General features: G+C 46.2%; 1 protein-coding gene across 1 annotated transcript; it reads left to right on the top strand.

The window, feature by feature from the left end:
• Positions 1-20,365: 20,365 nt before the first annotated feature.
• Positions 20,366-104,075, top strand: LOC148539012 (cytochrome P450 2W1-like). Its single transcript, XM_088451869.1, has 9 exons — positions 20,366-20,551; positions 43,070-43,232; positions 55,911-56,060; positions 60,161-60,318; positions 74,884-75,057; positions 80,114-80,261; positions 88,277-88,461; positions 98,052-98,193; positions 103,888-104,075. The coding sequence occupies exons 1-9, from the start codon at positions 20,366-20,368 to the stop codon at positions 104,073-104,075; spliced, it is 1,494 nt and encodes a 497-aa protein (XP_088307995.1).
• The last annotated feature ends 40,104 nt before the right edge of the window (positions 104,076-144,179 follow it).

A 144,179-nucleotide genomic window follows, 5' to 3' on the forward strand; every position in this document is an offset into this window, starting at 1 on the left:
GGGCTCTTAGTGGCGGTATTTTTTCCGAAAATACCGCGACTAGAGTGCGGATGGGATCCGCAGGGACAGAGCTTTATCGCAAGCTCTGTCCCTGCAAGGGATTTATAGTAAATCCCTGTGATATTGCCTGAATTCGCAATGCGAATTCACTCGGTAATATCACACTACAATCCGCATTCAATATGCGGATTGTAGTAAATAGAGCCCTAAGCCCTTTAGGGGAATGTGTACCCAATCATTGAATCCAGCGCAATTCAGACTGCAATAGTTTGAGTGAGCGATTACCGCCTCTAATGGAGGCCGGAATATGATCAATGATGATGTAACGTAATGCGGATAAATTGTGACCAGCCTGAGTGAAATGTCTCGCTACAGGCTGGTCACTAGTACCAGCTCTAATTGCTGCCCTGATAGCTGAGCGATGCAGGGCCATCCGGTCCCGTAAATTATGGTCCGTCTTCCCCACATAGCTCAGTCCTCAGGGACAAGTGATGAGATAAATGATAAACTTGCTGGTACAGTTAAGTCTATATCGTATTATATATCTGTTGCCACTATACAGGTGACAAAATGAGTCACCAGTCATCAAATAGCGACATGTCAAACAGTTTAGACACTTGACTCAAGAAATGTTCAGGTTCCACTGTGTTAAACTTAGAAATATCAGTATGAACCAGCCCCTCACAAATATTATTGCCACGACCATAACAAGGCATGATGGTGGTATCACTTAATTTTAGCTCATCATCATTTTGTACGATAGGCCATCATTTTTTTGTAATATAGCACATATCATTGCTCCTCACATTATAATGATTGACCCAAGGAAAACGCTGATTCCCAGCAGCCCTGTCCTTAGTACACAATAACTTAGCCCTAGGTATCACCAGTGCTCGCTCTTAAACCTTATATAATATCTGTCTATCATATCCTCTAGAGATAAATTTATCAAGTTGAACGTCAATATGCACAACCGCATCCCCCGCATCACTGCAAATTCGCCTAGCTCGGATGAATTGGGAATATGGTAGCTCATACTTTGGCGGCCTAGGGTGAAAACTGCTGGCATGCAATAATGAGTTTCTATCAGTGGGTTTACTATACAGTGTTGTCGTAATAATCCCCTCTTTTTGACTGATAGACACATCAAGAAAATGTACTTTCTTACAATCCATAGTGTACGTAAATTTTACAGGAGTGCTTGTTGTGTTGTGTTCATCCATAAGGGCCCTGAAACTTTCTTTTGATCCTGACCAAATAAGAAATAAATCATCTATATACCTGGTGAAGAGTGTCGAAGCTGGATAATTGGCTGAGACAGAATCAGTTTAAAATTAGATTGGAACGATGCCATCTTGCGAATGGCGACAAGACTCCATCTTAAAAATGAGATTTGCACAACGCCATTTTGCAAATGGCCGCCCAGCACCATTTTAAGTTACAACTCACGAGCTAAGTACATATGGCAATGTCTTAATAATCCTTTCAGAAACCATACCCTGATGTATCTAAGGACAACCTTGCATTAAAAAATACCATCACAAACACAGTATTCACGCAGAGTTTAGTAAAACAGCTTCCTGAGAAAAGTAATTTGAAAGACAATACACCAGGAACTGTGGGTGTTTTTGCATGTAAATGGAGAGACCCCACATGTGGACAGGTGTAGCTGTGGCAATTGAAATATGGCCCAGACACTGATCACAATTGAATTTGTCTGAATGAAGAATGGTAAGAAGTCTGCTTGAAAAGAACTGACACAGGTATCCTATATAGGCAGAAGAGAACTTTTGAATTCACTGTCAGACAGGATGGCACCAGCAGTCAGCTGCTGGTCTCCACCCTGTTTGAGTGTGAAACTCACTGCTCATAACACCTTGCATTGTAGTTTTAAAATAAACATGTGTTGGAAGGGAATGGTATGTGTATATATGTGTGTGTATATATATATATATATATATATATAATGTATGTTATCCATCGTAGATAGACTTACACACTGCACACTCACATAAAAGGTTCCATAGCTTCAAAGTGTAATATTCAAGGTTTATTCATTTATTACTAATGTTGTGAATTAAAGACTATTTGATATCTAAGGTTTAGTACATGGCAAGCAAACCGTGTTTGGTGTTGTACTGATCTACTCTGTCTCAACAGCTTTCTGGTCTCATTGGTGAGGAGATCGCAACATGCGTTTGCAACTTATGGACTGTAGAGAGTTAAAACACTAAAATGTACTTTGTAATGTTAGCAGCTTAGATTTGCATGCAAGGGGAAAAAGGAGACAAAATGCTGTCGGAGGCTGACCCATGTCCATTTGAATCGACCTGTTAAATGTCCTGTAACAGAAGCACCATGATGGAGAACCAATGGAATTATGCCAAACTTGCCTATTGTATTTGCCTATACCTGTAAGGGTATATATGTGCTCTCAGACCCCATTCTGGAGTCTTCTTGCTGATGCTGTTGATGGAGTTTTCTTGTAGATGCTGGTAACTGGTCCCAGAGCGCATGCGTATGTATAACTGTACCTTGGGTCTGTATGATTTCTTTGCACTAAATTGTCTTTAGATCACAGCGTGTAACCCACTGTTTTTATGTTGAATAATAACCTTTGTGCGTTGGAAACACATTTCAAGGTCTGAAGGCATTTATTTACTGTATGCATATGCAAATAGCGACAGTTCTAGAAGGTATAGGCAGGATTTAGAAGGTATAGGCAGGAGCGTATAGAGGTTTAAATTCAGTATCGTTAGTTGGGGGCTCGCAGTGCTAATCTCGCAACCGGTCTGTAACACTCGGTGTTGAACTCTCAGCAAAAGGGTAGAGGCGCCTGGCAGGAGAACGCATTGTGCATTCAGAATCAGGGGCTTGTTTCAGACCCGCTCACGAGCGAAGGACGCTCGCAAGCGGGTCGATGGTGCCCGAATGCACGTGCGCACGACGGAGGGAGCTCCGTCGTGCGCATGCGCGAGACCCGGCGAGCGATGAGGAATTCATCGCTCAGGGTCTCGCACCAAAGGGGGCGTGCTGTCGATGGTGAGTGACAGCACGCCCCCTTTGGTGGGCGTGCCGGGGGCGTGGCTGCCAGACGGAGGCGTTCCCATGGGTACGCCTACCATCTGAGTCCGGCCCCACTGACATCACTAGTGATGTCAGTGGGAGTGATTTTGGCTCTGATAGAGCCAAAATCACTCCAGGGCTTGCAGTCACCGAGACCCTACTGCAGGGTCTCGTCGCAAGCCTGATGGTCGCAATGGTCTTGACCATCGCGACCATCATCATGGACGCTCGCATAGCTGTGGGTGGTAACCCACAGCTATGCGAGCGTTCAAGAGGCCGCTCCATTTTTAGGGAGGAGGGCCCAGATTCAGAGCGAGAGCTCTGGTCAGAGCGTTTGGCTCTGAATCAGGGCCACTGTTACTACCATTGTTGCTGAGAGTGTGCTACCGGTTACTGTGACTTGAGGAGCGCTGATTAAGAATCCAGGGATGGGGGAGGAAAAAATTTGTTTTCCTTCGTCGATAGGTTGTTCTTCCGTTTTATTTTGTGGGTTAAAAAAGGAGTGTGGCATTTTTACATACACGGCTGGTGTCGCATTTTTGCATACGCAGCTGGGACGCATTTTTGCATACGCAGCTAAGTGTAAGAGTCATAATACAGTTGTGTAATAATCGCATTATTGTGTATGCGATTAGTCACACAATGGCGTATATGTATTTCCGGTTTTGCTGCCACATGTTTTAAACAAAGCTGTTGAGATTACATTATCAATTGTTGCCAATAACTGGGTTAACATGTATTTTTATGCACAGGAAAAAAGTGTGTAACTGTGAGTATTTGTTTAGGGTGTAACACGGGTCCTAAATGTTAAGGGTATTGTATGATCCTTAAGGGCTAGGTGCAGGAGTTAGCCCAGCTGCTCGGTAGTAGCTACCATTCTACACACATCAGCAGGTGTACATGTTGTCTTTGTTGTAGGGACCGGCTCTCAGTGTGATTGCAGTGTTTAGTAATTAGGTCGGGTTACTTGAGCATTGTAATTGAGCCACACTGGAAACTTGTGATTGTAAACTGAGAGATAATGGGTGAGTGGGAGCATCTAGAAATTTCTTCCATAGGTGAGTGGGAGCATCTAGAAATTTCTTCCATAGGTGAGTGGGAGCATCTAGAAATTTCTTCCATAGGTGAGTGGGAGCATCTAGAAATTTCTTCCATAGGTGTGTGGGCGCATCCTGTTAATATCGTCCGCAGGTAAGTGAAAGTATCTTGACTTTCTTTCACCAGTCTAAATCTTTATTGAAAAACTTAGGGTTCTCCCAGGATGGGGGCCAAGCAAGCGGTAGAGATGTTAGATGGGTCAGCATGACAGATTATGCATACTAAGTACAGTGCCAATGCAACCAGGTATTGTGATTTATGGTTTAATATGACGAGGAAGAGTGTTAGACCGTTTCCTAGAATTGGTAGCTTTGATAAGGAGATATTGAACAATGTCCGAGCTCGCATCTGTTTGGTGCATTCTCGAGTGAAAAAGATAAAATATAACGAATGTTTAAAATTGTGGCAGCATGAGGGGGATGCGTGGCTTAAAGGTGTGCAAGAGATGCAAACTAGCATCTCGAGCACATTACCAGAAAGTACACCCGCAGCGCTAAATTGTAATGCGTGCGAGAGGTGAAATAGCGCGCATGTGCAGCAAGGTAGCATTGTGGAAGGTATTGCCAGTGGTTCACACGCACCACCGCTGCCCTATGCGGATGGGGGTGCAGGTACAGTTGTTGAAAAAACCCATAAAAATGTAACAAGTAATTTGTACCCTCTCTTAAGTAACCATAAGGAAAATGTTTATGATGTGGCTGATGAGCCTATTGTTATGTCTGCCATATCCCATGCTGTACACATGTTAGATGCTCCACCACGACAATCACAAGTGGTGCCACCATCTCCATCAGTGATAGTACAGGAAGTGTTAACATCCACTGCACCCATAGAGAAAGTTGTTAACCCTATATGTTGCAGTAACAGACTAAACCCCCAGCCAGGTAATAAGGTCAAAAGTAGCAGTGCGGCCGGTCTGCATCCCATCCGAACAATAATTGTTCTGAATGAGAATGCGGATGTGAACGGAGTAGTGCCCACAAGGGAAGTAGTAATGCATTGTCCTTGGACAAGAGCGGAGCTAAATTCCATAATGAATAATTTCCCCGATCCCAAAAAGGAATTAGCCAAATGTCAAAGATTTTTGAGAAATTTGGGTAGTTCTCATGAACCAACCAACAAAGATTGGTGAGTGGTGTTAAGGGCCTGTCTACCACGCAATATCGACCTGACAAAATTTATCACAGATTGTGTATTGGATGGAGATGTTCCCTTAACAGATGAAATTAATCAAGGTAACATTTCCCGCATTGTAACTCAATTGGGTGTATATTTTCTAGTAGTAGTTAACTGGAACAAAATCTTCACCGTAAAACAAAAAGAGAGTGAATCTGCAGAGGATTATTGTAACTGAGCTCTGCAGGCTATCGCCCAGTACACTGGGTTAGAGGATATTAAAGATAATACTAATCACAGGGGAATGATTGTCACTGTTCTTATGGATGGTCTAAAAGAGAACCTAAAGACCCGAGTTCAGACCTCACAGCCTAGCTGGAGGGGAGTCACTGTAGACACCCTCATAGAATCCACTATTGAACATGATAAGAACATCTCTAAAAAGAGAGAGACCCAGAGCGAGAAACAAATGGCTGTTAGTATTCAAGCTCTAGAAGGAATGAATGTAACATCACAGCCAGCAGACACACCTGCACCTGCATAGCTACATGTCCTCACCAATCCTACACCACCTCAAACACAGCCCTACCCACACTTATCACAACACCCATACGATCCACAACCACCAGATTTCCTTCAATATCCTTATCCACACCTACCACCTTTCCCTTCCGCTTCACCCACACAGCAATCCTTTCATCCACCCCACTCACGAAAGTGCTGCAATTGCAACCAACTGGGACATGTAAGTAGGAACTGCACGGTGAAGAAGGTAGGACCCCCTAACCAGGGAGTACCTGGAAACCCACAACAGTCACCAGCTCCAATTGTGGCCGTAAATGCTGTATTGGAGAGTGTGAGTCAACACTAGGGGTCAGGTCATATCTGTAGTCTACAGATAGTCAGGTTAACGGGAAGTACTAGGGAAGAACCGGTAATGATGGTTGATGTAGCTGGTACTAAATATCCTTTTCTTGTAGACATAGGGGCTACCAGGTCAGTGATAAAATCTCCCATTAATTTACAGGTAACCAGCGAGACAGTACCAGCAAAGGGTGTAACAGGTAAAGTGCAACATTATCCTTTAACAAAATCCACAGAGGTCACTATCGGGCCATTGCATACCAGGCATTCTTTCCTCCTGGCAGCAGCGGCTCCTACTAACCTACTGGGAAGGGATTTGTTATGTAAGATGGGATGTGTCATATATTGTACCCCTGATGGTGTATTTATAGATATCCCAGAGAGAGTTGCGCACGAGGTGAGGGATATGTTGGACACTCCCCAAAGGATAATGTATCACTCTACTGGTTTAAGTGAAAATCCATCTCAGGTAGATCAAATGTTATCCCAAATTCCAGATTCACTTTGGACCAAGGATGGACAGGACACTGGATTAATGGCAAACGTAAGTCCCGTAATGGTAAATCTAAAAAGCGGTAGGCAAGCTCCAAAAAATTCCCCAGCACCCATTAAAACAGGAGATAGAATTAGGGGTTTATCTCATAATTGAGCGATTGTTACAACAGGGAATTTTAGTTCATACAGCTAGTGTAGCCAACAGTCCCATCTTTCCTGTAAAGAAGAGTGGTGGGAGGGGTTATAGGCTGGTACAAGACCTTAGAGGGATTAATAAGGTGGTAGAGAGCCAACTTCCCGTAGTGCCAAATCCAGCTGTCATTCTCATGCAGATCCCACCAAATGCAACCCATTTCACTGTCATTGACCTCTGTTCTGCTTTCTTCTCTGTGCCTCTTCATCCTGACTGTCAGTACCTATTCGCCTTTACATACAGGTGTGTACAATACACATGGACACGATTGCCCCAGGGTTTCATAGACAGCCCCAGTATCTTTTCCCAGGCCTTACATGACTGTTTACAATCTTTTCAACCTGTCAATTGATCGTTTCTAATACAATATGTGGACGATTTATTGTTATGTTCTGATTCGTTTATGTCATGTTTAAATGATACCAAACTTTTGTTGCTTCATCTCTCGCAAGCAGGACACAAGGTTGCTAAGGACAAACTACAGTCATGCCAGTCCAGGGTTACATATTTGGGACACTGCCTAACTCAGGGGTTACGACATCTCACAAACGACAGAATCCAGGCCATACAGACCATGACACTGCCGCAGAACCAACAGCAAATTTGTACCTTCTTGGGAATGTGTGGATACTGCAGAATGTGGATCCCAGCTTTTTCTATTTTGGCCTTGCCATTACAGGACTTAGTCTTTTCCTCAAAGCCTGATCATGTCATACACACATAGGAATCAGAGCAGGCTTTCCTTAATCTTAAGGATAGTCTGACAAGAGCACCTGGATTGGGAATACCTGATTATGAAAAACCTTTTGATTTGTATTGTACGGAAGCCGATGGTTGCGCAGCAGGTGTCCTCACACAAAAACATGGTGATGCCAGTAGGCCCGTAGCATACTACAGTGCACAATTGGACACTGTGGCAAGATCAATCCCAACATGTTTAAGAAGTGTAGCAGCAACTGCTCTATTGGTCAGTAAGAGTGAAGATGTGGTACTAGGCCATGATATGATTGTCTATACTACCCATGCTGTATCTGCTTTGCAAAACTCTGCCCAAACCAGACATGTCTCATCAGCTAGGTTCACAAAATGGGAACTAGCCTTAATAGCATCTGCAAACATCACCATCAAAAGGTGCAGTATATTAAACCCAGCTACGTATTTACCATATGTGCAACATGATGCACAAAGGGTGGAGAGAGGTGAGCCGCTGGCAGCAGGTGAGTTCTGCAGGTATATTGATGCACATGATTGTATGGAATATCTGAATCTGACCTTTACTGCAAGACCTGACATACGGGATACACCTTTAGAAAATGTAGATATGACATTTTACACGGATGGGAGTTGCCATAGACAGACTGACACTGGAGAGTTATGTACAGGTTATGTTGTTGTAAATGACGAAGACATCATAGAAGCTGAACCTTTAGGACCACCACACTCGGCCCAAGTGGTGGAACTGGTGGCACTAAAGAGAGCGTGTGAATTAGCAAAAGGTAAATCTGCTAATATCTACACTGACTCTATGTGCGCCTTCAGGGTAGTACACGATTTCGGTGCCTTATGGCATCTGAGAAAATTTAAGACAGCAGCAGGCACACCATTTGCACATTCGAAACATATAAAAGGACTACTAACAGCAATCCAATTGCCAAAGGCAGTGGCAGTAATTAAGTGTAAAGCCCAAAAGCCCATACATGTGAAGATGATACGGTGTCACTGGGCAACAACAGGACAGACGAAGCTGCAAAATGGGCAGCAGGGTTAAAAATGAACGTACCAACTGAAGAAATCATGACTTTTCAAACAAATGATATGCTGAAATTAATTGAGATGCAAAATTTGTGTTCTATCCAGGAAAATTCAGTCTGGAGGTCCAAGTGATGTGGGCAAGAGTCCTCTGGATGCTGGAGGGATGGACAAGGTAAGCCAGTGGCTCCCAAGGCATACTACCCCAGCCTGGCTGAGGCAGCGCATGGTCTGACTCATTTGGGAAAGCAAGGTATGTGCAAATTGGTGAGAGCATACTGGTGCGCACCGGGTTTTTCTTCTCAAGCGGAAAAGAGAGCAATGTCCTGTCTGACCTGCTTGAGGAAAAACATTGGGAAAACGATCCCTACCGAACCATCCCACATTCCCCTGACTGACGGACCTTTCCAGGTAATACAAATTGATTTCATCCAATTACCACCCTGCAGGAATCTCAATTATGTATTAGTGTGCACTGACGTGTGTTCCAATTGGGTTGAGGCATACCCAGCTGCCACTAATACTACTGCATTTACTGGCAAGAAAATTGTTCAGGAGTTTGTGTGCAGATACGGTATCCCTAAAATTATCGAGAGTGATAGGGGTACTCATTTCACAGGTGATGTTTTTCAAAATATGTGTAAGCTGATGGGTATTAATAGTCGACTTCACACCCACTACCGACCGCAAGCCAGTGCCAAGGTGGAGAGGATGAACGGAACTATTAAAAACAAACGTAAAATCATGGCAGAGACTGGACTAGGATGGCTAGAAGCATTACCGTTGGTCCTACATAGCATAAGGACCACTCCTAGACCCCCTCTAAATCTGTCCCCCTTTGAAATACTGTTTGGTAGACAACCTCATTTGATTATAAGTCCACAGGAAGATTTGAAAGGTAACAACGAGGTAACTGTAAGGTATCTTATAACGATGAGTAAACAGTTAAAACAGCAACAGCAGAAACTGAAATTGTTGTCCCATGATATGCCTGAAACAAACTGTCATGATGTTGAACCTGGAGAATATGTTATGATCAGAAATTTCTTGCATTCAGGTTGTTTGACTGATCGTTGGGAAGGTCCGTATCAGGTGTTGCTGACGAGTACCACTTCTTTGAAGGTGGCCGAGAGAGATACCAGGGTCCATTCCACTCACTGCAAAAAGGTCAACCAACCAGTGGAGAAACAAGGCGGAGACAAGGCTGATAACGTGGACCTGTTGATGACGAGCTTGTTCCAGGAGGATAAAAAGTTGCAGTGAGATATCTGAGCTAAAGAAATTTGCAGGTCCTTGCTGCGGCAATGGACTGGTCTGCTGTGTTCATTTTTATATTATCTTCAAGAGTTTCCATCATCCGGATTTGTTCGGGGATTTCTAGTTTCTGTGACGGGGGACCGATAGAGGAGATGGGAGCTGATGGCAGTATTGATGGAGTGGAGTCGAAAGGAGGATTGCTATGCCAATCAGGGGAGTGTTTGACCAATCTTAGTACTGTAATTGTTAAGAGATCTGCTATTTTGGATACTCGGAGACAGTGTGAAGGTCTATTGTCTGAGGATTATTGTATGTGTGAGTTCTGTGGGTCCGTAATTGATGAGAGATGCATCCAACGGTGTCAACCCAAGTATAATCAGTATATGGGTGGGTATCCTTTAGAGGATTATCACACCATGGTGGTCAAAATTTTGAACCAAACTGACTGTTGGGTGTGTTCTCATGTGCCCCAAGGACAGCATAATGTAGGATTAGTGCCATTCCCATTAAATGTCTCTGAAATTATAGAATCACAAAGAGGGCATGCACTAGATGGAAACTTTCTTAATACCAAACCACCCCATTTTAAACTCCACCAGTACCAAGTAGATAAATCACTTTTATGTTTAAGCATAACCAACTCCAATGAACCAGGAAGTTGGGAGGTGACTGGGAATAATCAGACGATGACCTTCTCACAAAGAGCTGACTGTGAGCCTATGAATTATGAACTGTTACACAAAATTAGGTCAGGTGGAAGACACTTCCGGTATAAATATACACTAAGTTCCACCAAAGAATTGACTGGTAGGGTACCAGATGGATATTGGGGGTCATTCAGACCCACTCGCGAGCGGCAGTACACTCGCAAGTGGGTCGATGTTCCCCACTGCGCATGCGCACGACGGAGGGAGCTCCGTTGTGCACATGCGCGAGACCCGGCGAGCGAAGGACTTTTCATCGCTCTGGGTCTTGCACCAAAGGGGGCGTGCTGTCGATGTTGATTGACAGCACGCCCCCTTTGGTGGGCGTGCCGGGGGTGTGCCTGCCAGACGGAGGCATTCCTATGGGAACGCCTACCATCTGAAGCCGGCCCCACTGACATCACTAGTGATGTCAGTGGGAGTGATTTTGGCTCTGATAGAGCCAAAATCACTCCAGGGCTTGCGGTTGAGAAACCCGACCACAGGGTTTCACTCGCAAGTCCGATGGTCGCGATGGTCAAGACCATCGCGACCATCTTGTTGGACGCTCGTATATGCTGTGGGTGGTGACCCACAGCTATACGAGCATCCAGGAGGACGCTCCATTTTAATGGAGGTGGGCCCTGACTCAGAGCGAGCGCTCTGGTTAGAGCGTCCGGCTCTGAATCAGGGCCATTGTGCCAAGATATTACAACCGGAAATTTGCATGTGTCAAATGGGAGACCCTGAAGTAGAATCACTTGCTAGGGAAATGTGTGTGACGATAATGATGCATACTATTCCTTATGTTCTCCCCGATGATGTATATTTTATATGTGGAAGGAAAGCGTACAAGTGGCTCTCTCCGAGTTCCGAAGGTTTGTGTTATCTGGGAAGAGTAGTCCCATAGGTTATGACCCTCACACATGTTGAAATGCAAAATAAATATGATACCTGGTGATATGCATAAAGCCACACAGTTAATTAGTGAGACAACTGGCTTTCAAGTTTTGGTAGCACTGGATCCCACCAGGATCGCTCGGGGTACACTAAATTTTAGATATATTCAAGATCTTGCTAAATTAATAGATAATATCACCAAGATGTATGATGACACATTCAGGTATACAGGTAGGGAGTTGCAATCGTACAAGAAAGAATTGTTGCAACACAGACTACTGTTAAATTATTTAACAACTGTCACTGGAGGGTATTGTGTAACTTTGGCCACTCAATTTGGAGTAAAGTGTTACACTTATGTCACAAATGATACCAGCGATCCCAAGGAGGTGATAGACCGGAAGATGAATGAAATTCTGCATCGAAAATGGGAATTTTGAAAGAACCATAATGCTTCAGTGGCTGAAGTAGAGGAGAAGGTAGAGGAATGGGTTTCTTGGTTGAACCCAGTGAAATGGTTCTCAGGTCTAGGAGAGTGGGTCCAGGAAATGATTGCAAGCATAGGTAAACTCCTGATCCTCATACTGGTTGTCATCATAGTAATTGACATATGTGTCAGGTGTGTTCCTACTGTGTTGAGGTGTGGAAAATGTAAAGATAAGGTAAACCCGGAAGAACGAAATTATGATGGTGGTTAGTAGTAACAATATGAATACTGAGGTAAATGTAGAACTGCATTACAACCCTGAACTAGGAAATACCATCGTATAATACATTATATTTAGACATGCATAAGATGTGTTATTAAAAATGTTATTTTAAACATCTCAAATAATGTAAGTCCCTATTCCCCCTCAAGACTTCCTTTATAGGATCGGTGCATCCCCACATCTTTCCCATGATCTCCCAAGATCTGCAGTGTGCGTATAGGGGTAGTTTTATGTCCCCTCCTAGAGACACATTATTGATGGATTAAGAACCACCTTGTGCCATCCCATAACATTAAATAATATATAATAATGTAAGCCTAAAATTATTTCTAAAAGTCAGAGTGTGATAGCATGTTGTTTGCTATTAAAGGGTGGACTGTAGAAGCCGGATAATTGGCTGAGACAGGATAGGTTTAAAATTAGATCTGCACTACGCCATTTTGCGAATGGCAATGAGACGCCATTTTGCGACTGGCCGCCCAGCGCCATTTTTGTGAAACTCGCCACTATAAATACATACGGCGATGCTATTATTTAGCATCGTGCGATTCTACGCAATAGAAAGAAGTTAAAAGTCCTCACCACATAAATACAGACAGTCGCTAAATCATATAAACTAATTATCCCTGCAAGACACGCACCATAGTGTACTCCACAAAACACAGTCGCACAACGCTAACTAGCGTCTTTTCCCAATTCCCCAATACTTACACAATGCACACTTACATTAAAGGTTCCCTAGTATTAAAGTGTAATATTCAAGGTTTATTCAGTGATTATTAATGTTGTGTAATAAAGGTTATTTGATATCTAAGGTTTAGTACATGGTAAGCAGACCGTGTCTGGTGTTGTACTGATCCGTTGTGTCTCCACAGATTCCCGGAACCATCGATTCAGACCCGGACGCTGAGCCGCGATCGCTCATATCCAAAAGGGGCCGGGTATGCAAATTCCGAGATCACACTGTCTGGTGTAAGGACGCCCTCTATGTCTTAGAGAGCTACGGCAGAGTGAGCGTACGCCGTTATAAAGACACTCACTTTTCTTTCTTAGCACACGTCATCTCTAGGAAGTATATGATTAATCAGTAACATTGAGAGCCATCGGAGCTGCCAGCTGCAAGTACTGCGATCACTACAGGCTGAAATACAACCAAGTGACGTGTACAATGACGCCTCCATGTTAATTATGGACGCCCATTAAACGCCGTTTTGAGGCCCAGACACGCCTGCGTTTTCAGCATCTGCCCTTGTTACCACCCACAAAAGGCACTATCTGTCACTCAAAGTAGCGCTCAGCTGTGTACAATGAGCGCACGATTCCCGATCTCAATGACTGATCAGTGTGTTTTCATCAACAAATAGATCTTATAAACTGCTTTGGGGCTCATTTACATTTGCATGTAAATCAATTTTATGACACACCTCTTAAGGTGCGTACACACTGGGTGATGACATCGTAATCGTACCTCAGTTCCTGTTCCCCTCTAGTGCTTACACAGAACGATCATTCGTTCAGTGTAGTCACCCTCCATCATTCCTGAACATGGCCAATCTGTTGTTATCGACAGATTGGCCTGCATGTTCAGTTGATGGACAATGTCGGGAACGAACGACCAGAGGGAGCGCGCATCGCTGGTCGTTTCCGTCATTATGGTGCACGATTTGTGCACGATTACTGAACGATTGCACAATTACGATGATGTAATCGTGCAATCGCTGAGTAAAATCGCCCAGTGTGTATGCACCTTTAGATGTAGCATTACAGTTCACTTTACCCTCGCACTCATAGGCGTTGCTTTCACAATCTCCCTGTAATGCTTTTCCAAAAGTAAGAAAGTATGGGGTAAGGTGCAATCAGGGAGATTGGTAGACTCTTCAGGGAGTCTACCTGACACTCAGGCAGAGTTAAAGTGAAATTTATCTATCGGGCAAGCATACCCTTTGCGATATGACTAATTTCAATCTTAAACTGAGCTCATTACTAGGAGAAAGCTTGTGGGAGATCTTAATGATATTTTTCCTAGTGAAGTGCTACTTGAGGAACCTAATTCTAATTGGGATACGGATTTTCAGAAACTAAAAAACATACTTCAGAAACAACTAAGAGTGGGATGGGACCTGACTACTCTAGAAAATTATCAGAAGCATAAAATCTGTCCCAGGGGTTTGAGACCAAATCTCTTCCCCGCTTTCCCACTCTTTTCTGAGTCCCTTAAAAAGGAATGGGACACGACACTATTGAAATGTTCACAAGAATTAATTAATATACTCCTCAAACATGAAAATTTCATATTGGAGGAATGCGAGAGGGAAATTGAAGTTCTAGGCAAGCGACTTGAACAATGGGAAACAGACAGCAATTTCCAAAAAAATCTTTTGAGCAAAACAAAAGAGATTTGGAAAACTACGAGAAAATCATTATTGAGAGGAAGAAGAACAAATTCTCACGCGATAAAAGGATTTCATGACTGGACGTATTTTCCGTTGGAACCTAGCAAATAGAAGGGATCCTCATAAGGAATCTGGTAACCACTATTCATCTTCGGAACTGGAATCATCAGGTGATGAGGCAGGTATAACCAATACCCCAAACTCCTCCAACTCACTAGCTCCCCTTTTTTTTAGGGAACCCGAGGAATTCGGGAAATATTCAGGGGCAACAGAGGAAGACCAGGAGGTCAATCAAAAAGAGGAAGGTCAAAATGGACAAATTTATCCCCCAGCAGATACAGCACTCGGAATCAGCAAAAGAAATAACAGACAGCTTACAGATCATTAACCTATCAGACCACATACTGACAAATATAGAAATGGAAGTCCTCAGCAGGGGGCTATCATTCTCACCTACATCTAATTTTAATAGATTTCGATGGGAAAAGGATCTGAAATTATTTGGCCGAAAAATATTACTCAAGAAGTTTTTCTCAACTAAACAAAAGACTGGCAACCCTACCCTTCAGGAATCCATAACTGACTTGGAAGCATCTGCTTTATTAGCACTGGAAGAATTACAGGAGGAGGGTGACTCAACAACATCTATACAAAGACAGAGACCTAAATGTAAGAACAAATCCCTTTTCTTTCCCTCCAAAACAATTTGTCCTGAAGTAAGTGTATTCATGAACCTGATATCACAGGATCTGGACAAACTATATGATAACAGACATCTTCATAGAAGAACCACTAATCTAAGTAGAGATGAGAAAGAAGCTTTACGAAATATAAGGGGGTGGTCTGATGTTGTTATCAAACCCTCTGAGAAAGGGGGTAACATCGTGATTTGGTCCAAGCTGGAATATACCAAAGGCATACTGTCAACTTCTGGATAAAGAGTGTTATCAACAAATACTCCTTAATCCAATGAACACGTTCAAAGATGTCTAATCAAGTTTGATTGATAGAGCTTTTGGAAATGGAATCATTACCAAATCTGAACATGCATATTTAAGTGTAGAACACTCCAGACTGGCGACCTTCTATCTCCTTCCTAAGGTGCACAAGAACAGTCTTATTCCACCTGGAAGACCAATAGTATCTGGTATAGGAAGTTTGGCCGAAAAAGCAAGTCGTTTTATTGACTTACATCTACGACATTTTGTCTTGCAGCTCCCCTCATACACTAAAGATACATCGGACATCCTAAAAAAAACTGCACGATGTCAAATTGGAGGGTGGTCAAATATTAGCTAGCCTAAATGTAGAGGCCCTATATACGAGCATTGACCATTCTATGGGAATAAAGGCAGTTCAATATTTCCAAGATATGGAGGACCATAATGAGTTCCATGGCTTCATATTGGAACTATTACTCTTTGTCTTGCATTATAATTTCTTCACCTTCGATGAAAATTTTTTTTTGCAGACCAGAGGAACTGCAATGGGCGCAGCTTGCGCACCGACGTATGCAAATCTCTACCTAGGCTGGTGGGAACAAGAACATGTGTTTAATGAAACCAATGACCCCTATACCCACCACATCATAGCTTGGCATCGATACATAGATGACATCCTTGTTGTCATATGGGATGGAGAGGAAGAACTTTTGCTTGAATTTATCCAGATGCTGAATAACAATAGTCTCAATCTGAAACTTACGTCCGAAATCAGTGATACTATGATCACCTTCTTGGACCTCAAAATTTACAAAAACTCGGTAGGCAGTATTGAAACTGAACTCTTTAGGAAGAAAACCGTGACTAATAGTGTACTCCATCAAACAAGTTCACACTTCCCACCGATGGTGGAAAACATTCCCAAAGGAGAATTTCTCCGTCTCCAAAGAAATTGTTCAGATCCAATGGTCTTCAAATATCAGAGCCAAATATTATCGTCCAGGTTAAGGGAAAGGGGGTATAGCAATAGAGCCATCAAAAAAGCACTAAAAACTATTAAGTCTATCAACAGGGACAAATTCATTTTTGGATGTAATAAGACAACAGATGCAAGTACTTCAGAGACTATTAGGTTTGTGGGGGACTTCTGCCAAGAGTGGAGAACTATAAGAAACATCATCCAAAAACACTGGCATGCTCTCCTCTGTGATAGAGATCTAGCCCCAATTTTGGGTGACCAAGTGGCAATGAGTTGGAGAAGATCACCTAATTTATGCGATAACCTCACTCAGAGCCACTACAGACGAACCATTCCCTGACCTCTATCCATCAAAGGATCCTACCCATGTGGGTCGTGCAAAGCATGTCTCCACATGATAAAAAAGAAGGTGGTTAAGAACAGGTATGGTACTCTAGTTCCAATTAAACAATACATTAACTGTAGAAGTAAGGGAGCGGTATATTGCATCTCATGTGAATGTGGTGCAAGATATGTTGGCTTGACCACTAGAATGCTTAAGGAAAGGATCCTGGAACATCTTGGATCAGTGAGAAATGCTCCCACTGACATAACAAGAATGAAACAATTAACATCTGTGGCTAGACATTTCCATTACCTACACAAGGGAGACTTAAGAAATTTAAAAGCTTTTGGTTTGGAAGAAGTCAAACTAGGTATAAGCGGAGGTGACTTGACAAAGGAGTTGCTAAAGAGAGAAAGCCAATGGACCTTTAACTTGGGGACCCTTACACCAGGTGGCCTAAATGAGTATATTAACTTTAGCCCTTTCCTCTGATTCTTTGTACACCCATCCAATTTAGGATGAGGCTTCATGTACCTTCTCTCTGCCTGACATTTTCAGGCCAGGATGGATAGATTATAATAATTTTTTGTCTGTCTGGCTCCTTGTAGATGGGACTGTCCATGGGTGTACTTTGGTGTATATATACATATATGCATTTGTATATATATGCGCATGTGTATGTGTTTTGTGCACATGTGTATGTATGTATGTATGTATGTATGTGCATGGTGATATAAGGTCACCCCTTATCAGCCTGACCACAGTAGGATCTCTGATTTTTACATATTTATCTGACTGATATGGGGATGCTTACTATGTGGTACAGGACACTATATCCTCTTCTATTACTATCAGTACTACCTGGTCTGTCTCTTTTATGTTAATAAAAAAACAAAATTTTGGTTTTCCTTTCTGAATATTGAATTTTGTCTCTTTAATTGGCAATTTTCCTGTGCAATGCTTTTATTCTTATGCACTAGTAACGTTTTTACAGGTACTTGTATATAATTTTCAAAGGGTAATTCGTTTGCCACAAACATCTATAACTAATTATTTCCCCCTGATAACAATTATCTGCCTAAAATACACTGATCGGGTTGGGTATTTAACTAGTCCTCTACAAGACTCTTCACTGATGTGAACAAGCCTTGCTTTGGGCGAAATGTACGTACGTACGTACTCTATCACTCTCAGTCACGTGACCTGACCGGCCGGCCGGGTACCATCCCGCTGACTCGTGGAGGGACGCTCCTGTGAGTCTGCAGCCGTGCGCACATTCGATCCACACCATCCGTCACCACGTGACATGAACGTCGGGGCACCAACCCGCTGACAACCGGAGAGACTCCCCCTGTCAGCATGTAGCTGCTGGCTCACGTAACTACCTTTATTTAAACAAACTTTGTCTCCTTTCTGCTTATTGGCTTATTGGATTGGCTTACTATAGCCTTCCACATAGGCATGGATGACAACTCTCTGCTTTTTTGTGACCTTGAATGCATTCAGATACATTATTCTATGATTAAGTCCAGCTGACTGATACTCAGCATACTCTGCACCTTCATTTTTTGCAACACAGCATTTTTACTATTGCACAGCTGCTATGATATAATTTTCCTTTTAGCTCATTCATTGTGTACCTATATCTCTTGCCACTATAGAGGCTGTTAGTCTCACATAATATGCTTTCATTTTGTCAGCTGACTGATATCCAGCTTAATTGCTGCTTAGGACTTTTTATTATCATACAGCTATTGGGATTGTAACATTTTTTCATTTTCATTTTACCTACAGTGTATCCATATTTCTTGTCATGTCTGATACTGTTTTGACCTGCTATTTACAGTATTTTCAAATACGATGGTTAAATGTCTTCTGTTGCATATACCTTTATGAAGGCAATTTTTCTGCACTCTCTCATCGGTGTACCTACCACGCCTAGACTGCAATGTCCCTGACACCAGCATAGACGCGGTTTGAGCGCACCGGCAGCAGAAGTGCTCTTCATCTTTCTTCCAACCAGTTACCTACCCTGTTCTCTCATCCTGTGTCCTCTGTTTTATACAAGACGCAGTGACAGCAGAAACGGGGGAGACGATATCTGGGCCCCTTTTAAGCTTTTTTCTGTCTCTTCTGTCAATATTGCATTTATTTGTGTGCGAATTACTCTATTAAGACATCTAATTTTGTCATTGTGGGTTCCTTGGATTCATGTTATATGACATTAACTGGCTTTCTCCTCTTTTAGGTGACACTGTGATCATACATTTTCAATAACATTTCCAAATAGGTGTGCATTATCTCTGGCTCAATGTCACTATCTATCTGCCTTAGAGTCGGAATATCCAAACTTTTCTGATGTATCTCATTGAGCCTTGGATGTCTGATATCGCTATTTTGCATTTTATGACATTTGAAGTAACCTATTATTATTACCATGCAATTATAGTGGGAATTGTTGGTACTCACATGATATCTTACTAACTGTAGCTTTTCTTAAGCACCATATTCCAACCTAGAACTGTGCATAGTATTATATTCTTTATGTTTCATGTCTCAGTAGACCTGGACTTATTCTCTACCTATTAACCTTCAATATATCAAGCAATCACAATATAAAGTAGCATTCGTCGGCTGTGGTCAACCAACTAAGATACAATCAGCTCCCTGCAACTATATATTTTGGAAGCTCGGGGTACTACTGCGATATCAACAACCTCTATCCCCCTTTCACTATTTTGCATTCTGAACCTGCAAACATCTCTTACAGTTTATAAGCCGAATTTGGAGACAACTCTATTTATTATGTTGGAATTATCCTGTGGTATGTTGGTAGCATATTATTAGGGCTAGTGCATATTTAACTAAATTCGCCGTCATGAATGATAACAGTTTTCTCTATATATTCGATTTGGTGCAGCTTGCACGTTTATGTGACTAAGGTGCCCTGTGCACATCCATCTCCCACTCATTTGAGTGTTTATTTGATTATTAATTGTTGTTAGGAATTTTTATGTCTTGTTAGTCATATGTGGTGTAGTGTATAACATCCCCTTTTTTATACTTATTAGATTAAAAGTTAAGTTTTAATTTTTTCATAAATCACATTGATTTACCATTTGAGTGCCCCCAACAAAGAGTCTTCTTTTCTCTACTCATAACTCAGGCAGAGTTGGCAAGTACTGTTTCCTTTAATCTAGTGCACCGTTCATCCAAAGCATGTTTTTTGAGCAAAGCATTATGCAATTCAATTTTGTGCCAACATATTTATGTTATCTTCAAAACTGATTAAACAAAACCATTTTAAAACAATTACAACAAATACAAGTATGTCTGTGTTATTTGATCCCTGAATGTTACCTTTAGAGGAAATCTGCAAACTGAGAAACAGAGAACTGATGATTTATTTTTGCCAACTCTGTTTAAATATTGTTTTATAGTTGAAAGCAGCACAAATAAGAGAACATACTGTGAAGAAATTCTATTTGTAGTGGGCGGAGCTTAGGTTGGTGATGGGCACAGGCTTGTTACAGTACTGTATATAATACAGAGGCTTTGTGCCTGCTAACTCTTTGGGTTGCAGAACACAAGCCATCATGGCTGTCTACTCAGAGTCCGTGACCCTATTCCTGCTGGGCACCGTTGTTATGCTGTGCGTAAAGATACTTATGAGCTTTTCTAAAAGAAACATCTACAAATTTCCTCCAGGACCAACCCCTCTGCCTATAATTGGGAACATGCACATCCTGGATATAAACAGACAAGATTATACTTTTATGGAGGTAAAATAAACTTTAAATAAGTATCTAGAAGAAAGAGTAGTGGTTGCATGGGACAGTATCCCAGATGACCATTTCTCTACAGGGTTCAATACTTCTTTCTTTGATAATGCACCCATGCCCAGGGTGGTGGGAGCACGGCTGTTGCCTCAATGTCGATTGATTGCAAAAAAACCTCCCAAAAAACGGTCATTTGGCATCTTTACCATCTGTCTTATGTCGTGGTATCATGGTATGTACTTTTTTGTATCATGTTCCACTAATTGTATAATGCTGGGTAATATGTTGGCGCTTTATAAAGTATAATAATTATTTCAATACGTGTTCAAGCATAAAAGTTATTTTTTTTTTATCTCACTGTTTTTTTATACTGCTGTAGTGTGCTGGAGGGAATCTTCTTTTTTCTGTGGTTCAGTATAAACCCCATCCTTTACAAGCACCTGTGCAATGTCATTAAGCTGATGTGAGCAACCACCATATTTTTGTTTGCAATTTGTGTATAAAACCAGTGAAAATATTTTTGATGCTTTCAACAGCAAATTACTATTTTTTCTTCAGATCCTTTTGTTTATTTTATACTATGTATAGATATAAAACTTAAGTTCATTGTAGGCGTCTGTCTGTTTGTTCGGGCTAATCACAAGAACCACTGGACGGATTGTGATGCAGTTTTCACTATTATAGAGCATTTGTCGAGAGAGGTATAGGTGTATGAAACATTAATTTATAACAAAAGGGAGCCAAGCAGTGACGATTTAGTGAAGCAAATCAATGAATAAAACAAACGTCTAAGCGCCTTCTTGGTTTACGCTGCCTAAACAGTTAAAGATATATCACAATGATGGTTTTTTGTTTTTTCTTATACCATATAAATGATGATACGTATTTTCTTGTTTCTCCAGAAAAATGATGTAAGCCCTGTTTGCTGACACAAAATTTCTGTTTTTCCCTTTTTTTACTATTCCGATTTCATTTCTGTGAAAAACGATATTTGAATTTCAAACAAGCCCAGTTCCTCTGCTTTGGCACAATAATAAATACCACAAAGGGACAGACACTTAGGGGTATATTTACTAAAGTGTGAGTTTTTAGAAATAGAGATGTTGCCCATAGCATCTCTAGCATCTTTTAGAAGATAATAGCTAGAATCTGATGGGTTCCTATGAGCAACATCTCCACTTCTAAAAACCTGCACTTGCTGTTTTGCTCATGGACAACTTTCACGTGGCCCTTTTTTTGTGTGTCACGTCAAAACAAAATCTCTTTGTGTTGATGTCAGGAGGGAAAATGACTAATGTTGTCTATAAGGCAATCTTATAAGACCATGGTTAAAAAAAGACTATTGCCGTTAATTCAAAATTGCTCCAATGCGAAGCCGGGGCGGGTCGTTAGTAAGAATACAAATATGTGCTTTCCGTGGTAGATTGCCTGTTGGGTATGCAGTCAGGAAGTTGACGATCACTATGTTGACATTCATAATGAATGTCGATAGTTATGATGTTGACATGTTTAAAATGTCAACATTTAACATATCGACATCTGGAAAATGTCGAAATGTTCAGAATGTCAACATATGAAATGTTGGCATAGTGAAAATGTTGTTATTAGCTTTAGGGTTAGGTTTAGGGGTTAGGGTTAGCCTTAGGGATACCTTACAAATGTATTGTTGACATTATGACCACGTTGACATAATATACCAAACCTATTTTGGGAGGTTTGGAAGATTTATAGGTTGATGAGGCTGTAATAGATTGGGTGACAAACAAATAAACAAAAAACACTTTTTATCACTTGTCCACTTTTAGTGGATCCCATCATAGGGCCGTATTCAATTAGCGACGAAAACTGTAGGTTTTTTGCCATCTGCAAAAATGCCTGTTTTTCGACAAAAAATGATGAAACCGGCAAACAGTCAAAAATGGTGAAAAAAAAACCTAGAGAAAAGTTTTTTCCATCCCAGACCAGTAGAAAAAAATATGTGAAATCCCTATTTTTGGCTAAAAATGTGGGGATTTATTTCAGAACCCTTTGGACACACCCCTAATGATAAATTACCCCAAAAATGTATCGTAAGTTGAGTACTTTGGCAAAAAACAACTGCGCAAATTTTGGGTGAAAAAAATCGTTGAAAATGATAGAAAGCTATTTTTTTCCAGGAAATTACTGTTCCACGTAAATTGGGGGTACGTTAAAATGGGTGCAAGTATATTTTCGTGTCGTAAAAACGCAATTTTAAAAATGTAACTGCGACCACGTGCGATGTTTAAAACACTTGATACATCCACACCGCCCCCCCAAAAAAATCAGACCCAATACGTTAAAACCATTTTCAACAATTATTTTTTTTCAACAAAAATTTGTGCGGTCGTTTTTTGACAAAGTATGCAACCTACAAAAAATTTTTGGGATAACCTAGGGTAGGTTGTCCAAAGAGTTCTGAAAGAAATCCCCACATGTTTTAGGCAAAAATAGGGATTTTGCATTTTTTTTTTTTCTCCTGGGATGGAGAAAACTTTCCTCCAGTTTTTTATCTCCATTTTCACCTGCTTGCCGTTTTCGCTGTTTTTTTTCACCAAAAAAAAGCCCATTTTCGCCGATTGGGAAAAAAACGTCTGTTTTCACTGCTAATTGAATACGGCCCATAAGCTTGACATGACACTGTGGATGTATACTGCCATCTTGTGGAAGTTTTTAGCATTGCAGACAATTCTTAAATCCCTCGGTAGAGTGCAAACGTATCGTAAGCATTATTTATTTATTAATTTATTAGCAATGACCAAAGCAGCATTTGTGTGATATAGGGGTCTATCCAGTAAACAAAATAAAGGATTTTCTCTAGCATTATTGCTGGAGAAATCCTTTAATTTGATTTGTTACTATTTAGAAAAGAGAAAAGTACGGAGAAATCACAGATGACTTCACCTTTTCTTTTCTCTAAATACAGTGCTGCAGCCTCCATTGGTTTCAGTGGGGGCTGCGCACATACTGTATTTAATAAAATGAGATAAGCGAAGCTTCTTTATAACTCATAACGCCGGAGCCGTAACTAGACATTTTGGTGCTCCGCCCCCCCTTCCTAATAATTAAAATAAAATGGGGCATGGTCTCGTATTTAAGGGAATCCTACAGCAGCAAATCGCTGGTCACACTCTACTTTGTTCTGTCTGAAAAGCTGCAATTGGCTGACACTGGTGTCCCTGATGGATGAGGAGGAGTGGGAGTAAGTTTCCAGTGCACGTTTAAGGGATTTTTAGGAAGGGGAACTTAATTTCTTACATCACATTTGCTCATTTATTAAAAATACAGCAGACAGGCCATGCTGGGTCTTGTAGCTCCACAACAATTGAAGAGCTATTCCTAAGACCAGTATAAAACTGTGTTTTATACTGGTGGTATCACCCAGGGACCACCTAAAAACAATCAGAATATCAAAAGAGTTCACCACCAGGTCCGTCAGGGCGCTACTTTAATTACGGTCAGATGTATTCGATGACTTCCAAATCATTGATTAACTCTATCTCCTTCAAATGTAGTTTTCTGTTTTACACTCAGAAGAAAAAGGAGAAAAAGACTATAGTGTATCCCTAGAATGTGACAAATAAACTCGTACCAGAAATGGAAGTCTACTAGAATAAGCAGACAAATTCACTTTTAATGTTGAGGACAGCGTCCCACATGGCATAAATGATGTTAAGCCTTCTTCTTATGTTCAGAAGATGATGTACTCCCGTAATGTATATGAAAAGAGATAATACTCTCGCTAGTGTAACACTGTTTTATTGTTCTAAAAGAATATCCATTATACATATATGAAATAGAGTTGCAGATGGATGCTTACCAGATGGTATGGTCTACATATACAGAGGTAGACTATAAGGCAGAGGTAAGTAATAACCAGGCGTCCCCGGAACGCCACGTCCCCCAGCCAAGGTAAGGTCCAATGCATGATTCTTATTATACAGGGGCCCCCTACACCTTTTGGCCCCTGTATTTTTAGTACCAGGACAGGCTTTATAAAGCCCAGGGCTGGTTATGCTTTTGGGGAGGGGCTGCACATAATTTTTTTTAACTATTTTCATATGTACACACAGAAACATGCATATATCTCATGGATATGTGCATGTCTCTATGTTACTCTGACCTCCTCAGGATAAATTCGCTATCATGAAGCTGGACTAATATTTGAGGACTTTTTCGTAAACTTTTTTTGTCAGTTTGAAACTTTCGCATTGAGCAAGTTGATTGTTTTAAATGAGAAAACATCTAGATGCAATTTTGATAATGGCGATTTTTAGTAACTCAGAAAAAATGCGAGTTCTATTGAACTGACACCCTATTACATTGGAGAGTTGTGAAAAAGTGCGAGTTTGCCACAAAACTCGCAATTTACCAAAACAGACCACCTATTACATTTGGCCCCACGTCCTAATTTGTCCTCTGCCCTGAGTTATGCCTTCCGAAAAATCCCTCATAGACTAAAGCAGAAAAGTGTCAGTTTTGACCACACAGGAAGTCGGAAAAAAAAATTTACAGTTTAAACTTTAGATTACTCCCAATTACTAATTTTTTTTTTTTTGCCTTTATGCAACACCGATCAACAGTTCTACCAAATTTCAGCTCAGTATGTCCAATAGCTTTGAGATGTAACCCCTCAAACACCATGCCCCCCCCCCCAGGAATTCCCTATGAGAGAATTCCATTTATTATATTCAGCCTTATATAAGGGCATGACTGTGCGGTTATAAAATCTGTAATTATTGTGTGCACATGTTTGTGTGAGTGTGGAACCAGCATGAGTGTTTGGACCCAAGTTTTCTGTTGCCAGCTCTGCCTGTGCCTCTCCCCTACCATATCTAGCCATCCCTGTGCCCCAATTAGGTCCAGCCCTCCCTGTCCTGCACTACCCCCTAGTCTAGATGGTAAACTCCACAGGGGCAAGGACTGATGTGAATTGCCAAATATTCTCTGTAAAGCGCTGTGGAATATGAAAAGTGTGTGTCCCCCTATTTAGTGACTATGCCCCTTTTGGGGGGAGTTTCCTTTTCTCTAGCAGGCACCCTGCCCCCTGCAACTCTAGATTATATATACCCAATATGCTAAACTGGGATCACCCATTACAGATCTCTAGTTTCGCCTATGGGGGGGCATGTCTAGCATGTAGCGGTAAACTATTCAATTTATGCCACACAGTAGTGTCCATTAATCACATTATGCCACACAACCTCACCAGACTCATCGCTCAGGTTCCTCCCCGTCACAGGCGCTGCGATCTGGGCTCTCAGCAGCAGCACCCTGCTCAGGCCTCCCCTCAGCAGCAGGGACATGGCCTCCTCCTGTGTGACTGATGCTCAATCTATGCGACCCAGGACAGCTATCAGGACCAGGGTGGGAAGTGGGACCCAGCTCAGTGGAGGCAAAGAGGAGAAGCCGGGGGTGATGATGGGAGAGGACTGCCTCCTGTACCCTCTTTATTATTGCTTGTGACTCCATCCCAGAGCCGTATTAAGAACCCACAGGGCCCTAGTAAAAATACCTCCTCGGTCTCCATATTAATGTATACTGTATATAAATATATACAGTATATAGATTCCTCACACAGATTTCCCACCCTCAATCAGATCTCCCTCCTATGCCTCACACAGACCCTCCCAAACACACACACAGCTCTTCCTCCTCACTCAGCGTTCCTCCCTCACTCAGCCCACCTTCACACACACAGCTCTTCCCACTGAGATCCCCCACACCATACTTGCCTACCTTCCCAAAAATCGGATGCCGCTCCCGCCCCCCCCCGGAAAGGAAGGCCAGCCTCCCGGCAGCTGCCGACCCCTCCGGGTTCCCCCACAGTAATAAGAGAATCCCCCGCAGCAGGGGCGTTGGTGACGTGATTCTTGCCATATTGCTTCAACTCTGCCCCACACAGCTTTCTCCCCCCTCACTCAGCTCTGCTTCACACAATACTCCCCTCAAACACACAGATCCTTCCATAACACAGATCTCTCCACTTACTGAGATCTCCCAGTGGCGTAACTACTGCCCCCGCAGCCCCCGCAGTGGCTTGGAGGCGCTGAGGCGATGAGTGGCGTGGGGGCGCCGAGGTCAGTAGCTTTGCTACTGCAACTGTGAGCGCTGGCCTCTGAAGTGATCGGTTGGGGGGGCAGGACTACAGGAGAGGCCACAACTACAGGGGGCACTACTTGAAGGGGCACAACTACAGGGGGCACTACTTGAAGGGGCACAACTACAGGGGGCACTACTTGCAGGAGCACAACTACAGGGGGCACTACTTGAAGGAGCACAACTGCAGGGGGCACTACTTGCAGGAGCACAACTACAGGGGGCACTACTTGAAGGAGCACAACTGCAGGGGGCACAACTTGAAGGAGCACAACTGCAGGGGGCACAACTTGAGGGGGCATTGCATAAGGGGCACTAGGACAGGGGCATTGCATATGGGGCACCATTACATGGGGCATTGCATAAGGGGCACTAGTACAGGGGCATTGCATATGGGGCACAACTACAGTGGGCACTGTATAAGGGGCACTAACTTGATACACGCAGTTTACAGGTTATAGACTATGTTCCCAATAATCTGGATCTACATGGACATAGAAACTGTGCAACCTGTCTTGAGCTGAGGTGACAGACTGGCAGGAGCAGAGAGGAGGGTTGGTGAAGTAGATCTGTCAGTGTGGGATGTAATGGGCAATACTGTTTGGCTTAATGTGTATTTGGCATTACTGTGTGCACAATGTGCTATTAGGGGCATTACTGTGTGGCATAATGCTGCATAATTACTGTGTGGCATAATGTGTTGTATGTGGCATTACCGTGTGGCATAATGTGAAATAGGGGCATTACGGCATGGCATCATTTTTTATAAGGGCATTATTGTATGTCATGTGTTATATGTGGCATTGCTGTGTGGCATAATGTTGTAAGGGGTATTATGGTGTGGCATAATGTGTTAAAGGGGCATTCCGGTGTGGCATACTGTGTTATAAGTGACATTACTTAGTGTGTCATAATGTGTAAGGCACATTACTGTATCATGTAACCACACACCTTAAATGTCGTCTTTGGGTGTGTTTGATTTTTTTTTTTTTGAGAGGGGGGCGTCTGAAACTTTTTTGGCATGGGGGAGTAAAATTTATAGTTACACCACTGAGATCCCCCCCTCATTCAGCTCCCCCCTTCACACAACACACCCTCCCCTCAAGTACACACAGCTGTCCCCAATCAGTTTGACCCCCCACACATATCTTCCCTCCTCTCACAGACTCCCTACACACACACACACAGACACAGCTCTCTTTAGACACATACACAGGTCCCCCCCTTCTTACTCTACTCCTATGTGCCCTCCTCACTTTTTCAGGGCGCAGGAGATCAGTCATGCGAAGCGGGGTGGATCACCTGCTGAGTCTGAAACACAGAGATCAGTGACTCCATACTGGGGGTGTGGTTTGGGAGGAGCTGCAAGTGTTGCTCCGCCCACACCATGCTCCGAGTTGGAGTCCCTGATCTCTCTATGGCCCCCAGTTTTCAACAATGCATAACCCCCCCCCAGTCAGCCTGCCAGTTATTTGGGAACTGTGGGGTTCTGGGTTGATCCACACCAAAAACCAGTAGAAGTGTGCGCTGAGCCCTGTGATTTGGATTTGGATTAATCTCCATGTTTTGGTTTTAGTTTTGGATCTGGGTTTTTAAAAAAATATTCATACAAAGTTTTTAAAAACAGTTAAAATCATGTAATTTTTGTAATCCAAAACCTGAAATTCAGATTTAAAATCCTAATTCTGAACCATGGGATGATCAGAACCAAGACTCGTATCTTCCCGGAGAACCGAACCGCACATCTCTAATCATGAAGCAGAGAATAGCCCACTTTAGCTGAAATCAGGGCTCTTCTCTGCTTCGCGCCATTCATGGAGCTAGTTTACAGTGGAGAAGTGTATTCCTCCTCCAGCTGCACCCCCGCTCCATGCCTGCATCGCATCACCATATTGTCATACTTGCCGACATTCAGCTCCCTCCTTCCGGGAGGGAGTTGAATGTCTGCGCACAGCGGGGGCAAAGCCGGGTGACGATGAGGCATTGTGGGCGGAGCCGTGCGATCCTGTCATCGTGGCTCCACCCTCTCTTCACAATGCCGGAAATATTGGCATTGTGAAGCAAGGGGCGTGGCCATGATGACGCGTTTCAGCGCTAATCGCGTGACTGGCCTCCACCACTGTGAGGGTTTCTATGAGGTAGCGGGGGGCAGGCAGCAGCCGGGAGGCTTGTCTGCCTTTCCGGGGGGTCGGGAGCGGCACCCAATATTCGGGAGGCTCCCGACCAAATCGGGAGGGTAGGCAAGCCTGCATATTGTACTATTGTAGGGTGAGTGCGATTCATGAAGGAACGGAAAGCTCAGCTTTCCGCCCCCTCCTGCGGTACAGATTCGCCATCTGAGCATAGCGTTATCTGTACCGCAAGCCGAACAGAGCTGCATACTTTAAAAATACCTTGAAAAAGCTGCCCAGAGCAGTGAAACGCGTAGGTGACTACCAGCAAACCCTGGACACTTGGATTTGATATCACCATTATCTGGATTTTGGCGTCATTGGAACTATTCATTTGGTGGCTACCATCCTGGACTTTGGACTATATCATTAACATCACCCACTACCAATAATCTGGTCCGGTCATCTGCGTTGGACAGCCTCAGTGTGGGACCATCGCTAATTCAGGACTATGTGGACTTTATAACATCTAGTGGGTAAATATACAGCACCGGTGTGCTGCTCAATTGGACTGCCCTAATCCTAGTATTTCAGGAATATATACTGCTATTCACCAATAGTGTTTCAGGACTATGGCCCTCATTCAGAGCCGTACGCTCTGAGCAGAGCGCACGCTCTGAATGAGGGCCGGGCTCCATTTTCATGGAGCGTCCTCCTGGACGCTCGTATAGCTGTGGGTCACCACCCACAGGCTATACGAGCGTGCATTGTGATGGTCGCGATGGTCGAGACCATCGCGACCATCGAATTTGCGAGCCGGAGCCTGCGGTTGAGGTTTTCAACCGCAAGCTCTGGAGTGATTTTGGCTCTATCAGAGCCAAAATCACTCCCACTGACATCACTAGTGATGTCAGTGGGCCGGCTTCTGACGGGAGGCGTTCCCGTGGGAACGCCCCCATCAGGGAGGCACGCCCCCGGCACGCCCACCAAAGGGGGCATGCTGTCAATCAACATTGACAGCACGCCCCCTTTGATCGGACACAACGAGCGAAGGACTTTCCTTCGCTCGTCGCATCTGGCGCATGCGCGCGACGGAGCTCCCTCCGTCGTGCGCATGCTCAGTCCATAACATCGACCCACTTGCGAGCGGACAGCCGCTCGCGAGTGGGTCTGAATCAGGCCCTATATATCAATAGTGCTCCAGGGTTTTACATTCATGCTGACCTTGTTGATTTTAAACTTAATTGTGTTTTAGTGTTTTTCAGTCTATTAAAGTATTAATCATCTATTGTCAATCAGCGCTGTTTGTATTTTGTTTTTTCCATTTTCATTGGAGACTAACTATCTCCGTGTTGCAGCTGCTGTGAGAAACACCTTTTGCCAGCACCCTCTATATTTATTTATAGACCTTTGCTAGAGCTGCATACTTCCCTGCTTTCTGTCCTGGCCCCGTCCCTTTTCCCAGCGTCCATAGCAGCATGTCATACGTGACCTGCCGCTCTCAGACGTCGGCGCATGCGCAGTGAGGAGCAGATCTGTCTTCTCACTGCGCTACATGGATCACGGAGGGTCCAGACACCACAGGAAGATGCCGGACAGGTAAGTATACACGATGTGATGTGATATAGCGATATCTTTTAGTAGCCACTTCATGTTCTACATGAATAGACCCCATAATTTGCTAATTTTCCTTCAACATTTCCCATTTGACTGCTGAATTTGTTATTTATAGGAATATACAGTATTAAATAAGCATATTGATCATATGAATTAAAGAGATAAGGGGTGGGATGTACTAAGCATCGCATACGTGATGTGTACATACCGCGGTTGATTACTGCCGTATGTACTTAGAATATCGCAAAGGACAGGTCTCCCGATAAGAGTTGCGATGCCCCTGGATAGAGGGACTTTTCGGGTCTAACACCCAGAAGTCTCTCTGGAATCATTCTGCGTATGCGCAGAAGGCCATGGGCTGCCAGTGTAAATGGGAGTGATCCGATTGGATCCCTCTCAGTGGGAGTGTCCTGATAAGAAGCACATAGACTTCTGTGATGTACTGACTGGTTTGTCCAGTGCTGCACCACTAGCACCAGGTTCAGGTGTGTTCGGATTGCTTCTGTGGCCGATTTCCCCGTGTTCAGATAAGACACACCGTGACAGAGAGGCAAGCCTGAATTCCCCTTTTGCAGACACAATGACCAGTCAGGAGGGAAGGTGCAACACAATTTTATTATTTGTTAATATTTAACAACAAATGACAGGAGATATTAACCATTTACAGATGGAATGAAATTAATTACACTTTACAATGACAAGGTATTTATTTATTACCTCCCCGTCATCTACCGTTGACCCCAGGTGGCAAGCATGTGAAACCAACAAGAACCACAATTGCTGCAGAACTTTACTTTACCAAAAAAACAAATGAGAGACCTAAATATGAAACCTGCTGGTCTAGCTTGAATCAATGGTGCTCCGGCAGTCTATAGCTGTGAAATACAGTCTGATTTAACGCTCCCTTTTTGCTGAGAAAAAAACGTGGGAAAACACATGCAGGTTGGATAGGTTCTTGTAGTGCACCAGCAGTAACAACAAATAGTCTATGCAAAATAATTTTGCTCCAAGCAGGGTTATGCACATGTAGGTTGGATAGGTTCTTGTAGTGCACCAGGTGTAACAACAAATAGTCTATGCAAAATAATTAGCTCCAAGCAGGGTTATGCACCTGTCGGTTGGATAGGTTCTTGTAGTGCACCAGCTGTAACAACAAATAGTCTATGCAAAATAATTAGCTCCAAGCAGGGTTATGCACATGTAGGTTGGATAGGTTCTTGTAGTGCACCAGCTGTAACAACAAATAGTCTATGCAAAATAATTAGCTGCAAGCAGGGTTATGCACCTGTCAGTTGGATAGGTTCTTGTAGTGCACCAGCTGTAACAACAAATAGTCTATGCAAAATAATTTTGCTCCAAGCAGGGTTATGCACATGTAGGTTGGATAGGTTCTTGTAGTGCACCAGCTCCAAGGGCGCTCCACTGATTCCTTACATACAGCACCAGGTGCAGTATTTGTAATCCAGATCAAATAAAAGGGTTACAGCACCCCTCTTTTCACAGGTCCAGGGGCACTCCCCAGACAAATCCTCACAGCCAATCCTTTTTTTTCCAGAAATTCCTCCCAGACTCTTTCTACAGAAATTCCTCCCAGACTCAGCCCTGAGAATGGTGTTTTATAAACTCTCCCTCACTCTCCTCCCTGTCAGCCTGGCATCTATGAGAGGACAGAGGGGACCCAGCAACAGGCTGCCTACAGGGATCTCTGCCTGGACACCCAGGCTACCAATCAATGGGGCAGGATTTTCCCTCCTAAAATGGGTTGCTGACCAAGGGGCACTTTCTACCTCCCTGTCTGCACATGCTCAGTGGGGTTCAGGGAGAGCAAGGTCAGTCAACGTTCACTATACCTGCCTATTATGTGGAATGGGACTGCAGTATATCTATGTGTACATACATAAAAAAAATATTGGGGGACCCCTATTTGGGAACAAACTTGGGGGTACCACACTTCTATTGGGCAATGCCACCTGAAGATGGCGTTACCCACCGGGACGAAGCATTTCGGTGGTTAGTACATATGGAAAATGTGGTAAAACCCCCAAAAACAGCATTTTCGGGGGTTTTACCGCATTTTGAGCTTTAGTACATCCCACCCAAGATATGCCATCTATAAGTGGACATGATTTGCATGATACAGCACAAGGAAAAGACTATCCCCATATCTCAGAATGCATCTCAGATATTAGAACAATTAGAACAATATAAGATACAAGATACAATTACATACAGCACACGTATAAATGGAACACCAATCTGTGTACTTAGGACAATTGTCTGAGTATAGGTGTGGCTATGAGTGGTAGAGGGTTCTTGAATATAATGGAGGACCTATAAATTGGAGTCCAAAATGCAATAACGTACCTGGGAAGTACTATACATTGCAGGGCCGGTGTTAGGGTCTTCTGCGCCCCCCTGCAAACTATACATTTGTGTTCACCTACAAATATATCCTCTTGACATGTCTCTTATTTACAGCTTACTCACGTTACGCCAAGTTACCCACTTGCCTGGTGCTTCTTAAAATTGTGATCGAGGCAGAGCCAGTTTCAGGCCGGGACAGCACCTTTCCTGCCCAGCGCCCTCTTGCAATGCCAGCCACAAATGTGTATCACAGAGTACAGGGAGACCCAGTATGTCTTTACAAGTGCCCTATATGGTATAGAATGACATAATATTGCTCAATATGGGTCCTATATAATACAGGACAGTACAGCTCTATAAGGGCTCTATACAATAGATGGATACATAACAATATATAGTTGCCCTATGCAGAATTGAATAAATAAAGATCCTCACAGAAAGTGAGGGTGCCGCCTGCCATATTGCACAAGTGAGTGCTCCGGGACATTTCCTTCACCTACTCACCAGCTCAATACTCTTCATCGGTTGGCTGTTTGCTTCTTCATCAATGTCTCAGCTCTCTGGAGCAGACGTGCTCAGTAATAGCGACATTTACAGGAGCTGTAAATTATATACACAACAGGAACTAGTGGAGACTTGGAAGTGGAACTGTCATGTGAGGCCGAGCACAAGGGTTCATTGGAGTTTGTCCAATCATGGCTCAGCACAGGTTCCTCTACCCTCTAGTCCATAGCCATTCAGGAAAACGATTACGTTTACTAAGGAAAGCCTATTTCTGTACCAAGCTGACAAGTCCATACAGCTGTGCTTCTGATGTGCAGTTGCCAAATGCCCCACTGAGCACCGTGAGACACGTGCAGGTCCCAGACCCTGAGGGGTGATGTACTGTAGAGTGCCAGCTGTACCAGAGCACCAGCAAAGCACCAGCAGAGGGACACCTGCAGCTATGGGGAGCTGTCAGCAGCGGTGAAGAGCAGCGTGGGTCACATCTGCAGAGCCGGAGGGGACAGCAGCTAAGCATCTGAGAGTGCTGGGTTAGGGGGCTACCAGGAGGTCATCAGCTAGGGTTCCATTTAAAGATGGCTACTGAGTGAGTATCTCAACACAATGACTCGAATCATTCAGATGTTCAAATGATTCGAGTCACTCAACGTTTGGTGTGTCGAGACATCCACCTCAGTCTCTTATCTGTCAGTGGGAGGGGGAGCCGCTACCACTGTGGCAGGTGTGTGTGTGCACTGATCAGGTCGGATCAGCAGTGCAGGGGGCGGAGCGGTCAGCGACTCACTCGGAGTCGCACTGCTACTGCCAGAGGAGTAGCATGGAACCATGGCGCCCGGAGAAAGTGCACGTCATAATCCCGGCAAGGTACTAATGACAGGCGTCGAGATCCCGTGCCTGTCATTAGCCCTACGCCGGGAGCCCGACACCCAGCATACAGATCGAAGGTAAGCTGGGCACGGGGGGGAGGCTTAGGTTAGGGGCTCCCGGGTGGGACTTAGGGTTAGGCACCCCCCGGGAGGGTTAGGGTTAGGCTAGGGGAAGGGGGGCTTAGGGTTAGGCACCTCCGGGGGAGGTTAGGGTTAGGCACCTCCCTGGGAGACTTAGGGTTAGGCTGTGGGGAAGGGGTTTTTAGGTTTAGGCACTTAGAGGGGGTTAAGGTTAGGCACTTGGGGGGGAGGTTAGGGTTAGGTACCCCTAAAGGTGCATACACAAACAACGATTTTTTGAACAATTATCGATAACGATATCGTTCAAAAAATCGTTCACTTTCTGAGTTCAAACAATGAACGATTATCGTTCATGCACGTTCACGTTTGTAGTTTGTAGTTCAGTCAGACTGACCAACTGAATGATTTTCATTAAGGGAATATGCAAAAATCGTTTGTAGTTCAATAAAATCATTCATTACACTTTAAAAAAATCTGACAGATAATCTGACAGAAAATCGTTCATAAAATAATTCATAAAATCGTTGGTAACAAAATCATTGTGCGTGTATGCAGCTTAAGGGAGGGTTAGGGTAGGGAATTAGGTTAGCGATACTTACCAGAAAGAACAATTGGGATTTTCACCTCTGCCGGGCTGCCGCCGCCGGGACGTAAATCATACTGATTCCGCACAGGTTATGACTGCAATTACTGCCCCAAGCAGCTTTCACTGGAGTGGGGACACCTATGGGAAGTTCCCTTTTCAGCTATGCTCCTACTTAGCAAATATACATTGCACCTATATTAATGTGAGTACTACTAATCATGTTCTGTCTACCACAATTATTATTATTTCAGGTCTCCTAATATTTTTTAAAAGGCCTTTCAAATAACACTGTAAGGCCATGCTTGGGAACACCTGGATTTTACCTCAGATGTGTCACTTTTTAGTTAATTGAAGCACAGAATGAGGAGAGAAGGAGGGAGGGGATAAAAGAGGACAGGGGAGGGGAAAGTGCTGATCAGAGAAGGGAGGTGACAGAGGCCAATAAGAAAGGAGAGGAGAGGGGCAAAGAGCCGATCACAGGGTAGAGAGGGGAAAGAGTTAAAGAGGTGAGAAGTGAATGTAATCAATCTGACAGGAAAGGGGAGGTGGCAGAAGATGATCACAGAGGAGGGAGGGCCGGCAATCTGGGCAGTCTGAGGGAACATGAAATGTAGAAACAGATCTTAGATCCGTAACATATTTAGGATATAGAGCAAACAAACTGAGATAAAACTAACAGGCGGCTATCATACTGTGTAGCGCCCCATGAATTCCGGAACCCTGGATGGCGCTCTCTGTCCATTTTGGCGCCCGGAGCTCATGGTCCACTGGAACCACCCTCGCTACTCCCCTGGCTACTGCTGGAGCTTGGCTTGGGCTGTGTGCACTGACTCAGGAGAGTCAGAGCAAAAGCATGATCTCCAGTGCTGGGCTGCGGGTGGTGGAGCTGTCAGTGACTCACTCAGAGTCGCCAGTTCCCCTGCTAGCTACAGCTCTGCAGTGCAGTCTGCAGAAACTAAAGAGTCGTGTCCCGAGACACTCCACTGAGTTGAGCCATGTGGCTCAACTCAGTACTGTGATTTGCTCTCCCATCACTAGTTCCAATCCTATGAGTGAGGAGCTGCAGAAGCTCTGGGGTTGAACTTGAGCCATGCCAGCAGGCAGGTCTGGCAGGCAACAGAGTGTTATCTCACTACTATCAGGAAGGCTGGTCTGGCTGGTCACTTCAAGCCTCTGTGACAGCGGCTCCAGGGTGAAGGTCCAGGGAAGAGAGAGGGAGAGCCAAACCAGTGTAAGGGTGGCACTGCCACAGGGTTACTGGCTGCCACATGCAGATGCCATGGGGAATCAACAGTGCCGCCACAGGGCCATGCTCCCTGTGCAGTGGCACTGCTCGCACACCCCTAGTTACAGCCCTTCAGAGAGGCTAGCCCCGTACACAGAGTAAAATTACATAATGTGACAGCTTTGGTAAATAGAATAATTAAGTAGGTTTAGTTAAGGGGGGGTAGGAGGACATAGATACAGAGCAGGTTACAACACATGAAAATAATGATCACCACCATACATGTGACAGTAGATTGCAGCACAAAAAGGAATCTAGCAATTGCGGAGAATGGGACATGTGCCTGCACAGATTCACGATCATCGGGAATCTGCATTCAGCAGTGCACTAACTTGCACTGCTGAATAAGGCTCAATAAACACAGTTCCACTTGCAATATATCTATTAGGACAGGGGACTCTTGATTACTTGGATGAGGCCTAGATACCTGCTCACTAACAACTCGGGAAGTTTGGAGTAATGAGGGATGGATAACACTTCCTCATAAAGGTAAAGGGTATAAGCGGCAGCACAGTACTGTAGAGAGCGGGTCACTGGAGTAAGTCTCTGGGATGTGTACTGGATGGTAGCACAACTGGAGTGGGACCACACTATGGCAACAGAAACCGGAATGATGTAGGACTAGGCAACTGGAGCCAGAGTGGGACCGGACTTAGACACTGGAGCTGGAGTGGAATCAGATGTAGCAACTGGAGACGGATTGGGACCGGACTTGGCAACTGGAGCCAGAGTGGAATCAGAGTTAGTAACTGGAGCCGGATTAGGACCGGACTTTAGCAAATGGAGCCACTGGAGTAGGCAAGGAGACTAGCTTACAAACCAGGGAGCTGGAACCTTGGACATCTAACAGCAACAAAGTTCAGGCACTGAAAGCTATTGCTGGAAGATCTTTATACCCTGGGTCTCACGGAGATTGGCTGCTGCGATCAGGTGGACACCACCCTGGCTGCCATTGGAGAATAGCAGTCAGCTGGCCAGGACCAACATGGCGGCACCCAGTGTCCAGTGCCGGTTGGAACGCCGCCAGAACTCCGGGCACCTGAGACCACTACCATGCTGGGAGCCCGATAGCAACACACTCAGCTGTCTGGGACTGATATGGCAGTGCCCAGTGTCCAGAGCTAGTGGAAATGCTGCCAGAGCTCTGGGCCCCTGAGACTAGCACCACACCGAGATTCTGTCAGCAGCTCACTGAGCCTCCAGGCCGGGACCCCCGCCAGAATAGAGCAGCATGACCCCGAGGGTATGGACGATTTCTGACAATATCCCACATATATTCAGCACTGCACAGTAGCAATAACTCCCAAAGTGCTCTTTAAATCAGCTGAGTATTCACACAAAATGGCTGCCACTCCCTACACTGACAAACACAGGCACTGTTTCTCTAGTAGCCCAAACAAGCTGAATATCACACTGTGTACTCAAACTCAGTTTCTTGCAAAAGTCAGGATTAAAAGGACAGAATTTGCAAAAGGGCAAAAACTGAAAAGACAAATATGTCTATTTGGGGCACTCTTAAATCAATTCAAATTATTATTATTGAAATAGTTGGCTAAGATTAAAATGTAACTTTTATTATGTACCTTAGATAAAATAAAGTTCCAATCCACAAAAAGAAAAAGACAATAACAAATGTACAACAAATGGTGATTTACAAATATACAATAAGTGAAATTATTATCAGGATCGTATTTGCCTGCAGTATCATGTACATATAGTACCAATGGTCATTTATTTAGCAAAAGGTATCATGTACATATGGTACCAATGATTGTTCAATTAGCGAAAAGAAAGGAGAAAAAAAGGCGAGTATTTGATGATTTTATCGGGTCCTCTTCCAGTTACCTACTAAATAAATCCCTGGGGTAGGAAGAAGGAAACACCTCACACAGTTTATGGATGATGTGACCAATTGAATCACCTTATTATACCAATATTGGATCATGAAGGTCACATTGATTTATCATAACAATACATTTGTTTCTCATGCAGCATAACTTGTGATGACCAATTGTCAATACATAGGTGCTGGTACATCTGATTTATTAATCAATAAAAATTGAATTCATAATTAATGATTTATAGAGCATGGAAGGTAATAACTTAATAGTTAACCATAATAATACCTCTATGAGTAAGATTGATCTTACACATACTCCTGAACCCAGCTTGGTTCCGAATAGTATCTCAACAACAATTGATTGAAAATAACTAAGTGATGAATGTTATTGTTCTGCACAAAGGGCAGTATTCACATCGTTTTAAATACAGATATTAATTCACAATGTAGTTCAGTATAGTCTAGGGAATAACCAATATCACAGCATATAAATATCTGATGCTCTTAATAAATAATATACATTATATACACATATATTAAGTAGGATATATAGTATATTGGCCAAATAACCCAATATAAAGGAGATTCCTATAGAAGGAAGTAAGATCTGTGGTACTGAGAAACGGAGAACCACTTCTACTTTCCCTTTTCTACATCAGAAAAGGGATGAGAGAGTGGTACAATGTGACACACAGAGGAAACAACAGTGAGCACTTCTACTGTTTGAGAAAAGGCTGGGTCTCTCCCCTGTTACCTAAGCGGCATTGCAGGGGGAGTCGCGAGCAGAGAACTCAAATGAGAGAGTGCGTTATGAAATGACAGTGAAAGTACCTTGCCCTGGATTGAGGAAATTAAAGCTGCATGAGCTGTGTGAGGGAGCCCTGGTGCCGTGCACCGTTCAGTCAGCAGTCAGTACGCGCGTTTCGCCGTATGTGGCTTGGTCACCTGATAGTAAAGCAGTGTTCTTGCTTCCTGCTTGTTAAAGGGCAAGTGCCCAATCAATGAACTGAGTTAGAGATTGACTGTCATTACAGCCAATCACAATCTGGCGGGTTTGAGCCTATCAATGTTAAAAAATGTATCAGTGGGTGTCGCAATTGTGGAAATTAGCATATGTAAACAGTATAAACGGCGGAGAGACGATCTTAATAAATTAGATTAATAGGATAATAGTCAGATTGATTGGACAATTTAAAGATATTTATGTAAAAATAAATATAAAACAATGGTGATCAATAATAAGACCACACAATTAGCGTATTATATAAAAAGGGGGAGAAGGGGGGGAGGGGAAACGGGGAAGGGGAGGTTTAGTGTAAATAGCCAATTGTTAAAATATATAAAACAGAAAATTAATTATAGAATAATTAGGTGAAATGTTAATTAAACATAATTAATATATTAAATGGGTAAATTAAAAATTATTGGATAAAGTGGGATTATCTTCTGCATATAAACAATTCTATGAGACATATGTCTTACATATAGATTAATGATTTAACTTCAACTTCTTATTTATAGATTGGCATCATTAGTGCAAATATGGTGAAATAATAGTGATAGGAAAATATTGGGAAAGATAATAATCGGGGTGAGCTGTGCTAAATAGTGAAACAATTAATAAATCTTCATCAGAAACTGACCTCTCAGATGTAGAGGAATGTAGTGAATTTAATTCTCATACCAAACACTTCTTAGGTCAGAGAAGTGAGAATTTGTCACTTTACCCTCATTTTTTAGATGAAACAAGGGGCAACCGCGGACGCCCCGCAAATCCAAAACGAGGCGGGGGTCCAAAAAGAAGAGAAAGATTCGAATCTCAATCACCAAGTCGCTATTCAACTCGGACCAACAAAAGATAAAATCTCCTTTAACACCCGTTAAGATTATCAATCTATCAGAACATATTCTTAATAATTTCCAAACTGAAGTCTTAAGTAAGGGTCTCTTTCTAACCCACCAATCATTTCAACAGATTCAAATTGGAAACAAATCTTAAATTATTTGGAAGGAAACTCTTACTCACCAAATTTTACAGGTCAAAACACAATACTTCAGATGTAATGGACTTAAGCACAACCACAGAGGATACCTCACAATTGGAACAGGAAGCACTTGAGGCTCTGGAACAATTAGCCGTACAAACGGATACACCCCCAAAAAATGCAAGACCCATATGCAAGAAAGGTTCCACATTCTTTCCTCCAGAAAACATATGCCCGGAGGTGAGTGTTTTTCTCAGATGTGTATCCCGAGATTTTGATAATATCTACAAACAACAAAAATATCAAAAACCATACCAATCCAATCATTAATACCTTAACCAATCATTAATATCTATATGTAAGACATATGTCTCATAGAATTGTTTATATGCAGAAGATAATCCCACTTTATCCAATAATTTTTAATTTACCCATTTAATATATTAATTATGTTTAATTAACATTTCACCTAATTATTCTATAATTAATTTTCTGTTTTATATATTTTAACAATTGGCTATTTACACTAAACCTCCCCTTCCCCGTTTCCCCTCCCCCCCCTTCTCCCCCTTTTTATATAATACGCTAATTGTGTGGTCTTATTATTGATCACCATTGTTTTATATTTATTTTTACATAAATATCTTTAAATTGTCCCATCAATCTGACTATTATCCTATTAATCTAATTTATTAAGATCGTCTCTCCGCCGTTTATACTGTTTACATATGCTAATTTCCACAATTGCGACACCCACTGATACATTTTTTAACATTGATAGGCTCAAACCCGCCAGATTGTGATTGGCTGTAATGACAGTCAATCTCTAACTCAGTTCATTGATTGGGCACTTGCCCTTTAACAAGCAGGAAGCAAGAACACTGCTTTACTATCAGGTGACCAAGCCACATACGGCGAAACGCGCGTACTGACTGCTGACTGAACGGTGCACGGCACCAGGGCTCCCACACACAGCTCATGCAGCTTTAATTTCCTCAATCCAGGGCAAGGTACTTTCACTGTCATTTCATAACGCACTCTCTCATTTGAGTTCTCTGCTCGCGACTCCCCCTGCAATGCCGCTTAGGTAACAGGGGAGAGACCCAGCCTTTTCTCAAACAGTAGAAGTGCTCACTGTTGTTTCCTCTGTGTGTCACATTGTACCACTCTCTCATCCCTTTTCTGATGTAGAAAAGGGAAAGTAGAAGTGGTTCTCCGTTTCTCAGTACCACAGATCTTACTTCCTTCTATAGGAATCTCCTTTATATTGGGTTATTTGGCCAATATACTATATATCCTACTTAATATATGTGTATATAATGTATATTATTTATTAAGAGCATCAGATATTTATATGCTGTGATATTGGTTATTCCCTAGACTATACTGAACTACATTGTGAATTAATATCTGTATTTAAAACGATGTGAATACTGCCCTTTGTGCAGAACAATAACATTCATCACTTAGTTATTTTCAATCAATTGTTGTTGAGATACTATTCGGAACCAAGCTGGGTTCAGGAGTATGTGTAAGATCAATCTTACTCATAGAGGTATTATTATGGTTAACTATTAAGTTATTACCTTCCATGCTCTATAAATCATTAATTATGAATTTAATTGTTATTGATTAATAAATCAGATGTACCAGCACCTATGTATTGACAATTGGTCATCACAAGTTATGCTGCATGAGAAACAAATGTATTGTTATGATAAATCAATGTGACCTTCATGATCCAATATTGGTATAATAAGGTGATTCAATTGGTCACATCATCCATAAACTGTGTGAGGTGTTTCCTTCTTCCTACTCCAGGGATTTATTTAGTAGGTAACTGGGAGAGGACCCGATAAAATCATCAAATACTCGCCTTTTTTTCTCCTTTCTTTTCGCTAATTGAACAATCATTGGTACCATATGTACATGATACCTTTTGCTAAATAAATGACCATTGGTACTATATGTACATGATACCGCAGGCAAATACGATCCTGATAATAATTTCATTTATTGTATATATGTAAATTACCATTTGTTGTACATTTGTTATTGTCTTTTTCTTTTTGTGGATTGGAACTTTATTTTATCTAAGGTAAATAATAAAAGTTAAATTTTAATCTTAGCCAACTATTTCAATAATAATAATTTGAATTGATTTAAGAGTGCCCCAAATAGACATATTTGTCTTTTCAGTTTTTGCCCTTTTGCAAATTCTGTCCTTTTGTTCCATGTGTATAGCACAAAATAATTTTGGGTGCACCACCAATAATAAGTCATCGACATAAGATATTTCAATTGTATTATATTTTATATACAACAATAAAATTTTGCGATAGACTTGAATTTGGTTTTCTAACTAACTTATAATCAAAAGTGATTTATTGTAACACTAGTGCGGACTCTACTTTTTTCCTTCTTATCAAAAGTCAGGATTACACAGTACTTGAAATATAGCAGATCTCAGTAACTCAGCAATTCTTAGAATTTGTGGATAATTCTCATTTCTCTCATACACTCTCACAATAGCTCTGTAATAGATCTCAGAGGCTCTCAAAATGATTCTCAATAACTCTTAAGCAATTCTTAGTAGTGCTGTAGCTCAGTAGGCACATATCACTTTTACAGCTCTTTTACTCATTCACAGCCTCCACAGGTCTCAACTGTGGCTCCCAATGCTGATACACTGTCTGTGGCTCTCAGTCTCAGTTGGCGCTTCTGCAGCGGGCACTCGGTGCACCATAAGCGGGTATTCAGTGGTTTATGCCACCCTCACCATTTGACCGATAATGTTTTTCCCAGTCTGTTGTCTCTCACAGAAGACCTGCAGCTGATCAGTCCGCTCCTTGTTTCTCATCTGCCCATGTACAACCACAAACACTGTGTCCTGTTGCTGACTTGCCTCAGTTTTGGCATGTAACATTTCCAACTGGTGACAGCCTCCTATATTGCAACGTCCATTGGCTCCTGTCAGATCCACGGGCATCGCACATAGAACTCTAAATGTAGCCACTTGTGCAGAGAAATAAATGTCATATTTTCTCCATGGTATCATTGTTTTATTTCTGCTTTGTTGTGATATTACTGTAGAATTATATTTTTCTTAGATTCGCTAAATAATGTTTTTTCCTTGACTAACGTAATATTAAAACTGTTTTTCAGCTTGCAAAAAAATATGGCACATTCTTTACCTTCCACTTTGGATCTATAAAAGCTGTGGTTCTGGTTGGATATGAAGCCAATAAAGAAGCCTTGGTAAAAGCCAATTATGATTTTGGAGAACGTGGAGCAATCCGTATTTCTGATGACTTTCAGCAAAACCATGGTAGGTTAATAAGTTTTAGAAATTGCCATTTTTGCCTATAGTACCACAACATCTTGGGGAGCATTTCTGAAACCTGAGCTGAAAGTTGCAATGACCTACAACTGCCAATCAGAAAAGGTGCAGTGACCAACAGCAACCAATCAGAAAAGATGTAGTGTCAAACAACCAATCAGGCGTTTGTTGTAATCTTTTTAAGCTTTGCTAAAAAAAAAGTATTGGTTACTTGGAAACACAAACGTATCTACAGTTACCTATAGAACAGTTTTAATAAGTGATCCCTCTTGACTCTTGTCATTTGATAAAATATAAATGTGCAAAATAAAACAAACCAAATAGTAATAGTATAATATATATATATATATATATATTCAAAAAATAGGGTAGTACACGGCGCTGAGTCCTGAAACAGTTAATGTGATTCCAAAGTAATATCAGTCCATCAAAAGTTGCACTCCCCAAACGTATAGGGTGGCTGCTCCTACTCCCATATACTGCTGCCCAAGCAGCGTCAAAATCTGTAAAACAAAAAAAAAAGGGTGGAGAAAAGAGCGCCTCCTAGTGCATTAAATATGTAAATGATGTAACCATCACCAAAGATAATCACCCTCTGTGTAGATGGGGGTGTACCTTATATAGTGGAATTCACCACTTATTCAACAGCAAGAACAATCACAATGATTCCTTATTTGTCCAACTTCTGGAAACCCTCAGGCTTTTCTCTCCATATAGACCAAAGTGAATCAACACATAGAGAAAAATAGAAAGACCATAGTGTAATTCTATACACACAAATTTATTCAACAGAAAATAAGCATATCAAAATGCCCGTACATAAAGTATAAAAAGTTCAAGCTTATCTGCATAAGAATGTCACTGGTAGAGGATCATACCACACACCACCTCAACGCGTTTCGTCCGTTAAAACGATTTTGGACTTCATCAGGAGGATAATGAAAGGTGCTGTACATGGTCCATATATACCCTAGACTATTAGTCTTAATTATGGGCGTGTGTACCGCCTAAAGCGGTCTCCGTTACATGCATTCTGCCAACCCGGAAATGGTGAGCGCTTGCGTTCCATTGTGCGGAAGCGGAAATTCCGTCCTCGCACAGGACATCTAGTGTCTCAGAGTGCACTGCTCTAATTATTCCCCACGAGTGAGGCAAGGACAGTGCTCTGGATATGCTGTATCGGTCACAGTGCCGTCAGCTCCAAGCGCCGCCCGAACCTCACCCTGCCCGTATATCTAAATGGCGGCGGCCATTTTGTTGAGGTATTTTGCCTCTAGTGTTCAACCAACAGCCATTTTGCCTTAGGCTGACACTAATCACAGCGCTTTGGAAGGTGATACCCCGGTTATCTTAGTACATAGGTTGGAAAATATATATAGGACCACTACAGTTATACATATTATAAATACAATGGATTAAACTAGGTCTTAAAATATGTTAAATTGTGAACATAAAAAATAACTAAAAATGCACATGCAATTGATTCAATAAAAACAGATATAAACAGCAGTATAAAAATAGGGATAAATTAATATAAGAATGGCAATAGTATAAGTAAAAAATCACTCTAAAATTGATACTAGTAAAAATCAGTGAATTTACATTAAAAAGGGTGCAATTTCATAATTATCATTCAAGCCATGTGGGATCAGGGTATTTAATGTGTAAATCCAAAACATCTCTCTCTTGGATAATTTATTCTCTATATCTCCACCACGTTCTCCAATCTCCACATGTTCTATGGCTTTGAATTTAAAACCTTCTAAATTTGAATCATGCATTGATTTAAAATGCCTGGGGACACTGTGGTTTTCCTGTTTATTCTTAATACTACGAACGTGCTCTTGTATTTTCATTTTTAGTGGTCTTTTTGTTTTTCCCACATATTTTAATTTACAGGGGCACTCTAATACATAGATAACCCATGTTGTTAAGCAGTTCATACGCTCTTTAATCATAAACCTTCTTGAATCATCACAGTTCATACAACTTCTAGAATTAGGGTGAACAAACCTACATATATTGCAATGACCACATTTGAAAAAACCTTTTGGCTGATTTCCCCACATGTTCCTGTTTATGGATTCTTTTATTCTCAATTGGCTAGGTGCTAAAATACTCTTGAGATTTCTAGCTTTCTTAAAAACCACGGTGGGTTTATCTGGTAGGATAGTGTTGAGAACTCCATCCATTTTTAAAATCCCCCAATGTTTCATTAGGGTGTTACGGATTTTTTTCTCTTCTCTATTGAAAGGTGTAATAAATAGGACCTCCTTACCCTTTTCACCAGTTTTGTCTTTATACTTCAAAAGGTCCTGTCTATTTACATTTCTGGTTTTATTCATTGATTCCGTTAGGAGATCTTCTGGATAACCCCTATCTTTAAACCTACTGGAATATAATGCCAATTGTTCCTCACATACATCCTGCGCACTGCAATTCCGCTTAACTCTGCAGAACTGCGAGTAAGGTATATTCGTTTTCCATTTTAACACATGTCCACTATCAAAATGCACATATGAGTTAGTGTCAACTGGTTTTACAAAACTCTTTGCTTTGTATGGATCTCATTGCCAGTGCTTATTAGTGTTAAGTCTAAATATTCTATTTGATGATCATCAAATTTATACGTGAAAGATAAATTGTAATCATTTACACTAATGTAATCCATAAACTCTTTGTATATTAGTTCATTGCCTTTCCATATTATTAAAATATCATCAATGTATCGTTGGTATAAAACCAAATTATTCCTAAAAGTAGTATTTCCATAGGCATACACATTTTCCCAGCTGCCCATGTGTAGATTAGTGAAGCTGGGTGCAAATACAGTCCCCATCGCTGTACCACAGACTTGCAAGTAAAAATCACTGAGAAATTTAAAATAATTATGTTTCAAAATAAAATCCATTAAAATACAAATAAAATCTTTATGTAATAGACTCAGATCCATATCTTCAATGAGAAACTCTTTGCATGATTCAATACCTTTTAAGTGGTCAATCGATGTATAGAGAGATTGAACATCTATAGTCACCCAGTGATAGTCTTCTTCCCATATAAAATTCTCTAATATCTGTAATATGCTCGTAGTGTCTTTAGTGTATGACTTCAACTTCAGTACATATTTGCTTAGAAAGATCTCCACATATTCTGAAATGTGTGCGGTTAGAGAATCTATACCTGCCACTATTGGTCTACCCGGGGGGTTGATCAGTCGTTTATGAATTTTAGGGAGAAAGTAAAATATAGGTATCACCGGGTTATTTTTTATAAGATATTGAAATTCATCTTTGTTGATAATCTCTTTTTTGAAAGCTTCTATTAATACGGCTCTAAGTTCTTCTACAAACCCCAATGTGGGGTCTCCATCGAGTTTCCTATATGAAGAGACATCATTCAATAACCTCTGACCCTCAGTTATATAGTCTATTCTATTCATGATTACTAGGCCGCCACCTTTATCAGCCTGCTTTAATACAATTTCCTCATTTTTTCTCAAGTTTTTTAGGGCATTTTTCTCAAAGTTAGTCAGGTTCTCTTTAATTCTTATGCCCTGGGCAGCTTTATCAGCCTCGCATAAATCTTTTTTCACAAGTTGATAAAACATATCAATTTGACTACTTTTGGATTCTAATGGATAATATTTTGAGGGTAATTTTAGACCTGATTTAGACCCACTTTCATTACTGCTTATGATGGCTTGATCTTTTCTTATAAAATGTCTCTTTAATGTCAGCTTTCTGACAAACTTATTAAGATCAATAAACAATTGAAAGTTATTAGGCTGTGTTGTAGGGGCGAAGGACAGGCCTTTACTTAATAATGATGTCTCTGATTTCGTAAGCTTATGTGAGGAAAGATTGAAGATCCCTTTAATCTTAAGATCTGTCTCTGTGACTAATTCTGTAGGTTTCTCCTTTTTTTGTATTCGCTTAGTGCCCCCCCTTCTTCCCCTTCATCTACAAGCCTTCTTTTTAATGGTGAGGATCGCTTTATTTTTCTTGGCAACCCGTTGCACCTATTAATATCTCTCTGGGGTCTGAGGCTAATGGGGATAAAAAATCTGTATCAGTATTAGATGCTAGTCTACTAAGAGTGGAGTAACGATTCTGATGTTCAAATTCAACTCTTTTTGGTGTTATTACCCTATTTCGTAAATACTTAGGTTTGGGCTGTGATCTATTCCATTCTCCCAAATTCCTTGTTCTGGAATTATCCCTCTTGACAGGATACGATCCCTGAATATTGCCATTCCATTTTTTTAACTCTCCCATTTAGATAATCCATTTTATCTCTAACTAATTTTTTCTCCTTAGTTTTTATCACTTCTGATTCTATCCTCTCCAGTTTTTTGACCAGGACCACCTCATTTATTTTGTAGTCCTCGCTAGTCTTGAATTTTTCCATATCTGTTTCTTTATTTTTAAGTTATTTTTCAATTTCTACTAGGTCTTTCTTTTTTTCTTCTATAATTAAATTTATTAGTCTCATTGAACACTCATGGAGTGCACTGTCCCAATCTTTAAGGAACTTCTCATTGTTACTGACAAAACTTGGTTGTTTGTTAATTCTTAGTCCCCTGGGGATCCTATTAACTTTGGTGTATTGCTCTAACCCTGCAATGTCCCACCATGTTCTAATTTCTTTAGCAAGAGTTCTCTCCATGTCCCAAAATAGATCATCCAATGATTTATTTCTAATAGGTTGTTCCATGCTGTTCTCGCTGAATATTCTAGCACAAAGGTCCATCCTTCTGCTATTCCCTGTTCTGGAAAACATGGTGTGTTAGGACTAGCTGCCAAAGTACTCAATGTAGGCAAAGAAATGTTAAAAAAATAGGGTAGTACACGGCGCTGAGTCCTGAAACAGTTAATGTGATTCCAAAGTAATATCAGTCCATCAAAAGTCGCACTCCCCAAACTTATAGGGTGGCTGCTCCTACTCCCATATACTGCTGCCCAAGCAGCGTCAAAATCTGTAAAACAAAAAAGGGTGGAGAAAAGAGCGCCTCCTAGTGCATTAAATATGTAAATGATGTAACCATCACCAAAGATAATCACCCTCTGTGTAGATGGGGGTGTACCTTATATAGTGGAATTCACCACTTATTCAACAGCAAGAACAATCACAATGATTCCTTATTTGTCCAACTGCTGGAAACCCTCAGGCTTTTCCCTCCATATAGACCAAAGTGAATCAACACAGAGAAAAATAGAAAGACCATAGTGTAATTCTATACACACAAATTTATTCAACAGAAAATAAGCATATCAAAATGCCCGTACATAAAGTATAAAAAGTTCAAGCTTATCTGCATAAGAATGTCACTATATATATTTATATATATATATATATATATATAGATCCACCAAAAACAGGACCGCACTCAGAGATTGATAAGCAAAACTACATGTATTGTAAAAAAGCCTCCAAAGCAGCGACGTTTCGAGGTATAACCCTCTTTCTCAAGCCTTAGGTAAACAGACAAAAAAAACAAAACGGTGGATCTATTTGAGATGTTTCGGACAGGCACTGGAGGAGCTTCGTTGTTTGTGTGACAGAGTGCCAGCATAGAGGGGACATATATATATATACACACATGTATATATACACATATATATATATACTCTTTAGCCCTGAGCATATTGACATATATGTGAATTTTGTTCATATTTTCATCAAATCATTTAGGCTTGCAATGTATCCCAAGGGGTGTATTTATCAAAGTTCGATTTTGTGTTATTTTGCATTCGATTTGTATTTGATTTTGAGCATCAGAGATTTACTAAAGTCAAAATCAAATGTCAAATCAAATATAAAATCGAGTTACACAGAAGCATGCACAGATCAGTGAGATCCGTGCATGCTTCTGTACGAAAAAAACCTATTAATGTGATTTTTTTTCTTTTAAAAAATGACGTTGCTCCCCCCCCCCCACCTAAAAGCACAACCAGCACTGGGCTTTTCTGAACATGTCGTGGTTGTAAAAATATGGGGAACAAATTGAGAAGGTACCTGGTATTTTTCTAAACCATCACTGGACTCTTTCTAGCAGGAGTGTAATGCTGCAGCCATGGGACCCTTTAACCGGGTCCCCCAGCCAAAGCATTCAGCACTTGACCGCTAGTCAGCCCAGGCCCAGGATGCCCAATGAATAAAGTGGTTCCCCATCTACAGGGCACCCCAGGCCTGGGCTGATTCCCAGAACCCCTAGGCGGTGATTGTGATTGTGTCAAAAATTAGATTAATTAATATTGTAGAACTAGAGGTCCCAGCAAGCCTCCCCCACATGCTGGTATAGATGTGTGCCAATACATCTATCCTCCGTGCGCTACAAGTTGCAGGAGCTCCATGTGACTCCTTACCACAGAGCGTATTTTCGTGCGGCTTTTTACCTTCAAATGTGTCTTTTACGCACAGTGATGTGACTAGGACGCACCAGGGCCGTAACTTGGGGCATGCGGCCTGTGCGACCAAACAGAGCGCAGGGCTCTGTGGGCGGCACCGTCGCCACCCCTGGGTCCCTGCTTCTGGCTGGAGGTTGCCTGGAACAGCATCCTGCAACCAGCACCACTGTGGCAGAGACGCTGCAGGCACCCTGCCATAATTACAGCTGCCCGTAGTGTCTTAAAGATGCTCCGGGCACTATTGCAGATTGTAGTGTCGGTGGCGCCGCCCCCTTTTGCGCAATGACATGATTCCATGCAGAAAAGGGGAGGGGTCGGCACAGGGCACTCAGAGCCCTAGTTATGGCTCTGGGGCGCACAAGCAGCTTCTGATGATTAAAATAATATGCAGCATGCCTATGTTCTTTGTGCGACTGCGGGTGTATCTGCTTGTGAAATGCTACGTTATAGTGTTACAGCTGCTGACACTGTAACGTAGCATTTCGCATGCAGATACTCCCGCAGTCGCTCACAGAATATAGGCATGCCGCATATCATTTCAATCAGCAAAACCTGCTTGTGCTACCTATTCGCATTGCAAATAAGATGCAATAGAATGTAAAAAGTCGCACAAAAAGAGGCTCAGCATTACCGAGTCACGCCATGGCATGGCGTGACTAGAAGGGCTGTTTAACACGAAAGGAGGCTAGATGTATGAGGATTTATCTGTACTTGGAGAACTACAAGTACCAGCATGTGGGGCATTAAGGGCCCCCTGGAACCTCTAGATTACCTACAATTCCTATTTTTTAATACCCAGGGCCGGTGCAGGGTTTCTTGGCACCCTAGGCACCCTCGGATAGCTACACAAGCCCTTATACAGTGCTCCCAGTAGTGCTCCCCTTTATGCAGTGCTCCCAGTAGTGGTCCCCCCTGTGCAGTGCTCCCAGTAGTGGTCCCCTATGCAATGCCCCTTATACAGTGGCCCCAATAGTGCCCCTTATACAGTTACCCCAGTAGCGCCCCTTATACAGTGCCCCCAGTAGTGGTCCCCCCTATGCAGTGCCCCTTATACAGTGCCCCCAGTAGTGGTCCCCCCTATGTAGTGCCCCCAGTAGTGGTCCCCCCTATGCAGTGGCCCTTATACAGTGCCCCCAGTAATGGTCCCCCCTATGCAGTGTCCCTTATACAGTTCCCCCAGTAGTGGTCTCCCCTATGCAGTGCCCCCAGTAGTGGTCCCCCCTATGCAGAGCCCCTTATACAGTGCCCCCAGTAGTGGTCCCCCCTATGCAGTGCCCCCAGTAGTGGTCCCCCCTATGCAGTGCCCCCAGTAGTGGTCTCCCCTATGCAGTGCCCCTTACACACAGACAAATAACACAAAACTTACCTGAATACCCGCTCCTGCCCCCGCCACCGTCCGCACCTCCGTCCTCCCACTCGGCACTATGGTAGAGACGTCATGACGTCTCTCCCATCACCCACTGTAGGAGCCAGAGGGCGGAGCTCATGAGTGAGCTCCAGCCCGCCTCCTGCAGTGGGCGCAGCGGCCAATGAGAGCCTAACTCTAAACAAACACACCGCTGCTGGGTAGTACGAGTTCACTACCCAGCGCCGATGTGTTTGTTACTGTGTAGTGTGTGCGGTCCGCTCTACACTGATTGGGACCACGGACATGTTGTTTTTCCGGACCCAGCTGCGCCCTCCAGTGATTGTGCTCTAGGCATTTGCCTAAAGTTGCCTAAAGGTAGCGCCGGCCCTGTTAATACCTCCCTTAAATTCACAAGTCACTAGTTTATGTGGTATATATTAAATGACTGCACATTTATTCTAAAATAAACTACAACATTTCTACAATTATCATTCAGTCAACTACAGTTCAATAAAATATGTGAAGGGGGTAAATGTCTAATACATGTCCTAATTCTGATCCTCTGCTCAGCAAGGATCAACGAGATTTTGCTGTCCCCCAGGGCTAGCACCGCTATTAGGCAGCTGGAGGTCCCCAGCTCTCTCCTCTCCTTCCCATCACATGCGGAGCGAACTGTTCTGTTTCCTCTATTCCCCTCCCTTGTAGTTAGTCAGGCTTGCCCCTGAAGGTCAGTGGAGCATGTTCTGTTGTCCCTACAGAGATGGAAGAGCAACTGGGACATTCTGTGTAAAGTTGCCCACATATATAGCAACATTTTACACGATTTGGCCGATTTAGAAGAATCGTGACGACGAATCGGGTAAAAAAAGTACAAATCGTGAGTTTATACTCACGAGCACGATGCCAATGCGCGTCCCCGCTCGTCGTATATATCGCATCTTCTGATCTGCCGTGCTGTAGGGCAGATTAGCCAATCTGGGATACAATGCATTGGTTGCAAGATAGATCTTTAGTCAGATTGGACATTTTTAACTCCAAATCGTGATCACGACGGCAAGGGAGCTCCCGTGAAAGTTCATGAGGAAATTGGCCATAAAATCGTATCGTGAGGACATCGGTATGTGTGTGGGCACCTTTACACTCACCATCATGGATGGATTCCTGCTGTGAAATTATAGTCAGTGCAGCAAAGGCAGAAAATCAGGTAAGTATAACGGGCATTGGGGGGCACACTGGTGTCCATGGGGTATCAATTCAGGAAAGAAGGGATGTACAGAGCGGCATGTAAGAGAAAACCTGGTAGGTGGAAGGGTGTATCAGTAACAAATAGAGAAAAATTAACCACACCAAATTATAATAAATCTAACATGTAAATATACAATTTACTGCCAGTGACCAATATTTCAATTCATAGATATTTATCTATCAGTGTTTATATATATATATATATATATGTATACTGTATGTATACTTACACTCAATAAATAAGGTAACAAGACCTCTCATTGCGTAAATTTATTCAACTCGTATATATACATATACTCAATAGTATGGCTTTGGTACAAATAGATGGAAATCACTCAGTGCCAGGTCAGGGCTGTAGGGAGGATCGCCCAGTACCTCCCAATGGTAGCGCCGTAACAACTCACGCCTGCGGTATGGCCGTTACGATAGGCAGTGCACCAAACCTGTTTCTTTGACATGAAGTTATCACTGTACACCTTGATTAGTTGGGGATGAATTTCAGCTGCTGATGTGCCCTTTAGATGCAGAAGTCTGATCACACTACGCACCTCAATGTGTGACCATGTTTCCGCCAGCCCCGCCATCTTACAACTGATGTTGGGACAGTATGACTGATGAGGCACAGTCTAATGGCAGTGAGGGGAAACGGTGGTCTTACCTGCTCTGGCCTGGCGGGAAATTAGAACAATACACACGTGAGAGTTCTTGTTACCTTATTTATTGAACCACCCTCGTATTATTGGCACTGAGATTTTCAATTGTTACTTCAATCTATGCAAAACTCCTATTCTAGGGGGAGTGCACACCCCGGCTCCCACTACGCATGCATGTTGGAGACAGGACAGACTTCAGGAGTTTATTACAGGGTGTTTTACTTGCTATTGGCCCCAAAGTAAAGGAGCACACCCACTTGCCGACTGTGAAACGAGTTCACGATTATGACATTGTAATTGTGCAGTCTGTGATTTGCCTACACTGAATGTTCAGTCGTTCAGTGTAGGCACATCCATCGTCCCCGTACATGCACAACCTGAGGTTATTGTCAGGTTCACCAGCATGTTCGGGCGATAATAGAATGTCAAAAAATGACCAGCGCGCGCGGTCGTTTTTTTACATTAATGTGCGCGATTTATGACTGATTACTGAGCAATTGCACAATTGCGATGCTGTAATCGTGCAATCCCTCAGTAATGTTGCGTAGTGGAAACCCGGATTACACACAGACATGATGAATGTGGACACCAATATTCAAATTGGGGAACCACACCAACTATCATCCTCACTGGCATCCTCACTAGTTAAATCCTCACTGGCAGTTGGTGTGGCTCCCCTATTTGAATTTTGGACTGTGCTGCTGGCTAGGGTGGTGAACAGCTGGCCTGGTTGCTAATGGCGAACACTTTCCACACTTGCTACGACTTCCTCATGTTTCTCATAGACCAAGGTATGTCTGTGTCCCATTTCACTAAATTACGTCAATTACTTTAATAGTTATAAGAACAAGTTTAGGGCCAATAGTGAGCGAAACACCTTGTATTATAGATGTGTTAAACTGGAAAAGTTATGCAAATTTTCTGATGCTATTCTAGCCCGATTGTTATCAAGACCAGAGGCACTGAGAGGGGAGGGAGCAGGAACTGTTTACCTGAGCCCAGACCTGTTGGAGGGGCCCAGCAGGGGCCCGAGATCCACTGCTGCTCCCCTCCCTCTTGTTTGTCAGCAGCCAAGCACACACTGCTGTGTGCTGGGCTGCAGTGGGAGACCAGGGAGACTGCTGCCGCTGAGCAGAAGCAGCAGAAGTCTCCTCTGCTCTGCCTGTGGGGGGGAGCAATCACACTGATTGTGTACCCCCTGGATTTATGCTCACAGCACCCCCCTCCCCAGTGATCAGTGCTGCTCCGCAGCGCTGCAAATAGTTTTTTTTTCCCTAAAGGGGCATGGTCACGTCTCCTATGATTAGGCCACGCCCCGATAGTAATAGGGCCCGGGCCGGCTCTCTATGACCCTGATCAAATCTAATGCTAGCCATACACTGTGAGCTAAAACTCATCATCAGACAGACAGACCATTTATCTGACATTGCATTACACTGTCAGATAACTGGTGTGTCAGTCTAATGGTGAGTATATCCACTGCCAGGTTTGAATACCAATTATGACATCTGTTGATCATGCTGAAAGATTTCTCATGCCCGATAGAGCAATAATTGCTGCTCAGTTGCGGCCATACATAGTGCAATTATCAGCCTGATAACTATAGGAAATCACGTGGTCCGGAAGATGCCTGTTTGTGTAGGAATGTAACCAATGTCATCATCATACAACAAAGGTACAACCAGACTCGTGCTCCTTGTGTCACCTCCTGCCCCATGTCCCTTACACCCTTCTGCCCCCTGTGTCTCTCCAACCTCCTGCCCTGTCTTCCCAGCCTCCTGTCCCGTCACTCCATCCCCCTGCCTCATGGCACACCAGTCTCCGTCACTCCAGCCCCCTGTCACTCCAACCCCCTCTCACACCAACCCACTGTCTCTTCAGCCCCCTTTCTTTAGCCCTCATGTTTCCTCAGCCCCCTGTCACACTAGACCCCTTTCTGTTCAGCCCCGTCTCTTCAGCCCACTGTCACACCAGCCAGTTGTCAACCAGGGTTGTGTTAGGTCCCCTTCAGTTAATGTTCCCAGATGTGACGTGGAGTGAGGGCGAAAGTGCGGTTCCATGCCCTTAAAAGGCTGTTACTTTAGAAACTTGTTACTATTCCCGATCAATGTCCACGTCGATAGTAGCTGATGTTGTCAGGGTACATCTACTGAAAGGGATCTATCCCCAACCATCACACCAGTCCCCTGTCAGACTAGCCCACTTTGTCTTCAGCCCCATCACTCCAGCCAACCCCTTACCCTTACCCCTCTGACTTACCTTACCATACTTACTCATGTGACGTAATGATGTCACACGCACGAACATGGCACCCAGCAGGCTGAACACAGACCCGACAGGCTGTTAGCTATTTGACAGCTGTTTCCGGAGTCCAACTTCAGCTAGCAGGGGCAGCAGCCTCTGGCGAGTTTGGCTCTTGCGGTCCGGTGGAACCGCCCTCTCTACACCCCTGATGCTCGGAGTATGGCTGCTTTAACTCTCAGCACAAGTAACACTTTCATCAGGTGACATCTTTGCTCACGTGTGTCTGGCGTAAATACACTACACCCAGAGGCAGATTGGGAATTTCAGGTGTAAAAATTTCCTGAGATTCGGGGCCCCTTGGCGATGAGCTGCAAGCTTAAATGTTTTGCTTAAAATCACCTAGTTTTTATTTGCTAGATACACACAGGTTTGCTGTGTTAATGATATTTGTATTTATATATGGCATTAATACTGCCACACAGCTGATACCATGAACAATATGGGTAAAAATGAGTGCAGGCATATTTATTTTTCTGTTTTATATTAACTTATGTGGTTGAATATTTATACTATCACGTATACATTGGCGCACCTCAAAAATGGCATGGCCACTCCCAGCTCAGCACTGCTGCAAAGGGGCCCACAAGTCACAGCATGGTGCGGTCACATCACACACCCAAACAGTGTGGTCCTGACACCTTCATTACTCATGCCGAGGTATAAAATACACTCTGACTCTCCTGCTCCTACTGTATTTCTCTTCTAGGAGTAATTTTTTCCACTGGGGAAGGATGGAAAATAACCCGAAGATTTACTCTTTCCATTCTACGCGATCTTGGGATGGGGAAGAGATCCATTGAAGGCAGAATTATTGAGGAGCTACAGTACTTGAATGATTTCATCAAGTCTCACAATGGTGAGTTATGCAATATCATCAGACCCAATGTTTTCCTGCAAATAAAACATCAATTTAACATATAGGATTATATTTAAAGGGGATCCATTTATTCAACAATGTAAGGCTTAATAAATGAGTGATTGGCATTTCATGTCTATTGGTACTTTAACAGAAATGCTTTATTCATTCTGCTGTATTGAAACACAAAGGCATAATCTTCATACTAGTTCCCTATTGCTGACACTAAAGGCAGTGCTGAGGTATAGCAGTGTCAGGTAGACAACAGGAACAGTGCAGATACTAGCCACGGCAGTAAAGGGACAGAGAATAGCTCATACATAGCCCTCTGGCACCCCACAAGGGACAGTTTATATATTGAGAAAAAAAGATATATTCAAGAGTATAAGGGCCTGATTCAGAGCCGGACGCTATTTGCGCTCGCTCATTCAGAAAAAGGGGCCGGCTATTTAAATTGAGCGCTCGCTCTTTGCGGTCTGTTGACGCCTCTATGTCTGAGCGAGCGAACGAAACATGCGCTCGCTATTTTGTAAAGACGCCCCCTGGCCGCTCACATCCTACGTCATCTCCGCTATTTATTTGATTAATCGAGTACATCGACAGGCATCTGAACTGCTCGCAGTGCTTGTGGTTGGATTTTCCTACCGCAATCATGCGAACAGTTCAGGCTAAGAAACAACCAAGTGACGTGGTCGATGACGCTGCTTTGTTAATTATGCACACCCTTAAAATGCCCATTTTGACCTTTTGGCAGGCCTGCGTTCGGATCACCACTCCCCATTTTCAAGCACCTTCCCCTGTTACCACCCACAAACGCCTCATCCTGTCACTCAAATTAGCAGGCACTCGCTATTTTGTGAGCGCTCGATTTCCGACCGCAATGACTGGTTGGTGCATGCGCATTACGACCCATACGCAGATGTGCGAACATCGCTCGGAGCGAACGAGCGGCCGCTTACGAGCGGCTCTGAATCAGGCCCTAAGTTCCTTAGCACAGACTTTACAGTGACCTGCAGGCTTTGATGCATTCATCTAAATAGCAACTTGGAGGAATATATATATACTGTATATATAGCCCTACAATTCCCATGTAAGGAATTACATGTTTACCGAGAGCATCCCATACAGGCACCTTATAAGGAAGCTGCATAGGCTGATCCAAGAAAGGAAGGAAGAATGGTGCATTCTAACAAAGTATTGAGTTTTGATTCAACTGGGAGCAGCAGATAAATAGTGAAAGATTCATTATAACTTCTAGAGGGGAACTTTATTCCATCTTGGAGCAGTGGAAACAAAATCTCCTGTAAATTCCTCAGCAGATAAAGAATATTAGATTATTAATACATCACACAGCCTTATGCTCTGGCTTTGCTTAATCCCACAGGAATACATTGGTTGAAGTAGCGAGATATATTATTCATCTAATGCATCAGCTTAGGTTTTATTTGCAGGACTGGGACTATGAGGTGACACCAGGGGAGTAGTGAGGGTGGTTCCGGTGGAGCATGAGCTCCGGGGGCCAAAAAGGACAGAGGGCACCATCCAGGGTTCTGGAATTCATGGGGGCTACTCAGTATGACACATCTGAGGTAAAGTCCTAAACTTCAATTATAAGGTATGAGATTAAACAAAGTCACTGCTTTGCTATTTAAAGTAATGGTGGTATTCCCAGGCATGACCATAAAGTGTTATTTGAAAGGTCTTTTAAAAAATATTAGGAGACCTGAAATAATAATGGTGGTAGACAGAACATGGCATGATTAGTAGTACTCACATTAATATAGGTGCAATGTATATTTGTGAAGTAGGAGCATAGCTGAGAAGGGAGCTTCCCATAGGTGTCCCCACTCCAGTGATAGCTGCTTGGGGCAGTAATTGCAGTAATAAGCTGTGCACCCTGTGGAATCTCACTCTAGCACATGTACTCTGTCAATTTAAGTTAAATGCTCAGAATATATAATACAATCTGCTCCATTGGCTAATAACAATGATTCAAAAGAGATAAAAGTCAGATACTAGGTGCATAAATAAAGCAGTGCCAAAGGAGCTACCCCTTAATGTCAGACAGTGCCTCAACAAAGCATTCTATTACCCCAATGGGACCTCCATGCTCCAGTGTCATACTGCCACTGTTTGCTCTTTTTCTCCACTTCAGTATTCCCCTCGCAGGCTGGCCATACCCCCTGGCACAGTTCATTACAGGGAGGGGGCGCTATAATATGCACTTTCTCCGGGCACCATGGTTCCACGCTACTCCTCTGGGTGACACAAGGACACATACCTATTGCCTTGGATTACAACTGTGACTATTAAATTAGTGGAGACATTTCACCACTAAGGTTAAGCAAGGACAATTTAACCTCTATAGTGACAATATTTGCAACTCAGGTACTGAAACTATCGGCAAAATACCAGGAACTGCATTTCTAGTAAATGTATACATTTTGATGTATACATTTACAATACATGTATGTGTATGTTATACATGAGTAAATAACAAATGTATGTTCTTTACCATTCTACTATATAAAAACAAAACAAATGAAGCTATAACTGTTATTATTGTGTAATATTTACCTGGAGCAGATATCTAGGGAAAGTTCCGGAGTAGTAACATCCTGTAGAAGATAAAGGAACCAGGTGGTAATTGAAAGTACATGTGGTATAGTAAATTGCATGTTATACTATTAGTCAAAGGGTTGTCCCAGGACAACCTTAAATAGTTTGGGTGGAGGCACAACTACAATATCTAATTCATACCTGTTAGTAACCTGGTGTCCCTTTAGAGCAGTGATTCCCAACCTTGGTCCTCAAGGCACACTAACAGTCCTGGTTTTAGTGGTATCCATGCTTAAGCACAGATGGTTAAATCAAAATAACTAAGGTACTAATTAAGTCACCTGTGCTCAGCTATGGCTATCCTTAAAACCTGCACTGTTAAGGCCCCCATACATCAGCAATTGATTGCAGCAATCGTGCAATTTGCAATCGATTGTGTATAAAAATCTTTCCCTTTTTCAATTGATTGTGGCAATTCTGCAATCAGCAATCAATTGAAAAAGGGAAAGATTTTTATACACAATCGATTGCAAATTGCACGATTGCTACAATCAATTGCTGATGTATGGGAGCCTTTAGTGTGCCTTGAGGACCGTGGTTGGGAACCCCTGCTTTAGATTGCAACGGGGGGTTGCATAAATATCGAGCCTGATTCAGCAAGGATCGCAGTTGCTAATATGCACACAATCGGCCGATTGTTGCGTTCTGCACATGCGTATGCATCACAGTGCGCAAACCGGTCCCTGCACTCGGGACTGCGATCACAGTGACTACACAGACCATCACCAAGTGATGTACCGTTTGTGGGTGGTGACAGGGGGTGGTCGGCAAAATGCAGGCATGCCAGTGCATTTGAACGCCATAGCATGGGCGTGCATAAAATATCCACTGCGATGCCTTACACAGCCTAAGGCCTGATAGCGTGCGCTGAGGTTAGCAATTTCTGAGTAAGGTCTGTCCTTGTGCAAGTGTGTGTGAGGCTGTGATGGTACTCTATTGTACCGATGTTTTTGCAGTCTTGCTAAATAGTACGGATGTGTGTAAGGTAAGGTGGGCGTCCTTATGTAGTGCTGCGATGGCATTGCGATCTTAATGAATTAGCATACTATCACAGTTGAATTGCATGCGTAATCGCTATTGCAGTCACAATGCTGTCTTGATAAAGGGGATACAGTCCCCGAAACATTGACCTATATGACCTGTATCTCACATTAAAAAGCGACCCCGTAGTGGGGCTTTTTTTCACTTTATACCGAAGTCTCTGAGTGACGCCTCTGTGGATTGTGGATCATTTGGGGGGAGCAATATCCCCTAGGAGGGCAACGGAGCCCAGTTACTTACATGGATGAGTGAGTGCTGGGTTTTACTGTGTATGTATATATATATATATATATATATATATTATATATATATATATTCGTATAGAAAGGCTGGATTCATCTTTGTCTCTGGTACCAAAATAAATTGCCCTGCCCCTGGACATAAGTATTATTTGAATCACACTTCTGTACTGTTAACAACTATTGTGTGTTATATTCCAGGTCAACCTTTTGAGAAAAAAGTATTTTATAGTGCTCCCCCAAACATAACGTTTCGGATTTTATTTGGGAGACGTTTTGACTATGATAACCCGACTTTCCAGAAGATGGTGAACTTGATAGATGATCTTGTTATTCTTACTGGTATCCCTCCTACTAAGGTACAGTATCAGTATAATAATACTAACAAACCAAAAAAACAACAACAACAATTAAAATAGCCTATGCTGGCTGTGATACATGATGCATGTAAATTAAAATTCCAGATGAGTCTAGAAATATAATTAGTAACACAATGGCAATGTCAGGGCTTTTATTTTCTGGTGAAGAGACTGACTATAGTTTTGAATAGGAATGCTAATTTTTCCCAACATCAGACTCTATTCAAGACTGAAGACTATGGGCCTGATTCAGCAAGGATCACTATTCTGCTAGAACGCATGCACCGCAGTTGCTAATATCAGCGGTGATACGTAAATGTTTGCATTCGCATTGCGATCACAGTCTAACATAAGGACGCCCGCTTCCCCTTACACTCATCCATATACTTGGGCAATATAGCTAAACAAACTTTAACATCGAGTAACATCAGACCCATACGCACAGGTAAGGCAGGTCAGACCTCACTCAGGAATTGCTAACTTCAGCGTACGATATGAGGCCTCAGGCTGTGTATGGTATTGCAGTGGATAATTTATGCACAGCTCTGCAACGGTGTGGCAATGCACTGGCACGCCTGAGTTCGCCTGACCAACCCCCGTCACCACCAACAAATGGCACTTCCTGTCAATCAGTGCGCTCTGGGTCTGCAAACGCAGTTCCCATCACAATTGCTAGTTCGCGCACGTGCACTGCGATGCATACGCAATTACGAATTAATCCACTGATTGTGCGCATCGTTGCTACTGTGGTCCTTGCTGAATCAGGCCCTATATGCTGAGACAAGCAGGGACCTCTCTACCCTTCTTCTCACAGCTACACCTTATGCAATAACCTCATCTGTACTTGTTCCCTTTTTAAGTGCAATTGCGCGCATACACGTATGTCATTAGGAGAACGGGTCAGTGAGGAGTCACATGACACTTATGATGCTGTGATGCAATCCAATTTGAATGGTTGTTGAAGAGAGTCACGTGGGAATGTATTCCTCTGTGTAGGGATGGCCATCAGTGTGGTTACCATCGATGGCGATATAGCAAGTGGCATGAAGGTTACCAACTATGCAATGGATGATCATCGATGGTTTCACCAACCGATGGTCATCACTGTTCTTTGACTGACTTGCCCATGGGCCAATCAGAAGCTGGGAGCAAGGTTTCGTGGGTGATTATGAATCATCGATGGTTGATGGCAATCCCTACTTCTGTATTTCTGGCTGGTGGAACGCATAATACATGCAGTGGCGGTGACCGAGTGACAGGGGCATCGGAGGTATCAGATCCACAAATGATGAGAGTGGCGGACAAAACTTTTACATTTGGATACTGACCACACGCATGCACGCACGCACGCACACACTGTATGGCAAGGAACTAGTAGTTGTGTGTACTAAAAGGTATTTTAGTGGGTCAAGGGGTGGGGGGGGCTCAAAGCAGGTAGAGTAGTACATACACAGGGCCTGATTCAGAGGCGCTCGCAAAAAGCGAGCGCTTGCTCTTAATCAGGGCGGCCGCTTGTTTTTTTAGTTGTGGCCTCCTGGCCACTCTCATAGCTGTGGGTTACCACCCACAGCTTATGCGAGCGGCCAGGTGATGGTCACAATGGTCAAGACCATCGCGACCATCGGGCTTGCGTCGGGACCCTTGTGGTAGGGTCTCATTGCTGCAAGCCCCAGTGGACTTCCTGCTCTAATAGAGCAGGAAGTCCACCTACTGACATCATGAGTGATGTCAGTAGGGCCACCCACAAACAGCAGGCGTTCCTGCAGGAACGCCTCCATTTGCCCAGCCACCGCCCCGCCCTCCAAAAAGGGCGAACTGTCGATCAACATCAACAGCCGCCCCTTTTGGATGCGAGCGCCGGAGCTAGTGCTTTCTGCGCTTGCTCCGGGGGTCGGGCATGCACAGTGCGTGCACACTGCCTAACAATTGACCTGCTTGCAAGCACATAGCGCTTGCGAGCGGTTCTGAATCAGGCCCACAGTCCCACATTTCCACTGTCGCAAAATTGTTATTGCTGAGTCAACGCTCAGTGGAAAAGGGTCCTGTCACAATCCTGGCTAGTTTTTACCTTTTGAGACTTACCTCTGCCAGCAGCTCCATGGATTTGTGTTTGTAATTCCACTGGGAGATCTTCTCTGACTGAATCATGCTGGCTGTGACAACCCTGTGTGTGCAGACTGCTCTCCTCCCCACACTGATTATCACCCGGACTCTGCCCTGTCTGTGAGCATTGCTAGTCTTAATTGGAATCATAGGTGTGGTCCTGTTTCTCAAGGGCTGCAGAGATGATTACCCCCTCTGCATGTTGTGCCTTACTCTGAATGCCACTGCCAGACCACCTGTCTGTATACACCAATTGCTGCCAGACTCTAGGTATATAGATCCTCCTCTAATAGCACTCAGTGCTTGAACATCTCATTACATTCTGTGGTGTACTACTTGTGCTATAGCTGTACCTCTGTGTACCAGTATGTCCCAGGCCGCTCCAAGTAGCTTCCACGCTACCAGCTTCTCCACACGGCTCCCAGGCCGCACCGAGTAGCTTCCACGCTACCATCTCTCACCCACGGCTCCCAGGCCGCACCAAGTAGCTTTTCCACGCTACCATCTCTCACCCACGGCTCCCAGGCCGCACCAAGTAGCTTCCACGCTACCATCTCTCACCCATGGCTCCCAGGCTGCACCAAGTAGCTTCCACGCTACCATCTCTCACCCACGGCTCCCAGGCCGAACCAAGTAGCTTCCATGCTACCATCTCTCACCCACGGCTCCCAGGCCACACCAAGTAGCTTCCACGCTACCATCTCTCACCCACGGCTCCCAGGCCGCACCAAGTAGCTTCCACGCCACCATCTCTCACCTACAGCTCCCAAGCCGCTCCAAGTAGCTTCCATGCTACCAGCTTCTCCCATGGCTATCCAGCCGCTCCACGTAGCCACCCAGCTACCAGCTTCTCCCACGGCTATCCAGCCGCTCCACGTAGCCACCCAGCTACCAGCTTCTCCCACGGCTATCCAGCCGCTCCACGTAGCCACCCAGTGACAGCGTCTACCCACGGCTATCCAGCCGCTCCACGTAGCCACCCAGCTACCAGCGTCTACCCATGGATATCCAGCCGCTCCACGTATCCACCCAGCTACCAGCGTCTACCCACGGCTATCCAGCGGCTCCACGTAGCCATCCAGCTACCAGCATCTACCCACGGCTATCCAGCCGCTCCACGTAGCCACCCAGCTACCAGCGTCTACCCACGGCTATCCAGCCACTCCACGTAGCCACCCAGCTACCAGCGTTTACCCGCGGCTATCCAGCCGCTCCATGTAGCCACCCAGGTACCAGCGTCTACCCATGGCTATCCAGCCGCTCCACGTAGCCACCCAGCTACCAGCTTCTCCCACGGCTATCCAGCCGCTCCATGTAGCCACCCAGCTACCAACGTCTACCCACGGCTTCCCAAGCCACAACAAGTAGCTTCCACTCTACCATCCGTCTGCAAGCCCATCTACTAGTAAACCGACCAGCTCAGTCAGCCTTCCTGCCGGCCCCAGTCCGGTTCCTCCAAGTCCACTCACCTCACGGCTCATTAGCTGCACCAAGTAGCTTCCGTGCTACCATCATTCTGCAAGCTCATCTACTGGTACCCCGACCAGCTCAGTCAGCCTACCTGCCGATCCCAGTCCGGTCCCTCCAAGTTCCTTCTGGTCTCACTCCAACGTTGCTAGTTTCCAGTTCCAGTCACTCATCACCAAAGGCAGTTCTCACTGCTACCCAATTCCTATATTAAAAGCTATTTATGTTCCCCATGGTTCCAGTCCAGCCAGCCTCCAGTGATTCCAGTTCATCATCTGAGACAGCTAACTCACTAACACCAACTGTGACAGGTCCTAGGAAAAAATTACGGGTCGACCCGACATTTCTTTCTGGGTCTCGAGCAAGGTTTTACACGGGTCACGCTCAGTGTAAACGGGTAACCAGGGTCATCCGACCGAGGACCCGTTTATTGCATGGTGATTACCTGGCATTCGGAAGCTGTCTGTGACAGCTGGCATCGGGGAGTGGGAAATTACAGTCTTCCCGAATGGTCGGGACCGTTAAGTTTTTACCCCATCTCTGCTTCATTCGGGGAGGCTGTAATCTCTCCCTCCACAGTGACAGCTGTCACAGACAGGGTCCCGGGCGGACCTCCCGTTGGTGTATGCGGGACAGAACTTTAACCCGGGGAGCCTGTTCTGAGCCTTCTACTGGATGGATTTGGCCGAAAACTTCACAAAGTGGTAACATTGGATCCAAGAAGACATATGGGGTTGAGGTCCCTGACAGACCTCCCGTTGGTGTATGGTGGGCAGAACTTTGAAATGGGATGCTGGGCAAAACTTTGACCCAGGGAGCCTGTTCTGGGCCTTCCACTGGCTGGATTTGGACAAAAACTTCACAAAGGGGTGGCAATTGGTCTGGGATGCCTAATGGAGTGTCTTGGGTCTCAGTCGGATCTTATGGCGGAATGCGCAGGGAAGAGCTTTGACCCAGGGAGCCTGTCCTGGGCCTTCCACTGGATGGATTTGGACGACATCACAGAATAAAAATTAATAACTTGAAGATTTAAACCCAGGTAACGCCAGGTACTTCAGCTAGTTAATCATAAGGCAGGAATAATATATTTACTGTGCTCAACAATTTGCGCAAGGGAGCATTGGCATCCCCCAGAAACAAAAACATATCACCTATAAGGCAATGGTGTCCATGAATACCCAACCATGGAGACCATGAATACATGAGTAGGCACATATCTAACAAGCTAAGGGTTCGATTGCAAGAGCAAATAGTGCAGGTGACAAAGGGCATCAGTGTCTGGTGCCATGACCCAGGGGAAATAATTGAGAGGTAAACCCATTAACTGTTGCGCGAGCAGTTGAGGAGGAATGCAGCAGTTGAATCCAACATAAAAAGATAGCCCTAAACCCTAGTACAAAGGACCTCCCATAAGTAATACATAACAGAAAATCAGAGGAAAATACTGGACGGAGAGGCTAAGGAAGCTGCATGAAGAAGACCCATGGAGAAAGAAAGGAGGGAATTGGGCTGCCAAGTAGACCCCACACTGCACAATGCACAAAATAAGAACATAAAAAGAAAAATGTTGTACATAAATAAATTTAATGAACTATGTTACTCATCCCACACCCTCCCCAGCACACGAAAAAGGTGATATATAGCAGAGCCAGGAGCCCCAGGACCACCAAACTATATACCTGCCCAAAAACATGTAAAAAAATATAATAAAGTACATAATGCAAAAAAGACCGTCATTGATCACCAGGAGGACCGGCAACAGGAGGTCTCTCTAGCCAGGCAGTAGCTTCCACAGGAGAATTGAAGAAATGTGTCCCACCATCCGCCACCACTCACAGTTGAGCCAGGAATAGCATGGAATATGGTTGCTGCAAGTCCCACAGTCTCCACTTGACCTGTGGAAGGTGGGAGCGAGACTTTTGAACATCCAGGGCAAAGTCCGGGAAGACAGACACAGTGTGGTTCTCAAATTTCAAAGGACCTGGACCTCTCACCAGATGCAGGATAGTGTCCCGGTCTCTATAATGAAGAAGCTTGGAAATGAACGTGCGCATGGGAGCACCAGGTGGAGGAGCTTGCACACGTTCAACGGCAAAATGTGCAGATAAGACATCTTTGCTGAAAGTTGTTAACAGCCAAGTCTCAAGGAAGTTTTCAGGGCGGGAGCCCTCAAGGCAGCACTCCAGGTCAGACATATTGTGCTTGTAGAAAGCCATCTGCTCCTTAACAGCAGCCAAATCACTTTGCATAAGACAAACAGCATATTCTAGATCAGAAATCCTGTGCTCAGCCACTCCCAGCCACTCCAACCCTCTCCCGCATCTTCTGGTGATCATGTCGGATCAGTGAAAGACCTACCTGGACCATTAACTATTTTATCAGTGACCCTCTTCTCAGACAAAAGGGAATCATCCGCCATATCCTCTTGCGAGGACCCAGATTGAGCACCCTCCAGGAGGGAAACCACAGAAGACTTGCAGGCAAATTTTTACAGACAACTGGCCGCCAATGCAGCTTGACCCATTTTACCCATGACAGGCAAGTGGCCAAGTGAAGGTATGCACAAAGTCCCACAGAGGTAAGCATCAATGTAGCAAAGTTCAGGGAGGGAACAGAATACAGGCAAGCACTGTGCAGAGGCAGGGGAGACAGGGAGACCCAGGACCCAGGACAAGTGGGTGATACAAAAGGCATTTACTGATCTAAGAACCGCTGAGGGGTTGATGGCAGTCACACCGCAGCCAGGCACAGAGATAGGCAGGTCCAGCCGCCGGAAACGAATACTATAGCTGGATTTATGAAGGCAAGCAGGGAATTGCCAACCTACTCCATACTACTCTAGGCCATACCCTCTTCTTAAAACATCTTTAACCAAGAAAATTATGATTGCAGAGAATAATAGCTTGCATTAAGCTACACAGTGAATTCAAACACAATGAACATGTATTGATATGTATACAGTATATGTGAGTGTTATTCATAGTTCTTTTAGGTTTAGTGGCTCTTTGGCTCTTTAAAGCTTTCAGCAGTGATATAACAGATGGGTCTATCTTACCCAAACTGTCCTGATTTAGAGAGGACATCCCGATTTGATATCTGTCCTATCATCGAGAATGTCGTAACCTTTGCCCCAATAGTCAGGGGGGGATAGGAACCATTCATGACCGCTCTACATAGCAAGTGTAATGTCCCGCTCCTCTGGATCAGATTACCAGTGTTCATGTGGCATCCTGGCCTGTCCTGTGGTCCTCTGTGCATACCATGTCTCCTGGATATCAATGTGCTCCTGCTTTGCCTCTGTTTTCAGTTTGGCTGTGTGACTAGACCCAGCTCAGTATGGGCGCAGCCATCTTGACTCTCATCATGTGATCACTCCTGCATCTATCCAGATCATGCATTACTCGACATGATCACTGCAGCCTATCAGCACCCAGGACAGACTCTAACCTTACCCTACCTGTTTACCAGCATCTTGCCCATACTTGCCTACTCTCCCGAAATGATCGTGAGCCTCCCGAAAATCGGGTGTTGCTCCTGGCCCCCCCCCCTACAAAACCCGCCGGCAGCTGATGACGCAATTTGCACTGAATAGCGTCATTGTGGCCCTTCCCCTGGCAACACAATGCCGGTAATCTTGGCATTGTGTAGTGGGATGGTGCCGTGATGACGCAATCGTGCAGACACACCCCCCCGTTCTTAAAATAGTGTCACCCCCCCCCCAACTGTGCCAAGCTGGCTGCCTCTCCCAGAAAAAGCAGCCAGAATGTCAGCAAGCCTGATCTTGCCAGATCAACAAGTCATATTCATGAATTCCTGGTTCCTATGATCCATGTGATTTAGGGACTGATTCACTGCGGATCGCAACAGCAGAGGTCAGACCTTACACAGAAATTGCTAACCTTCCGTTACGTAGTGAGTACTCAGGCTACGTATGCCATCGCAGTGGATAATTTATGCATGCCCCTGCAATGGCGCTTGAACGCACTGGCACGCCTGCGTTTCACCGACCACCCCCCCGGCACCTCCCACAAATAGCACTTCCAGTCAATCACACCGCGATGGGTCTGCATAGTCACTGCGATTGCAGTCCCGATCACAGTGGTCGGTTCGCGCACTGCAATGTATACGCATGCGCAGAATGCAACAATCGGCCAATAGCATGCGTAATCACAGTTGCGATCCCACCTGAATCAGGCCCTTAGTACCTAGGTATCAGTTCTGCTGTTACCTTAATCTCCTCTAGAAGATGTAATTAGTCTTAATTATATCTGTGTTACTACTAGTTAGGATTACATTCCACAGATCTGGTCTGGTGTCTACATTATTGAGCTTCAGTGAGTCTACAGCCTTGGCCAAAAGTTTTGAGAATGACACAAGTATTGGTTTTCACAAAGTCTGCTGCTTCAGTTTTTATGATGGCAATTTGCATATACTCCAGAATGTCATGAAGAGTGATCAGACGAATTGCAATTAATTGCAAAGTCCCTCTTTGCCATGACAATGAACTTAGGCCCTGATTCAGACCCGCTCGCTCGATCAATGTCGACAGCCACCCCGTTTGTAGCGAGCCCCGGAACGAGTGAATTTCTCACTCGCTCCTGGGCTCACGCACACGCAGTGCGCACGCCGCGCGTGCACACTGCCCGGCCCTCGACCCACTTGCGAGCGCTATGTGCTTGCAAGCAGGTCTGAATCAGGCCCTTAATCCCAAAAACAACATTTCCACTGCATTTCAGACCTGCCACAAGAGGACCAGCTGACATCATGTCAGTGATTCTCTCGTTAACACAGGTGGGGTGTTGATAAGGACAAGGCTGGAGATCACTCTGTCATGCTGATTGAGTTAGAATAACAGACTGGAAGCTTTAAAAGGAGGGTGGAGCTTGAAATCATTTCTCTTCCTCAGTTTACCGTGGTTACAAGCAAGGAAACACGTGCAGTCACCATTGCTGTGCACAAAAAGGGCTTCACAGACAAGGATATTGCTGTTAGTAAGATTGCACCTAAATCAACCATTTATCGGATCATCAAGAACTTCAAGGAGAGAGGTTCAATAGTTGTGAAGAAGGCTTCAGGGCGCCCAAGAACGTCTAGCAAGCGCCAGGACCGTCTCCTAAAATTGATTCAGCTGTGGGATAGGGGCACCACCAGTGCAGAGCTTGCTCAGGAATGGCAGCAGGCAGGTGTGAGTGCATCTTCACGCACATGGAGGCGAAGACTTTTGGAGGAATGCCTGGTGTCAAGAAGGGCTGCAAAGAAGCCACTTCTCTCCAGGAAAAACATCAGGGACAGACTGATATTCTGCAAAAGGTACAGGGATTGGACTGCTGAAGACTGAGGTATAGTTATTTTCTCTGATGAATCCCCTTTCAGATTGTTTGGGGCATCTGGAAAAACACGTGTCCAGAGAAGGAAAGGGGAGCGCTACCATCAGTCCTGTGTCATGCCAACAGTAAAGCATCCTGAGACCATTCATGTGTGGGGTTGCTTCTCAGCCAAGGGAGTGGACTCACTCACAATGTTGCCTAAGGACACAGCCATGAATAAAGAATGGTACCAAAACATCCTCCAAGAGCAACTTCTCCCAACCATCCAAGAACAGTTTGGTGACGAACAATGCCTTTTCCAGCGTGATGAAGCACCTTGCCATAAGGCAAAATGATAACTAAGTGGCTCCAAGGAACAAAACATCGAAATTTTGGGTCCATGGCCAGAAAACTTCTCAGACCTTAGGGCCTGATTCAGAGCCGGACGCTCTGACCAGAGCGCTCGCTCTGAATCAGGGCCCTCCTCCATGAAAATGGAGCGTCCTCCTGGACGCTCGTATAGCTGTGGGTGACCACCCACAGCTATAGCGAGTGTCCATGATGATGGTCGCGATGGTCAAAGACTATCGCGACCATCGGGCTTGCGACGAGACCCTGCGGTAGGGCTCGCTTCCGCAAGCCCAGGAGTGATTTTGGCTCTATCAGAGCCAAAAGCACTCCCACTGACATCACTAGTGATGTCAGTGGGGCCGGCTTCAGACGGTAGGCATTCCCATGGGAACGCCTCCGTCTGGCAGCCACGCCCCTGGCACGTCCACCAAAGGGGGCGTGCTATCAATCAACATCGACAGCACGCCCCCTTTGGTGCGAGACCCGGAGCGACAGCTTGGCTGTCGCAGTCCGGGTCTCGCGCATGCGCACGACGGAGCTCCCTCCGTCGTGCGCATGCGCAGTGGGGCAACATCGACCCGTTTGCGAGCGTCCCTTAATCCCCTTGAGAACTTGTGGTCAATCCTCAAGAGGCGAGTGGACAAACAAAAACCCACAAATTCTGCCCAACTCCAAGCATTGATTAGGCAAGAATGGGCGGCCATCGGTCAGTATGTGACCCAGAAGTTGATTGACAGCATGCCAGGGCGAATTGCAGAGGTCTTGAAAAAGAAGGGTCAACACTGCAAATACTGACTCTTTGCATAAACTTAATGTAATTGTCAATAAAAGCCTTTGACACTTATGAAGTACTTGTAATTTTACTTCAGTATACCATAGTAACATCTGACAAAAAGGTCTAAAAACTCTTAGTCGCAAACTTTGTGAAAACCAATACTTGTGTCATTCTCAAAACTTGGCCATGGCTGTACTAACTGCTGTCCACTTAAGAAGCTAGCTAATCACTCAGCATGTTGCCTTCTGCAATAGACTCTTAGGGCTCTATTTATTAACATTATTTTTACTAAAATAAAGTGAAAAAGGGTGTTTTCACACCCTTTTCACATTATTTTAGTTTCACCTGTAGTTATTACAGGGCAATTGGAGTAGAATTAGTAAAATTCTACTCCAACCCCCAGTATCACTTATTTTTAGTAAAGCAGATCGCATTTCCCATAATTGTAATGGGAAATGTGATCTGTGTGCAAGTTACTAAAAATAAATTGTAAAAAAATACCGGGGGAAGCCCTGTGATAATAACGCCACGTGGAGGTGGCGTTATCCAGGGTCTCCCCCGGTTACCGGGCTCCCACTCTGCTCTAACGGGGAGAGCAGAGGCGGGAGCCGGTACCAGTAATCAGCTATGTGGTCTAAGTAGACCGCAAGCTGATAACTGTAAAAAAAAGAAAAAAAAATTAAACATTTTTTTTTTCCTTACCTGAATCCAGGGACCGGTGATCGGGTCTCCGGTGATGGCTCCTCTCCGGTCAGCTGGTCTCCCACAGTGCACTGGGGCCCGGTCATCAGGTGATCGGGTCCCAGTGCAGTATGGGAGATCACCTGATCGGGAAGCCCGGAGAAGATCACCGGAGGCCAGGAGGTGCAGGTAAGTGTAATGAAGGGAGGGGGGGTCGCGGGGTCCGCGATCGCGGGGGGCGGGGCTTAGCACCGGGGGCGGGGCTTAGCGTCGGTGGGGGGGTAGTAGCGACGGTGGGTCGGCGCATGCGCGGGCTCTTAGTCGCGGTATTTTTTCCAAAAATACCGCGACTAGAGTGCGGATGGGATCCGCAGGGACAGAGCTTTATCGCAAGCTCTGTCCCTGCAAGGGATTTATAGTAAATCCCTGTGATATTGCCTGAATTCGCAATGCGAATTCACTCGGTAATATCACACTACAATCCGCATTCAATATGCGGATTGTAGTAAATAGAGCCCTTAGGGGTATATTTACTAAATTGAGAGTTTTTAGAAGTGGAGATGTTGCCCATAGCAACCATTTCTACTTAAAATTTAACTAGCACCTTCTAGAAGATAATAGCTAGAATCTGATTGGTTGCTATGGGCAACATCTCCACTTCTAAAAAATCTGACTTTAGTAAATTTACCCCTGGTTAATCCTGCTTCCAGCTCAGACCTGCTCTGCAGATTAATAGAGGTGAACCTTGTGGTTCCCATCATAGAATATAATGTAGCGGTTCCCACCATCGACTTCAATGGCGCTTTCCCACCATTGAAATCTATGGGGGAAAGTTTCACAGACAGCCTGCCCGCTGATTGGCTGCTGGCTCCTCTAATGACAGGAGTTACCTGGGTCCCACTCGTTCTCGCAGAGTATGTGTATGTGTTAATACATACAATTCCTTGTGCCGCCTTGGTTCGGGCGTCCCTTTTTCTTTTAACCCTTTGGATGCCTACTTGGACTGAAGAGGATGTGATCTACACTAGGAAAAGGTGAGTATGGAATTTTTTGTTACAGTTGTCGTGGATGCTACATGGACATGAGGATGTGAATGTCTACAGGAATTGTAGGTGAGTATGTGTGAGTGTGAATGAGTGAGTACATGTGAAATAAAACCTTTGGTGTCCCTGTCTTGTCTCATCGATTTTTTTACATAATCAACACAGCACCCACCGCCCAGAGGTGCTGGGGATAGCCCCGGGCTATCATCCCTGGCCTGGGGTGCCCTGGAGAGGGGGAACACCTTTATTGGGGGTCCCCACCTCCTCACCTCCTCAGGGATCCCCAGCCTGGGCTAACTAGCAGTCAGGTTGTGAATGCTTTGTCCAGGGGACCCGGTGAAAGGGTCACACAGCTGTGGCATTACAACCCTGCTAGAAAGAGTCTGGTGCTGTTTGTGGAAAATACAGGGGACCCCTAATTTTGTCCACTGTATTTCCACAACCAGGACTGGCTCAGTAAGCCCGGTGCTGGTTGATGAAAATACAGGGGATCCCTGTGGTTTTCCCCCTGTATTTTCACAATCAGGACTGGCTTTGAAAAGCCCTGTACTGGTTGTGCTTTTAAGGGGGTGGAACCCACATAATTTATTTTTTCTAGTTTTAACATTTTACTATTTTTTTAACACAGAAGAATCTCATGGATCTCATGGATCTGTGCATGTTTCTGTGTAACTCGGATCTGCTCCGGGTATACTCGCTAGCCTGAAGCAGGTCTATTTTTTTTACGAGTTTTAGGTCAGTAATAGTGTGCGCGTTAAAAACTTGCACTCTGTTACATTGGCAGAGTTGTATCCTCACAATGACAAAACATCTGGATGCGAGTTGTACCATTGTGAGTTGCGGGGGTGTGAGAAACATGCGAGTTTGCATGTTCTCGCACCCTAATACATAGGGTTCTTAAAATGTTCTTAAAATGTATATACAGTAGCTCTATACTAGCACATTTTCAAAACTCGGACCCTATTACACTTAGCCTCTTCTCTGCAGCACTACAGCTCCCAGCAATACCAGTCCCAGCCTGGTTAATCTTGTTTCCAGTTCTGATCTGCTCTGCAGCACTGAGGCTCCCAGGAATACCAGTCCAAGCCTGGTTAAAGCCTGCTCCCAATTCTGACCTGCTCTTCAGCACTACTGTTACCAGAAATACCCATCCTAGTCTAGTTTATCCTGCTTCCAGCATTGACCTGCGCTGCAGCACTACTGTTGCCAGCAACACCAGTTTCTGTTTGGTCATTTCAGTCATCTGTTCTAATCTTCCCAGCAGCACTACTAAGCCCAGCTCCAATGTTAAGCATCACCGGTCCCAGCCCGGTCAGAGGCATTACCGGTCCCAGCCCGGTCAGAGGCATTACCGGTCCCAGCATGGTTAGACGCATTATAGGTCCCAGTCTGGTCATAGGCATTACCGGTCCCAGCCGGGCATCCGAGCTTAGCCAGTCCTAGCCCAGAATCCGAGCTTAGTCAGTCCAAGCATGGCATCCAAACCTAGCCGGTTCCAGCCTGGCATCTAAGCCTAGCCAGTCCCAGCCCGACATCAAAGCCTAGCCGGTCCCAGCCCGACATCCAGTATACTAGTTCCAGTCCAGTCATCTCCCAGTTCCTGTCCAGCTTTAGTATCAGTCCCAGTCCAGTCATCTCTAATTTCCAGTCCTGCTCCAATACAGGTTCCAATCTAGTCATCTGCCGGTTCCAGTCTGGCTTCAGTACCAGTCCCTGTGCCCACACAAGCGAAACCCGATTCCTGACAGTAAGTAATGGTGAACACCTGCCACTAATGGACATGTCACTGCATGTAAGCTTTTAGAGGCAGTTAGAAGGACTATAGTATATGTATTGAACAGGGGCGTATCGTGAGAGGAGGGGGCCCGTGTGCAGTCTTTGTCACGGGCCCCCTCTCAGTCCAGCGGCCGGCAGCTCACTGAACGCTGCACCGCACTGATAGACTCTGGGCACTAGAGTGCCCAGAGTCTACAGCGCATGCGCAGGTCAACGAGAAACTGGCCGCAGCGACCATTTTCCCTGTACTGCGCATGCACAACATGACAGGAAAATGCCTGCGTGCCCATTTTCTAGGTATTTTTATAGCGCTGACACCGGCGTCGACGTGGGACTCTGGAGAGGTAAGTATAATATGGGTGCAAGGTGACATATTTGTACATCTATATCTCTGATTGTGAGAGACTTTTGTTCTATTATAAACGAACATTTAAGGTTCCTAACACACTAAACATTATAATAGTATGAATGTAAAAGTTATCCTGATAAAAACAATTGTTAATAAATATTAATACCACTCGTGATTCAATGTTTTCTACATGGAGTATTTTAGTGTGATATGTGTTGATATAAAATATTTATTTTTATTAAAAGCCTTGTTTTGGATATTAATTCTCAGTCAAATAATACTATAATATATCTATAATTATATTTATACAATTTTTCACACCGGTAGCGCAGTCCAATACATATTATATTTGTGAGCTTTCCTGTTTTGGGGTCAGCTGGTATAGACCCATTGGTCTTGCAGCAACACAGGTAGTCACACCAAGGGCAAAGATAGTAGTTCTTAGGTTGTAACATACTATACTTAGTTCAATTTTCCAGTTAGATGGACTAGGCACACCCTGGAGTGGTGATGCTTCCATTATATCAAGTCCATGGCCCCTTTCATGCATGTGCCAAGCTACTACCGGATTGGGAAGTTGGCAGGTATAGTACATACAGACCCCCATTCACAGGTTGATGTTATGAAAACAGTTTTACTGTATCTGTTTAAAAGTTCTATTTTTTGTTTGTCTTACGTTGTTTATTGTATTTCTCTGTTTACTTTTGTCTCTAGTACTACAATGTTTTTAGGATACTGAGATACTTCTTGAAAACACCCCACATCGTTATGAAGAAAGTTGAACAGCTAAATGAAATTTTGAGAGTACTGTTCAAAGAAGCAAGAGAAGCTAAATGTGACGAGTCTTTCAGGACTTATGGTGAAGCCTTCATACAGAAAGCTGAAAGGGTAACAGCCAGTGGCAGAACTAATGGCAGAGGTGCCCTTGTGTGTGTCTGTGTGACAGGGGTTGCTGCCCTGCCCTCCCAGACAAGAATGGGGGCCAGCACATGCACAGGGACGTCCAAAACGGGCATTTACTACGTATACTCTGGTTCCACCACGTATGTTCAGGACAAACTTAGTAAAACAATGAAAAATAGTAGCTTAGTACTCTAGGGGCCTGATACTGAATCAGACAGGGCCACGGCTTTTGCTGCAATTGCGGTTGTGTCATGTGTTGCAGTTGTATCTGCGTCTTATGCTAATGCCGCGGACAATTTTCTCATTACTAAGGGGTATATTTACTAAAGTGAGAGTTTTTACAAGTGGAGATGTTGCCCATAGCAACCAATCAGATTCTAGCTATTATCTTCTAGAAGGTGCTAGATAAATGTTAATTAGAAATGGAATCTGATTTGTTGCTATGAGCAACATCTCCACTTCTAAAAATCTGTACTTTAGTAAATATTCCCCTAAGACACCCACTTGCAACTTCATGAGAAGAAGCAGTTCCGTCTTGGAGCATTTTTAGTTTAGACGCCACCATCGGACACACCATCGAAACTTGCACCAGCTCTATGGCAGGTCTTTGGACGCAGCTGCTTTCAGCGTCACGCTCACATCTGCCTAACCCTAACCGTCCCTTAACCGCAGCCTAACCCTCCTCTCCCACGGCCTAACCCACACCCCCACTCCCGCAGCCTATCCCTAACCCACCTTTCCCGCAACCTAACGATCCCCTCTCGCAGCCTAACCCTAACTGTCCCCCCCGCAGCCTAACCCTAACTCTCTCCCCGCAGACTGACCGTAACCCTCCCCTTAGTGCCTAACACACCCTCACCCACAGCCTAACCCTCCCCTCCCACAGCCTTACCCGAACCCCCATTACCGCAGCCTAACTCTAACCCAAGCCTCTAACCCCAAGCGACTTTTTAATACATTTAAATCACTTCTTACCCCTCCAGCACCCAACCCACCTGCTACTATCAGTGCACAAGATCTTGCTTCCTATTTCAAAAACAAGATTGATAATATCCAAAATGAAATGGTATGCACTTCCTCAGCCAGGGTCTTGTTCAATTCCCTACCTGAACCCAGTGGCACATTCTCATCATTTGACCCCACTAATGAAGATGAAGTAGCTACACTCTTCTCATCCTCCTACTCTACTATCTCTCCTCTTGATCCTATACCCTCACAAATCAGTAAAGCTCTGTCTCCTGTGCTCATTCCACACTTAACTAAAATCTGCAATCTCTCTTTCTCTACTGGTATCTTTCCATCACTGTTCAAGCATGCAGTGATCACTCCCATTTTGAAAAAACAAAATTCTGACCCTAATTGTCTCTCAAATTACCGTCCTATCTCCCAGCTACCTTGCCTCTCCAAGCTACTGGAGCGACTTGCCTACACTCGCCTCACACACTTTCTTAACACCCACAACTTATTGGATCCACTTCAGTCAGGCTTTCATTCCCAACACTCCACTGAGACAGCACTGGCTAAGGTAGTAAATGTTCTGGTCAATGCCAAGGCTAAAGGCCATTATTCACTTCTAATTTTTCTAGATCTCTCAGCTGCCTTTGACACTGTTGACCACTCTCTTCTCATACAAACACTACAATCCCTAGGTCTTCAAGACACAGCCCTTTCTTGGTTCTCATCTTACCTATCTAATCGCTCTTTCACTGTTCGCTTTTCTGATTCTACCTCCACTTCGCTACCTCTATCAGTTGGAGTACCACAAGGTTCAGTATTAGGTCCTCTGCTTTTCTCAATATATACCACCTCTCTTGGCAAACTAATCCGCTCTTTTGGTTTTCAGTATCATCTGTACGCGAACGATACTCAAATTTACCTATCCTCCCCAGATTTGTCACCATCTATGCTGGTCCTTGTCACTGAATGTCTCTCTGCCATTTCATCTTGGATGTCATCTCACCACCTCAAACTTAATATATCCAAAACAGAATTAATTATATTTCCACCAGCCAATAGCAGTTACCAACCTGATATCTCTATTACTGTTGACAACTCGACAATCTACCCCACCCCACAAGCTCGCTGCCTAGGTGTGATCCTTGACTCTGAACTGTCTTTTGTTCCCCACATTCAATCTGTCTCTAAATCCTGTTACATACATCTAAGAAACATAGCCAAAATTCGACCATATCTTACGCAAGACACTGCAAAAACTCTTATACACGCACTCATAATTTCCCGCATTGACTATTGCAATAGTCTCCTTATTGGTCTTTCCAAAAACAGGCTCTCCCCACTACAATCCATTTTGAATGCAGCTGCGACGTTGATCTTTTTCACCAAACGTTCAGTGTCTGCTGATCCACTCTGTCAGTCCCTCCATTGGCTGCCGGTCTTCTACCGTATTCAATTTAAAATACTTACACTCACACATAAAACTATTAACCAAACCACACCAACATACATCTCTTCACTTATCTCAAAATATCTTCCAACCCGACATCTCCATTCTGCACAAGATTTGCGTCTCTCATCCCCGCGCATTACTTGTTCCCATGCACGGTTACAGGACTTTTTTCGGGCTGCACCCACCCTGTGGAATGCCCTCCCACGCACAATAAGACTTTCCACTAGTTTTCAAACATTCAAGCGTTCTCTGAAAACTCACCTCTTTAGACAAGCTTATCAGATTCCAGAACCGCCCACCTAACCTTTTATAGCTCCCTATCTAACTCTCTTCTTATAGTAAACACCTATCACATCTTCTCTTTCTTCAATTGAACATCCTCCTAACCCCAGGCCAACTTTCCAGTGTGATTGGATTATACAGCCCCTCTCCTTGTGTATCAACACCTATTTCCCTATAGATTGTAAGCTTGCGAGCAGGGCCCTCTTACCCTTATGTATGTCATGTATGTATGTCTTTTACAACCCAGTATAATGTTAATCTTAATTAAAATTGTAAAGTGCAACGGAATTTGCTGCGCTATATAAGAAACTGTTAATAAATAATAAATAAATAAACCCTCCACTCCCGCAGCCTAATCCTAACACCCCCCCACCCACAGTTTACCCACCCACAGCCTAACCCTAACTCTCTCCCTAGTGCTTAACCCTAATACTCACCGTTGGGATCGCTGTCGAATCCTGACTGCTGTCGGAATTACGGCACTGGGATTCTGACCGCCAGCCAGGGCCGTAGCTAGGGTAATGCGGCCGGTGCCATGGCACAGGGCACCACAGGTCAGGGGGCGCTGTTTGGGCATGTCAAATTTCTGTTTATTATCATTCTCACTTGAAGCTTCCTCTTATTTCATCCCCAGCATCTCCTGGCCTCCCCTATCTCTTCCCTGGCCCTTCCCCATAAGGTCATTCCCCTTTTTTGGGTGTATTATGTCCCTTTGAACTATGAGGGGGTGACAATGTTCTTTCTGGCACAGGCCACCAAAAAGTCTAGTTACGGCTTTGCCGCCAGCATTGTGTGCGCCGGGATTCTTGCTTCATCCCTTATTACGAGTGGGTAGATTATTACTTAATAAACAGTAGTTTATATCACCTGAAAGGGTTGTAATTTGCATTTCAAGGCCAATCATGTGCAAACCACATGGTGAGCAGTGATGTAACCAGGCTATGATCCATATCACCTCTCCATTTAATCATGGCCATGTCTGCAATTCATCAGGCAGTTTGACCTTTGATCTTGAGAAATGAATATTGTTCCCATGGAAAACAGGACAGTTGGGGCCATTCTAGTTAGAAGATCTCAGATAAGGCTCTTGCCTTATAAATTGTAGTAATATGGCCTCTATTCTCATTTGCTATATTAAGGATCACCAGAAGATCTAATGAATCCCAGTACAGGAGAGAGTGCGGGCAAGCGGGTGGAGGGATTAGCTATAACCCATTGTGCATACCAGAGCCCTCCTAATTTGCTGCACAGCTGCAGATGGTGTGGCCACCATATCTTGGGGCTTGACTGCACTTCCCCAGCATGTACAGGCTCCAGCCGTGCTTCCAGACAGGTCTAGGTCTGAGTAATTTATATCCGCTTACCCAAGCCCTCAGTGCCCTGGCTGCACATGGTCCCGACTCCCAAGCTACAACCTTTTATTATTTTTCCTGAGGGACAGTTCCCAGTTTTAATATTGTCACACAGTACAGTGTAACTTTATGCACAGATGCAGTTTTCCATTTTTTAGGAACTGGGCTTTATAAATCTGCTACCTGATGTCATGCTGTAGCCTGGGTGTTTTCTCTCTCTCCAGTGGCCTATCTATAATGGGTGCAGGGTGTGTGGTGCACACGGGCCCCTGGCTCCAGGGGGGGCCACAACACACACCCTGCACCCATATTTCTAATATTTACCTCTCCGAAGTCCCGCATCAGCTGTAGCAGCCCTGCACAAAATGCCTGGAAAATTGGCTGCTGATAGGTAAGAAGGAGCAGGGGGGGGGAGCGGCATCGGACCGGGCCCCTCCAACAAGCCTGGGCCAGGTTGATTAGTACCTGATCCCTCCCCCCCTTCGGCGCCTCTGGAGATCCATGTGACTTCAGTTGGATCTCGTGCACAAGGGTTAGGGATGGGGAAAATGTGTGATGATGATATTGATGCCTGCTTTCATTCAGAGGATGGTAGGGGGTAGTGCGGTCACATAGATGCAGCCAACTTTCAATACAGGCAGAAATCTGCATTTATTTATAAACACGGAAAGCGGCCACAACAGCAGTAATTCTGCATCTGGTCCTCTATGTATAAATAATGTCTTATGGGATGTAGTCATTATCCAGTCCCGGCGCTGGCATCCCGACAGTAAGGAGCGGGGTTATGGGGAGTGTTAGGGTTAGGAGTAGGTGCTAAGGGGAAGGTTAGGTTTAGGCAGTGGGGAGGGAAGATTAGGGAGAGAGGGAGGGTTAGGATACTTATCAATCCGGGATTCTGACCGCCGAATCCCGAGCGCCGCCATCCCGTACCCAACCCGTTTCTTGTAACATGTTTAATAATTTAAATTGATAACATAACTATATGTCAATTGTTTCCAAGGAAAAACTAACAGATGAAAAAGAGAAAATCTTCACAGAAAAGAACTTGCTGGCTTCCACATTTGACCTCATGCTTGGTGGCACAGAAACCACTTCCACCACGTTGCAGTGGGGCATTTTGCTCATGATGAAATATCCCAACATACAAAGTAAGGATGCTGAGACTCTGTCACCTTCTGCTTCTGTGATTCAAAGGGATTGATGCAGAGTTAGCTGGCAATCTGGAGCGGTTTACGAGATGTAGACATGAAAATAGTATATATTCCGCCCGTATCCAGGTGTGAGGCACTGACAGCTTCGGACTGGAGCATGACGGGCCCATGCTTAAAGGGTGTGACCAGCTATTATAGAGGCCATGGCAAACCATCACTTGATAGGCAGGAACATTGATCTTGGTGTAGTTTCCATTGAAAGTAAGAAAGGTTTATCCATGGACTAGGGGTGAGCGGGTTCGGATTTCTGAAATCCGAACCCACCTGAGCCCCCCCGATCCGAGGCAGATCTGAGTCAGGCTCGACTTTTCCCGCCTGACTCGGATCTGAAATCGAGGCAAAACGTCATCATCCCGCCTTCTGAGTCTCGCGGGTTTTGGATCCTATATAAGGTACCCGTGTCGGCGCCGTTTTCTCACTCGGCTGTGGACAGTGAAGAGGGAGGGTGGGAGTTAGGGCTGGCTGGGCTGTGTAGTGTAGTGTAGTGCAGAGTAGTGTTGTGCTGTGCTGTGCTGCGCTGTGCTGCTGTTGTCCACTACTTCAAAGTCCATAGGGGCTGGCTATGTTGTGCTGTGCTGCTGTTGTTAATAGGGGCTGTGTCCACTACTTCAAAGTCCATAGGGCTGGCTGGACTGTGTTGTGCAGTCAGTTCTCCATAGGGGCTGTGTCCACTCCAAAGTCCTGTGCAGTGTCCCAGTCCTAAAGGGGTGCTGTAGTGTTGTCCAGGGGGTGCTCTGTCCATCAGGGGTGCTCCCCCCAAGTGCTAAAAAAATAATATTTTTTCTGTGTTTGTGAATTGTGTGCGCAGTAGCCGCACGTGCATCAACAAAGTAGTGCCAAGCGTGCGCCTGTGTCATAAGTAAAGGGCCGGCTGGCTTGACCGTTAAAGGGTGCTGTAACCCCCAAAGTACACTCCAAACCAAAAAAAAAATATTTTCTGTGTTTGTGAATTGTGTGCGCAGTAGCCGCACGTGCATCAACAAAGTAGTGCCAAGCGTGCGCCTGTGTCATAGGTAAAGGGCCGGCTGGCTTGACCGTTAAAGGGTGCTGTAACCCCCAAAGTACACTCCAAACCAAAAAAAAAATATTTTCTGTGTTTGTGAATTGTGTGCGCAGTAGCCGCACGTGCATCAACAAAGTAGTGCCAAGCGTGCGCCTGTGTCATAAGTAAAGGGCCGGCTGGCTTGACCGTTAAAGGGTGCTGTAACACCCAAAGTACACTCCAAACCAAAAAAAAAATATTTTCTGTGTTTGAATTGTGTGCGCATTAGCCGCACGTGCATCAACAAAGTAGTGCCAAGCGTGCGCCTGTGTCATAAGTAAAGGGCCGGCTGGCTTGACCGTTAAAGGGTGCTGTAACCCCCAAAGTACACTCCAAACCAAAAAATATATATTTTCTGTGTTTGTGAATTGTGTGCGCAGTAGCCGCACGTGCATCAACAAAGTAGTGCCAAGCGTGCGCCTGTGTCATAAGTAAAGGGCCGGCTGGCTTGACCGCTAAAGGGTGCTGTAACCAACAAAGTATACTCCAAACCAAAAAAAAAATATTTTCTGTGTTTGTGAATTGTGTGCGCAGTAGCCGCACGTGCATCAACAAAGTAGTGCCAAGCGTGCGCCTGTATCATAAGTAAAGGGCCAGCTGGCTTGACCGTTAAAGGGTGCTGTAACCCCCAAAGTACACTCCAGTCCAAACCAAAAAAAAATTATTTTCTGTCTTTGTGAATTGTGTGCGCAGTAGCCGCACGTGCATCAACAAAGGAGCAGCGCCAAGCGTGCGCCTGTGTCCCATAAGTAAAGAGCCGGCTGGCTCATTTCTTAAAAGCTGGTGTAACCCACAAAGTGCACTACTGTCCAGCAAAAATAAAAAAATATTTTCTGTGTTTAGCCGCACGTATATATCAAATCGATATAACATAAATGGAGGACCAAACTTTCTCCGATAAAAATAAAATAGAGAAAGATCAAGAACCACTTCCTCCTAGTGCTGAAGCTGCTGCCACTAGTCATGACATAGACGATAACATGCCATCAACGTCGTCTGCCAAGGCCGATGCCCAATGTCATAATAGAGGGCACATACAATCCCAAATGACAAAGTTCAGGAAAATTACCTTGAAAAAAACATTTAAATCATCTGAAGAGAAACGTAAACTTGCCAATATGCCATTTACGACACGGAGTGGCAAGGAACGGCTAAGGTCGATCCCTAGTATGTTCATGACTAGTGGTTCAGCTTCACATGACGATGGAAGCCCTCCTCCCACTAAAAAAATCAAAAGAGTTAAGCTGGCAAAAGCACAGCGAAGAACTGTGCTTTCTAAGAAGATATCACAAATCCCCAAGGAGAGTCCAAGTGTGGTGGTGGTTGCGATGCCTGACCTTCCCAGCACTGGACGGGAAAAGGTGGCTCTTTCCACCATTTGCACGCCCCCTGCAAGTGCTGAAAGGAGCACCCACAGTCCACTTGCTGATATGCAAATTGAAGATGTCACTGTTGAAGTACAACAGGATGAGGATACTGGTGTAGCTGGCGCTGAGGAGGAAGTTGGCGAGGAGGATTCTAATGGTGATGTGGTTTGTTTAAATCAGGCTCCGGGGGAGACAGTTGCTGTCCGTGGGATGAAAAAGCGGTCATGTCTGGGCAGAAGACCAAACATTCCACCTCTTTGGTCTGGCAATATTTCTATCCAAATCCGGACGACAACTGTCTTGCCATATGTACCTTATGTAAAGGTGGAATAAGTAGGGGTAGGGACGTTAACCACCTAGGAACATCCTCCCTTATACGGCACCTGCAGCGTGTTCATAATAAGTTACTGTCAAGTTCAGAAACTTTGGCTAAGACCGTAAGCAGTCCAGGGACACCTAAATCCCGTTGTCCTGTTGTATCCAAGCGCCTGCAAACCACACCGTCAACTCCCTCCTCGTCAATTTCCTCCTTAGTCAGGATCGGAAGTAGTCCTGCAGGCCATGTCACTGGCATGACTGACTCTCCTATCAGGGATTCCTCCGGAGGATCCTGCATTGCTACGCCTCCTGCTGCTGCTGTTGCTGCTGCTGGGAGACGTTCATCATCCCAGAGAGGACATAGGAACACCACTACTTTTACTAAACAATTGACCCTCCAACAGTCCTTAGCGAGGAGGATGAAGTACGACAGCAGTCATCCTGAAGCAAAACGTATAACTGAGGCCTTGACTGCTATGTTGATGTTAGACGTGCGTCCGGTATCCGCCATTAGTGCAGTGGGATTTAGACAATTGATGGAGGTAGTGTGTCCCCGGTTCCAAATCCCAACTAGATTCCACTTCACTAGGCAGGCGATACCGAGACTGTACAGAAACGTCAGAAAAAGTGTCCTCAGTGTCCTGAAAAATGCCGTTGTACCCAATGTCCACTTAACCACGGACATGTGGACAAGTGGAACAGGGCAGACTAAGGACTATATGACTGTGACAGCCCACTGGGTAGATGTATCACCTTACGCAGCAACAGCAGCAGCGTCACCAGTCGCAGCATCTCAGAAACGCCAGCTCGTTCCAAGGCAGGCTACGCTGTGTATCACCGGTTTCAGTAAGAGGCACACCGCCGACAACCTCTTAGAGAAACTGAGGGAAATCATCGCCCAGTGGCTTACCCCACTTAGACTCTCCTGGGGATTTGTGATATCTGACAACGCCACCAATATTGTGCGGGCATTACATCTGGGCAAATTCCAGCATGTCCCATGTTTTGCTCACACAATAAACTTGGTGGTGCAGAATTTTCTGAAAAGCGACAGGGGCGTGCAGGAGACGCTTTGGGTGGCCCGAAAAATTTCTGGCCACTTTCGCCATTCAGCGACTGCATGCCGAAGACTGGAGCGCCAGCAAACACTCTTGAACCTGCCCCGCCATCACCTGAAGCAAGAGGATGTGACACGGTGGAACTCAACCCTCTATATGCTTCAGAGGATGGAGGAGCAGCAAAAGGCCATTTAAGCCTATACATCCACCTATGACATAGGCAAAGGAGGGGGTATGCACCTGACTCAAGCGCAGTGGAGAATGATTTCCGTGTTGTGCAAGGTTCTCCAGCCCTTCGAATTTGCCACACGTGAAGTCAGTTCAGACACTGCCAGCTTGAGTCAGGTCATTCCCCTCATCAGGCTTTTGCAGAAGCAGCTGGAGAAAGTGAAGGAGGAGCTAAGATGGAGCGATTCCGCTCGGCATGTGGGACTTGTGGATGAAGCCCTTCATTCGCTTTGCCAGGATTCCAGGGTGGTCAATCTGTTGAAATCAGACCACTACATTTTGGCCACCGTGCTCGATCCTAGGTTTAAAGCCTATGTGGTGTCTCTCTTTCCGGCCGACACAAGCCTGCAGAGGTGCAAAGACCTGCTGGTGAACACACTGTCAGCTGAAGTGGAACGTGACACGTCAACAGCTCCTTCTTCATTTTCTCCCGCAACTGGGGCTGCCAGGAAAAAACTTAGGTATCCTAAGCAACCCGCTGGCGGTGATGCAGGGCAGGCAGGACCAAGTTTGGACATCTGGTCCGGACTGAAGGACCTGGCAACAATTTCTGACATGTCTACTGTCACTGCATATGATACTGTCACCATTGACAGAATGGTGGAGGATTACATCGGTGACAGCATCCAAGTAGGCATGTCAGACAGTCCATACCTGTACTGGCAGGAAAAAGAGGCAATTTGGAGGCCCCTGTACAAACTGGCTCTATTTTACCTGAGTTGCCCCCCCTCCAGTGTTTAGTGCAGCCGGGAACCTTGTCAGCGAAAGGCGTAGGAGGTTGCTTCCACAGAATGTGGAGAAGATGATGTTCATCAAAATGAATTATCAGCTCTTCCAGGGAGACCAGCCTCCAGAACATACAGAGGGACCTGTGGTGGTCGATTCAAGTGGGGACGAGTTAATACTTTGTGAGGATGAAGATGTACACACTGAAGAGGGTGAGGAATCGGTGGATGAGGAGGATGAGGATGACATCTTGCCTCCGTAGAGCCAGTTTGTGCAGGGACAGATTAATTGCCAGCTTGTTTTGTGGGGGCCCAAACGAACCAATCATTTCAGCCACAGTTGTGTGGCAGACCCTGGCACTGAAATGATTGGTTTGTTAAAGTGTGCATGTCCTGTTTATACAACATAAGGGTGGGTGGGAGGGCCCAGAGGGCCCAAGGACAATTCCATCTTGCACCTCTTTTTTTTCTTTGCATTATGTACAGTTTGGGGCCTAGTTTTTCATACTGCCATCCAGTCTGCCACTGCAGTATCACGCCTAGATGGGTCACGTGTTTGTACCGCCCACTCGTGTCGCTTAGCATAGTCATCCAGCTACCTCGGTGCAACCTTTTGGACATAAAAACACTATTGTGAGGTGTGAGGTGTTCAGAATAGACTGGAAATGAGTGGAAATTAAGGTTATTGAGGTTAATAGCATAGGAGCAGAAAAACCTACAAATTCTGTGATTTTAGCTGTTTTTATGCTTTTTTTCAAAAAAATACAGATCCAAAACACAAAACCGCAAGCCCAGGAGTGCTTTTGGCTCTCCCCCCAACCACCCACAAATAATACAGCTTTCCCAGTAGCTTGTGCATCTATTCTCAATTGCATTAACGTCATTATTGTATTAAACCTGCAACAGAACTCCTCAGGCAGATGTAGGTGGGAGAATGATGCACATCTGCCTGGGAGCATACACATTCACCCACAAAACTACAGAGGTTTCACTATATATTCTATGGTACTGCAGCTCCTGTTTACATAACTTCTGAAATGGCAGCATTCATACTATAATCAGTATTGTAACTGTTTTTAGTCTGGTCTTTACCTGGTTACATGTTTGGAAATGAGGATAATCAGGATTGTGCCTTCATCACACATTATGCTAAATTTATGAGATATAATGAAAGAGTTAACTTACCATAAGTAACTCATCCACCTAAGACAGATCATGCTGAATAAGTAGAACTTAATTTTATTGTAATTATGCTTCTTTATGCAAAAATCTAAATTTGTTGTCTCTACTATTTTGACAGGTCTAATGGCAATTTTTAACTGTTGGCAACCATTGTAATTTTAGCCTGTGTGTGTGTGTGTGTGTGTGTGTGTGTGTGTGTGTGTGTGTGTGTGTGTGTGTGTGTCTTGAATTTGTGGTTTCTCAATCTGGCCTTATATGACCAAAGAACCCATCTTTATAAAGATTGCTGCATACGCCATGGATAAGCATGACTGTTGGCAATACAAATATTTGGATGCCCGAGCCAGGGGTGTAAGTTCTGACAAGGTGCCTGAAGGCAAGACAGTTATTAGGGCTTCCCCCCACTGCGCACATTCACTCCCAACATCCCATTCTAGAAGCACCCAGATAAACCCCAGCATTCATTGCCAACATCCCAGTAGCATCCAGGCACACACTCCACCGCCCCCCCTCAATTTATTACCAACACCTCAGCAGCACCCAGACACATACCCCCCGCATTCACTAACAACACCCTTCCACCCTATGCATTCACCCAGCAGCACCCAGACACATACCCCCCCGCATTCACTAACAACACTTCAGCAGCACCCATAAACACACTCACCCTCATCCTATGCATTCAGTACCAACACCCCAGCAGCACCCAGACACATAACCCCCCTGCATTCACTAACAACACCCTAGCAGCGCCAAGGCACACACTCCCCTTCCACCCTTTGCATTCACCCAGCAGCACCCAGATACCCCCCCCTCCACCCTTTGCATTCACTACCATCACCCCAGTTGCACCCAGGCACACACTCCCCTTCCACCCTTTGCATTCACCCAGCAGCACCCAGACACACACTCCCCCCCTCCACCCTTTGCATTCACTACCATCACCCCAGTTGCACCCAGGCACACACTCCCCCCCTCCACCCTTTGCATTCACTACCATCACCCCAGTTGCACCCAGGCACACACTCCCCATCCACCCTTTGCATTCACCCAGGCACAACTCCCTGCATTCACTAACAACACTCCAGCAGCACCCATACACACACTCCCCCTCACACTTTGTATTCACTACCATCACCCCAGCCACACACAGACATGCACTCCCCTTCACCCTTTGCATTTACTATCAACACCCCAGCAGCACCCAGACACACACTCCCTCGAACCCTTTGCTTTCAGTACCAACTCCCTAGCAGCACCCAGAAAATCCTCCCTGCATTCACTAACAACACCCTATAAGCGCCCAGACACACACTCCCCCCTACATTCACTAATAACACTCTAGCATCCCCTATACACACACTGCCCCCTTCCCCACCTGCATTCACTACCAATACCTCATCAGCACCCAGACACAACCCTCCACTGCATTCACTAACAACACACCAGCAGCACTCAGACACATACTTCCCCCCCACCCTTTGCATTCACTAATAACACACCAGCAGCACCCAGACACATACCCCCCTACTATCACTACCAACACCCCAGCAGCATCCAGACACACACTACCCACCTCCCCGCTGCATTAACTACCAACACCTGTGGCACGTGCCCTCTAGGCTCCCTGATTAATCCAGCCATGGGGCACATAAATCAGGAGGAGGTCAGGGCACTCCCTTCAGGGCTGGTGTCCAGAGTCGACCTTGTCCATTGTTTCCGGTAATTCTGCCCCTGGCTCAAGCAACCCCAGCATTCACACAGCTGGCTCCTATGTACATGACATACATAGCAGTCACTGCAGCACAGTCAGAGTTGGACTTGTGAGATCACTGTGGTCTGTTGTGAGAGTGACAGTGGTCATCTTCTCCACCACATGCAAACATGCCCTATAATGATTAGGTCAACATGATCATTAAAGTTCATTATGGTCATTATGGGTCACACAAATTGAATGACCAACATTGTTGTCCAACATTATTGCACTAAATCACTCTATACAACATATGTCACCTTCTGTTTTCTTTTTCAGAAAGAGTTCATGCTGAAATTGAAGATGTGATAGGACTTGAGCGCCCCCCTATGTGGGATGACCAAAAAATTCTCCCATACTGCTTGGCAGTAGTGCATGAAATTCAGAGGTTTGGTAACATTCTTCAGTACTTAACCCATGCCACACCCACAGATGTCCACTTCAGAGGCTATTTTATACCTAAGGTAATTCATTTACTGTATTTTATGTGACTAATAACATTGCAGAACTTTAAACAATTTTATTTTTTACATTAACTAATCATGATGTAATTTACCATGTTCTTTAATGCAATACCGGTTCCGGTATGTGGGAGTCGACTCTTTCCCATATTGATATCCCATGCCAGTCTACGCTCTCTTGTCTCTCTGTCCCTACTGCAGGCCATGTGCTATTGGGAGGGGGCAGACAGGCCTCCTCAGAGCCGGCCCTAGCCAATTTGGTGCCCTAGGCAAAATTTTGACTGGTACCCCCTAGCAGATAATCCCACCACCGGAATGGTATTGAAATACTGACGGCTGTTTAGCCGCCGGTTCAAATACCACTTCCGGTAGCCCGACAGGAGGAGATCCCGACGCGATCAGGTAAGTGTACTAACCGTAACCTGCCCCCCCTAACCCTTACCCACGATTAGTGGTGCCTAAACCTAACCTCCCTAGGAGTTGCCAAACCCTAAGTCCCCCCCAGTGGTGTCTAACACTATCCACCCCTCCCGACACCCTAAACCTAAGTCTCCTGGGGGGGTGCCTAACCGTAGTCTTCCCCGGTGGATACCTAACCATAACCCCCCTTTCTGCACGCTAACACTGCCGGGGGGGTGCCTAACCCTGAATCCCCCCGGGGGTGCCTAATCCCAACCACCCCCATCTCCGGCTTACCTGCATAATCACCCGGCGTCCGGACGTTCGGGCTTCCGGTGGTTGGTATGCCGACGCCGGTATCCTGATGTCCATCGGGATATTGGCATCGGCATTATGCCCACGCGTCGAGATTGCGTTGTCGGTATTTCAACTGCCGGCAACTCATCCGCCGGCATAACTCCATCCCCCACCACCAATCTTATTGTTTATACGCGGATGCCAAAAATAACACATTGGTTTATAACTGTATATATATATATATATATATATATATATATATATATATGTGTGTGTACACACTACCCCCTCTCCTCTCATAGTCAGATGCAGCACTGGTCTGGACAAAACCACTCTTTTCCCCCAGCCCCAGTCATGTGTGCCCACCTTTCTCCCAGACCCAGCTAGCCAGCTAAACATTCATTTATTTAAGTTTAACACACACCTAACACACACACCTAATGTACCCAGAGAGTGAGAAAGCTGTCACTCGCCTGGCTGCTTCCTTTGTTTTAAATGATGCTGGCGCAGCACAGCTAAATTTAATGATGCTGGTGTTACTTGCCTTGCCCCTTCTTCATGATGGCTTGGTCTGATCATCTAAGATGGAGGCGGAGGCGGAGCCGTGAGTTGTTACTCACGGCTCTGCTCCGCAAAGGCCAATGGGAGGAGTGGCAGCGGCAGGGCATGCGCAGCACGCCCTCCTGTAGCCATCTTGGCTCTTCCTGTAGACAGAATGAGCTTCTGTGCAGAAGCTCATTCTAACTAAGGGCCATGGGCAAACGCATGATTTTTAAATGGGGGTTTCCAAAAGGTTGATGTAAAAAAAAAAAATAGTAGCTACATATATATTGTGTGTGTATATCTATCGATCCAAATACATAAGTACATATGTATATGCATATATACATCGTACATAGACAAAAATGGCAGCAGTTCTGGACTCTCTCTCTCTCTCTCTCTATATATATATATATATATATATATACACAGTATATATGTACACATACATATGTATACACACACACATATATATATATATATAAATATATATATACACATATATGTTGTCTGTATGTATGTATATATATATATATATATATATATATATGTGTATATATATATATATTTATATACACACACATACGGTCACACATATCTATGTCATGCTTCCCACCATGACCCATGTTACCTTACTGGGAGGAGTAGAAGCGGCTCCCCAGGTCCTAGGCTTGTCTTTACCTCCAATAAGCTGCCGGCCTGCCGCGCATGCACGGTTGCTCTGAACACACTCTGACCACAGCCCGTCTGAAAGGCAGAGACTGCTACTGCGGGCGGATGCGAGTCACAGTCACATGACTGGCCTGACCATCCTCTGCGCTGCCCAATCGGAGAGCTCCAATCGTGGCAGCGCACTGGGAGAGAGGGAGGGTAGCAGCGCCGGCGGGGTGGATAGCGCGGTAGGTAGGGGCAGCGGCAGAGCCCTGAAATGCCCCAAGGGCATTCCAGTCGCCCCTAGGCATAGGCTTATAATGCCTATGCCTAGGGCCGGCTCTGGGCCTCCTGCAGATATAAAGACACAGTGGGTTAGTTAGAAAACACTAAAATTCTCTGCATCTGGCATGTTAATATGTGTTTTCGCCTAATTTAGGGATTCTGAATTCAGTGGAAAAACCAGATTTTCTCTATCACCTAACACACAACTTCTCACCAGAAACATTTAGGTCTATTACTCCCTCTTCCTATTCTGAGAAAGCCCTGGACTCACTTATCTATGGACTTTATAACAGCTCTGCCAGCTGGCAAAGGGTTCAATACTGTCTGAATAGTGACTGACAGACTCTCCAAGGTGGCACATTTTATGTGAAGTATAAGAGATCAGAACATGAAATTTGCACCATGGTTTATAGATCCCTTTAGAATGCTTCAGAGGATAAATCCTGTGGCTTTTAGGTTGGACTTGCCGGTTTCTTGATTTTGGAATATCCTATGTCAAAAGGGGTTCTTCAATTTCTGGTGGACAATAAGGGGTTTAGGACTGAGGAATGCTGTTGTGTTAAAGCCAGTGATATCCATACTGCACTAGGGATTGCCACACAGCTCTACTGAAGATTTAAAGAGATTGGGGGTTTATTAGTCTGCCCATTTCTGCTGCTAACACAAGACCAAGGATATCACAGAGCCCATCTTATTAAAAACACTCTCTGCACAGATCTGTGCCAGAGTATTAAGCTGGGTACACACGTAAAGATTTTCTGTCCAACCATCCAACTAGTTGATTGGTTTGAATGAACATCTGGTAAGGTATGAAAGCAAATGGCAATCAACAATTTGCTCCCAAATGCCGGAAAATGGACAAAAACTGTTGTTTGAACAAATTGTTTAGATCAAGCATTTAACAAACTTGTCTGAACGTCCATTTTCATCTGTTTTCTGGCATTTAGGAGCAAATTACTGATCATCAGTTACTCCCATACGTTACCAGATTTTCATTCCAACCAATCAACTAGTTGGATGGTTGGACCGAATATCATTACGTGTGTACCCAGCTTAAGCCTCACAACCAGTGTGAGGGGTGGGTGCGGTGCAATGCCTGCTGCCGTGCAGGTGTACGTCTGTTACTTACCTTGCGTCGCACCCTCTCACCTTCAGGCCGTGTGTTGAGCAGACGGTCCTGGAACCTCCAAATAGAGCACGGACACGATGACCTAGGGGGAAGGAGACGAGGTGAGTACCGTCCTTCCTCACGTCGACCGACGCGCCCTACCGAACTGGGGGATAAATTCAGGTTTTAAGTGAAGATCATCATTGGCACTTTTGGCCTCAGATCCCGAATCTTCACCTATCGGTACTCACGCACCAGGTGAAGATCCGTCCTTGCACCGGGTTGCAAGGTTCACCGTCCGCCCAGAAGGAAGGAGAGATAGATAGTGACAAACAAACAGGGAGAGACAGTACACACAGATATTCCTCACCGTGTCCACTCTTGCTCTTCGTCCGCTCACTCGCCTACAGGTCCCTGTAAGGAGATACACAACACAGCCGTGCAGGGCCTAAACCTATGTCAAGCAACTACACATACTAAAACGGCATCACCCTCAACCTACAGTGTGTGTAGTGCGACAGATATAACAACAACTAAACTTTTGCCCTGCACGGAACACCAATCACAGACTAAATATACAAGAGTAAAACACGGTACTGTCTCTTTAAATGTCTGCTACCTACCTATCCAGAGCTGGCCAGCTCCTCTTCTCGGTGACTGGGGAAACCACTACCTCATGGGTGGAAGCCTTACAGCTCTCCACCACTGCTCACACCTCTCATCCGCCTCTCTATGTTAGCGCTGCAGCTAATGGGCTCTGGGCCCTGGGCCTAACGCCCAGGGTCTTACCTGCGGCTCAGGCCTAGGTGCCTGCCAAACGGTGGGCTCTGGTAGTGGTCTGGGCCTAATGCCCAGACCACGTTTTATGGGGCTCAGGCCTATTTGCCTGCCTGTCTGTGGGGCTCATATATATAGGGCCTAGTGCCCTCCTGTATGGGTACAGGCCTATGCCTGGTTTATGGCCACGGGCCTGATGCCCGCCTACTTTATTATTTAGTGGCCTGGGCCTAGTACCCAGACCACTTACACCTAGTTATGGGGGAATCCTTTTATGGGGCCTAATGCCCGCTACTGTGCCCCGGGCCTTGTGCCCGACTAATTGCCCACGGGCCTAGTGCCCGACAATGCTCCACGGGCCTAGCGCCCGACAACTCTGGCGGTCTAGGGAAGGGGGTATATGGTGGGCGTCATGGAGGGCCTACCTGCTACGTTGAAAGAGGCTGCGGGGGGGAACTTCGTGACGCTCTTTCACTTCCCTCCCCCGCAGTCCTCTCCGGTCCTCAGCCGCATTCTTCGGCCGCTGGCCCGTCCTGGCCAGCGGCGCCGCCTCTTCTTCTTTTCTTCCAGCCGGCGCCGCCTGTCTTCTTTCTTGACAGCGGCGTCTTCTGGCCTCTTCCGCGGCCGCCGCCCCTGTTGCCGCGCCGATCTTCCGCTCTTCGGGAGGTCTTCTCTCCTCCCTCTCCGCCGCCGAACTAACTTTTCCCGCTCAGCACCGTCTAATACAAGACGACGCGAGTGGGCGGGGCTATGACGTGGCAAGCCGCGATTGGCTCGTTGCGTCCGCCTCTGATTGGCTGCTTGCCCGCGAGCCAGGTTTGGCTCGCGGCCAGAGCCAAACGCCCGCTGCACTAAACGCCGCGCCCAATGCTTGACCGGCGCTGGGAGCAGGTACTCTGTCCCAGCGCCGGCTACCCGCCGCTTTTTGGCTGCCGGGCGCCAAGCTCCGCTGAGCTTGCGCCCGGAGCCAAGCTTCTCCCGGTGCCAAAGTACCGCCGGCACTGGTGAAAGGGACCAGGCGGTCCCTTCACCAGGTGCCCGCGGTGTCTGCACCGACGCTAGGGACATCACTGTCCCAGCGCCAGCAACGGATGTGTCCCGCAGAGGACACATCCCCTCTGCCTGCCCCTGGAACTCTGCTGATGCTGGGATCAAACACTTGATCCCAGCACAGCCTTCCACATTTCCCCCCCCTTTTTCCTTTGTAGTCCCTACAAAGTCTTCTTCCATCTCTATCGTCCGCGGGTCAGGGTATTCTATGGTCCCTCCAGCGAGGATCTGTTCAAGGGCCCAGCCGGGACCGACCATGACCCCACATTCCTTCTCCACTGGCTCCGGGCTCTCCATCTTCGTACCTCCTGACTTCACTCTGCGGATCCTCTGTGGGAGTGGCAACTCGGAAGTGCCACTCACGATGGGCCACCATGGGGAATTTTCTTCTAAGGGTGCCGCAGCCACCCACTCTTCTTCAAACTTGCCTGGGGCATCTTCACTGAATTCAGGGTGTGGCACTAACCACCACCCAATAGTCGATTCCTCCGGGGCATTCTCTTCCTCCCGGGTCTCCGCCGACATTTTCCATGAATCTGGACTCTTCTCCACAGACTCCTGCAGCAAGCGACAATTTCCTTCTTCAGCGTACTCCATCTCTTCCGCTGACATCTCCGGGTATCCAGGTCGCGGACTCTTCCAGCATGGGGAGATCCTAGACTTCTTTGCCACTGGGTCTTCACGCTCTTCCTTATAGCGCGGCATCTTCACCTCCCAGTCATCCACATCCGTCCTCTGCGGGCAAGGATCCTTCTTCACTGGGACCTCTTCGGGGCATAACAGTGCCGCTGCATCTTCCCAGGGACACTCATGGGCCAAGTGTCCCTGTCGCCGACACTTCCAGCACGGGGGTGCTGTTGCCACCTACTTCACAAAGGGATCTCTACCCTTCGGCTCCTGCTCAGGAACAATGGGCACCTGTGAACGTACTTCCAGCAGGCTCTTCTGCTCCACTTCCCTGGCTTCTTCTATCCACTTCTGGGCTCTGCCATCCAAGATCATCCGGTCTTCATCCCACGGACAATCTCAAGCTCATGCTCTGGATCTCCACATCCTTCACACCGGAATTCTTTGTCCTCCTGGTGCCACTCTTCATCACGTGGACAGCTATTATGCTCATGCCAGTAGGTTCCGCAGAGCATACACCAGAGTCTCTTTTTCACAGAGTTCTTCTGACCACATCTCTGGACCGCTTGCTGGGCCATCTGTGTAATCTCCAACGGGGACATTTCTTCCTCTTCTGTCACCCTAAATTCAAGCCAGGGACATTCGCTGGCATCATGTCCCAGCCGCTGACACATCTTGCAGGGGGTCACACCTGCTTTCTTGCGCCCCTTCTCCCGGCGCTCTTCCTTGCCGCGCTGTACCGACTGCTGCACCATCTTCATGATGTCTTCTCCTGACACCGTAATCCAGTCACTCTTGTCCTCATATGCCCGGGGATGGTTCCACTCCGGAGCTGTCCGTAGGGGGGTCCTCTTGCCGGTAGTCCACATCGTGTCCGTGATCCTGCCGACTACGCCAAAATGTGAGGGGTGGGTGTGGTGCAATGCCTGCTGCCATGCAGGTGTACGTCTGTTACTTACCTTGCGTCGCACCCTCTCACCTTCAGGCCGTGTGTTGAGCAGACTGTCCTGGAACCTCCAAATAGAACACGGACACGATGACCTAGGGGGAAGGAGACGAGGTGAGTACCGTCCTTCCTCACTTCGACTGACGCGCCCTACCGAACCAGGGGATAAATTCAGGTTTTAAGTGAAGATCATCATTGGCACTTTTGGCCTCAGATCCCGAATTTTCACCTATCGGTACTCACGCACCAGGTGAAGATCCGTCCTTGCACCGGGTTGCAAGGTTCACCGTCCGCCCAGAAGGAAGGAGAGATAGATAGTGACAAACAAACAGGGAGAGACAGTACACACAGATATTCCTCACCGTGTACACTCTTGCTCTTCGTCCGCTCACTCGCCTACAGGTCCCTGTAAGGAGATACACAACACAGCCGTGCAGGGCCTAAACCTATGTCAAGCAACTACACATACTAAAACGGCATCACCCTCAACCTACAGTGTGTGTAGTGCGACAGATATAACAACAACTAAACTTTTGCCCTGCACGGAACACCAATCACAGACTAAATATACAAGAGTAAAACACGGTACTGTCTCTTTAAATGTCTGCTACCTACCTATCCAGAGCTGGCCAGCTCCTCTTCTCGGTGACTGGGGAAACCACTACCTCATGGGTGGAAGCCGTACAGCTCTCCACCACTGCTCACACCTCTCATCCGCCTCTCTATGTTAGCGCTGCAGCTAATGGGCTCTGGGCCCTGGGCCTAACGCCCAGGGTCTTACCTGCGGCTCAGGCCTAGGTGCCTGCCAAACGGTGGGCTCTGGTAGTGGTCTAGGCCTAATGCCCAGACCACGTTTTATGGGGCTCAGGCCTATTTGCCTGCCTGTCTGTGGGGCTCATATATATAGGGCCTAGTGCCCTCCTGTATGGGTACAGGCCTATGCCTGGTTTATGGCCACGGGCCTAATGCCCACCTACTTTATTATTTAGTGGCCTGGGCCTAGTACCCAGACCACTTACACCTAGTTATGGGGGAATCCTTTTATAGGGCCTAATGCCCGCTACTGTGCCCCGGGCCTTGTGCCTGACTAATTGCCCACGGGCCTAGTGCCCGACAATGCTCCACGGGCCTAGCACCCGACAACTCTGGCGGTCTAGGGAGGGGGGTATATGGTGGGCCTCACGGAGGGCCTACCTGCTACGTTGGAAGAGGCTGCGGGGGGGTACTTCGTGACGCTCTTTCACTTCTCTCCCCCGCAGTCCTCTCCGGTCCTCAGCCGCATTCTTCGGCCGCTGGCCCATCCTGGCCAGCGGCACCACCTCTTCTTCTTTTCTTCCAGCCGGCGCCGCCTGTCTTTTTTCTTGACAGCGGTGTCTTCTGGCTTCTTCCGCGGCCGCCGCCCCTGTTGCCGCGCCGATCTTCCGCTCTTCGGGAGGTCTTCTCTCCTCCCTCTCCGCCGCCGAACTAACTTTTCCCGCTCGGCGCCGTCTAATACAAGACGGCGCGAGTGGACGGGGCTATGACGCGGCGAGCCGCGATTGGCTCGTCGCGTCCGCCTCTGATTGGCTGCTGGCCCGCGAGCCAGGTTTGGCTCGTGGCCAGAGCCAAATGCCCGCTGCACTAAATGCCGCGCCCAACGCCTGAACGGCGCTGGGAGCAGGTACTCTGTCCCAGCGCCGGCTACCCGCCGCTTCTTGGCTGCCGGGCGCCAAGCTCCGCTGAGCTTGCGCCTAGAGCCAAGCTTCTCTCGGCGCCAAAGTACCGCCGGCACTGGTGAAAGGGACCAGGCGGTCCCTTCACCAGGTGCCCGCTGTGTCTGCACCGACGCTAGGGACATCACTGTCCCAGCGCCGGCAACGGATGTGTCCTGCAGAGGACACATCCCCTCTGCCTGCCCCTGGAACTCTGCTGATGCTGGGATCAAACACTTGATCCCAGCACAGCCTTCCACACCAGCGCCCCAGCATTCCTGATTTCCAGTGTCCTGGTTACCCCGATCTTTCAATCTGTTTGTCTCATGACCTGGCTTAGTTTCGGACATTACTCTTGTCTACTGTTTTGTCTTTGTACCCTTCCAATTTATTCTGATGTTCCCATCTGGCAATTCTCCCGTTTGTGTACCAGACTGGCCTTGTTGACCATCCTTCTGTCTCACATGCTCATCACACTACTGTACACCTGGAGGCATGGCAGAAGGCTGCGATCTATGAGTCTTCTTGCAGCAAAAGTCCAAACCTCCTTGCGGGGCTCCATACGATCGCAGAGACCACGCAGAGTCATCACAGAGTGATGGACAGGCAGTGAGCATTTGGGGGGTGGTGAGGGGGAATGGTCGGAGAAACGCAGGCATGCCTGTCCATTTGAACGCAGTTACTTGGGCGTGCATAAATTAGTCACTGCTACGGCATACACAGCTTGAGTGCGCTCACTGCATGCGACGAGGTTAGCAATTTCTGAGTAAGGTCAGGGCTGCTGTAATTGTGTGTGAGGGGCCGATGTTACTCAATGTTCCCGATGTATATGCAGGACAGCAAGGTATTACGGATGTGAGATAGCAGTAGTGGGCGGCAGTGTGCGTCTCTATGCTGTCTATGCGAAGACATTGCGATAGCATTCATCAGCATATTTTCACAGAGGATCTGCGTGCATAATCGCAGTTGTGATCGCAATAGCGATCCGTAGTTAATCAGGCCCTGTGTCATTCAATTATTCTAAACCTACAATGCTAAGCCCCATCTTTCGTATAAGCCATGAATTTTATTAATTGCCCTTATAATGCCATGCATTATGAGCGAGAGCGGATAAGGCAGGATAAGAAGGTAACATTAATAAGTAATTTATGTGGATGTACAATTGAATCTAAGATGACCAGTCAAAGGTATTATATTTAAACATAACCATCATTATTAATAGGGTACCCCGGTGGTTCCACTTTTCACATCGATCCTTTATGATGAAACAGAATGGGAGACCCCCAGGGAGTTTAACCCCAATCATTTTCTGGATGCTGACGGGAACTTTTTGAAGAAAGATTCATTCTTTGCTTTCTCAAAAGGTGAGTAACTAACGTGCAACAGTCGTAATTATTATCATTACCAGGATTGGGGAATTGTACACTCACTGGGGCAAATGGCTGTGGGGGCCAGTTTGTCTGATGCTTTAAATTGGCTATCATTTACAAGGCAAAACCAGCCTGGGGCTGGATTTGAGTTGATGCCACAGAAGACTGATTTACTATCTTATGGTATTGTGACATTCCGTGGGGCTAATGCTTCAAGCGGAAAGTTGCTCCGCCCACAATTTCCATTCACTGCCACAGCTGTTATCATTAGTATCAGCACTGGCACTGGCCTCACGCTAGGTGCAAGAGTTCCATGTGAAATAGAGTTTCCTTACCTGTAGCTACACGCCCACAACACTCCCACAAGACATAACAGTTCAGTGCGATTGCTTATTGCCACCCAGATACCGCTTGGAAATGCCCTTTTCAAGGAAAGACAGATCCGGCTAAAATCCAGCAGACTTAGAATCAACTTCACTACAGCACATGTACTGTTTGCTTAAACCCATTTGAAAATAGATCTGTCCGACTCAATCAAACCCTTAGTTACATGCGGGAGCAATTATGGCTATACATCAGCCCAGGGGCGCAACTAGGTATTTGAAGGCCCCATAGCAAAAGTGTGTAAGGGCCCCTATGTACCACCCAATAGTGCAAAATGTATATAACACATGTAACTTTGACAAGGAAGATGGGCCCCCCTCAGTCTGGGCCCCATAGCAACTGCACCGACTTGCATCGATGCTAGCTATGCCCATGCATCAGCCACAAAGGACTATGGTGGCGATTCAATTCAATGCAATGTTGAATAGCCCCGGGAGGGAGCTCCTGAAGCTAATCAATTCAACGCGATGTTTGGGTGGGTTAAAGGATTTCTTCTCACACCCTCCTGGGATGCGAAGAGATTTCCGACAAAGTGCCAGCTGTGCAGCTGTTTTCCTGCTTAGCGCGGCCAGCACTTTAGTTGGAGAATGCCGGTCCTCGCGACTAAAAACCCAGTTTAAGTCGCGAGAACCGGCATTCTCCAACTTAACTCCCGGGGCTATTCAACATCACATTGAATTGAATTGCGCTCTATGAGGCTACACATTAAGGGCCTCAATCGAGGCGGTCGCAGGATGCAAGTGGTCGTTCTGAAACAGGGCGGCCGCTTGCATCCTGAATGGCCGCCTCCATGACGGTCGTTAGGCTGTGGGTTAACACCCACAGCTCTAACGACCGACAAGGGTGATGGTCGCGATGGTCAAGACCATCGCGACCATCGGGGCTTACGACGAGACCCTAAGGTAGGGTCTCGTCAACCTTAAGCCCAAGGGAGCTTCCTGCTCTGATCGAGCAGGAAGCTCCCCACTGACATCACTGATGATGTCAGTGGGGCCGCCCCCAAACGGCAAGCGTTCCTACTGGAACGCCTCCGTTTGGCCAGGCATGCCCCGGCCCGCCCAGAAAACGGGGCGAGCTGTCACTCAACATCGACAGCTCGCCCCGTCTATGACGAGACCCCTAACGACGGATCACCCGTCGTTAGTCGGGTCTAGCGCATGCGCATGACGGAGCCGGCTCCGTCATGCGCGTGCGCTGTGGGGCAACATCGAGTTGCTCAGCGCTCACGACCGACTCTGAATGAGCTCCTATGTTCCAACCAGGACAGGATTGGACTGCCTGGTGGGGGACAGTGTAAATCCCTGATGGGCTCCTTTACTTCAGAGCTCTGCCCACTATTATTGGGGCACAGCCAATGCAGGAGCAGGCTGGTGGCTGGTCCCTATGTATAGTACATACAGCTACTATGCTGCCCAGTGCCCTGTAATGCTGAGGAATTTTCTGATCAATGTAGGAACTCCTTAGCAGTGTCTGCTGTGTTCCAATTGGCTAAGTGACACATCACACAGGGGGAGATGTACTAAGCCTTGGAGAGAGATAAAGTGGAGAGAGATAAAGTACCAACCAATCAGCTCTTACCTAATTTTTCAAACACAGGGCCTGCTTCAGAGATGGACGGTATTGCACTTTGCAATATTGTCCAACTCAAATGCAAATGCAGCAGGAGATGCCTGTAGGAAATAGATACCTCTTTGCTGAATCTGCGATCAAGTGCAGCATCTGTAGTCGCTGCCTCAGATCACCATCGAGACCATCAGTCGTGATGCTTGCTCCTTTGGCCAGGCTGTGTAAGTTGAGACTTACTCACCTTGGGCGGTTCCTGGCAGCCTGCGAGGCCAAGATATCTGCGTCCCCCGATGCAGACCATGGCTTCGTCCCACCTGGAAATGGGAGGCACAGTATTTGTGAGAAAGGCAAAGTGTGTGTGAGAGAGAGAGAGACATGCTTGTACACCAAGCCCCGGAATGCAATACATTCCGGGATTTGGATGCAGTGGGCAATGCCATCTTTAGATGTTGTTGCCCAGTAGAAACCTATGGGTTTCTATTCAGGACTTCCCCCTGGGAGGGATCCAATCGGATCCCTCCCAGCACCTGCCGCGACACGTGCGTAACTTGACGCATGCATAGAAGGACTTTTTACCGGGAGAGCTGTCCTTTCTGATTTTATTCATGCATACTGGTGTTATTTACCCCGGTATGCATGCGATGAGTTGCAGGATGCAACGCATGCAAATTTCGATACTTGATGCATCCCACCCCGTATCAGAGGTACAGAGTGTGTGTCAGTGACTGTGAGCGGCACAGAGTGTGTGTCAGTGACTGTGAGCGGCACAAAGTGTGTGTCAGTGTGTGAGAGAGGCACAGAGTGTGTGTCAGTCACTGTGAGAGGTACAGAGTGTGTGTGAATGGCACAGAGTGTGTGTCAGTGTGTGTGAGAGGCACAGAGTGTGTGTCAGTGACTGAGCGGCACAGAGTGTGTGTCAGTGTGTGAGAGAGGCACAGAGTGTGTGTCAGTGACTGTGAGCGGCACAGAGTGTGTGTCAGTGACTGTGAAGTGCACACAGTGTGTGTCAGTGTGTGAGAGGCACGGAGTGTGTGTCAGTGACTTTGAGTGGCACAGAGTGTGTGTCAGTGACTGTGAAGTGCACAGAGTGTGTGTCAGTGTGTGTTTGAGAGGCACAGAGTGTGTGTCAGTGACTGTGAGTGGCACATAGTGTATGTCAGTGTGTAAGAGAGGTACAGAGTGTGTGTCAGTGACTGTGAAGTGCACAGTATGTCCGTGTGTGTGAGGCACAGAGTGTGTGTCAGTGACTGTGAGCGGCACAGAGTGTGTCAGTGTGTGTGAGAAGCACAGACTGTGTGTCAGTGACTGTGAGCGACACAGAGTGTGTCAGTGTGTATAAGAGGCATAGGCCCTCATTCAGAGCCGTACGCTCTGAGCAGAGCGCACGCTCTGAATGAGGGCCGCCCTCCATAAAAATGGAGCGTCCTCCTGGACGCTCGTATAGCTGTGGGTCACCACCCACAGCCTATACGAGCGTGCAGTTTGATGGCCGCGATGGTCTTGACCATCGCGACCATCAAAACTGCGAGCCGGAGCCTGCGGTTGAGGTTTTCAACCGCAAGCTCCGGAGTGATTTTGGCTCTATCAGAGCCAAAATCACTCCCACTGACATCACTAGTGATGTCAGTGGGCCGGCTTCTGATGGGAGGCGTTCCCGTGGGAACGCCCCCATCAGGGAGGCACGCCCCCGGCACGCCCACCAAAGGGGGCGTGCTGTCAATCAACATCGACAGCACGCCCCCTTTGATCAGACACAACGAGCGAAGGACTTTCCTTCACTCGTCGCGTCTGGCACATGCGCACGACGGAGCTCCCTCCGTCGTGCGCATGCTCAGTGCAGAACATCGACCCACTTGCGAGCGGACAGCCGCTCGCGAGTGGGTCTGAATCAGGGCCATAGAGTGTGCGTCAGTGACTGTGAGCGGCACAGAGTGTGTCAGTGTGTGTGAGAAGCACAGACAGTGTGTCAGTGACTGTGAGAGGCACAGAGTAAGTGTCAGTGTGTGAGAGAGGCACAGAGTGTGTGTCAGTGACTGTGAGCGGCACAGAGTGTGTGTCAGTGTGTGAGAAGCACAGACTGTGTGTCAGTGACTGTGAGCGGCACAGAGTGTGTGTCAGTGTGTGTGAGAGGCACAGAGTGTGTCAGTGACTGTGAGTGGTACAGAGTGTGTGTCAGTGTGTGTGAGCGGCACAGAGTGTGTGTCAGTGATTGTGAGCGGCACAGAATGTGTGTCAGTGACTGTGAAGTGCACAGAGTGTGTGTCAGTGTGTGTGAGAGGCACAGATGAGCTCATTCAGTCGGTCGTGAGCGCTGAACCATCACGACTGACTCAATGTTGCTCCACAGCGCATGCGCACGACGGAGCCGGCTCCGTCGTGCGCATGCGCGAGACCCGGCTAACGACGGGTGATCCGTCGTTAGGGGTCTCGTCGTAGACGGGTCGAGCTGTCGATGTTGAGTGACAGCTCGCTCCGTTTTCTGGGCGGTCCGGGGGCGTGCCTGGCCAAACGGAGGCGTTCCAGTAGGAACGCCTGCCGTTTGGGGGCGGCCCCACTGACATCATCAGTGATGTCAGTGGGGAGCTTCCTGCTCGATCAGAGCAGGAAGCTCCCTGGGGCTTAAGGTTGACGAGACCCTACCTTAGGGTCTCGTCGTAAGCCCCGATGGTCGCGATGGTCTTGACCATCGCGACCATCACCCTTGTCGGTCGTTAGAGCTGTGGGTGTTAACCCACAGCCTAACGACCGTCATGAAGGCAGCCGTTCAGGATGCAAGCGGCCGCCATGTTTCAGAACAACCGCTTGCATTCTACGACCGCCTCTGAATGAGGCCCAGAGTGTGTGTCAGTGACTGTGAGCGGCACAGACTGTGTGTCAGTGACTGTGAATGGCACAGAGTGTGCATCAGTGTGTGTGAGAGGCACAGAGTGTGTGTCAGTGTGTGTGAGAGGCACAGAGTGTGTGTCAGTGTGTGTGAGAGTCACAGAGTGTGTATCAGTGACTGTGAGCAGCACAGAGTTTATCAGTGTGTGTGAGAAGCACAGTGTCTCAGTGACTGTGAGTGGCAGAGTGTATGTCAGTGTGTGTGAGAGGCACAGAGTGTGTCTCAGTGACTGTGAGCGGTACAGAGTGTGTGTCAGTGTGTGTGAGAAGCACAGACAGTGTCTCAGTGACTGTGAGTGGCAGAGTGTGTGTCAGTGTGTGTGAGAGGCACAGAGTGTGTGTCAGTGACTGTGAGCGGCACAGAGGGTTACATATTATCATCAAACTAAAGTGATTAATATTATTACACTAAAACTAAAGGGGGCACAGGTTATTATTAGACTAACGGAGCACCGATTGTATTAAACTAAAGGTGGCACAGATTATTAATATTATTATTATTCTACAAATGCTGCCACTGATTTTTATTACAAGAATAAGGCACAAATAAAATATATTAGACTAAATTAAGCACACTGCTGTGTCTGGGAATCTGAGAATGCATAATAGGCTGTGTCCTTTGTGGTTATGCTCACACCCCTACCATTGATGACCACAGTCACCTACCCAATGGTTGGTCACACCCCTTCAGCGCGCCCCTGTACCTGCATTTCCTTGGTAGGCCCTTAATGCCCCAGTCCAACACTGAACCAGGTTCTATCTTTGGTCCATGACCTATATATATTATCTTTTGAAAAGTGTGAGATGCCTCAATGTGTATCTTTGTTCTCATGATAACTATTTATTACCATACAGGGCGCAGGGTGTGCGCTGGAGAGAGCCTGGCTAGGATGGAGCTATTTATCTTCTTCACTGGCATGCTTCAGAAGTTTACTTTCACGCCCCCACCAGGAGTGGAGAGAGATGACCTAGACCTCACTGCAGACTCCTTCTTCATCATGAGGCCGAAGAGTTACAAAGTTTGTGCCACTCCCCGGCAGTAGACAGTGGCAGATATATAGCGGTGACAGTGTGTGCACTCAGTAGTGGGACTTTTGAGATGCCACCTACTGTATTCCAGTTGTTGGCAGTTATGCCATATAGCTGCCATCCTGCCACCACTGGGCACTAATGCAGCTTATACTTGTGTAATTACTGCTTTGTATAGGATAAGTTCTGCTTCTGTGCATTATATTGAGGCTTAACATACATTTTTGATTTTTTGCAGTAGTACATTTCATAATCTGTAGTACATTTCACATCATTGTTACTGTGTCCTTAGAAAATCAGCATTATTGTTCTACAATGACCCCATTCCATTTACACTTTAATAACGTTTATAAAGTTTACCCCATCCCCCAAGTTTATTCATCTGGCACAGGCTCAGAGAATTAATATAGCAACTGAGTAGTTTGTTTGTTGGTCGCCTGTTTTGTGCCAGCACAGATGTAAAATACATTTGTTAGAGTTACACACTAAAGCGTAGGGCATTAGTTCCGACATCGTAACAAATGCCCTTGAACAGTGATTGTGCATCCACAATGGACAACTTTAATAAACATCGGAACGATCATCGTTCCGACATTCATTAACAATGTACTGGGCGCTAGCGATATTGCGAGGTTTGATGTGCAGCACATCAAACCTGGTGACTGTATCTAGCAAGCATGGGAGTGCGCAGTCATGCGTACACTAAGCAATGTAGGCGATATGTTGTTACGAACAGGCATATCGGCCCGACACTGCTCCAATGTGTACCCGGCTTTTTCTACTCGTACATACACTTTTATGGAACAATATGAAGCAACATTTTTATAGCTGTCAGTTCAGCAACAGTCAAAGACAAATGCAATGAGAAGATAGTTTTGATATCAATGAAAGCAGATATCCCATAGTTTTGCCATTTATGTTCTTAGTAATATGTCTGAGTTAGGCAACATGTGGATTGCTAGTTTGGAACTACAAGGCCCAGCATTCCACTTAAGCCATAATCTAGAATGGTATGCTGGTAAATCCACACTATATGTCCTGTCTCTGACCGTGAGAGTTAAATAATTATAAGCGAGAAAGGACATTAAAGAAGAATGCAACACAATTACTTGCATTACAAATAATGTTTATTTACATTTTTATTTTTTTACAGATTTACTATGTATGATGCTGTATATACAGTTATACACATCTTTATATGAAGGTAGAGGCCATGGTTGTATTTAATGTTTGGCTGGCACATAAAACACATGTGCCTATAAAAGAGAGTGGTACCTATAGTATTGTGACAATTGTTTAACAAGTCCATTAAATTGGAACACCTATGCAAACACGTATATGGGGATCTAATTTCTTCACACGGGGCCTGATTCAGCAAGAATCGCTATTCTGCTAATACACAAACAACGCAGTTGCTAGTATCAGCGGTGATATGCAAATAATTGCTTTTGCATTGCGATAGCAGCCTAATATAAGGACGCCCACTTAACCTTACCCACATCAGTTTACTTTAGCAACATAGCAAAATAATCGGTAACATTGGACCCATACACACAGGTAAGGCAGGTCAGACCTCACTCAGAAATTGCTTACTTCATCGCTCGCTATGAGGCCTCAGGCTGCGTATGGTATCTCAGTAGATAATTTAAGCACGCCCATGCCACGGCGTTGAAACGCACTGGCACACCTGCGTTCTCCCGAATACACCCTCCCCCCCCCCGTCACCACCCACGAACGACACTTCCTGTCAATCACTCTGTGATGGGTCTGCGTAGCCACTGCAATTGCCGGCCCGATCGCAGTGACCTGTTTACGCACGCACACTGCGATGCGTACGCATGCGCAGTACGCAACAATCGGCTGATTCAATGCATATTAGCAACTGTGATCCTTGCTGAATCAGGCCCACAGTGTGATAGAACAGAGTTATGCAGGGGCGACAGATACAAGGGAGCACAGTACAATTCCTCCAGCTGCAGGACACCAGTGTTGTATGACACCTACACTGTGTGAGTGGTAACATTATATTATGAGTGACTATTATTGCAGCAGTTTTGGATTCATTTTTACAACTTTTAAGAAATATATTGTTTTAAGCATCAAATATACCTTTGAAAATGATTCCAAGTGTTAATGCTAGGTGATTGCATCTAGGAAGATAATGAGTGACCCAATTACGCAAGAAGATGAGATCGACACTGATGTGATTTTAATGTTTTGTATTTTAAATAAACCTTAATTTGTACATCACTAGTCAATGCATGCAGAGTCTCCAGTTCTTCAGTCTATGACTGACCACATGCCGACTATTGACGCCATTTCTTTCCAATTTGTAGTTATTTTCCTTCACACTCTCCCTCTGGGAAACTTTCTGCAGTTATTCAAACAAGTAATGTAAAGTACCAAATTCTTCGAGTACTACACAACCAGACACAAGGACTCTCCACAGTTATCACATCTGTATAAAGCTGCATCATCACAGTAAGCAGTGCATGAGAGGGGGGGAAGAGCGGGTACTAATTATCTGGAAGCCTGGGTCAGCTGTTAAGGGGGACATTGTTCCCCTGCGCACCGCCTGCTCTCTGTACAGCTGCGGGTGGGAGGGGACGTGAGGGCGGGGTGATGTGTGCACTCAGGAGGAATTCTCTCCCAATAAGTGCTGGCTGCAGATCGCCCACAGCAGCAAAACCCCATGGGGGTAGACTTCTTCCTGAGTGCACATGTACCCGCCCTCATCCCCGCCATCCTGTGAGTGTAGGCTGCAGCAGCTGCTGAGGGGTACATGCCGACCCATTACACTCAGGGGGCATGGCATAATCGTGGGAGGAAAAAAATAATTGCAAAGCGGCTTTGCGACGAAGAGAGGGGCGCTGTGAGCACCTCAGCCAGTGGTAAATCAGAGGGGGGTGCAATCAGTGTGATCGCTACCCCCCACCCTCGTACAGGCAGGGGAGAGGAGATTGCTTGGTCCCACTACAGCCCAGGTAAGGAACCCTAACCTCCCCTTAGTGCCTATCTCTAACCTCCCCCCTCCTCGCAGCCTAACCCTAAGCTCCCCCTAGTGCCTAACCCCCCTCTGCAGCCTAACTATAACCTCTCTTTAGTACCTAACCCCTTCCGCCCGCAGCCCACAGTAACTCTAATCTAGATGTTCTTACAATGTCAACATTCTGTGAATGTCCCCATGTTCCCTTTTTAACAAACAGAACTGTCGCCATTGTGGTGACCTGCCTTCTACATCCCGTATAATACTCGGTTTATTGATACAGACTTGTGCATTTTTTTACTGTATTTAAGACACAGTAAAATTTTACAATTGATTCAAAGAGAAAAAACATCATATAGTAAGAGTGCAGGGCAACGCTGTGGCAAGAAAGGCATACTAGTGACCAGAGGCAGCAAGACATTTTAGAAGCTTTGAAACAGGTTTGCATATTTGGTATAAAAGATTATCTAAAACCTGAACAACATTAGAGAACAGTAAAGGGGAACTGTAGCCAGAAAGCATAATTGGTAACGTGGGGGGAGAGAAGAGAAAAGCAGTTGTGTACAGAGACGGTCGGTCTACTGCTCACATGAGATGGAGAAACTGCACCTATCATAGGGCTGGTGCAAGTCATGATGGTGCAATCTAAAGACACACCATACGGTAATGCAACATCTATAGGTGCTGTCAGTCCCTGCACAGTCAGACACACGGATGTACACCAGGGAAAGGCTTTGCAGCGGCAGTAACATAAAGTCGCAGGCGTGACTACGACAAAAGAAGCAAGGTCAGCTGTGACTGCATCCGACTCAGGGGTCTATGTACTAAGCCTTGGAGAGGGATAAAGTGGAGAGAGAGATAAAGTACCAAAAAATCAGCTCCTAACTGTCACTTTACAGACTGTGTTGATTGTTTGGTACTTTATCTCCATCCACGTTATCTCTCTCCAAGGATTAGTACATAGACCCTTGTTCCCATCATGATACCATTTTACACGAAAAAGATAATTGAAACAGAGAAACGGATTCTTGTGTAGAAGAGGTAACCATGGGTCTGTGTGTGTAGAAGAGGTAACCATGTGTCCGTGGGTGTAGAAGAGGTAACCATTTGCCTGTGAGTGTAGAAGAGGTAACCATGTGCCCGTGTGTGTAGAACAGGTAACCAAGTGACCGTGTGTGTAGAAGAGGTAACCATGGGTCCGTGTGTGTAGAAGAGGTAATCATGTGCCCGTTTGTGTAGAAGAAGTAACCATGTGCCCGTGTGTGTAGAAGAGGTAACCATTTGCCCGTGTGTGTAGAAGAGGTAACCATGTGCCCGTGTGTGTAGAACAGGTAACCAAGTGACCGTGTGTGTAGAAGAGGTAACCATGTGCCCGTGTGTGTAGAAGAGGAAACCATGTGCCCGTGTGTGTAGAAGTGGTAACCATGGGTCCGTGTGTGTAGAAGAGGTAACCATGTGCCCGTGTGTGTAGAAGAGGTAACCATGAGCCAGTGTGTAGAAGAGGTAACCATGTGCCCGTGTGTGTAGAAGAGGTAACCAAGTTTCCATGTGTGTAGAAGAGGTAACCAAGTGACCGTGTGTGTAGAAGAGGTAACCATGTGCCCGTGTGTGTAGAAGAGGAAACCATGTGCCCGTGTGTGAAGAAGTGGTAACCATGGGTCCGTGTATGTAGAAGAGGTAACCATGTGCCCGTGTGTGTAGAAGAGGTAACCATGTGCCCGTGTGTGTAGAAGAGGTAACCATGTGCCCGTGTGTGTAGAAGAGGTAACCATGTGCCCGTGTGTGTAGAAGAGGTAACCATGTGCCGTGTGTGTAGAAGAGGTAATTATGTGTCCGTGTGTGTAGAAGAGGTAACCACGTGCCCGTGTGTGTAGAAGAGGTAACCACGTGCCCGTGTGTGTAGAAGAGGTAACCACGTGCCCTTGTGTGTAGAAGAGGTAACCACGTGCCCTTGTGTGTAGAAGAGGTAACCATGTGCCCGTGTGTGTAGAAGAGGTAACCATGTGCCCGTGTGTGTAGAAGAGGTAACCATGTGTCCGTGAAGAGGTAACCAAGTGTCCGTGTGTAGAAGAGGTAACCATGGGTCCGTGGGTGTAGAAGAGGTAACCATGTGCCTGTGGGTGTAGAAGAGGTAACCATGGGTCCGTGTGTGTAGAAGAGGTAACCATGTGCCCGTGTGTGTAGAAGAGGTAACCATGTGCCCGTGTGTGTAGAAGAGGTAACCATGTGCCCGCGTGTGTAGAAGAGCTAACCATGTGTCCGTTGGTGTAGAAGAGGTAACCATGGGTCCGTGGGTGTAGAAGAGGTAACCATGTGCCCGTGTGTGTAAAAGAGGTAACCATGGGTCCGTGTGTGTAGAAGAGGTAACCATGTGTCCATGGGTGTAGAAGAGGTAAGAATGTGCCCGTGGGTGTAGAAGAGGTAATCATGTGCCCGTGGGTGTAGAAGAGGTAACCATGTGTCCGTGTGTGTAGAAGAGGTAACCATGTGCCCGTGTACCATGTGCCCGTGTGTGTAGAAGAGGTAACCATGGGTCCGTGTGTGTAGAAGAGGTAACCATGTGCCCGTGTGTGTAGAAGAGGTAACCAAGTGTCCGTGTGTGTAGAAGAGGTAACCATGTGCCCGTGTGTGTAGAAGAGGTAACCAAGTGCCCGTGTGTGTAGAAGAGGTAACCATGTGCCCGTGTGTGTAGAAGAGGTAACCATGTGTCCGTGTGTGTAGAAGAGGTAACCATGTGTCCGTGTGTGTAGAAGAGGTGCCCGTGTGTGTAGAAGAGGTAACCAAGTGCCCGTGTGTGTAGAAGAGGTAACCACGTGCCCGTGTGTGTAGAAGAGGTAACCACGTGTCCGTGTGTGTAGAAGAGGTAACCACGTGCCCATGTGTGTAGAAGAGGTAACCACGTGCCCGTGTGTGTAGAAGAGGTAACCACGTGCCCGTGTGTGTAGAAGAAGTAACCACGTGCCCGTGTGTGTAGAAGACGTAGCCATGTGCCCGTGTGTGTAGAAGAGGTAACCATGTGCCCGTGTGTGTAGAAGACGTAGCCATGTGCCCGTGTGTGTAGAAGAGGTAACCATGTGCACGTGTGTGTAGAAGAGGTAACCATGTGCCCGTGTGTGTAGAAGAGGTAACCAAGTGTCCCTGTGTGTAGAAGAGGTAACCATGTGCCCGTGTGTGTAGAAGAGGTAACCATGTGCCCGTGTGTGTAGAAGAGGTAACCATGGGTCCGTGTGTGTAGAAGAGGTCCCCAGGGGCCCATGTGTGTAGAAGAGGTAACCACGTGCCCGTGTGTGTAGAAGAGGTAACCACGTGCCCGTGTGTGTAGAAGAGGTAACCACGTGCCCGTGTGTGTAGAAGAGGTAACCACGTGCCCGTGTGTGTAGAAGAGGTAACCACGTGCCCGTGTGTATAGAAGAGGTAACCACGTGCCCGTGTGTGTAGAAGAGGTAACCACGTGCCCGTGTGTGTAGAAGAGGTAACCACCTGCCCGTGTGTGTAGAAGAGGTAACCACGTGCCCGTGTGTGTAGAAGAGGTAACCATGTGCCCCCGTGTGTGTAGAAGAGGTAACCATGTGCCCCCCGTGTGTGTAGAAGAGGTAACCATAGGTCCGTGTGTGTAGAAGAGGTATCCATGTGCCCGTTTGTGTAGAAGAGGTATCCATGTGCCCGTTTGTGTAGAAGAGGTAACCATGTGCCTGTGGGTGTAGAAGAGGTAACCATGGGTCCGTGTGTGTAGAAGAGGTAACCATGTGCCCGAATGTGTAGAAGAGGTAACCATGTGCCCGCGTGTGTAGAAGAGGTAACCATGTGCCCGCGTGTGTAGAAGAGGTAACGAAGTGACCGCGTGTGTAGAAGAGGTAAACATGTGCCCGTGTGTGTGTAGAAGAGGTAACCATGTGTCCGTGTGTGTAGAAGAGGTAACCATGGGTCCGTGTGTGTAGAAGAGGTAACCATGTGTCCGTGTGTGTAGAAGAGGTAACCATGGGTCCGTGTGTGTAGAAGAGGTAACCAAGTGTCCCTGTGTGTAGAAGAGGTAACCATGTGCCCGTGTGTGTAGAAGAGGTAACCATGGGTCCGTGTGTGTAGAAGAGGTACCCACGGGCCCGTGTGTGTAGAAGAGGTAACCATGTGCCCGTGTGTGTAGAAGAGGTAACCATGTGTCCGTGTGTGTAGAAGAGGTAACCATGTGTCCGTGTGTGTAGAAGAGGTGCCCGTGTGTGTAGAAGAGGTAACCAAGTGCCCGTGTGTGTAGAAGAGGTAACCACGTGCCCGTGTGTGTAGAAGAGGTAACCACGTGTCCGTGTGTGTAGAAGAGGTAACCACGTGCCCATGTGTGTAGAAGACGCAGCCATGTGCCCGTGTGTGTAGAAGAGGTAACCATGTGCCCGTGTGTGTAGAAGAGGTAACCATGTGCCCGTGTGTGTAGAAGAGGTAACCAAGTGTCCCTGTGTGTAGAAGAGGTAACCATGTGCCCGTGTGTGTAGAAGAGGTAACCATGTGCCCGTGTGTGTAGAAGAGGTAACCATGGGTCCGTGTGTGTAGAAGAGGTCCCCAGGGGCCCGTGTGTGTAGAAGAGGTAACCACGTGCCCGTGTGTGTAGAAGAGGTAACCACGTGCCCGTGTGTGTAGAAGAGGTAACCACGTGCCCGTGTGTGTAGAAGAGGTAACCACGTGCCCGTGTGTATAGAAGAGGTAAACATGTGCCTGTGAGTAGAAGAGGTAACTATGGGTCCATGTGTGTAGAAGAGGTAACCAAGTGTCCGTGTGTGTAAAGAGGTAACCATGGGTCCGTGTGTGTAGAAGAGGTACCCATGGGCCCGTGTGTGTAGAAGAGGTAACATGTGCCCGTGTGTGTAAAAGAGGTAACCATGTGCCCGTGTGTGTAGAAGAGTTAACCTTGTGCCCGTGTGTGTAGAAGAGGTAACCACGTGCCCGTGTGTGTAGAAGACGTAGCCATGTGTCCGTGTGTGTAGAAGAGGTAACCATGTGCCCGTGTGTGTAGAAGAGGTAACCAAGTGTCCCTGTGTGTAGAAGAGGTAACCATGTGCCCGTGTGTGTAGAAGAGGTAACCATGTGCCCGTGTGTGTAGAAGAGGTAACCATGGGTCCGTGTGTGTAGAAGAGGTATCCACGTGCCCGTGTGTGTAGAAGAGGTAACCACGTGCCCGTGTGTGTAGAAGAGGTAACCACGTGTCCGTGTGTGTAGAAGAGGTAACCACGTGCCCGTGTGTGTAGAAGAGGTTACCACGTGTCCGTGTGTGTAGAAGAGGTAACCATGTGCCCGTTTGTGTAGAAGAGGTAACCATGTGCCCGTTTGTGTAGAAGAGGTAACCATGTGCCCGTTTGTGTAGAAGAGGTAACCATGTGCCCGTGTGTGTAGAAGAGGTAACCATGTGTCCGTGTGTGTAGAAGAGGTAACCATGGGTCCGTGTGTGTAGAAGAGGTAACCATGGGTCCTTGGGTGTAGAAGAGGTAACCATGTGCCCGTGGGTGTAGAAGAGGTAATCATGTGCCCGTGGGTGTAGAAGAGGTAACCATGTGCCCGTGTGCATAGAAGAGGTAACCATGTGCCTGTGTGCGTAGTAGAGGTAACCATGGGTCTGTGTGCGTAGAAGAGGTAACCATGGGTCCGTGTGTTTAGAAGAGGTAACCATGGGCCCGTGTGTTTAGAAGAGGTAACCATGGGCCCTTGTGTGTAGAAGAGGTAACCATGTGCCCTTGTGTGTAGAAGAGGTAACCATGTGCCCATTTGTGTAGAATAGGTAACCATGTGCCCGTGTGTGTAGAAGAGGTAACCATGTGCCTGTGTGTAGAAGAGGAAACCATGGGTCCATGTGTGTAGAAGAGGTAACCATGTGTCCGTGTGTGTAGAAGAGGTAACCATGTGTTCGTGTGTGTAGAAGAGGTACCCATGTGCCTGTGTGTGAAGAAGAGGTAACCATGTGTCCGTGTTTGTAGAAGAGGTTCCCATGTGCCTGTGTGTGAAGAAGAAGTAATCATGTGCCCATGTGTAGATATTCTCATGTCATTTATGAGATTATATACAATTCCCCAGAGTTTCTAGATGTATGCATGACCACCAAATATGATACGTGGCTGCGTCTTAGTCACATGCTCTGTTACAGGGGATGGGGGAGTCAGATATGAGATTGGCTGGATCGCTGGAGTTAGGTAACAGTGCATAAATAGTTTACATGAGTTTTCTATGTTGATCATATTGACCTTTTTGTTTGTGATCACTTTTCTGTGTATGCCAGAACTCAGACAGTTTCTCCATAATATATAATATAGAAAATAATATAGAAAATGTTTTGTCGGCATGTGTAGGAGGCCATCTATCGTGACAGATGCTTTAGTCATGATGAATTTGGGGAAAATAAAACATTTTAGAAGGGGGAGATATATGTTCCTTTATTCAGGTCAATAGAAAAGATTATTCATCAGTTTTATTTCCCCTCACCACTTCATCTAGGGACGTTGTAATCCTGTGATAAGTATCAAAGGTCCTTCTAGGAAATCGAGACCATGTTAGGCTAGTGTCCCATCCAAGCTTTGGGTGGTGAGTATTTAACCAGAGAGGATCAGTCATGGAATGGGGAGTGTCATGCCTTTTAGCACAGCATACCTCCCAACTGTCCTGCATTCAGCGGGATAGTCCCGTTTTATTGGGGTTGTCCCACTGTCCCACCCACGGGCCACAGTTTCCCGTGGTGGGGGGGAAGTTGGGGAGAGCTCATACCGCTGCTCTCCATAGCAGAGCAGCGGGTGTGCAGAAGGTGAACAGATGCTGTGCGCATGTGCATGGCATCTGTTCAGTAGTGTTGGGAGAGCCTGGGGGGGCTGCGCAGCATCTCGGAGAGTGCTGGGCACGCCCCCTATAGTGACGTAAATGGGGATTGCAGCAAAGCTCCACCCTGTTTTCTAGATGCCCCCGCCCTTTTTGGGAAACCCCACCCCCTTTTTGGGCGCACGCACCATAGGCGTGCCTAGGGTCACTCTTTCCGGCCTTCAAAAGTTGGGAGGTATGGCATAGGGTTTGTTATCTATCTCACTTCTGTGTTAACATTAATTCATGTTAGCAGCCCCATCTAGTGGTCAGGACAGTAGCAGCTTACATTTGATTCATTTTATCCTTTCCAAGCTGCCTTAGCAGTCTATAGCAAAGTATTCTGGGTTAAAGGAGCTGTGAGCAGCCATTTCTTCTCCTCACATGGTCCAAGGAAGACACTTTACATGTGCTTGATAACGGTGATCTTAATAGACCCTTTATCCTCCACAGCTCACATACAGCGGTCAGCCACCAGTTAACACAATGCATTTTACGGCAGGAGAATGATGGGAAACAACAAGACCTGTGTGTTTCCAAAACCACTCTGCCTTTATTTTGGACAGACAGATTATTTTATAGCACTCAAATTAACATAGAGACAGAGAAATCTAATCTGCACATGCTCAATAACTTTGCCTATCTGATCTAATTATAATATCTATGAATATATTTAGCATATTCCAAGCATTAGATACATCGTCAGTAGATGGCAGTATTGCCTAACTTATCAATAAACGAATATTAGTATCTACAGATATAAATTTAAATGACATCTCCTTGACAGATATATTAGCTATGTCTAGCCTTGAAGAACATAAATCCTTGATAATAAACAGTGTCTGACATTTTACACCACTGTTCTAATAGAACCATAGAATCTCTTATCTTTCCTGTCATATAAATCAGAATTGAATACAAAGGATTAATACACTCTACTATAGCCTTAATTGGCTAACATAAGTTATTCTATATGAATACATTCCTAAGAGCTAGAATAGATAGATAAGGAATGAGGCCTTTCTCAGGCACAATATCATTTCTTCTTAGCATTTGAACACAAAATTGAGTCATGCTTTAAAATGATTCTTCACTTTAACATGCTCAACCTGGTATAGCATCCGATGGTGAGTTTCTGACCTTCAACTGTGCCATCATAGATCTGCTTAGTCAGGTATGTATGCTAGCTGTGTTATGTTACAGTTACACTGCAGCCAATCCTTTGCATACTGTAATCATTTCATGCTGTTTGCGTATTCCATGTTATATGTGTATGTTTGCCTTGCATTTCCACGTGCGTATTGTATTTGCATCTTATTTTTTACATTTTACAGTTTTACCACACACACATTTCCTCTATTGAATATTAATAACACCATTCTACAGCTCATCACATCTGATTGGGATTATTGAAAACTAGAGGTGATTATACTGTCTGCTCCAAATTTGTCAGGCACTTAGGGGTATATTTACTAAAGTGAGAGTTTTTGCTATGGGCAACATCTCCATTTCTCAAAGCTCTCACTTTAGTAAATATACCCCTCAGTGAGGGGCAGAACAGGGAGCACCAACATTTTGTTTAGTCTCAAACCATCTGCATTTGGCACCTGAAAAAATATCACAATATGTACACAACAAGTTACACAAAGGCTTATTTGTCACCTTCACAGAACTGTGCAGTAAATAGATACTGTATCTGAAAAGACATATTAAGAAATATACTACATTAACTGTCAGGTGTTCTGGAATCACACGGGCAAGATGCAGAAGACAATGGTCTCTGTATTCTTTGAACTTAAGCATTAATAATAGAGGAAGAATATTTCTAGAATTGAGCGATTGCCGCTCTGGTAGATATGGATATGACCAACAATATGAGTCTGAAGTGATAATGAGGGGGGGGGGGGGTCAGACAGACTCTCATTGGCTGCTGCTTCAATGGAGGGAGCCGGCTGGAGCTCACTTATGAGCTCCATCTTCCGGCTCCCCCCCGGGTGATGATGGGAGTGACGTCATTACACTGACGTCTCTCCCATACTGCAGGAGAAGAGGAGCTGGAGCGGACAGCGGCGGTCGCATCAGGAGCGGGATTTCAGGTAAGTTGTGGTTTGTTTGTTTTTGTGTGTGTGTAAGGGGCACTGTATAGGGGGCGCTGCTTCATGGGGGTACTGCGGACAATGCATAGGACAACTACTGGCTGCACTGAATAGGGGTTGGCTAATACTGGGGGCAGTGTATAGGGGGGGACTACTACTGGGGGCAATACATAAGGGGGGACTACTGGGGGCACTATATAAGAGGCACTGCATTGGGGGGACGACTACTGGGTCTGGGGGCACTATATAAGGGGCACTATTGAGGGCACTGTATACGGGGACCACTACTGGGGAGTTATATAAGGGGCACTGCATAGGGGGGACCACTATTGGGTCTGGGGGCACTGCTGGGGGCACTGTATAGGGGGACCACTACTGAGGCATTATATAAGGGGCACTGCATAGGGGGGGACACTACTGGGTCTGGGGACACTATATAAGGTACACTAATGGGGGCACTGTATAGGTGGACCACTACTGGGGCATTATATAAGGGGCACTGCATAGGGGGGACCACTACTGAGTCATGTTTGATCCCGTAGAAATGAACCATTGATTATGTACAATTAAACCATTCAGTTTAACATTTAATGTTTAATTTGGCAAATCAGATATTTTGGGGGAGATGTATCAAACCTTTGAGAGGGATAAAGTGGAAAAGTTGCCTATAGCAACCAACTAGCTTCTAACTGTCATTTTATAGACTGTTCTAGATAAATGACAGCTAAAAGCTGGTTTGTTTCTATGGGCAACTTCTTCCCTTTATCTCTTTCGAACTTTTGATACATCTCCCCCTTTTTATGAGAAATAACGTCAATAGATATACAGTAATGCTATCACACTTTTTTATCCACCTGGCACAGGTTTAGCATACTGTAATTATAGCAACTGAGCAAAGTTCCATTGCTGTAAGAGTTTTGGTGCCAGCACAAATGCAATATACAGTTGTTAGAGTTAAATATGCAGCTTTATAGAACTATATAAAGAAAAATATTTTATAGCTTTTATTTTATTGACAGTGTGGTCAAAGAGAAATGCAAAGATAAGAGTTTCGGTGTCAACAGAAGCATTTATCCTATATCTGCTATTGCTGTGCTCAGCTACTTTTTTTTTTTATTAAATTTGACACAGTTTAGCTTTGGGGGCTGTCCCAAGGGTGCTGTGTGGTTTCTGCAAGTTTGCACCCCTAAACCCCAATTCTGCACTTTTTATCGCCTGCTTTCATAGGCAAATCTTTTCCGCAAGACCAATGCATTGACTTTCCGCACCAGCGAAAAGTCTCCACAATTGAATACGGGGATAAGTTTTCACCTGGTGAAATGATGTCACCGGCGAAACTTTTTTGCCGAAAACGGCTTTTCGCACCTAATTGAATATGCCCCTTAATGCGTTGTATCACTTGCAAATTTATCATGCATAGAAGTACCCAAGTTAGGTAATTTAATCTAAAGACCACTTTTGAGGTTCAAAGCATGATAAATTGCAAAACAAATTTTGTTGTAAACCTATAACTTGTGTCTGTGGGTTGCAGTACATGAGCATAACCACAAGCTCGATGAACACAAGGTTTTCGAAACACAGGCGAAATGCATTAAAATGTGTTAGTTCACACAGCTTATCACAGCATGTCAAATGTAAACACAATGGAGATATTAAGCATTAAATATCCAGGGGACAGAACATATTAAATCAACATGCAGAGGAGGAGACAGGTTTGACCTTCTCTGCAATAGGAAAGCTTTATGCATATTTTCATAAGTCACCCATTTGTTTTATTATTCCCTTTTGTTAACTTAACTTAATCCTAAACCTAGAAATAAACACACTGACACATGTATATGGAATTCAAAGAGGTCACAGCCAGAATTTATTGATCAAATTGAAATTCTAGAATAGGTGGCAAGAAGAAAGCAGTGCTCCAAGGCCACAGCCCAGTGGATATCAATACAAATAAAAAGGGGCGGATCCCCGCCCTGCACAGACTGACCTGGGGCAGTACCATCCTTCCCTAATTGGCACAGCATTGGTCCCTCCCTTGGAACAATGACCATGTCCCCCCTTTAGGCGGTGACAAACTGGCCGCTCTCAAAGGAAGAATGCTACCACAGGCACTCCTGCGCTAATAATAGGCCGCCCATGAGCACTGCTTCCCGCCAAAGCCCGGTTCGCAGAACCAGCCCCGCCACCAAAACTGTGACCTTAATGAAATTGAAAACTGCAGAGGTCATCGGTTAACCGCTCTAGCCGCGCGCTCGTGAGATGTACCCCGTCGGGCCTATGCAAGCTCTCTGCCCCGTGACATAAACTTGGGTATTGTATGACGCGTCCACCAAACGCTAAATGACAAGCGTGCAATGGCCATATCTGTTCAATACCCACGAACGCGACCAAATCATTGCCTCCCAAGTCTGGCCCCAAACTTCTCCTCTGCTGCCCATGGGGCATCTAGCAGGCACTTAAAGTGCATTTCTTGTAATCCTAAGCAATGCCACTTACGCACTCACAACCAAAATTGGGCATGTAACTCCAAAGGGTGCTGGCTAGCCCAGTAAATATAGGAATTTTCCCACACCTGACAGTTAGCACTCACAGACAACCCTGTCCGAAAGTTCACCTAGACAGAATTGGCATTTATACAGACAGATATTGGTATTTAATACAAACAGAAATTGCTATGTATAATAACAACAATAATCTAACCACAAGGAAAGGGAAACAAATAGTTGGATGACCCATCTGAAGATGAAAACCGCAAAACCTCCTTGAGGGCAAAAGCTGAAAATCCTTTCAGAATCCCTAGCGGCAGAAGGCATAAGGCCCCTGGGTTTCCCAACAAACTCGCAAGGAGCGCAACTACTTAATGCTACTTGTTTTAAATACGACTTCCACTGCCCTAGCTATAATATAATTCTGAAACACCCTCGTAAACTACGACCTGGACAAAAGGGAGTTAGATTAACATGGATAACCACTGCCCGCCACCTGGAGGGCAAACCCTATTAAAGTACCCCAAAGAGCAACTGGCCAAATCACTGGATCTGCATGCATCTGATTAGAAATCCCTCGCTCCCTGCCAGTTAATCTGTCTTAGACCCATCTATTCAGCACAAGCTCAATACCGGTTTGATAACCACCTTATTTTAACATTAAACCTGATAGCGCAGAAATCTTAGTAGCAGCAACTAGCTCACCCATTCTAAAAGCCCTAAAGTAAGCTAATGAAAATGCTAACCAAAAAGGGGGGGGGGGAAGGCGCCTAGCACTTGACCGAAGCCACTCCTTTACTGGCCCAATCAAATCCTGTAATAGGGCTGCGTTGATGGGGCTCCGCGCAACGCCTTTGTTAGGACGCTCCCTTGCCCACCCTATTAAATACCTTTGTTAATACTATCTTGCCCACCCTATTAAATGCCTTGTTTAATACAAATAATTTGTCAGGATCCGCCAAACGTGCAACTTGGAAAATTATACTGGGTAACGCTGGAGACAAGCCGCCTTGGAACGACCCCTGTCATAGCAGCTACAGACAAACTCTGCCATACAATCATTAACCATCTGAAACCGCCCGCTCTTGGAAGCTAAACACCTTGCCAATCGCACAAAACTAGCGTGTAGGTCTTAATGTACTTGATGCCCATGACTTCCGTGCTAGTCCCTGGATGCCGGCGTGACGATCCGCCAGGCATGGAAGGGGAAGGAGAAACCATGTAAATTAGCAGGAGGCGCGAGCGAATGAAACATGTCCTACTGAACGATATAAGATGTCCACTATCTTGGTAGCAACGCCCGAAACATGCCGTGCCCTAAACTCAATATTCCTTAAACACATAGATGCCTAACCACTGCGAGGCCGGATCCAAGTCCGTCCTAGATTAGAGCCTTCTTATACCACACCTAAGTTATCACCAAACAGGATTTGCCTAATGCAAGGCTTGCTGGACCGCAGTTCGACCGCCACTACAATTGAAAAATTCTCAAGAATAAGGATGTTCCTGTCTAGGCCCTGAACCCCACAGGAAACCGGCCAAGGCTCCGTGCCACACTCCCCTTCAAATGCACCACTTAATGAACAGGATGCATACGTAACGGTCTAAGTTCGGACTTGGCTACGGGTGACTTGTGCAGAACTTTACTCCGTTGAATTTGCTCATAAAAAACAAACAAATGCGCAGCATGTCCACTTTGCTCCAGAGGGACACATATGAGGTGACGAGGCTTCCTAACCCCTGCTGTGGCTCCTTCTAGCCGTCTACTGAAAAACCGACCCCTATGTATGACTCTAAATGCCAAACTGAGGGGGCCCGATAGCGACTGCAACTGTACTAGCAAAACTTTTTTTTTTTTTTTTTGCCAAAATTAAATGCTTCTAGCAACTCCCCAAAACGCCACGCCTTCGCCATAGGCAAGCGGCATAATCCTATCAAGGTATCAATTTCTATACGCAAATAAGATAATGCGCATAACTGAACCTTCTTACCTGTCACAAGCCATCGGGGCTCCCATAACGACTAAACTAAGGAAATTAATTGAATACTGGCAAACTCTGGTATCTACTAGCCCCATAACATGAAAACATCCAGGTAGCGGGACACCACAGTATGTCCCAATACCCGCATGGACAACTACTGCAAAAAGTAACTAAAACCTTCAACTAAAGTACACGATATGAAAAAGCCAATCGGCCGCCATGTATAAACAGTCATCTTAACCACAAGGCCATAAGGGCTTTCCCTCTGTGTAACGTAATTGAGCCCTGCAACTCCAAACCCCAAATATTTAAAGGACTCGGGGTGAAATGGGCAGCAGTCAAAAAGCAGATGCGATATCTGCCTTAGCTAGTAGAGCCCTCCCCCCGTTTGTTAAATGGCGCAGTGATCTGACAGATATTTTGTGTGATTGCCGAACCCTTCCATTTATGTAAGAGACTCTGTAACAACCCCAATTTACCCAATTCCTTCTACGACACCCCCTTGAAGGCGGTGCACCTAAACCGTACCAAAAGTGGGTGGAGCAAAAGGGGCCACGCATGGGCCCCCACCCGACTTCCGCTTTCAGATTCCTCTCAGAAACCACGGATATTCCTATGTCAAAGATAAATGCAAACCCACGCCAAAAACCCCCAAATTAATCAATGACGGTGCTTTTCTGAACACCTCTGCGCTGCTGCTGCAATATTCTCCTTGACCCTGTGCGACAGACCAACGCGCACACCTTGGCTGGATGAATGCTCCCACAGAGCATGCAGATATGACTGTATCCACAGCCTGCCCCATATGACCCTGCGTGTTATTACACGCGTAGCACTACCAGCGGCTGATGCCCACAGATCTGGGCAGGCCAGAAAGGGCTGCTTCCGACCAACCGAGGATTCCGGCGGCAAGCTAGGCAGTTGGTCGAGCAAACCAAACCTCAACATCCTTGAAACCTAATTGAAAACACTGCCTGTCCCTCCTGTTGTGTCTGGACTCAAGGTAGCACGCCGCAAAAAACATAACATACCCGAAGGCCCCCGCCATTACTCCTGCTGACTTAGCCTGAACTAAACCTACGTGTGTCAGCCGTTATCACAAACATATCCACAAATTTACTCTTCACTAACCGCTCCCTACTTTAAATCTTTAAGGATAGCCGTATTCGCTCAGTGAACCATAACCCGCGCTTCATCCGGTACCTCAATTGCTGACACTGTGTTAAATCTCTAAGGGCACCCTTGCTACCCATTAAATTTGCACTAAGTAACGCCTAAGCTTGCGCGGATTTACAAATGAACTGGAAGAATCGCTAGAATCATCAGTGGAAGGGGAATGTGTGCTGCGCAAATGGGTTAACACTAGGGGTGTGCACCGGCCACTTTTCGTGTTTTGTGTTTTGGTTTTGGATCTGGATCTTTCTTCGTGTTTTGGATCTGGATTGGTTTTGCCAAAACCACCCTTCCGTGTTTTGGGTTCTGGGTTTTGTGTTTTGGATCTGTATTTTTTTTTAAAAAAGCATAAAAACAGCTAAAATCACAGAATTTGTAGGTTTTTCTGCTCCTATGCTATTATTAACCTCAATAACCTTAATTTCCACTCATTTCCAGTCTATTCTGAACACCTCACACCTCACAATAGTGTTTTTATGTCCAAAACGTTGCACCGAGGTAGCTGGATGACTATGCTAAGCGACACGAGTGGGCGGCACAAACACGTGACCCATCTAGGCGTGAAACTGCAGTGGCAGACAGGATGGCAGTTTGAAAAACTAGGCCCCAAACTGTACATAATGCAAAGAAAAAAAAGAGGTGCAAGATGGAATTGTCCTTGGGCCCTCCCACCCACCCTTATGTTGTATAAATAGGACATGCACACTTTAACAAACCAATCATTTCAGCGCCAGGGTCTGCCACACAACTGTGGCTGAAATGATTGGTTCGTTTGGGCCCCCACAAAACAAGCTGGCAATTAATGTGTCCCTGCACAAACTGGCTCTATGGAGGCAAGATGTCATCCTCATCCTCCTCATCCACCGATTCCTCACCCTCTTCAGTGTGTACATCCTCATCCTCACAAAGTATTAACTCGTCCCCACTTGAATCCACCACCACAGGTCCCTCTGTACCTTCTGGAGGCTGGTCTCCCTGGAAGAGCTGATAATTCATTTTGATGAACATCATCTTCTCCACATTCTGTGGAAGCAACCTCCTACGCCTTTCGCTGACAAGGTTCCCGGCTGCACTAAACACTCTTTCGGAGTACACACTGGAGGGGGGGCAACTCAGGTAAAATAGAGCCAGTTTGTACAGGGGCCTCCAAATTGCCTCTTTTTCCTGCCAGTACAGGTATGGACTGTCTGCCATGCCTACTTGGATGCTGTCACCGATGTAATCCTCCACCATTCTGTCAATGGTGACAGTATCATATGCAGTGACAGTAGACATGTCAGAAATTGTTGCCAGGTCCTTCAGTCCGGACCAGATGTCCAAACTTGGTCCTGCCTGCCCTGCATCACCGCCAGCGGGTTGCTTAGGATACCTAAGTTTTTTCCTGGCAGCCCCAGTTGCAGGAGAAAATGAAGAAGGAGCCGTTGACGTGTCACGTTCCGCTTCAGCTGACAGTGTGTTCACCAGCAGGTCTTTGCACCTCTGCAGGCTTGTGTCGGTCGGAAAGAGAGACACCACATAGGCTTTAAACCTAGGATCGAGCACGGTGGCCAAAACGTAGTGGTCTGATTTCAACAGATTGACCACCCTGGAATCCTGGCAAAGCGAATGAAGGGCTTCATCCACAAGTCCCACATGCCGAGCGGAATCGCTCCGTCTTAGCTCCTCCTTCACTTTCTCCAGCTGCTTCTGCAAAAGCCTGATGAGGGGAATGACCTGACTCAAGCTGGCAGTGTCTGAACTGACTTCACGTGTGGCAAGTTCGAAGGGCTGGAGAACCTTGCACAACACGGAAATCATTCTCCACTGCGCTTGAGTCAGGTGCATACCCCCTCCTTTGCCTATGTCATAGGTGGATGTATAGGCTTGTATGGCCTTTTGCTGCTCCTCCATCCTCTGAAGCATATAGAGGGTTGAGTTCCACCGCGTCACAACCTCTTGCTTCAGGTGATGGCGGGGCAGGTTCAAGAGTGTTTGCTGGCGCTCCAGTCTTCGGCACGCAGTCGCTGAATGGCGAAAGTGGCCAGAAATTTTTCGGGCCACCCAAAGCGTCTCCTGCATGCCCCTGTCGCTTTTCAGAAAATTCTGCACCACCAAGTTTATTGTGTGAGCAAAACATGGGACGTGCTGGAATTTGCCCAGATGTAATGCCCGCACAATATTGGTGGCGTTGTCAGATATCACAAATCCCCAGGAGAGTCTAAGTGGGGTAAGCCACTGGGCGATGATTTCCCTCAGTTTCTCTAAGAGGTTGTCGGCGGTGTGCCTCTTACTGAAACCGGTGATACACAGCGTAGCCTGCCTTGTAACGAGCTGGCGTTTCTGAGATGCTGCTACTGGTGACGCTGCTGCTGTTGCTGCGTAAGGTGATACATCTACCCAGTGGGCTGTCACAGTCATATAGTCCTTAGTCTGCCCTGTTCCACTTGTCCACATGTCCGTGGTTAAGTGGACATTGTGTACAATGGCATTTTTCAGGACACTGAGGACACTTTTTCTGACGTTTCTGTACAGTCTCGGTATTGCCTGCCTAGTGAAGTGGAATCTAGACGGGATTTGGAACCGGGGACACACTACCTCCATCAATTGTCTAAATCCCACTGCACTAATGGCAGATACCGGACGCACGTCTAACACCAACATAGCAGTCAAGGCCTCAGTTATACGTTTTGCTTCAGGATGACTGCTGTCGTACTTCATCCTCCTCGCTAAGGACTGTTGGAGGGTCAATTGTTTAGTAAAAGTAGTGGTGTTCCTACTTCCTCTCTGGGATGATGAACGACTCCCAGCAGCAGCAACAGCAGCAGCGGCAGCAGTAGGCGTAGCAATGCAGGATCCTCCAGAGGAATCCCGGATAGGAGAGTCAGTCATGCCAGTGACATGGCCTGCAGGACTACTTCCGATCCTGACTAAGGAGGAAATTGACGAGGAGGGAGTTGACGGTGTGGTTTGCAGGCGCTTGGATACAACAGGACAACGGGATTTAGGTGTCCCTGGACTGCTTACGGTCTTAGCCAAAGTTTCTGAACTTGACAGTAACTTTTTATGAACGCGCTGCAGGTGCCGTATAAGGGAGGATGTTCCTAGGTGGTTGACATCCCTACCCCTACTTATTTCACCTTTACATATGGTACATATGGCAAGACAGTTGTTGTCCGGATTTGGATAGAAATATTGCCAGACCAAAGAGGTGGAATGTTTGGTCTTCTGCCCAGGCATGACCGTGATGGGCTTTTTCATCCCACGGACAACAACTGTCTCCCCCGGAGCCTGATTTAAACAAACCACATCACCATCAGAATCCTCCTCGCCAACTTCCTCCTCAGCGCCAGCTACACCAGTATCCTCATCCTGTTGTACTTCAACAGTGACATCTTCAATTTGCATATCAGCAAGTGGACTGTGGGTGCTCCTTTCAGCACTTGCAGGGGGCATGCAAATGGTGAAAAGAGCCACCTCTTCCCGTCCAGTGCTGGGAAGGTCAGGCATCGCAACCACCACCACACTTGGACTCTCCTTGGGGATTTGTGATATCTTCTTAGAAAGCACAGTTCTTCGCTGTGCTTTTGCCAGCTTAACTCTTTTGATTTTTTTAGTGGGAGGAGGGCTTCCATCGTCATGTGAAGCTGAACCACTAGTCATGAACATACTAGGGATCGACCTTAGCCGTTCCTTGCCACTCCGTGTCGTAAATGGCATATTGGCAAGTTTACGTTTCTCTTCAGCTGATTTAAATGTCTTTTTCAAGGTCATTTTCCTGAACTTTGCCATTTGGGATTGTATGTGCCCTCTACTATGACATTGGGCATCGGCCTTGGCAGACGACGTTGATGGCATGTTATCGTCTATGTCATGACTAGTGGCAGCAGCTTCAGCACTAGGAGGAAGTGGTTCTTGATCTTTCTCTATTTTATTTTTATCGGAGAAAGTTTGGTCCTCCATTTATGTTATATCAATTTGATATATACGTGCGGCTAAACACAGAAAATAATTTTTTTTTTGGTTTGGACTGGAGTGTACTTTGTGGGTTACAGCACCCTTTAACGGTCAAGCCAGCCGGCCCTTTACTTATGACACAGGCGCACTCTTGGCACTACTTTGTTGATGCACGTGCGGCTACTGCGCACACAATTCACAAACACAGAAAATAATTTTTTTTTGGTTTGGACTGGAGTGTACTTTCGGGGGTTACAGCACCCTTTAACGGTCAAGCCAGCCGGCCCTTTACTTATGACACAGGCGCACTCTTGGCACTACTTTGTTGATGCACGTGCGGCTACTGCGCACACAATTCACAAACACAGAAAATAATTTTTTTTTGGTTTGGACTGGAGTGTACTTTCGGGGGTTACAGCACCCTTTAACGGTCAAGCCAGCCGGCCCTTTACTTATGACACAGGCGCACGCTTGGCACTACTTTGTTGATGCACGTGTGGCTACTGCGCACACAATTCACAAACACAGAAAATAATTTTTTTTTTGGTTTGGACTGGAGTGTACTTTCGGGGGTTACAGCACCCTTAACGGTCAAGCCAGCCGGCCCTTTACTTATGACACAGGCGCACGCTTGGCACTACTTTGTTGATGCACGTGCGGCTACTGCGCACACAATTCACAAACACAGAAAATAATTTTTTTTTTGGTTTGGACTGGAGTGTACTTTCGGGGGTTACAGCACCCTTAACGGTCAAGCCAGCCGGCCCTTTACTTATGACACAGGCGAACGCTTGACACTACTTTGTTGATGCACGTGCGGCTACTGCGCACACAATTCACAAACACAGAAAATAATTTTTTTTTGGTTTGGACTGGAGTGTACTTTCAGGGGTTACAGCACCCTTTAACGGTCAAGCCAGCCGGCCCTTTACTTATGACACAGGCGCACGCTTGGCACTACTTTGTTGATGCACGTGCGGCTACTGCGCACACAATTCACAAACACAGAAAATAATTTTTTTTTGGTTTGGACTGGAGTGTACTTTTGGGGGTTACAGCACCCTTTAACGGTCAAGCCAGCCGGCCCTTTACTTATGACACAGGGGCACTCTTGGCACTACTTTGTTGATGCACGTGCGGCTACTGCGCACACAATTCACAAACACAGAAAATAATTTTTTTTTGGTTTGGACTGGAGTGTACTTTCGGGGGTTACAGCACCCTTTAACGGTCAAGCCAGCCGGCCCTTTACTTATGACACAGGCGCACGCTTGGCACTACTTTGTTGATGCACGTGCGGCTACTGCGCACACAATTCACAAACACAGAAAATAATTTTTTTTTAGGTTTGGACTGGAGTGTACTTTCGGGGGTTACAGCACCCTTAACGGTCAAGCCAGCCGGCCCTTTACTTATGACACAGGCGCACGCTTGGCACTACTTTGTTGATGCACGTGCGGCTACTGCGCACACAATTCACAAACACAGAAAATAATTTTTTTTTGGTTTGGACTGGAGTGTACTTTCGGGGGTTACAGCACCCTTTAACGGTCAAGCCAGCCGGCCCTTTACTTATGACACAGGCGCACGCTTGGCACTACTTTGTTGATGCACGTGCGGCTACTGCGCACACAATTCACAAACACAGAAAATAATTTTTTTTTAGGTTTGGACTGGAGTGTACTTTCGGGGGTTACAGCACCCTTAACGGTCAAGCCAGCCGGCCCTTTACTTATGACACAGGCGCACGCTTGGCACTACTTTGTTGATGCACGTGCGGCTACTGCGCACACAATTCACAAACACAGAAAATAATTTTTTTTTTGGTTTGGACTGGAGTGTACTTTCGGGGGTTACAGCACCCTTAACGGTCAAGCCAGCCGGCCCTTTACTTATGACACAGGCGCACGCTTGGCACTACTTTGTTGATGCACGTGCGGCTACTGCGCACACAATTCACAAACACAGAAAATAATTTTTTTTTTGGTTTGGACTGGAGTGTACTTTCGGGGGTTACAGCACCCTTAACGGTCAAGCCAGCCGGCCCTTTACTTATGACACAGGCGCACGCTTGGCACTACTTTGTTGATGCACGTGCGGCTACTGCGCACACAATTCACAAACACAGAAAATAATTTTTTTTTGGTTTGGACTGGAGTGTACTTTCGGGGGTTACAGCACCCTTTAACGGTCAAGCCAGCCGGCCCTTTACTTATGACACAGGCGCACGCTTGGCACTACTTTGTTGATGCACGTGCGGCTACTGCGCACACAATTCACAAACACAGAAAATAATTTTTTTTTTGGTTTGGACTGGAGTGTACTTTCGGGGGTTACAGCACCCTTAACGGTCAAGCCAGCCGGCCCTTTACTTATGACACAGGCGAACGCTTGACACTACTTTGTTGATGCACGTGCGGCTACTGCGCACACAATTCACAAACACAGAAAATAATTTTTTTTTGGTTTGGACTGGAGTGTACTTTCAGGGGTTACAGCACCCTTTAACGGTCAAGCCAGCCGGCCCTTTACTTATGACACAGGCGCACGCTTGGCACTACTTTGTTGATGCACGTGCGGCTACTGCGCACACAATTCACAAACACAGAAAATATTTTTTTTTTGGTTTGTACTGGAGTGTACTTTCGGGGGTTACAGCACCCTTTAACGGTCAAGCCAGCCGGCCCTTTACTTATGACACAGGGGCACTCTTGGCACTACTTTGTTGATGCACGTGCGGCTACTGCGCACACAATTCACAAACACAGAAAATAATTTTTTTTTAGGTTTGGACTGGAGTGTACTTTCGGGGGTTACAGCACCCTTAACGGTCAAGCCAGCCGGCCCTTTACTTATGACACAGGCGCACGCTTGGCACTACTTTGTTGATGCACGTGCGGCTACTGCGCACACAATTCACAAACACAGAAAATAATTTTTTTTTGGTTTGGACTGGAGTGTACTTTCGGGGGTTACAGCACCCTTTAACGGTCAAGCCAGCCGGCCCTTTACTTATGACACAGGCGCACGCTTGGCACTACTTTGTTGATGCACGTGCGGCTACTGCGCACACAATTCACAAACACAGAAAATAATTTTTTTTTAGGTTTGGACTGGAGTGTACTTTCGGGGGTTACAGCACCCTTAACGGTCAAGCCAGCCGGCCCTTTACTTATGACACAGGCGCACGCTTGGCACTACTTTGTTGATGCACGTGCGGCTACTGCGCACACAATTCACAAACACAGAAAATAATTTTTTATTTGGTTTGGACTGGAGTGTACTTTCGGGGGTTACAGCACCCTTAACGGTCAAGCCAGCCGGCCCTTTACTTATGACACAGGCGCACGCTTGGCACTACTTTGTTGATGCACGTGCGGCTACTGCGCACACAATTCACAAACACAGAAAATATATTATTTTTTTAGCACTTGGGGGGAGCACCCCTGATGGACAGAGCACCCCCTGGACAACACTACAGCACCCCTTTAGGACTGGGACACTGCACAGGACTTTGGAACTGACTGCACAACACAGTCCAGCCAGCCCCTATGGACTTTGAAGTAGTGGACACAGCCCCTATTAACAACAGCAGCACAGCACAACACAGCCAGCCCCTATGGACTTTGAAGTAGTGGACAACAGCAGCACTACACTACACTACACTACACAGCACTAACTCCCACCCTCCCTCTTCACTGTCCACAGCCGAGTGAGAAAATGGCGCCGACGCGGGTACCTTATATAGGATCCAAAACCCGCGAGACTCGGAAGGCGGGATGATGACGTTTTGCCTCGATGTCAGATCCGAGTCAGGCGGGAAAAGTCGAGCCTGACTCGGATCGGACTCGGATCGGGGGGGCTCGGGGGGGTTCGGATTTCAGAAATCCGAACCCGCTCACCCCTAGTTAACACCATGCTCACCTGATCCTGAAAGTGGAAGGCCCAGCCACTGGCTCCTTTGTGTTCGCCAACAGTCCCTCGCTGCGCGGTGCGCCCACCACGACTTGATTCGACATCAGCACCATCTGTCCGCTGGACTTCGACAATGGTCCTAGACGCTCAAAAAACTGTGACCTGGGGGCTCGAAAAAATATCCGGTGAAACCCACGCAACAAAGTCCCTCCGCAGAAGAAAGAGCAGGAGATGCTGTAGCCAGCGGGGGTACGGGATCAGGTTTTGGGGGGAGGGGTATGAGGAGGGGGTGGAAACATGTATGGGTTCAGGAAAACAGCTGTAGTGGCATGCGGCTGGATGGGCATAGCTATTGCGCCTTGTAGTGAGGCGCCAATCCCTGGGAAAAAAGGGGGGGGCGCGTTAGCAGTGGAGGGGGCGAACTGGAGGAGAGTGGGGGGCAGTGGCTGGCAGTGCATAAGCGGGGCGGATGATAAGGGGCTGAAAAATGCATTGGGCTTATGTGCAGCATCCCGGTGGCAGGGAAATAAGGGGGGGGGGGAGCCCGGCGGCGCGTCATTGTAGGCTTGAATGGGGCAGGATTATTGTGCTGTGCACCAGCTGCCCCTAAATGCAAGGGGGGGTGTAACCCCCACCCCAGGGTGCGGGGGGGGGAAAGGGGACAAGTTGGTGGGTGGCGCGCTAGGGGACACCGCACCAAGGGGGTCTCTGGTGCTGGCAGAGCAGGGGGGAGGCTGTGCAGGGAGGTGCCCCCCTGTTCTTAAGTAGTGGGGGCATGGGGGGGTCGGAGGGGTGCGGCAGAGCACCATGCGGCGCCTGGCTGCACAAGATGGCCGCCGCAACCCTGTGGGTGGAGCTAGCCACCGGTGCAGGGAGCGGGATGGCCGCGCTTAGCGTGAGGGGAGACGGGGAGTGGGGGCCGTCTAGCTAATATCGCTGCCGCTTGAGAGCAGGCGGCCGCGGGGAAGGGGTGGTCGATGTGGGGGGGCGGCAATCGAGAGACGGCAGCGGGAGTGCAGGCAGGTGGAGCCTTGCGCCTGAGCGGACCATGGCCCTCGCGTGGCTGGGGAAGCAGCCACGGAGAAATTAGAAAAAGGAAGGTAGTAAAAGATAAAATTAACAGGAGACAGAGAGGGTGGTAGACCAGGGGAAATAAATGGGGTGTGAAATGTGAAAGAAGAAGAGAAAGACAGACATATAAAATACAATACATATGTCACTTAGCCAGCCTGGTTGAAATAAACTGGAAAGAGGAAGATGGCTCCCCTCACCAGGCTATTTATATGGAACCTCTAAGCCCTCCCTTAAATCCTACCATAGGCTTATACTCCTCAAGTGACGAATACTAACCACATCCCCCTCCAGCTTTTAACCCTTAACTTACCTAACAAAATTACATATCAAACAGGGTGCTTATCTATCCTCAAACTTATTCAAGTATTCGGATGCATTTATGGACGCTCTATTCAATGGGCTTAAATGAATCTCTGGAGTTGAATGGCATCTGATTACACCTATATTTGCACTTTTAATCTTCTGTCATATTATACTGATTTTTGTATATATACGTACTTATGGATATAAAAGTAATTTGGCCTACTGTTTGTGTTTGAGGGATGATATTATTCTAATTTCTGCAGGTTATATTATTATATACATCAATATTTCTCATAGATATATCATAAGGTGGATAATTTTAGATACTACAGCCATGGCCAAAAGTATTGGTTTTTTTTCACAAAGTTTGCAACTTCAGTGTTTTTAGACCTTTTTGTCAGATGTTACTATGGTATACTGAAGTAAAATCACAAGCATTTCATAAGTGTCTAAGGGCTCTATTTATTAATATTATTTCTACTTCAGGGTCCATAGGGTATCCACAGGATACCTTGGGGTATAGGTGTGACGTCAGTCGCAGGGCACCAAAGAGTTAAGCTTTCAGCCTCCCAGGATGCACTAGGTCCCCCTCCTATACCCCGCCCCCGGGCCAAGGCACCCCAGTTTAGTTTGGTGCCCGGCCGGAGTCGGGTGCACCTGTTGGAGTGGGGGCTAGAAGAGCCCCTGAAGCTTATTCTTCATGCAGCTGTGGCTGCACATCTGGATGAACAGCATGGACAGTCAGTCCTGACGTCCATGCTGTCTTCCCTACACCCCGCCGGTACCAGAACGCCGGTACTGATCCGGGGATGCTGGTGGGCGTCTGGGGTCACAGCTAGCGGTGACCCCAGATGCTCCGGACCATGGCCGGATTCAAGGGGGACAGAGGTAAGCAGCGGGGTCCCGCGGTGGGTCCCCGCTGATCACATGGTCCTAAGTCCCCAGGCAGGGGGCTCCCTGGGGACTGGCTGCAGCGTGGAGCCAGGCGACCAACCTGCGCTTCCACTACCCCCTGGGACAGCGGACCGCAGCAGAGCGGTAGCGCTGCGGCATCCCAGGGGTTAAATGCATGCCAGGGGAGCGCGCCTTCCCTGTCTCACAGCCGGCGCCTCCCCCGCTGCACACAGCCCTCTCTGCATGCTGCCGACTGGTCCTGTGGCAGCGCTCCTCCCCCAGGCCAGCCTCCTCTCTGCTCCTCGGCGGCCATCTTCTCCAGAACGCATGGTGAACGCTGCTGGAAGCGCTGGACGGAAGCATCGTGGTCTGGGTCCCCCCGCATACCTCTCCTCCGCTGTGGTCAGGTCTGTGTATGCAGCGCTGTGTCCTACCAGGCCCTGTGTCTGTGTAGTTGAGTGATCAGCGCTGTTAGTGCAGGAATTGTTATTTCTCTGCATTGTATGTGACTGTGCTAGCGCTGCTGCCTGTAACTTTTCTTCTCTAAACTGTCAGCTTTATTACTGTCCCTGTTCTTCTGCTAAAGCCCTTGCGGTGCGGTGCTGCAGGGTGGTCTCTCGCCTATTTAATACTTAATTGGTGAGAGAGGTCACATACGTGGTGCCATCATGTCTGAAAGTGATTTTCCCCTCCGGCTACAGTGTACCACGTGCAAAGTACCGTTAGCGGAGGGGGAGGGTAGCGCGGAGGGTCTTTGCCGGCAGTGTTTGTCCATGGCGCGGCCTATTACGGTTACAGCACCGGTACAGGAGCCGCCCTGGGCTTGTTTCGCTCAGGCGTTAACAGCTTTAGTGGGCCAGTTAGCTCCGCAGCCCGCGTTTACTCCGATGGGTTTGTCCCAGCAGTCTGTGGTGTCGTCACCCATGCAGGGGTTCCCACGACAATTGGTGGTACCCCACAGTCTCCCTATTTCCCCGCTCCCGGGTTCTCAGGAGCCAGCGTGGGTTAACTCCCTGACGAGTTCTGTACAGCACTTGTCGGATGTGTTGCAAGGGGAGTCTGTGATGCGGCCTCATAAAAGGCCGGTGGCGTCTCTGTCCGCTCCTTATGAGGATGACGAAGGGACGTCTGATGATGGGGAGATTCTTGATCCTTACGATCAGGAACCTCTCCATACTAAGGACGCTGATGCTAAGTCCAAAGTATATATTCCTGGACTTATTCGGGCGGTCCGCACAGCCTTGGTGATTGAGGACGAAGTTCCCCCAGCGGCTAAATCTAAGTATGCCTTTTTCAAAGATGTGAAGGGCGATGCCACAGTCTTTCCTCTTTCGGGTCAGTTGGTGGACCATTTAGAGGAGGCGTGGAAACAACCTGGCAAAAGATACCAGCCGCAGAGACGCCTGGCGGTGGCTTATCCGTTCGCGGATAATTATTTTGCTAAGTGGGAATCCCCTCCACAGGTGGATTCTCACGTGACCCGTCTTGTCCGTAGTGCCACATTGCCGATGCCATCCATGTCCTCCCTTAAGGATGCTACGGACCGCAAGGTAGAAATCTGCCTGAAGTCCGCTTATTCCCTTGCAGGGGGGGCAGCACGGCCGGCTATGGCCATTTGCTGGGTTGCCAGAGCGATGGAGCGCTGGGCGGATTCATTAGAGGCTTCTTTTGAATCCGACTGTCCGGCCGATCAGGCGGAGTTGATTGGCAATCTCCGTGATTCGGCCACCTACATCAACGAGGCGGCTCTAGACATTAGTACTCTGGTGTCTAGAATTTCTTCAGCAGCGGTAGCTGCTCGTCGCACCTTGTGGCTGCGATCCTGGAAGGCGGACGCAGATTCCAAGAAAGGTCTGGAAGCGTTGCCGTTTACCGGAGAAGTTCTCTTCGGTCCGGATCTGGATAAGATTGTGGCCACGCTGGCGGCAGCCAAATCTGCTTGTCTCCCGTCGGCCGCTGCTCCTTCTGGTTCGGGACCATCGTCCTTTCGGTCATCTAGGGCCCAGGGCAGGCCCAAACCACAGTCGTTTCCTCGACAGGCTGGCCCTAAGAAATTGGTCAAGCCCCGGAAGCAGGCATGGAGTACCAGACGTCCGGCCCCCAAGCCAGATGACAAGCCTGCGGCCTGACGGTCCGGGCCTCCCTTTGGGGGATCCCAGGGTGGGAGGCCGCCTGCTACAGTTCGCCCAGTGTTGGTCGACCACTACGACAGACACTTGGGTTCTGGAGGTGGTTTCCCACGGATACGCCCTCTCCTTCCGGCACAGACCCCCGGCTCGCTTCTTCACCACGGGTCTCCCATCAGACCGGAACAAGGCTACGGAGCTGCGGAAGGTATTGCACACTATGCTCCAGGCTGGAGTTATAGTGGCGGTTCCATTCTCCCAGAGGGGCCAGGGTTTCTATTCAAATCTATTTTTGGTACAGAAACCCAATGGGTCATATCGTCCGATTCTCAACCTCAAAGCACTCAACAAGTCTTTGCGGGTCCCGAAGTTTCGGATGGAGACCCTACGGTCCATCATTCTGGCGCTGGAACCTGGGGACTACTTAGTGTCATTGGACATACAGGACGCTTACCTGCATGTCCCTATTCTTTGGCGCCATCAACAGTTCCTCAGGTTTGCAATCCGCAGCGACCACTTCCAGTTTCGGGCGTTACCTTTTGGCCTGGCAACAGCACCACGTGTTTTCACCAAGGTGATGGCGGTCATGGCGGCTTCTCTGCGGCTGCAGGGAGTCCGCATGTTGCCGTATTTGGACGACCTGTTATTGGTGGCAGGATCTCCAGAGCTCCTGTTACGCCACTTGGACCTGACCATTGCACTGCTGCAACGGCACGGCTGGCTAATCAACTGGCAGAAGTCCACTCTAATCCCGTCTCGGAGGATTCTGCATCTTGGAGCCTTATTGGACTCGGGACAGCAAAGGATCTTCGTGACGGAGGACAAGATCTCTGCTTTACAGTCAAGGGTGCGCAGTTGCCTGCACAACCGCCGGGTGTCCTTACACTCGGCGATGAGGTTACTGGGCTCCATGGTGTCGGTGTTCGACATGGTGGAATACGCCCAGTTTCACTCCAGACCTCTGCAGCACCTGATCCTGTCCAAGTGGAACGGGCTGACTCAGTCTTTGAAGTCCCAGACGATTGTGCTCACCCAGGAGGTTCGCCTGTCCCTTGCGTGGTGGTTACAGATGACCCACCTCAACAAGGGACATCCGTTCTGGGTTCCAAATTGGGTCCTGTTGACAACGGACGCCAGTCTTCGGGGCTGGGGAGCAGTTTCGGGTCCACACTTGTTCCAGGGCAGGTGGACGCCGACAGAAGCGGAGCTTCCAATAAATATCTTGGAACTCCGTGCGGTCTTCAATGCTCTCCAGCAGGCACAGCGGTTTCTCCAGGGTCGCCCGGTGCAGGTCCAGTCGGACAACGCTACCACCGTGGCCTACATAAACAGGCAAGGAGGAACTCGCAGTCGGGCGGCTCTCGTAGAGGTCTCTCGGATCCTGGTTTGGGCGGAGCGCAATCTTCCGGCCATATCAGCGGTCTTCATCCCGGGAGTGCTAAATTGGGAGGCGGACTTTCTAAGTCGCCAGGACGTTCATCCGGGGGAATGGTCCCTGCACCCGGACGTTTTTCAACTACTGGTGGACAGGTGGGGTCTTCCAGAAATCGACCTCATGGCGTCCCGGCACAACAACAAGTTGCCGGTGTACGGGTCTCGCACAAGAGACGAAGGGGCGTCTCTGGTGGATGCTCTGTCCGTCCGGTGGACGTTCCGGTTCGCATACCTGTTCCCTCCGGTCTCCCTTCTTCCACGGGTAATCCGGAAATTCAAACAGGAAGGAGGGACGCTCCTGTTGATAGCTCCCGCGTGGCCCAGACGGCACTGGTTCTCAGACCTTCAGGGTCTGTCCGTGGACATTCCTCTGCGGTTGCCGCTACGACCGGACCTTCTGTCTCAGGGTCCTTGCCTTCACCCGGACCTGACTCGGCTGTCTTTGACGGCGTGGCTGTTGAGACGGCCATGCTGAGGTCCCGGGGGTTTTCCAGCTCTGTGGTGCGTACCATGTTACGAGCTCGGAAACCGTCTTCCGCGAGGATATACCATCGCGTGTGGCATACGTTCTTCCAGTGGTGTCGACCGAGAGGTTATGCACCGCGGGAGTTTCGTCTGTCTCGGATTCTCGCCTTCCTGCAAGCGGGACTAGATCATGGGCTTCGCCTTGCTTCTTTGAAGGTACAGGTTTCGGCCCTATCTGTCTGGTTTCACCGTAGGATTGCTACAATCCCGGATGTGCGCACCTTTATGCAGGGTGTTCTCCGCATTCAGCCGCCCTTTGTTCCACCTGTGGCGCCTTGGGATTTGGCTGTGGTCCTGAGGGCTCTCCAAGGACCGCCGTTTGAACCACTGGGCTCAGTGGATCTTAAATGGCTAACAGCTAAGACTGTTTTCCTTCTGGCCATTGCTTCGGCCAGACGTGTTTCTGAGTTAGGGGCTCTTTCTTGTAGACCCCCTTTCTTGGTTTTTTATGGGAACAGGGCAGTGCTCCGCACTCGGCCCGAGTTTCTTCCCAAAGTTGTTTCCCAGTTTCATGTTAACGAGGAAATAGTTGTTCCGGCCTTTAACTCACCGGGTCTTTCCGTGGGTGAGGCCTCTTTGGATGTTGTGCGGGCCTTAAGGACTTATGTTGACCGCACTTCTTCGTTTAGGAAGTCGGACGCTTTGTTTGTCCTCTATGGCTTCCGTAAAAAGGGTTGGCCTGCTTCAAAGCAAACTTTGGCAGCCTGGATCCGTATGGCTATTTCTGAAGCTTATCTTCATGAAGGCCTACCGGTCCCTCCTTCTCTGAAGGCTCATTCCACTAGGTCTGTGGGTCCTTCGTGGGCAGCTCGACGTGGTGCCTCGGCAGTTCAGATCTGCAAGGCTGCTACGTGGTCTTCTGTCCATACCTTCGTGAGGTATTACAGGTTTGACACCTTCGCCTCTCAGGATGCTTCCTTCGGGCGGCGGATTCTCCTTTCTGCACAGGAGTGTCCCCACCCTTAAAGGATACTGCTTTGGGACATCCCCAAGGTATCCTGTGGATACCCTATGGACCCTGAAGTAGAAAATATGAGATATGGTAAGAACTTACCCTTGTTATCTCTATTTCTACGAAGTCCATAGGGTTCCACAGGACTCCCGCCCTGTCGCACCTGTGCTGCAGATGGGCTTTGCTCTGGTCACCGGTTTTCCGTCTCCCTCTGGTGAGAATGTGATTCTTGTATGTGTCCAGATCTTTGTTCTCTCTCTTCCTTCTCCTCCTCCGGCCTATGGCTTGGTAACTAACTGAGGTGCCTTGGCCCGGGGGCAGGGTATAGGAGGGGGACCTAGTGCATCCTGGGAGGCTGAAAGCTTAACTCTTTGGTGCCCTGCGACTGACGTCACACCTATACCCCAAGGTATCCTGTGGAACCCTATGGACTTCGTAGAAATAGAGATAACAAGGGTAAGTTCTTACCATATCTCATATTTTTTACTAAAATAATGTGAAAAAGGGTGTTTCACCCCCTTTTCACATTATTTCAGTATCACTTAAAGTTACTAAAGGGCAATTGGAGTAGAATTCATAAAATTCTACTCCAAGCCCTAATTATCACTTATTTTTAGTAAGCAGATCGCATTTCCCATGATTGTAATGGTAAATGTGATCTGGGCAAAGTTACTAAAATAAATTGTGAAAAACTACCAGGAAAGCCCTGTGATAATCCAGGGGCTTCCCCGGTTACCGGACTCCTGCACTGCTCTAAAAGGCAGAGCCCGGAGCCGGCCCCACTGATCAGCTGTATGGTCTAAACAGACCACACACTGACACACTGTAAAAAAAGAAAAAAACATTTGTAAAAAAAAAAACCTTACCTGAGTCCAGGAACCGGTGATCGGGGCTCCCGTTATGTCCTCCCTCAGGTCAGCTGGTCTCCCATCCTGCACTGGGGCCCGGTCGTCACCTGACCGGGTCCCAGTGCAGGATGGGATGTCATGTTTCTGGAGCCACGGAGGACATCACCGGAGCACCGAACACTGCAGGTAAGTGTAATGAAGGAAGGGGGGTCGCCGGGAGGTATTGCGAATATACTGTGATAAGTGTGCGGAGGGGATTCGCAGGGACAGAGCATTATCGCAAGCTTTGTCCCTGCAAGGGATTTTTAGTAAATCCCTGTGATATTGGCTGAATTCGCAATGCAAATTCAGTCGGTAATATCACACTACAATCTGCATTCCCAATGCAGATTGTAGTAAATAGAGCCCAAAGGCTTTTATTGACAATTACATTACGTTTATGTAAAGAGTCAATATTTGCAGTGTTGACCCTTCTTTTTTAAGACCTGCAATTCGCCCTGGCATGCTGTCAATCAAATTCTGGGCCACATACTGACTGATGGCCGCTCATTGTTGCCTAATAAATGCTTGGAGTTTGTCAGAATTTGTGGGGTTTTTTGTCCACCCGCCTCTTGAGGATTGACCACAAGTTCTCAATGGGATTAAGGTCTGGGGAGTTTTCTGGCCATGGACCCAAAATTTAGATGTTTTGTTCCCCAAGGCACTTATTTATCACTTTTGCCTTATGGAAAAGTGCTCCATCATGCTGGAAAATGCATTGTACGTCACCAAACTGTTTTAGGATGGTTGGGAGAAGTTGCTCTTGGAGGATGTTTTGGTACCATTTTTTATTCATGGCTGTGTTCTTAGGCAAAATTGTGAGTGAGCCCACTCACTTAGATGAGAAGCAACCCCACACATGAATGGTCTCATTATGCTTTACTGTTGGCATGACACAGGACTTTCCTTTCCTCCTCCAGATAAGCATTTTTCCAGATGTCCAAACAATTAAAAGTCCTCAGCAGTCCAATCCCTGTACCTTTTGCAGAATATCAGTCTGTCCCTGATGTTTTTCCTGGAGAGAAGTGGCTTCTTTGCTGCCCTTCTTGTCACCAGGCCATCCTCCAAAAGTCTTTGCCCTGGGCAGGGAAGGCTGGACTGGAGGGGCACAGGGCAGGGAAGGCTGGACCTGGGGGGCACAAAGCAGGGAAGGCTGGACCTTAATGGTGGGTGGGGGCCACAGGGCAGGGAAGGGTAGCTGCACAGTGGTGTGCACAGGGGCAGGGTAATAATATATGTACCTGGTACACTGGCAGCAAGCCAGGCACGGTGAAACAGCACTGAAGTGGAACTATCAGCAACCATGAAACAGTGGCGGCTGCGAGCCAATCACAGCTCGTGAAACAGCACCAATCAGGAGCATTCACTCCTGATTGGCTGCTGAGCTGTGATTGGCTCGCAGACAGCTCCATGTTTGATATACCGCCGACGCTGTTCCATCATGCCTGGCTGCAGCAGGCAGTCTGGCCAAAAAAGCACAGCTGCCTTCATTAAATATGGGGGAACTGGGCTAATAAGTGCACCCCCAGTATCACCTATCTGTGCAAATTACAATTAAAAGACATTGGATTGTAAAGATATTCTGATATTGGATGTCAGTTGGGACTCAATTTGTGCTCATATATGTTTTTAAGTATACATATTTTGTTAACAGATAATAAAGTAAATATTGTTCTTTTTGTAATTCTATGTGCTCTCTTTTGAATGATTTTTCACATCTTATTTATATTGGTTTCTTAAGCACAATTCAGAGTTGTGTTTTCTAAAGACCAGCTGATATATATATATATATATATATATATCTTCCTTTTGCACCTGAAATTTTCAATTGTGTTTTAAATGCATTCATCAAACCTTAATGTGTACAACTCTAAGTTAATGCATGCAGACTATCCAGTACTTCACGTTTCTTAAAAAAAAAAAAAAAAAAAACAGCATTACAATTACATCAATTTAGTACATATAAAACAAATGAGTACCAAACAATTATATATAATCACTCTGTAGGCCCTATTTACTACAATCCACATTTAAAATGTGGTTGTAGTTGATATTTCTGACTATATTTGCATTGTGAATTTAGGAAATATCATAGGAATTTATCAAACATCCCTTTGCGATAAAGCTCTGTCCCTGAGAATCCCGTCCGAACACTTCTCCCTGTATTTTTTTGAAAAATACAGGGAGAATGTGTCTGCGCATGCGCCACCGCTGCCGGCTACCGCAACCCCCCCCATGTGTTCAGCTTGTGGTCTATTTACACAGTTCTGCTATGCCTGTTAGAGCACAGCAGGAGTCGGGGCACCGGGGGAAACCCTGGATAACGCCATCTCCAGGTGGCATTATTATCACAGGGCTTCCCCTGGTATTTTTTCACAGTTTATTTTTACAATTATGGGAAATGCGATCTGCTTACTAAAAATATGTGATAATTAGGACTTGGAGTGGAATTTTACAAATTCTACTCCAATTGCCCTTTAGTAAATGTATGTGAAACTACAATAATGTAAAAAGAGTGTGAAAACACTCTTTTTCACATTATTTTAGTAAAAATAATGTTAATAAATAGGCCCTTTTATGTGCAAATTAGTATGTATACTGCAGATGTAAATGGATCTCTGATTGCTCTGTATTGAATCCAGTTATGTGATATACTGTATATTCCACTTGCTGGCAATCACATAAAGTCCATGTAACTGATTATCCACAGCTGAATCCACATATATTAATAAAATATTCCACTGGATTGGTAAATAAGAGTGCACAAAAAAACACATTTTTATTATAAAGAACTGTATTAGTAGCTAACAAATTATGCTGTCAGTCTTCTGATGTTAGATCATTTACATCCATATTCATTCACCAGTGAGCCATATATTGTAGTCCACGCAGCTTTTGAATGCTAGAGGTTGTGTCAGCTGTGTTAGTGGTTAGTACCAGTGGCGGATCTTACCTAGGAGCTGCGAGGCTGCAGCCCCCACTCCCAGTAAAATCCGCCACTTCAGTGAGCCAGTGCAGTCTGTGACTGCAGTGGCTTCACTGTGACTAGAGGTGGCTTCCTATTGGAAGCGCCACCTGCCAGTCACGCTGAAGACAGGCAGCCAGGGGGAGGTGACTCCTCTCCCTGGGACTGCCAGTCCAGGCTGCGATCAGCAGAGAGTGGCTTCCAGCGGAAGCCGCTGCTCTGCCTTTCAGGCAGCCTTACAGGGCTTCTCAGGCTGCAAACAATGTTGCCCCGAGAAGCTGGTGCTAAGCGTGTGCATAACCCAGTCCCGATGCCTGCCAGATTCATTGAGCAGGCGCCGAGACCCAAACCAGCACCAGTGGCAGCCCCCCTCAGGTAAGAGGGCAGGAACCGCTGCTGGTTAGTACCCAAATTATTCAGCCATCTATTGTATTGAATAATTCCAGCATTAATCCATCTCCATCCATAACAGCAATGTAATTGAGTAAAAGAACGTCAGTTTGTCAGGGACCAGACACACAAAACCCGTATATGCACCAATTGGTGCTGCCGTCTACCAGTACATCACTCACAGTAACCGTCAGACATGTTCCCAGCTTAAAGAACCACTCAGATGGTTGTTTACTTTCTTTGGAGCCGGCACCTCCAGGACATGGGGGCCGCCATCTTGCTCAGAGCCAGACACGGTTCCTCCTATCCTGCTCCAGATCTCCAGCACATGACTCCTGTATCCAATCCACAGTCAGGGTGCCCTGTATAAGTCTCTCCCTGGCCATAACTCATTGCCAGTACGACTTCTGATGACTCCTGCCTGTTGTTCCTGATGGCAGCTTTCAGAGTTTGACTCCACAAGTATCTTCCATCCACTGTTGTTGTACAAAGTACCAGTATGTCCTGCATCCTTTCCACCTTTCTCTACCTCCTTTTAGCAAGTGCTCACTTGCATCACCTACAGTTCACATTGCTACAGAACTTTCCTTCTCCTACTATAGAGCCGTCCGCTCATCCAGTGCTACATCCTGAAGTACTGTCTGCCTTCTGTGCTTTTACCCATGTTCTTACTGTATGAAGAGAAACTCGCTCATACAGTACCTCCCAGTTTTCTCCACGCACCCTCCAACCATAATCATACCTTGGTCCCTTCTTCGTAACCACAAAACAAATCTCAGATCCTGACACAGTTACAGTCAGTACACACAGCTATTATTAATTAACAGTTACTTATCTAGCACCAGCATATTCAGTTGTGATTTACAGTTTGGGACAAAACAGTTGTAAAACAAGACTGGGCAATAACAGACAAAGAGGTAAGAGGGCCCTGCTCTCACACTTACAATATATAGAGATCTTACAGGCAGTGGCGTAAGTTCATCCCAGATGCCCGGAGGCAAGTTATAATTTGGTGCCCCCCCCCCTCCGTAACAGCTACTGACACTGTATTGTAGCAATTTGCATGCAGACAGGCTATAGATAGACGAAGGCAGCAGCTGATGGGCTGACATGGAGCTCTCCACTAGTGTATGGTGGCTTCTCAGGCGCTGGGAAGGGGTGCCATGTATTGGGCGGCCATGACGGTTACACTCCAGGTACATAGTTACAGCCTTAAGTGGGGTGAATATATTGAGGACAATGGAGGAAGCACCCCTTCAGAGCTGGAGCCCGGTGGCAGGTGCCTCCATTGTCTCCCATAGTTCTGCCCCTGCTTACAGGCAAGTAAATACTGACTGCTGTAGGGTCTTGGCAAAAGCACTAACTGGGAAGGCTCATGCTGCACTCGATGCATCCAGGGTGTGGAAGCCGCTCAGGGTGAAAGAAAAAACAAAGGCGATTTCATCAGGGAGTCATCGGGTTTCTGGTACATACTATTTATACCTTCAGCATCCAATCAAAGATTAATAAAATCAATCAATAAAAAACTGTGATGTGCTCTAGCTCTAATCTCATTACAACTTCATTATCCAGCCATCTAATGTGCAAAGCTAGAAGAGAAACACTTGTTCATGATTACTTTTTTATCATATCATCCAAAAATAGAAACAGTATACTATGTGAAATATACAGTATTAATGGGAAGCAATAATTTAGTCGACAAGCATTATGATGACAGTGAAAATGAGACGGTTGTATTTTAACCATGTTGGCATTATAACTTTAAACATGATACTTTACCGTCATGTTTAAAGTTATAATGCCAACACTGTTAAAATGCTTTTTTTCAAGGAGAAAATATATTTTCCCTTATATTATGAGCACAGTGTATGAACAATGAATAAACAGGTAAGTATAAGAATTACTCGATTCTCCTGTAGAGTCTTTATGCTGTTGTACTGTTGATGCACATTTAACTGCATTTTGGGTTTTTATAACTCACATAAATCTAAAATTAACTCCTCTGTAAAATTGGGACTCTATTTCCATACTGCATATTCTCTCACAGTGTCCCAGACTTGCCACCAGATGAACCAGCAAGTTTCAACCGCTGTGCTGTGTCACACTAGTGTGCGCAAGTGGTCCTCAAGCGTGCAGCCGGAGAACCCCTGTTTAACTTCGGGCCGTGACCTATGAAAAGTGGCGCTGTCCTGCCCGCATTCACTGCTTTAGCTCTGCACTGTGCAATAAGTGATTGAGTGTGGCTGAGGCTACACACCACTGACTGCTGGGTGACCTGACTGGTCAGGCAAGTCTTTTGTTGTGGATTGGGGCAATAATTGAGTTTTATTCTTTGTTTTCTGTGGGGCACGTCTTTGATTTTTTTTTCTGTGGGACCAATGTCTTTGATTTTTTTTTACCTTTGGCGGCCAATGTCTTTGATTTTTTTCTTTTCTGTGGGGGCCAATGCCTTTGAGTTTTTTTCATGTGGGAGCTAATGTCTTTGAATTTTTTCCTGTGGGGGCCAATGTCTGATTTTTTTTCTTTGGCGGCCGATGTCTTTGTTTTTATTTTCTTTGGCAGCCAATGTCTGTTTTTTTCTGTGGGGCCAATGTGTGTTTTTTTTTCTGTGTGGACCTATGTTTGTGTATTTTTTCCACGGGGGATATATTTGTTTTTTTGATTGTGTGTTTTATCAATTTTTAAATTCGGTGTGCCGCAAGTTGAAAAAGGTTGAAAATCGCTGAGTTGAACTATTGTTTAAATCTCCTCTAGATGCCTCTGGATGTGGCCATAAATGTCTGAGAATACTTAGAGCAATACATCTGGTATGAGGTACTGGAGAGAATGATTTATTTTATGTGCATGCTCAGGGCCTGATTCAGAGTTTGACGCTCTGACAGAGCGCTTGCTCTGAATTAGGGCCGTCCCTCATCCTTTTTGGAGCGGCCTCCTGGCCGCTCGCATAGCTGTGGGTGACCACCCACAGCTATAGCGAGCGGCCAAAATGATGGTCACGATGGTCAAGACCATCGCGACCATCGGGCTTGCGACGAGACCCTTGCGGTAGGGTCTCGCTGCCGCAAGCCCTGGAGTGCATTTGGCTCTATCAGAGCCAAAAGCACTCCCACTGACATCACTAGTGATGTCAGTGGGGCCGGCCCCAGACGGTAGGCGCTCCCATGGGAACGCCTCC

Source organism: Taudactylus pleione, unplaced genomic scaffold (assembly GCF_031769625.1).
Source record: "Taudactylus pleione unplaced genomic scaffold, aTauple2 ptg000032l, whole genome shotgun sequence".
Lineage (NCBI taxonomy): Eukaryota > Metazoa > Chordata > Amphibia > Anura > Myobatrachidae > Taudactylus > Taudactylus pleione.

What these genes read in the sequence shown, in the direction of transcription:
- LOC148539012 (XM_088451869.1), top strand. Translation starts at nt 20,366, where the DNA reads ATGGCTGTCTACTCAGAGTCCGTGACCCTATTCCTGCTGGGCACCGTT. An exon ending in TTTCATCAAGTCTCACAATG is followed by an intron (nt 56,061 to 60,160) that starts GTGAGTTATGCA and finishes GTTATATTCCAG; the next exon opens with GTCAACCTTTTGAGAAAAAA. An exon ending in TCATACAGAAAGCTGAAAGG is followed by an intron (nt 75,058 to 80,113) that starts GTAACAGCCAGT and finishes ATTGTTTCCAAG; the next exon opens with GAAAAACTAACAGATGAAAA.